This window comes from Poecile atricapillus, chromosome Z (assembly GCF_030490865.1).
Source record: "Poecile atricapillus isolate bPoeAtr1 chromosome Z, bPoeAtr1.hap1, whole genome shotgun sequence".
Taxonomy (NCBI): domain Eukaryota; kingdom Metazoa; phylum Chordata; class Aves; order Passeriformes; family Paridae; genus Poecile; species Poecile atricapillus.
In genome coordinates this window covers 129,680,129-129,824,307 of record NC_081289.1, presented here as the reverse complement: position 1 = coordinate 129,824,307, position 144,179 = coordinate 129,680,129, and the positions used below count along the sequence as shown (strand labels likewise).

The window sequence follows — 144,179 nt, the reverse complement described above, 5'->3', positions numbered from 1 at the left end:
TTTTAAAGTGTAGATACTGGAGATGTGTAGTAGGTAAACATAAAGAAATAACTCTGATTTAAAATAATAGAAAAGGAAAGTAGTAGCTGCACAATTATACCTGATATCAAAAGTGCCCAAAAGAAGTTTTTTCATTCATAGTTTCTAGGAGTTGTACCACAATCCAAGCACCACTTTGAGCAGAAGTGCAGAAGTTTGTCCCAGAGGGACAGAAGGGGGAAGATGAAACTGCAGGTGACCTTGGAGGTGGTGGCTTTTGTCCACCCTGTATTGCCACAATCCTTTCTCAATAGGAAACTCTTCTAAAAGCAGAGTTCGTTCTTGCTATGTGTTTGACAGAGGAAATTCTGAACATATGTTTTTAGTAGTAAAATTGCCTAAATTAATAATTCTAAAGTATTTATTCCTTTAAGAAATTAAAACCTTTTGTAGTCTCAACAATCCAATACTCCACTAATTTCTGCCACTAATCTCCATTACTTATTTCAAACTGTATAACAAGGGGCTGTGCTCTTATCTTTACTTAATTATCTTCAATACCTAATTCCTGTTTAAGATTTGAAAGACCATGGCTAGCCACATGCTTTGTAAATAAGATGAGTCTGTTGTGAAAAGTTCATATGCAAATGAGTATTTTTGATGACTACAACAACCATGAGTAATCAAGCCTGTAAATCTGTCATTGTGACATACAAGAAATCCTTAGCTCCACAATTAGCACAAGGGCAAATATGAAAGCAGAAAACTCGCAGAATAGTATTGTGAAGAAAACAATCAGATATTTCCAAACACTAATTAGAGAACTCTTGTTTAGTTTAGAGGAGTTAAGCCCTGTATCTTAAAATAACCATCAATTCACTGAAGATACAAAAAATTCTGAGATAAATCATTTATCTGTTGAGAATCACTGTCAAAATTGATAGGGCTGGATAATTATCTCTTCAGAAAAAGCAAGCATTTCAGTTGCACCAATTGGACAGATAGTGAAAATTATTTTGTATCTGAAAATTTTGCAGATTAAAGGAATGAATTTGATATGATGACATTCCTAAAACATTTTATTTGTGATATATGCACACCTGGGCTGGGAGAGTTTTGCCGTGCAGTCCACTTCTGTGCTTGAGATAACTGCTATCTACTTCTGCCAACCTTGGACCCATTTGACTTTTATTAGTATTTGTTATTAGAGTTAGTTATTTATGCAATATCGATAGAGCTGAGTAGGGGTAACAGGAAAGGCCAGCTCAGGCCTTGTACATGTCACATAGTTGCATCTGTACACTTATATAAAGTAATTTTCAGCGACTGGAAGAACCACATAGTTCATTCGGCCACTGAAAATTTTTGTTCCTCTGTTAAAGGAAGTAGATAAAGTTAAGATTTTTGCAGATTGAAAATCTGTTGCTCTCCAACAGGCTGCTATATTTTACTACAAATCTTCAGCAAAAAAAGTTATAATTTTGTTTATCATGATAGCAGTAAAAATCACAGCTGTATTAGCCACTGAACTAGGAAGTTAAAGCTGAAGTTTTATGACACCTAAAGTATTACCCATAGTAAGGTAAATCACCAAGAAAGGCAGGATTACTGACATCTAATAAAATTCTTTAATGTCCACCTACCTCTGGTCATCATGTACTTTGAGGAAATTCTCCAGTCTTCTTTTACTCCCGAGCATCTTTTAGTTTCTTCCCAAGTTCACATCGGATGTTTTGCTGCCCATCCAGAAGCAGCACAAGTATCAAACAGAGGTAATATAAACACCACAAAATAACAAATGAGCAAAAGTATTTATTAAAAAAATGAATTCTCCTATTTGTTGCACATGGCCTGCACACATACAGGAAGAAACAACTACAGTACAGAATAAATAGTGAAATCTACATGATGAAGTCTCATACCTCAAATAATTTTACTGATTGCAGTTGTGACCAAAGGTCACAGTCACAAACCAGTTTTTGGTACTGCTATCTGATGTAATCAGTTTTACAAAGAACTTGGATGATAGAGTACTCATACTGTTCTTTGCTCCAAATTATTGGATCTCTTCATAATTCTGCAAGCAAAATGTTTGAAACAGCTACTAGTCATTTTGCATTTACAGTTTTGTTGAGGCAGGGGAGAAGTGACCATCAAGGATTCACAAGCATTCCAACATTTGATTTATATGAGAAGAATAATGGATATATCTGATCTTTCAATTAAAACTACAACCTGATTTGAATACCACAGGTCACTTACATTGTTGTCTAAAATTTCAGGATTGGTATTCACATTGAGAAGAGTGCACAGAAAAACTTGCCATTGAAATATAGTGAGAAATACTTCTGCAGTGACCCAGTTCTGACTGTCTCTGAAGATTCAGTACATTCGTGGATATGTAGATAAAAAGAAATAGGTCAGAGTGAGAAGAGGTTTGTTCCTAGAAAAGAATCCTGCATGGACAAGGGAGCATGAATTTCTTCAGAACAAGCAGGCGTATGAGATTTTCACCATACTGACCATCTGAGCTAATCAAAAGTTAATTTTTTTGCCTATTTCTAAAAGCAGTGGCATTATAGGCTGATCTCTTGTGAACATATTATAACAAATTATCTCAGACCTGACAGTTCAAGAATCAGGTCTTCCTGCCTCTGCACATCTGTCTGAGAAAGGTACTTCATTCTCACCAAATGTTATCTTAGCCTGTCCTGAGACTCTGAGTGTACTTAAGTGATATCAGTGTTTACAGTGTACTTGAATCCCTAAGACAGCTGCAAAAGAGTGATATGACAGATCAAAGCTCTGTGGAAGTTTTCAGGTAATCCTAATCACAGCCTATTATAAGAAACACAATCCTGTCTGACACATGGAGCAAATGACCTGTAAATGAAGCTGCCTCACAAACTATATAGACACTTCTCTGTTTTCCACACAACTTTTGCTTCAGAAAATTTAGGTCAAATAGCATTTCAATTTTTTTTTTTCCTAGCAGATTAAATTGGGTCATGTTCCTAGAGAAGTGGGTCATTTTTCCTTGTAAATAAACAGTTTCATGCCTGCATATCCTTAGTTCAAAGGATCTATTGTTTGTACTCAAAATTGCACAATTCTTTTGCTTAGCCAAGAGGCAGTGATTTTTTTTATATTTTTTTTCCAAAGGGCAGTCTTTAGCCTAACCCAGTAAGACACATGATTTTTCTCGGTACATGACAGTGAAGAGTCTCTTTTCTGCCTTCCCATCAAAACACTGACTGGGGACAAAATTCTTAGCCAGTATTGATTGATTTGCTCCAGTGAATTCAACAGAGCTGTTCTGGTTTATATCATGTGGGAATCCATGCTAAAAAAGATCAGTGTCCAGTGCAAAAATATAGAAAAGTTATTGCCAATTTTCTAACACACCTCGAAAGATTATTTTTACATCTGTTCAGGTGAAAATAAAGACCTTTATGAAGAGAAAATTGTGCAATTCCCTAGCTTGAACCTGTAAAGTTCAAGCCAGATGATCTAGAATCTTAGTGAATTTATACAGGATGGTTCAGTTAAATGTTATAGCAAGAAAAGAAAGTCAACAATAATATAATCTTCTCTCCCTTCTTTTTTTTTTTTATTTTGGCTTATCAAGGTTGTTTTCATTTATGTCATCAAGAATTAAAACATGGAGAAGTCCCATACTGTTTATATGAGTTTTCAAAGGATTGCATACTGATCTAATTTCTATAAATAGACATACATTTCAAGTTCACATACATGAATATGAGGTAATGTCGTTCTTAATGCCAGCCACTCCTCAGCCCTTTGTGTTCTGTTTCACGATTTTTTCCTAATGTTTAATGTCTACAGTAATTGTCTCACTGTTGCTAATCTTTCATTGCATGTCTTACAGAAACTCGAGGATTTAATCATTTTTCCTTGTTAAATTCACAACTCGTTATCAAATTTACATTGTATACATATGCCTAATAAACCCTAGACTACCTACTGTCTTTATAAATTTAATTCCCCTTCACCCTTATTTCTTCACTATCAAAAAAGGAATGGTTATATTGCTGTGTCAAATTTCAGCAAGCATAGGCAAAATAAGAACTTTTAAACAGCACAAATTATTGAACAACTAAGTTGTTTGGTTTTTTTTATTATTGGAGTGATATTTACTAAATTTCCTGGGAAATTTTGTCCCTCTTTATTGATATTTATTACTTTTTTACTTTCTATACTACTCTATGTGCTTCAGGAAAGACTGTATTTAAAGTGTATCAGCTACAGACATAAAAGTTATTCTTACTCTTTAGCCACAGTTACAGTATATGATATAATGTATAGTATATGATATATGATATTATTTCTGTATATTTAACGCAGTCTGGATTTCTTTGGTTCTTGGAATCAAACCTTTCAATACAGACATACCAACACTTGCTGTTTTGAAAAATCCTTCCAATATGACCTAGAATTTCCCAGCTTCAGAAGTACTCCAGAAATAACCAACCATATTTTCAAAAGATTTTAAAGGTACACACAGATTTGACAGCATTTCTTGACTGCTAATTTTAGTGTTTTTACTTAATTTAGTTAGATATGAAAAGAAAAGGCCAAAACATAAATAGCTTGTATGGATTAGACTAAAGAGGAATTGTTGTTCAAGAGAAGTACAACATAGCTTGTAGAAATCTGTATCATGCCTCAGATGATCACCCACAAATAGAGACTAGGGCAGCAGTGTTCTCAGATGAGGTCCTTGAAAAGTGTTTTTCATGACACACATTTGTTTACTTTGAAAACCAATTCCAGGGTATAAAAAAGGTTTTTCACTTTTTTCTTAACAAGATTGGACTTTCTCATATCATGACAAGGTTGTGATGTGTACATCACATGTGTGAGAAACAAAGCAGCCAAAAAACTGAGATCTCATTCCAAAAGGATACAAACCAGTAATTTTATCTGAAAAATGTCAGCCAGCAGCCACATGAGAAAAATAAAGAAACAAAATTCTGCACATTTAACAGATAGAAGGAAGCTGAGCAGCACTGATAACAATTGGATTGTTCTCCAAACTTTGGGGTTCTTTGCATATATTAACTTAAATAACAACTAGTAAATTGAAAATACATTGATATGAACATAGCAGCCCTTCAAGTGGATGCAGTGAAATACAGTGCAAATGAATTAGAGGAAGGATATATAAAAGCAAAATCAAAATGAGAAAAAAAAATTGTAAAAATTTGCTACCATGTTTGGTTTTGTTTTTTTTTTTCTTTGTTTTTAGGGGGTTGCTGGGGAGGGGGCTGTTTATTTGTTTGTTTGTTTGTGAGGGTGGTGATTTTCCATGAAGAGAGTTGTTAATTCTGACACTCTTCAGAATGCAAGTAGTTAGAAATGGAAATAAAAGCACAGTCAAAGAAAAAAAAGTAAAAAATTCTTACTTTGTTTTCACTTGTGCTTTCAAAACTGGAACTATCAATACCATAATCAAAGTAATTTCAGAACATGAAAAAACAAAAAGGAAGTAAAAGTAGAATTGTATTTTAAAAAACTCAAAAACTTATAAAAAAGCGGAAGTTGCTGGAAAAGCAGATTGTGATGAAGCCATGGCCATGGAAAAAAAATTTCAAAAGGTTACTACTGTAAGAATCAAGAATACTGCTGGATATATAAGAAAATATAGGGCTGGTGTTGGAGAGACTGCTAACTATGTAACTAATTTTCCAATTATGAAAACTCAGTGTCAATATGGCAATATTTGTGATGTTTATGTGCCTACCAGCACAATACTGCCCAGCATTAACCATGACCACTATTAACCAAAATCAAGTTATTAAAATAATACTAGATCTTTATTTAACAGCCTGTCATGAAATTTATTTTAATAGTACTTTTAGTCAACAGTCTTATCATGCTTTTACCAACAGTGTGATCAATATAAGCATTATATCTAGCCTACAATTTCACCCACCACTTCAAAAGCTTCATAAATCATCAACTTTTATAACTTCTTGATTACCTCCTAACGTTCATACAAAACAAGGATAAAAACAAAAATCACCCTCTGATGAAAGCATGCTGAGCACTTGAAAAACTTTTATTAAATGATATCCAGTTAGCAACACCCTGTTGGGCCATCGCTGTGTAGTGATGATTATGGAGTGCTCTTTCGCATAAACTGAATAAATCTCATAAATTGTTGATGGAGGTGCTTTAAAATATCATCTATTGACCAACTTTACCCCAGCAACAGAAGAGAATTGATTTACTTTGCCTCTCTTCTAAGAAATTTTATCCATAGCCTGGGGCTTGGGGATTGTACAGCAAACAGATCAATCCCATATACTTTCAAGGGCTGGAGAAAGCTGTTCATGTCTGGGTATCCTGAAAGGTCTGCATCTTGCTACCCAATTTAGTGAGGCTTGCTCACAGTATGACAAGAAAGGTGGATGAGGGCAGCCCATCTTTAACATCAAAGAGATTTCACATAGGCACAATTAAAGGTAAAATTGTCAGGCCAATTTTTACAGTGAGGTTAGGTCTACAGGAGGCATGTAATTGAATTTCAGTTCCACTGGAGCCCCCATAGTCCCTTCCTTGTTCTCCCTTGGCTGTTCTAGGGACTATGAAAAAGCCATGTTGCACATGGCCTATATGATCTCTGTCCATCATACAGGCTCCTTGAGAAGTACAGCTGCATGCAGATAGGAACCTGATGACAGAGAAATAACTGGGGAGAGATCAGAAATGCCTTACGTTGCTGCTCCACCTCTACAAGGTTTGCATTATAGATCTCTTCCACAACACTTTCTAAAGCTGTGGAAGATATGGGAAATATTTTTGGTCTTCTACAGCCTTCAGTGAATTAAAAATGCTTCAGCATTTTAATCCACTTGCCTTTAGACCTGTGGAGGAAATTATTTTTTGCCACTCTTGAGTCATCACCGGTGATGAAAAACTGAAATACTCCAGAGTTCTTCACACTATTATGTCCCTCTCTTTCATATTTCTGTGCTGCTCCTTTGCTAACATACTCTTCTCCATACTGAAAAAAAAGAAAAAAGTGACCAAACACTACTGAAAGTTCATTATGGTAAGATAACTAGACAAAACCAGGTAAATCAAACTACAGTAAAGAATCATGTATCTCATCAACATTGTCTTTACAATAGCATGATATCTTACTTTTGGGTGACGTCAGGAATACAGAATACCTTTCTTGGCTCTATATCTAACAAGGACCATTGGTTTCTTTAGGATTGCCAATGCATTTGAAATTAATGAATTAGTATATGAGGTAAAGATTGAAGTCATTTAATATATTACTGAACTGTCTCATAAACTCTGAGGCAGGCATGCAATTGTTTTGCTTATAATAAAATCCACAAAAGACCAGTAGAAAGTCCCCTGTGTGAGGCAGCTACAAACACTTTATTAAATCCGCCCAGAAATGAGGTGGACATTGCAGCTTCTCATGGCTGTCAACTGCTCCAGACCAGGCATTGCCTATCAACTTCCATCTCCAGTCTCACCAAATTGTGATTCTCCATTGGATCCAATCTCATCACAGAATGTGGAAATGGACTTGAATTCAGTCTTCCAGGCCTGGGGATACACAGGAACATGATTTTCATCATTACCTTCATTTTTACTGTACGTATAAAACATTGATTTCACTAGAAGTCATTAGAGAGGTAACACAGCTGAGTAATATAAGGTGGCTCCTTCAATCAGATAACATTTTTAAATAAAGTCACATGTCCAATATTGTATTTTCTGATTCGCTGTTTCTACATGTATATCCAAAGTGTTCTCATTTAAGCAAAAATATTCACATATGTCTTCCTACCAGGCAGTTTAACAGCCAGGAACTTAAAATCCCAATTAAAATGTACCAGTAAAAAAAGGAAAACCAGCTCTGTTTTTCTGGAAGCATTTCCAAGATGTAACCACACTAACAATGAGTTCTAAATTTTCTGTACTCCTTGAGCTGCATCTGCTTCTCACCTGGGAATTAATCCCTCTCCTCCATAAATATGCACCAGATGGCTGAGGAGGGCCTTGGGAAGGCCTGAAAGGGCACTCTACAGAAGAGCTGTAGTGTCAGACTCAGGAGGCACTGAAGTAGTCTTTTGTGAAACCTACTGTCAGCCATTTATCATAGTACTACACATCCAGGGGAAAAACAGGCAATGAGAGAAGGAGGGCAGAAAAAACACTGTTCCAAGGTCACTTCTGCCAAACAGGCATCATGCTATTTGCCTTGAAAATGCTGTATTTCCTTTCCTCCTCTCTTTGTGAGATTTCTTTTTTTAATTGCTTAAATGTGGGTCTAAGTCTAAGGTATATTTATTCAGCAATTCTTGTGTATCTAAGACAAGTTTCTTTTATCCTTGTAGAGGCCAAAATATCAAGTTTCTAGTACAATCACAGTGAGGGAAGACCAGGTTTCAGATTTAGCTGGAGGCCGAGGCATGTGGGGAGAGCATGAATATATCTGCTGCAGTTTTGTTACTGCTTGCCACAAGTCAGCTCAGTCTTTGTTTTCATTATTGTGTACACAGAAGGACCATTAGCACTAAAGTTCTCAGTGTGTCCACAATACAGGAACAAGAAGGTTGAAGTTCCCATCTTGCTAAAATGCAGACCAAAACTGGCTAATTATTTGTAGCTAGGTACAGATGTCAGTCTCTGAAAAGATGGCCTTTACCAAGGCAAAGTGTAATGGCTAAATTGCTTTTCATTCACATCATCTATACAAAGAAAAAAACCCAAACAAACAAAGTGTCTTCTTTCCTACTACTAATAAACTAGTTTAAACCCAGCATAAATTCTAAGATCTTCTGATGGAAATGAACAAAGCAGAAAGAAAATTCAGCATGTTACTTAATGAAAAACCATACAAATAAACAAACAAACCACCAAACCCTACAGTCTGATTTAAAATTTCGGTGACTTCTGAAAGAAAAACCCTACTTTTTCTTTTAATTATTTCAATAGGAGTCAAGTTCTTTGGAAAATATAATAGAATAGTGCCTGTTTATAGCACACATCTAATTAATAAAACCAGGAATTACTATAATTATAATGTCTGATTACATTTGTTTTAATACCTGCACACATCATGTAATGGTTACATAATATTCTCTCCTCTTTGTACCAAGCATAATGACATTTTTTCAAGGCTGTTCACAGCTTTTTGAATACATAAAAAACTCCTCTAACAGGTAACAAGTGTGTATTACCTACACACTCCTTTATAAAATACTTAGCTCTTTAACCAAAGGGGAGCACTGGTGTGACAATGAAAATTTGAAAAAACAATTTGAAATAACAATGGATGACACTGTGTTTCAAATGCAAGAGGGGTATGAATCACATTATGTGCAGATAAAGTTCTGAATGCTTTGAGCACAGGCCAAGAACATTCATATCAGCATTCCTCAATGCTCAAAAATTTTTGAATTGGTCCATTTTCTTACAGTGTCTCCACAGGCACTATGGGCCACATGACAAATAGGAGCACATCTCTGCATGCTCAACCCTTTCAGAAATAAGCCTAAAGGCAGAGTAAGTCTTTGTCCAGCTGCCCATATAATAGCATTTATCTGGGATTTTCTTGTCCTTAATGTTTTCTTAAGGCATAATAATAATAATAATAATAATAATAATAATAATAATAATAATATAATGTCTCATTCCCCAAATTCCTCAGTCAGTCATTTCATGATGTAAGTTCTGTTCTTTCCAACTTGCAGATGGTGACCTGTAAATGCAGCAAGAGGTGTTTTGATCTGTTTCTCCACTTATCCTTACAGCCTCGTGAGAATAGTAAAGGGAGCCCATTATCTGAAAAGGTGGGAAATCAGTGCAGAACTGAAAAAGAACAACTCTGAAATTTGTATCAGAGAAATGTGATTCTTAGTCGCAAGAAATTCTTCTAATGTACGTGTGACCTTTGCCTCCTGAATTAATATAGGAATTAAGGCAGACTAACATTCTCTAAACATCCCAGAAATTCTCTCCAGTTTAGGAGAGAACTTGCTCAGGATGGAGCAAAATATATTCTCTAAGTCTCTGCCACGCACAGCACAGGAGTGAAGAAGAAAAACCAAAGACTAAAACGAGAGCTTTAAGGGTCAATACTCCCATCTTGTGGCTGCTGAAGAAAATGCATATATCTAAGTCAAAACGGAAAAATAGCTTAATGTAGAGAGTTTATAAATATTGATTTACTTGAAAAGACATTTTCTTTTATGTTGTAATCAAATTTATATCTTAGAAATACCAGTGTTATGGTCAGAGAAGGAACGATGTGAAATTTTTTTTCATTCAGTCACAATACGTTAATAACTGTAGCAAATTCCTAATTGCAGGAAGTTGAAAGGATGAAATCCACTTTTTTGATACTCTGAATCCAAAATACCCTGAATGAAGGCAGGAACGTGATGGAAGTCCTCAGGTTAGTGGGCAGTAGGTAGTGCTAGAACTTAAAGATACTGATGGAAGAGTGACAAGCACTTAATTCCCATCATCTGGATGCAATAGGTAATAAGTCTCCTCTCTGTACCTCTATGAACCTCAGAAGAAGGGGAAAGTCTCACTTCTCCTGGGCCTTCCAAAAGATTTTCCCTCTTGATTTATGAGTTACCTACTTAAAGCTGAAACGAAGAGCAGATGGCTGATGTGGACTGATGTGCCTCATTAGAGGTCCTATATGGTTCTTGTGTTAGGTACCTGCTTCCTTACACAAATCACTGCTGAATAAACTTGTTTTCTCTATCATTTTCCTGCATCCATACAAATTCTAAGATAGTATGCATCCTGATCCCTGATTAGAATCTCAAAGTAGACTTATTTATGATGTGTGCTAACGCCAACACCAACATGAGAGTACTCCTGTGCTGTTTGGAAGGCACTGACACTGAGACATTTGCTTTAATATTTGGCCATAAGCAATTCCTGGAAAACACTAAACATGCAGTTTCAGAAAATAAGGTCCTCAGTGGAAACTCATCTGGAAACATGGTTGTAGAAAAGGATGACAGTTACAAAGATTATGAGTCAGATATTATTACCTTAATAAGATATTATTAATAAGATATTATTACCTTTAATAAAAATCAAATATGCAAGGAAAAAGCTCTCCCAGGAAGCCTGAACACCTTTTAAATATTCTGATTCCCAAAAAACAACTAAAAATAGACTGAAAAAATTTAAGGAATGTAAAGGCTCAAACTCCTAAAAGCTATGGGTTTCTCTTACCTTTTTGATCCATGTAACTGAAATGAGACCAAGGCCCAGCCTACTAAACTATGGGATTTCTAGGAAGTACTTGACCCGTGCACGTAGCAAGGGGCTCTGTCTTTCCAAAGAAGAAAGGAAAATACATAGTGAACCCTCCTGAAGGTCAACAGTGTTCTACAGCAGGTGAAATTAGCCTTGAGAGCAAGCTGGTTGATTAACAGATGTAACATTTAGAAGCAGAAGATGCACAAAGTACATTTCAAAGACAGAAACGACCAGTCAGAAGACCTCTGTTCACTAACAAGCCCGCTTGTAAAATGTCTCAACAGAAATTCTTACCTGTGGTTCCTAACATGGGAATTGCTGTTCCTCAGGCTCATAAACCAGGCTCCCGGAGCACAGTTAAATTATGAGGGAGCACAAAGAAGTCAGAGAAGGCTCTGAAGTCAGAGCCTGTCAGCCTCAGGTGAATAAATGATGTAATTATGGTATACAGACTGTAAAATTGGAGACAAGACACAAGAAGAGCAGAAGCAATAACATCTTCAACCCTATATTACCCTGTAAGTACACAAGTCAAAACACCTGGAGGTGTTTAGCAGCTTTGGTTAGTGCTTCAGTTTGATTTTTTTGCTTTAGTTAGAGGAGGAAAAATAAAGAGGATTCTCCCTTCGAGGAAGTTATTCAGTGCTTATTAAAAATTTTGCCTCATAACAAACTGTGAATGAGAGATGCTCACCATAGTAAAAAGTGAGTGAGGAATGTACCTTTGCAGTATGAAAATGAAACCTATTTCAGGCAGTATTAACAACAGTATGACCAAAAAAACTGATGCAAATTTTGACACTGCATTACTAGAAACTTGTAATGCTGCATATGGAATACTGGATTTGGTTTTAAACAGCTAACCTTTAATATTTCAGATTGCAAGGGAGTTGGTTTTTATTAGATTTTAGGAAAAAAAAAAAAAGTCTTTACTGTTAGGGTGATGATGAAGTGGAACAGAGCAGTTGTGCATGCTCCATCCCTGGAAGGGTTTAAGGCCAGGTGGGATGGGGCTCTGAGCAACCAAGTCTATGTCCCACACTAGGGTGGTCCCTTCCAACCCAAACCATTCTATGACTCTATAACTTTTAAAAAGTGATAGTGATAAGTCTGTGAGAATCTAGAAGAGGACGAGCCACTAAGGTGATCAAGGACTGGAGAATCCGCTGTTAAGAGGATCTGGGGGACTCTGTGCATGCATGCCTGAAGAAGAGGGGACCTGGTTGCAGGTTCCCCTACTGGAAGATGAATTCTAGCCTTCTCATCTGAGAGATGCATAAGGGGAAAAGATAAAGGTCAGAAGGTGCAACAGAGGAAATTGTAATCAAATATTTTTTAAGTGGTTCTTTGTGGTAGGTGGCTGAAGGACTGGAAGAGATTGCTTGGAGACAGTGTGGAATTTACATTCTTAGGAATTGTGAAACTCAGTTGGACATTGAATTGTACACTGAGATTTGATGCTAGTTGTGCACTAAGAGCCTGCAATACAAGACCCATAGAAGTCCCTTTCACCTATTTTTTTCTTCAGCTGCATATTTTAAGAGCTGGGGAACAGTGTGGTGAGGAATACTGGAAGCAGAATAGAACTTGTTATATCAGGGAAATTTGGCTACGATACAGGTACAGCATCCTCAAATGCAATTTGCAAAGCTGCCAGCCTGGTCTAGTCACACATAAGATCAGCAGAAGTGATATCAACTGTATCACAATCCAACATGATAACATTAGTCCAATGTGATTGATGTTAACGATAAACTGTAGCTAATAATTTACTCTCTGACCCTAGGTTAAGAATGAAGCCTAAAAATTAAAGTGGTTTTGTGGTAAACAGAGTCAGTGAAGCTTTGCTTCAGAAGAATTTGTGTTTATTTTTTCACTGGTATAATTCAACACACATCTTTCCTATCCTCATCAGGAAAAGAATCAGCAGTGTTGTGACTACCTGCAGGACTGGCCAGCAGCCATCTGCTGCCAGATAAAATGTGTAGAAATTGAGTTCTGCTTCCGCTTTCTTTGGGGGACAAAATACTAGGGTTCCACTCCCTCACTCAGCTGCCATATTGTAAAGTCCATAGAAACTTTCTTCTTGTTAAGGCTTCCTTCAGCTCTTAACATAGTTGAAATTGGGTAGTAATTTCAAAACCTAAGGTGTATGACCTATAGAGTAAGAAGTCAAAAATGAATGCACCCTTTCCATCAAACTATAATTACAATCAAAACCCCTCCATGTGAAAAACTTCTGATCTAAATTGACTTTAGCTTACAGTGATGAATATTAAAAAAAAACAAAAAACACAAAGATAATTCTCTAATCACGACAGTCACAAAGATGTTATAATAAATAAGCACAATTTTCATGGCAGACTGCATGAGTAATTAAAATAATAGGACATAAAAGGAAAATAGCTTTCACTTAGCCATGTGAAGATGATTCCATGTATGAAGAAACAACGGAATGCAATTCTTGTTCATCTGCTTAAAATATGATGTATGGGAAAGTCTGCATAAGAGTATTCACTAGTTCTTTCTGTCATGGTGGCAAAATTTTAATCTGTGATTTGAGGTATGCATCCAAAGAAAAGCCATTTAGTCTGCTCTTTTGGAATACATAACTTTCATATCTAATTCACACACTTGACCTTCATCATATTTTTATCCAATGCTATCCACACAAAAATAATATTCTGTCTCCCTGCTAAGGAACTCTTGCTCTAGACTGGACAAAGAAAAGTTAAAATGCTGTCAAAAATCAGTGAGACTCATAAATTTCTGTGCTAAAATATCAGTCTGAATGGGATTAACATAAATACTTAGCACCTTTAAATCCAAGCCACACAGCAGATATATTTTAAGAAAAACATTTGTTTTAAAGGTTTGGAAAAAGTAACTTGGGATTCATGGATTTGCCTAGGTTTCATTCCAGATTATTCTGTTACCTGCTCATTATGAATATAGTAATACTAAGTAATGTACATATTCCACATTTCTAATATTTCTTTTCTACATTACAGAACTATCTTGCCACCAAAAGTAAGCAGTGAGATATGTTGTGAATGAGATTCCACAGTAAGGTAAAATCTTTACTGTGAGTTTCCTACAGTAAGATGAAACAATAACTTGTATGCCAGCTGAATACCTCCTGTGTGTAATGATATAAAAGAATGTTTACAAATGTATATTCTTGTACAAATATGTTGCTCAGTGTCTCTTCATACAAATCTACAATTATGGGTCTTCTGTTTTACAGGGTAGTGTCATTCCATACCTAAATGTCTTATTTGTAACATGAATGGAAGTTTTTTCCTCTTCTATCAGAAGCTTCCACAGATGAAAATGCTTTCTGAAACAACTTGTGATGCATAATGTTTCTTTAAATTTCTCGGTGTATGACACTGATCTATAAGTGGTAGCAGAGGTAAGTACCTCTGTTAGATGTTCTTTTGCCAACAGAGGATGAGATTTTGCCCTTATGTTTCAAAAGGAAATTTTTTTAATTAAAATGTTTAAAATAAAAATAGTAGTAAAATTAGTATTTAGGGCATCTAATGGAATTTTTGAATCAATAACACAAAAAATTAAGGCTTTTTTATTCTTTTATGTTAAACAGCTCTGTCTCTAATGGACTCTATCCAGCAGGACACTGGATATCTTTAAATATAATTAAAAACCCTTGCAGAAGAACAATGTTGAGAAGTTTTGTTAGTGGATTTCTACATAAAATACAAGATGAAAATAGTTCATCTAACAAATCTGATTCAATGCAATGTAATTTGAAGATTATGATGGAAGAATTGTTCTGCACATATGGAATATCATAAGCAGCAATTATTCATTGCAGTAATTTATTATCATCACCAATATTACCACAAATAAATTATTGCTGAACAATGTGGCTTGAAAGATGATGAAATTAGGATGTTATTCAGTCACTACTTTACACTATTTTACAACCTAATGAAGTTACTCAGTTTGTGCTATGAATAGCTACAAATACCAGGACAGATTTAAATCTGGTCTCAATGAGAGTGGTCCTTTGAGTGTGAAGTAACACATAGAGTTATATAAAGTATTCTTCAGAATACCTAGAGCAGAATGGGACCCTGGATGTTGGAATTATCTTCTTCTCACTCTTTCTACACTATTTAAGTATTATGTCAGCAATGCTTTAATGTTAACACAGCTATAGTCAGACACCACAAGTAGGGCCTTCTGAACACTTAGGAATTTAAATAAGATTTGCATCATCTGGTCAGGTTCAGGTAATTAAAAATGTCTAGAGATTCAAAATATTGTGATAGCAATTCTTATGATAAGAAATTTAAACTCAATTTAAATAGAACAGGAAAATTTGCAGTTAAAATGAGCTATACACTCTCAATTTACTACTAGAAAAATGTTTATCTGGGCATAGGATGGGACATCACACTAAAAAACCCTCAGGAAAAGGGAGAAGAGACCAATGGACAAATTCAGCTTTCTAAAAATCATATTTTTCTCATCTCTAAAGTAGTGCTTAAAGAGCTTTCCAGAAGTGTCTTGAAGAGCCCTATGGATCAAGTATTCACACAGACTGGGCAAATGCTTTAGACTGTGTATTGCCTTCTACTGATAAAGAAATATTACACATGGTCACTGCAAGTGCCTAGTAGATGATTCTTCTGAAATAAATGTTTTGTTTTGTTTTGTTTTGTTTTGTTTTGTTTCAAGAAGAGTAAAAAATATTCAGAAGTAGGATAGGTATGAAGAGTTTAAGAAGGTATCTAAGTTGGAATCTCTGCAACACTCAGGTACATAAAGTTCTGATCCTGAAATAATAGAGTTCTTTCTTATTTAAATATTACAGCTGTCAAAGACTGACATTCCCCAGGAATATGTATGACATTTTCCTTTGACCTTGGACTGCTCTCATCAATTTTGAAATATGTTCAGGCAAAAGAACTGCTGCAGTGCAAATTTCCCCTCTGTGCTCTCTTTCTATGCTCTCTGAGACTGAAGAAGGGTAAGGAAAAAGAAAAATTTACTAGGTCTGACACAAAGTCTTTAGCAGAAGAGACGTATCTCCTCTTCTGGGGAGTGTCTAAAATCAAGTACAGTATTCCAGATGCAGTTTGACAAATGGCATGAATATCACTATCATGGAAATTTTTGTAAATTAAACCACTGAACACATGATATTTCAAGCTACAGCCACAAGGTAGCAGAATAACTTTAATATGGGCCCCTTTTATGGCATAATGGATGGCCAAACAGATAAGAAAAGCATATATCAAAAAAAAACAAAAACCATCACACATAGCTCTGTGCTTCCACTCTTAAAAAACAGCCCCCAGACATTCCTTAATGACATGTATGGTAGCATTCAGCTGTGCCTTGAAGTTCAGTGAAAGGAAAATTGGGGTAATGTGTAACACAATCTCATTAAAGATAAAGACTTAAAATTCATTTCACAACCCAGGAACTACAGTTCTCTCCTTAAACTCTTATGAGAGAAAGAAAGATTTTGGAGCTGAGTATCATTATCAAGCAATTTTGTTGCAGAGTTCTAAGGGATGACGGCTGCCTTACTTTCAGTATTTGTGCAATATATTGCAGAGTGAAAAAATACTTTAATTTAAATTATTTTTTCTCCATTTTAGTTTATGGTTTACCTTATGTTGCCACTTCACTTCAAGAGTAGGCTTCCTCAAGGGCTTAAGCTCTCAAGCAATTCAGATCTTAAGTATTTAGAGGCAGATTTTAGCCTCCATAGAGAACATTTTAAAATCCCTCACTTTCATGGACAGAAGACGGTTTTATGACACATTAAAATCATGACATTTGATACAGGATTCTAAACTCTTAACTTGTAAACTTGTTAAAGATGTTTCCATATTTGACTAATTTCTTGGCATCTTCCCCAGTTCCCATGACCTGGAGTGAACAGGCCATTAGTTTCATTGTGTTATCAATCTCCACAGGGTCTCACAGACCTCTCACCTACAGGAAGGAAAAACTACTGAGATTCTTTTACTGATTATCTCTCAAGTTCCTTGGCATAGGCAAATGGGCCAGTCTAACCTGATCTTTATGGTGATGATGTTTTATATATATTGCATATAGGATAAAAATTTTTCCATATTGTTCGGGCATGATGGCAAGCAGACACGGGGATTTCAATAGATATATTGCTGTCTCTTCGTGTGATTTCCCATGGATATATGTATCACCACCACTTACATGGAGGGTGAGATAAAGCACTTCTGTTCCAAGTAGGGAGGAGGACATTAAGGGCTGAGAATACTTTAAGACAAATTCATAAGTCCTGATCCATAATAATGTCATGAATGTACCAAAAGCCAGAAAAACATTGCTCTTTTCCAACTATAATTAAACTTGAACACCTGAACTTAAATTTAGGTAATTTTAAAATGTTTTCAATCTACTCTGTGTTGCTGAGTCACTACTGCGCCATGCTTCACAAAACCCCCAGAAAGAGATGAATGTTTTGTTTAGCCATTTACTTTACTTTTGTTATCACTTCTTTATAGAAAATCAGATACTTAAGTTTTATCAAGGCTAGCCACAAATATAGAAGAGAATGCTGGAAAATGTCCTCTTATTGACTGGTTGGCAGAGAAGAGAGATAAAGTGGTGAAGGGTTATGCTAAACAGTCTAGGAAACAGAGAAATAACTGTTGATTAAATACAGATGCTGAACAAAAAGTCTCTGCTAATCACACCCCCTGGATACTCCTGTAAAAAAAGGAAAGAGTAAATACCTGACCACCACTCACTCATCATTTCATTTACTGCCACATGATTCCTCAAGCATAAATACAACAGTGAAACAACTTCAGTATTCCACAAATGTTTCTACACATAAACAGGGTATTACAAGGACAAAACAGAACTGCCTATTTGTAAGAAGAGAATAAATCACAAATAGAGAAATTAAGGTCATGAAGCAGCAGAACTCCATAGACATAGATACTCAATAGACATTAGACATTAAAAATTGAAAGGAGAATAAAAGAAATCAATTTAAACATGCAGAATGCAGAATAAGCGTTAAAATAAAATTTATGCTAAAAGAGATCAACCTAATACTACAGTACAGAGCTAAATATAAAGTCTTGAGGTAACATGGCCTGACTGTAATAGAGTCTGTATTTACTTTATGATTACTAAAAGGCTGATCCAAGACTAATCAATATCAAGTCAAAGTTCTTATTGATTTCAAGATGTTTGGACCAGGTTTCAGAAAACAAATAAAGTCAACACAAATTTTCTTTTAAGTTTCAAATATTAAAGTTCAATTTTTCAATGTTTCAGAAGAAAAGTGTAAAAGATACCACATGAGCTTTTCTAGAATTTGTTCTTGCATATACCAAGTGAACCAAATGAATTGGTCCTTTGAAATGCTCATAAATCAATGTGGTCTCACTCCATAATGCATGGCACTGTTTTTCATACCCAGACAGAGAAGTTGCTAAAGGGTTTATGGGATGTTATCAGAAAGGCATCCAAAATAATATATCACTGACCATATGTTTTCTGTTTGGAAAACCTTCAACGTGGTGCTCATGGAGCTGGCAGGAAATATTTTGAGTATATTTGGAGATAGATAGATAGATAGATAGATAGATAGATAGATAGATAGATAGATAGATAGATAGATAGATAGATAGATAGATAGATAATCTTTCTGACAAAATACATTCGGAATTCAGTCCCACAATTTAATCTGTATGGATACATCCTTCTGTCTGCACTGATTTTTATTGTAAAGGAACTTATCCATATGTATTTCTGTTTAGGAAATTGTTTTTCTTTAAATAAAAACATTCATAATGCCACCAAAATTCTTTAATGCTTCTATTTTAAATGCCTCAGTGAAGATACCTGGTATTCAGAGAAGTCTGATTGCTCACTCTGGTCAGATGAAGCCACTACAAAGCACTGAGATTTCTATATGAAAATCTTCTAAGCACCTTCAGTTTAAACTTTCCTAATAGTTTAATTATTGTTCATATGGAGATACATAGTGATACAATGACATCAATATTTTTAAAAGGAATTTTAAATTTTTAAAAATTAGAGACTATACATATTTGCGGTGTATATTTATTTGTCAGCTATAGAATATTATAGATATATATATACATATATATAACATATGGTACATAAAAATTATTTATTGTATTAGTAAATATTGAACTTCAATTCTGACAATATAGGAACATTGTCTGCTGTACAACAGCAGAAATCTGTTGACCCTACAATGTGGTCTTCAGTAGGGCTGACAGGCAAATACCTTAGTATAGGTAAGAGCATGACAAGGGTATACATTGTCCCTCCATAAAACCTGAGAGTGTTTTCAGCTCTTTATGAGATAGAAATGGTTTCTATATATATTTTTAATCTTCAATGAATTTCCATTCCATCAAGTTTTTCCATTTTCCTCTTGAATCTCTGTAGATTTTTTTATTATTCACAATATCTTTTGTCAGGAAGTTGCTCTCACCAGCTATTGCATGAAGAATTCTCTCTTTAATTTTTTTGAAACTGAGTCCAACTGGTTTCCATTTATTTTCTCTTTCTCCCTCCACTGCCTGCCCTACATCCTACAGTGTTATCAACATCATCATCTACAGTCTACCGTAGATGAATTTGATAAATCAGTTTTGAATTCAATATTAATTGAATTAATTTGATAATTCAGTTCATTATCAAAAATGAATTAACAATACATAGCATGGCTGCACCACAATATCTTACTTTACATCAGCTCTTAAGGACTGATTGCTCTCATCTTTTGGAGGTAGAAATCAAGACAGTTTAACACTGTGCCAGCACACATATCTGAACATTCTAACTACCCTTAAAACTGGCTGCTTCTTAATCTAGTAATATATACCATTTTGTAACATCTATTAAAAAAAAAATGGTATATCCCCATTGTCAGGAAAACTTCTGGTCCTTTTTCACTTATTTCAATAGAAATACAAATGAAAATACCGTAAGGGCATTCCTTCTGCAAAAGTGTAGCTATTTAGTGAATGATGACCTTACTCCTCCAGCTTAATCATTTATACAGCAATTAATTTCTCTCATTTATGAAGCATGAGAGAAATTAATTTGTGTGATGAAGTGGGGAAATCTCCAAACCCAATATTACAGAGCCTGATAGACACTGAAAAAATTGGCTTCTGCCAACAGTAGGACACTAAGCCAAAGGCCTTACTCTTCAAGCTGATACTTCAGCCAAAAATCTATGATCATTTGGTTTGTTTCCCCAGAACTTAATGTTTCTATTTGCACCAAGATTTTTAAGTTATTGTTGCATAAGAAATAAATGTTCAGACGACATTTCAGATCCAAAATGTGTTTAGCATATGATTTTCCTAATGTCTGGAAATATTCTTCATTGTTTTTCAGGCCAACAAAACAGTGAGATGTTTTCTATTCCAGAAAACAGCATTAACAGTGTAAGTGGGGAAAGCACAGCATTATACACAAGAAGCAAAGGAAGTGGGGGAGGAGGAAGCACAGAAGGAAATAATTTGCCACACCGCAAGAGTAAAATGCTCTTCCCAGTTTCAAGATATCAAAATTCCTTATCTATGCAAATAGAAATCTACTTTGACTAGTACCTGGCTAAGTGATACTTTCAATAACAGCAACACTGGGTTTGAGGCCAATTTTATTTTTGGCTTATTTTACTTTGAATGGCTTTGTTTCCATTTTACAAAATCCATACATTTTGCCTAGTCTGTCTAAACCAAGTGACTGTCTTCTAGCACATTTAGCTTAGAAATCTCTTGGTCTGAAAGAATAGAAAGCAACTGAAACTGCTTGATCTGGTAGTGTTGGAAATTAATTTAAAAAGCAGCTAAGATTAATTAGTCTGCTAGAGAGATCAACAGCTACCTTCTCACACAAAGCTTCTTCCAACTTCTGTTTGGAGCCAATGGGAAACTCAAATTGCGTCAGCTGCAGAGAGATAAATTTGTCTGTCAAGTAAATCATCTGCTTTTGAATTTGTGCCTAAATATGGGCTTCATGATGAGAAGAATGTCTCTGATGCTGAAATCTGACCAAATTCTCCCCACATATAGAAGCAGAAAATTTTCAACAGTCTTTAAAAATTCTATGAAAGTATTACTGTCATTAAAAACCTTTTGTATTTCTATTCATTGCTTATGCTATTTTTTCATTAGCTCATAGTTGCCTTCACATGGAGACTGTCTTGGTCTGTCCCAAAGCCATTAAAGCCAATGAAATAAACAGTTGATTTATCTCTAAAATTTCCATTTCACTTTTCAACATATTTAATATTACAAAATATTACTCTGTTCTGGATTATTCAGATGTATATAGTACTCTCTGATGTCTTAGGGAAGAATTTCTGTTCATTTATTACGTTATTGTATTTTTTTAAGCCTGTTCCTGTAAAAATAATTAATGTGAAGCCACTGGACCAGTAGTACAGTGGCAATGCACCTATACCTTTTATAACTATAAGTAAACCCTCCTTTTCTTAGCAGAAATTATGAGATCTATCCAGAAACCCCGAATTCCAAAATGAATTCTAAGTGTTCTCTGTGACACCACTGATCATTACATCTACCAAAGCAATTTTTATAAAGCATCTTACATTTCATATTCACTTTTTTGTTTCTAGCCAGCATACATTTTTTTTTTTCTTATGTCATTATTTTTCTTTCTTAGTGGCTGTAGTAGTTCCAATTTGCTCTTCAGAAAACTTATCATAAGCTACCATGTGTCACCCCAGTAGTACTTACTAATTGCAATATCATTGTCTTTACTACCTGTCCTTAAATACTTCAGGATTTTCTGTTTTCTTCAGTAATCCATCACACTCAGAGTCTCCTGTTTTATTAGTCTGGAATGTAAAAACACAACCAGGTTATTAACCTCTGCTTTAAGACATGCTGACTGCTATTGTTAAAAATAGCGGGTTATTAAAAAAAAAAGGAGGGGGGAGGGTGGTCAACTCAGACTAAGGCCTTGGGCAATGTTATTTCAGAGAAGAATGTTCTGTCTCCTCTCTGAGAGCAGAACATGTCCCTGTGCAAATGTGCATATTACTCTGAGATTTATATATATGAGGTTTACACATGCAAACCTCTGGAAGTTCAACAATGTAAAGCAAATGATCCTGCACCTGGGTCAGGGTAATCCCAAGTGCAAATACAGGCTGGGTAGAGAATGGACTGTGAGCAGCCCTGACAAGAACTTGGGGGTGTTGGTGAACAAGTCCAACATGACCCAGCAATGTGTACTCACAGCCCAGAATGACAAACATATCCTGGGCTGCAGTCAAAGCAGCATGGCCAGCGGGGTGAGGGAGCCAGTTCTGCCCTGCTCTGCCCTGTTCTGTTCTGCCCTGTTCTGCCCTGCTCTGCCCTGTTCTGCTCTGCTCTGCTCTGCCCTGCCCTGCTCTGCCCAGTTCTGCTCTGCTCTGCTCTGCTCTGCTCTGCTCTGCCCTGTTCTGCTCTGCTCTGCTCTGGTGAGACTCCACCTGCAGGGCTGCATCCAGCTCTGGACACCTGATGCAAAAAGGAAGGAGATCCATTAGTACAAGTCCAGAGGAGGCCACTACAATGATCACATGGCTGGAGCAAGTCCCCTGTAAAGGCTGTTCAGCCTGGAGGAGGCTCTGGAGAGACCTTATAGTACCTTTACCTAAAGGGGATGTACAAGAGAGCTGGGGAGGAACGTTTCACAAGGTCATGTAGTGATAGGACAAGGGGGAATGACTTCAAACTGAAAGAGGAAAGGTTTAAGTGATGTTTAATAAAATTTGACTTTTATAGTTACAAAACTAAAGGTAAGGGAGAAAACTTTTTGAAGCATCATCCCCATATTTCTTTTACATCAAGAAAGCAAGGATAGGTACTAAATGGTAGACCACAGGGACAGTTCACAAACTGTATAACTTTGTCATACTCTCAGGATAGAGTCTATTAAGACCTGATTAGAGAGAGCTGCCTCTGCCTGAATTAAGGTGTGAAGGAGACCATATGCCAAATTTAATAGTACAGATTTTGTTTAATAATAAAATGAGAGGTACAGAAATAGAAAGAAATAGAGAAGAGGCAGGGAGAAGAGCAAGAGAGACACAGATCAACATGATTGTGGATCCAGGAGTGTCCTCTTGGTCCTTCTTTACTCAGGGCTTATCAGTAGTGGGGAACTTGAGATTGTTCAAAATTTTTCACAAGTTTTAGCAAAAAAAGGAAATAATTATCATCAGCTATGGAGTTCTCTTATTCTACCAGTTAAATTATTTCCTCTCCCCTAATCCTAATTAGTCCACATGTTTAGTCTTTCCCTTTATTAGGGAAAGAAAAAGGGTTGTGAGCTGGTTGCTCATAAATTCTGCATTCTTTGTGTCCATTATCAGTGATGTAGTCTTCTCCCCCAGCTTTGCTAACCTTGCTGTAGGTCTGAGATAGCACTCAGACAATAGTATCTCCTTTCTCTTGTCTCAGGTTCCCACTGTGGGGGTTTATCCTACAGTCCAGGTTCCAGGTACACATGGAGGCTTATCTGGGGGAACTTCAGTGGTCATTGGTGGTCACAGTAAGCATCTGGACCTGGGGTAATAATGGAGGGTAATCTATTTTTTTTACCAGTGAGATGCAAACCAGCAGCTGCTTCTTTACACAATTTGCCAGCTCTGAGTCAGCTCTTACTGGCCAGAAAAAAGCCAGCTAGTTTAAGTTCTCTGAAAAAAGTCTATTCCACAATCTTCTGACACATAAAGTACTTTAAAAAAAATAAAAGAAAAAAAGAATAAGACATAAAACAAACAAACACACACAAATAAAGTAATTGAATGTAAAGGTGTCTTAACAAATAAATTAATACTGTAATGATATACAAAAAGTATTATTCAGTGTTTCCTTTATTTCTAATATTCTTGAAGTAAATGTCTTAGATAGACCATGGGCTTGGTGCAGATTTTCTGTCTGTTATTACCGTCCCATTGCATACTAAGATGCCTCACAGAAATTCTGAAACACCTATTAAAAAAATTATCCAAAGCAATATGTTAGAATATCTGCATCTTAATGTAAGTGTGCCTCCAAATCAGGCAAAAACCATCCTCTGTGTAACAAAGTTAATACCTGTGTAGAGGGCTCCAGCTGTCACCAATAGTTTACCATCTTTCCATCTTTTACATTTGGATGTGGAACTTGGTTTTCTAGATTACAATGATGTAAAACATGATCCATTTGCTTCCTTTATTTTTAATATCAAACTACATTAATAATGATTTAAATTTTTGGTTCTTTCAATTTTTTCTTTGCAGACCACTTTGATTGTCTTGTTTATGTAAAAAACAAGCAACCCTTCACTATAATTTTTTTATTCTGCTTTTTAATTGACTGTTGAAGTAGTCCATACTCAATTCATTTAATTTCCCACATTTTCTTCAGAAAGACAGGCATCTTAAATATTTCCAAATACTTATGCTCTTAACTGCCCCTTAACCATTTCTACTTTGTAATTATTCTTCCCTCAAAACACCTCTTTCTATTTCTTCTTGTTTCCTATATCTGTTTCACTACTTAATATAATTTTCTGACAACTATCTGCTTACTTTAGACAGTGCTTCCTTCCTGTGTTCTCTCACTGGATACATTACCCCCTTGTACCTTCACTTCCTTTCCTATTCATTAAAGACTGCCTGCACAGATTCCAGCTACCATTTAATTCACTAAAAACCCCATGATTTTCATTTAGTTATTACCCTCAAATAATTCAAGCAACTTCTAAACCACATGTTGGCCATAGATCCCTTCAGTGAAGCACTTTTAGCTTATTCATGCTGGTAACACCATTCACTTAATTACCAAAAAAAAGAAAAAACAAATAAAACAAAAACCAAAAAAAACTATTAGGAAAAATATTTATTATCTTCTCCATTAAAGATAGAGTCATCAACAAAAGTATTTCTACTGCATGTATTATTCTGTTGTTGCTTGGTGCTGTTGCTGTTTACCGGCTCTTAAGAGCCCTGCTGGAATCTCAGCTCTATGTTGTTTACAAACACAGAAGAAAATTACGATCCTGGCTGAAAATGTCTTGCAGTCTACAGGAATCAACAGATGGAAAGAGACAGATGAAGCAGCACAAGCAACAAAGATACTTTCTTATCATCTTAATATTCTGCACATCAGTAACATAACTATAGCAGAAGACTTTGGGAGCATCACAGATAAAAAATAAGTGCACTTGTCTGGAGAGAGATATTTTAACCTTGGGAATCTCCTTCCAAATGCAAAAAGCAGGATGAAAAAAGATCTAACTGTGTTTGAATGGCATAGTGTGATAATGGCAGCCAGAGGAGCAGGTAAAGATGGGGAGAAATGTCTCAACTCTAAAAAATAGAAAATAACTTAAAGACTGGTGTATGATGGTGCAGATGTACCAGTCTGCCATTCTAGCAACTGAAACTCCAATGCCTGGTGAAAAGTTTACATCAGTCTGCTTTTCTTCTAGAGGTTGTAAGTGCTAGTTTTACAAGCAAAGTAATAATTAGATACTCTATTGACACTTCACGTGCAGTTGTGGCTTATCTTGAAGAATTCAGCTGTACATAAATTTGATTTATACATCATAAAGGCAAAAACAACAATAGCAATTGACACGGGGTTCATCACATCCTAAGGACAAGTCTTCACACTGCAGTCAGTGTTTACTTTCAGGTAATTTTTCAGATTTGTTCTCATGTGTTTCACACAATATTGACCTGTTTCTTGTGTCCATCCTTTTCCAGTAAGCATTTTTGTTTCCTCTTTCTTCATGAATTGCTTGTCACACTGTAGCTTTTTTTTTTTTTTTTCAATTTAAGCAAACTCATACAATTTCACCTTGCTTAAGACACCCTGAGGTGAGTTGATATCACCTGGACACCAGGTGCCCAGTACAGCCACTGTATCATTTCACTCAGCAAGACAGAGGAGAGAAAATACAACTGAAGTCCATGGGTCATGATAAAGGAAGAGGGAGAGATCACTCAACAATTACCAAAAGAGGGAAAACAGATCCCACTTGGGGAAAATTAATTTTATTTACTATCAATAAACTCAGAGTAGGATGAGAAAATAAAAACTTAATCTTAAAACGCCTTCCCTCTTCCAGGGTTCTGCTTTGCTCTGATTTTCTTAACGCCTCCCTCCACTGCAGTGCAGTGCTATAGGGAGTGGGGACTGCAGTCACACGTATTGTCTCTGCTGCTCCTTCCTCCTCAGAGGGAGCACTTCTCACATTCTTACCCTGCTCCAGCTTGGGGTTCCTCCCACGGGAGTTGTCTATTAACTTCTGTAATGACTCCTTCCCATGGGCTGCAATTCTTCATGAACTATCCCAGCATGGGTCCCTTCAACAGACTGCAGCTCTTCAGGAACAGACGTGAGTCCCCTATGGACTAATAGGTAATGCTAAAAAACCTGCTTCACAAAATTACTCTCTCCAAGGGGTCACAGGACTTCCAGGATGTCCCAGCATGGCCTTCCCAGAGAGCCTTCATGGGCTGCAAATGGATCTTTGCTCTGTTATGAACTCCTTGGGCTGTAGTGACACAGCCTTCTCCCTGCAGCAGTCACCACGGGCTGCAGGGGAACCTCTGCTCCCTCACCTGGAGCACTTCCTCTCTGTCCCTCTGCACTGACCTTGTCTGCAGAGTTGTTTCATTAGTTCTCATTCATCACTTCTGACTGCTGCTGCTGGTATGGGGCTGGGGTCCTTCCTCCTCCTTAAATATCCCAGAGGTGCTACCACCATCACTGATGGCTGAGCCTTGACCCATGGCCTGATTTTGGAGCCAGCTAGCATTGGCTTTATCAGACACAGGGGAAGCTTCTAGAAGCTTCTCACCAAAGCCACACCTGTAGCCTTCCTGCTATCAAAACCTTGCAGCACAAATCCAGTATGAACACCAAACCATGACTGGTTAGGATTTTCAGGATTATTAGGATTGTTGTTAGGACAACCCTTCATGCTCAGTAAGCTGTGAAGTATTCTCCATACAGAAACTTCATATGTACCTGAAACTCTAAGAAGTTTTAGGAATACATACCTCTCCTAGTCTTTAATTCAGAAAATAAACTTTCTTTTTGTGGACCATATTTTCATGAGATTTAAGTTAATTTGCTGAACTTTCTGCTTGCAATGCTATGGTCACTCTATTTATAGCAATTCTTTTCTTCCTCTCCTCAGGACCCCAGCATTAGCAACTAGACAGCAGATTGCTGTGTGTGCAGGTCATTGTCCAATAAATTGTATCATATGGTTTTTCAGACAAATCTCCTTTAGAGTGTTTGAACTGGCAACATTTTTCTGATATTCCAACAGTCAGAAACAATTTCCCTGATGATCTATTTTGTTTGTATTTTGGGAGGGCCTTGATGTTATTTAACCTTGAAAAACTACAAGGAACTTCTTTTGTAATAGGAATGTGTGTGATTATTCCTGAGGCTTCTCTCTGGGGATGACCTTTTGTGCAAGTTTATTAGATATCTCCATGTCTGAATGGTTTGCTCTGCAACTGATTGCCTGGGATCACTTTGACATCAGTCTGTAGCTGATATCCACAGGAATTTGCTGTGTCCCTGTACAGAAAAACAAATCTTGTCTCCTCCTCTCCCCATTTGGAATCACTGAGAAGAACACTCTATTAGGGTTTGAAGAGATTTCCTTACTTGTTATGCTGCTCTGCAGGTTTTCCTGTAGGAGGGGTCCTCAGACTCACTTCTTTCTGGTTTTAGTCAAGCCATCTGTAACAATAGCAGAAAGCTGATGAAATAGCTGAGAGTGGGGAATGACTGCTGTTTGTTTAGTTTTCTGGCCTGTTACAGTATTTCCTGCGCAACATTAATCTTATGTTTCCAAGATATGTAACACAGAGCAGCATGGTCATGTAAGCACAAAGACTTTTCCCACAAGATGTTCAGCTGGTATCGGTGTCTTCAAAAGGTCCAGTCTGCATGCTTTCAACTTCTGCTGTGTTTGCTTGAAGATGAAAGAACTCCGTACCCTTTTATTCTGCTCACTAAAATCAATACTGCAGTAGAAGAGGTCTTGAACAAAAATAATTTTGAACCTCACACCATTGCCTGTCAGAAATTGGAAATGGATATGAGGTGGCCATATAGAAGCTGAAAAATAGAACATATTTATCTGAGCAGTAACTGTAAAAGGAAGATATTCCACACACCATTCTCAAGACATTTCAGCTCATTTAAATCCCAGCACTTTTATCTAAAGTCCATCCATACCCAGGCAAATGTAAATGGATCTTCCAAACCTCTCTTAACTTTTTGTTAAGACTGGGATCTAAAATATTGCCTACGACTATGCTAATATTGGGAATGCGATTTCCACCATTTCCATACTTTGCAATCCATCTACTAATTTAGGGGCTTTTCATGGCCATAGAACATTGATTTCTTGTTGCTACCTAAATAGTAAGTCTTCAGTATCATTCAAAAATGAATTATAAATAGTATTTCTTTCCTCAATATTTTCCCTCATTTTTCCTTGATATATTTATATAGCCCAAAAAGTAGAAAATTTTGGACTATGAAATAATTTTTTTTTCAGCTGATTTAATTTTTATCATGTTTTTTCCCTTTTTCTATTTATGATATAGCCTTATTAAACTTGATCCCAGCCCTTAAAATAATGACTGATGCACAGTTATGGAGAAAAGTGTTTTTAGGTAGACATACTCTCATGATAAAAATCAATCTTAGCTTTTAAGCTACATTCATTTTCATATTTCTGAAGTTGGAAGAAAATGGCTAGACCAGATGCAGTTTAAGTCTTAGTCATAAAGTCTATAGCACAGGCCAGGAGGAACAGTCTTTCTTGTGCTTTCATATTTTGAAGAAATCATTTTATAGTGTTTACAGAGTTATCTGGAGAACTGTCTTAAGGCATCATCTCTTGATGCACTACTGCAATAAAGCATATGTTTATTTTGTGAAGTGATACTATTTTTTAGGTTTAATGGTGCCACACAATTTAAACACAGTGAACTCACCAGGTGCAGTTTGGAGGGAATCTTATGAAAATGGAAGCTGCTTCCTGATTACTAAGAAGTGCCTCAAGCTTCCTTCAGTAACGTGGAGTATGTGCAGCACACTGTCATCTCTACTGAGAAAATATCTGAGCCAGTTGGAGGCATGTCCTCACTTGCAAAGGTCAGCCAATGTGAAGTGTAACAGCTATTATTTTGGGCTTTCAAAGACTGGGAAGTCTGTACTCTGTTTTTTCCCTTCTCTCCCTAGAGAAAGGATAAATACCAAATTGGCCCAACTGAGATCTACAAACTTAACAGCTAGAGATAGAGAATAAACCATCTCAGATCAGTAGTCACCACACATTTTTGCTTTAAGATTAATATAAGAGCACCTCTTTATTTCAGCCTGATTTTTTTTCTCTTTTTCCCCTCAGGAATTTAGCTATGGGATTGTATGTGGCCTCTTGCCCTGCATTTAATATCATCTTTCTGTCTTTTTTTTTTTTCTAATCAGCAAAGCAACTTTAAATTCCTTTTATATCTCCATTTCAGCCTTGTTTGTAGAAGCTTTGTGGCCATGACACAGAATGAACACATCTCATGCCACAGTCGAGCCCAGAGCCTGCCCTCAGTCTGGGTCTGTGGTAGCTGTGATTGCTCTCAAGGTCCTATTCACATCAGAACACAAGATGTGTCTTCTTACATTCACACTGTGCTCAATTCTGTGACTTCTGGAGCCTTCAAGTGCTTCTGGCATTAGCAAATCTTGAAGGGTGGGTGAGTTCCATTACCCTCTTATTATTCAAGAAAAATGCTGCAGTAGGTGGTCCTCAGTTATCTTTTTGGCATGCCTTTGGGCTGATATTCTCATAAATCTTGCAGTAGTAATTTGGTATGGACTATTTTAGCTGTAAACTAGACACGATTTCCATGTAAACTCAGGTATATGTGTCTAATGCAAAACCAGGTTTGCTGGCAAGGGAGATAATTTATGTGCTTTTCCACATGGATACACAAGTCTTACACAAAAAAGTTTCATTTCTGTCATTATTTAGACACAGCTTCCAAAAAAATTAGTCAGAAATTGAGATTTAGCTGTGTAAACTACACCTCCAAAACCCAATAAAGTGCTCAAAAACAAAAGTCAAGCTATTATACAAGGTTATACTCAGAAAGAGTAAATACATTCATTATTTTAAAGCTGCAGTCAGTAATCCCACTTATCTGTGTCCACAATACTTTTCCAAATTTAAGAGTGACTTGCAGCACAGCTTTATTTTATGCTGTATCTCTGCAAGTATTGAAATAAAGGGTCTTCTTAACATCTGAAGTTCAAATTCATCCCCTTGCCCCTGGTGAGCTGAAGCTGAAGAAAACGTTTCAAGAAAGGTGTTTACTGAACAGAAAGAAAATTTATGACACAGACTACAATGGAAATGTTGTTTCTGATTTAGTGGGTTAAAAAAATGTTTTACAGTTAATTTTCCAGCATTCTTCCTGCATTGTCTACTTGAGATTTTAAACTGTAAAATTCTTTAATGATGTGAAGACTATTGTTGTCTTAGTAAAATTATGGCTGTACTTCATGTTACACCTATGTGTCAACGTTGTGTTGGGCAAGGCCCTACCTAAGTACCCTGGCACTTGAAGATAAGCTTTCAAACAGAATTCCATAAGGATAGAGGTAAGCAACTGCTATTTGCCTGTGACATGGGATTCTACCCTGCAGCACCAAGCTGGCATTTTATTCGATTTCTTTAGGCTTTGCCGCACAGATCACTCAGTGACGTTGATCAGGAAGCTATTGCCTAAAAGACATTTCTTCTGGGACTGTTACCATGTGAAGAAGCAGAGGTTACTGCTGTTAGCGGAGATAGCTTCCAATGGAGTAGGAATGAAAAACAGCTGTGGATTTCCAAATCTCCCACAGTCACCCTGAAACTGTGTGACATGTTGAGGGAAAAGGCACGCACTATTCAAAGGCACAAAGACTCTCATCCTGCAACAGTGAAAAAATTTCTGTCTACTTAGTGCACAGGTAGTCATTATGAAGCTAAATACTCATAGCAGCTTCATAAAACAATTACACTGTGTTATTGCTACCAAGTGACTTTGAGGATTTCGAAGCAGAAGAATGAAAAAAACCAACTTACTCAAATGCAAGCTCAATCACTTTTTATAACAAAAAAGCACCATGCAATTTATATTCATATGTATTTTTTACCTGTCATTCCCTCAGCTTGATGGCTGTCAGAATACTACATTTTTAGTAGACCTGCAATTGCTGGAGAACTTAAATACACCCTATGATTACATGCTTCAGGGCCGACAGCTGAAATGTCAAATGGTCAGTGCAATGCTCCTGGCAACACTCTTCTGCCTTTGTGGCAGAAATTCAGGTGCCTTTCTTTAGCTGCAATTAGCATTTGATGTTTGGAATAGGCTTTGGATTCTCTTTTCCTCCCTCTCCTCTTTTTTTTTTATTCTTTTCAGGCCTACTGAGACAGTCAGAAAACTGCATAAATTGTCTTTCCAGCCAGGTCAGGAAGCAGGTTTCCTACTACACTATATAATGTTTTGAAATTTTTGATCCTTTTCTATTGAGAGAGAGAGTATGGCAAACTTTTCAAATACACAGTCTTATAAAGATATCTAGGAAGTACAGTCAGTAAATATAAATATAAATATGAAAGACTGACATTAATATTTGATCACTTAACAGAGCACTATTATAATTACCAATAATGGCATGACTAAAAATAAAATTTTGCAGAATCTTATTACCACAGATTAAACATGTTTTACAGCTATAGATCAGAAATATAATGAAAATTATAAGTGTTTTCTGCTTAAAACTTGGGCAAGTTACTACACAGAATATCTACAGAGAAAAAAAAAATTGTTCTTTATAAGTAAAAGGAGGATCAGTAGACAGCAAAATAAGCATCTGTGGTATCTGTATCTCTGTATGTAAAGATATTACATAGATCCTTGAATCTGAAGAAATAAACAATCTTCATTTGATTTTCTGCTTAATTTCTTGGAGATATATGAATTGCCTTCTGGTGTAGCAGAAGCTGGCATGGCACTTCAGAAATTTAATTTGCAGTTCTGGACAAGCTATTTTGTGGTGTATAGAACCAGGCACACCAAGCACAGATATTTTAGAGCTGTTCCATTGCCATTTGGATGACACTAATGAACTCTAAAAGTCCCTCTTACAATCTTGTGCACATTCTTGGAATTTCTGCGTGCCATATCAACTGACTAAAACCTGAATTATATCAATTACATATCTAATTCTGTAAGAGTCACCTAATCAGATTAGACAAACATATCTAATCAGAAACTCAGCAGTGTTTTACTGTTTGCTGGTCTGCCAGCAGGTCTAGAATATTTTAGTGCTCTGAGAGCACCTGCATGTGGTAACTAATCATTTCCTAAGTCTAGGAAAAACACAATAAGCTTAATACCATTTTGATTTCTTTGCCATATCCATTCTCACGTTATTTTTAATGGAAAAGTTAAAATAAGAAAACAATGCCGCATGGAGAGTGAGTGTTTAAAACACTACTGTCAGCTGTAAAGCAGAGTCTAACATTAACTATGAGTTTTAAGATGTGATGAGACACAGACCGTCAAGAAGATGTGGACACAAACACAATCTTCTGTAGTTTTATGTGTCCCAGTTTCAACCAGTTGGTTTTAATTAGAGATTGGACAGTGACATGGATACAGTGGAGCGCTGATCTGATTTAGCGTGATGGTTCCCACACTCATTTTTCTGGCTTACTGAAAGGCTGAGAATAAAAATTGTAATAGCTCCTGGGGATCTGTATAAAAACAAACACAATTATGCATGACATGAAAAATCAGGGGCTCTTCTAACGTTTCAAAAAGAATTGCTTTAGAGTCATTTTTTTCTTACAAAATACGGTTCCTGTGTAGAATAAAAGAGGCATGCTTATTTTAAAAAAGAACAAAAGAACCCCAAGAAACTAAAACCTAACAAAAAAAAATCTATAGAATAATAGCAATGGTCTAGCAATGGTCTAGCATGGGTACTGGATTGGCAAGAGCCATTTTTTATTAAAAATCCCTTGAAATTGATGTCAGTTTGAATAAGGAATACTGCAGAGTCAGTAATAATACTTCCACTATATTCAGTCTTTTACATATACCACGTGCATCAGTATGAAATCTAGATATATCACGTCGTTGCTCAAAGCACTCTGATTCCAGGTGTTTTTATTCTAGTCCATATTCAAAGCTGCAAGTAACTAGTCAGTCAAGCAAAGCTGAAAGACCTGTAGGTATTTGTGTCCTGTCATCTCTTGTGTTGATATTTTTATGGAATGATTAACAGAATTCCTGAATGTACTCTTTTTGTGAAGAAAGCATGAATTAAGATCAAATAAAATCTTGCCAATGGTAAAAAACAATACCTGAAAATGGTACAACAATTTGACTCCTGGACTTTTCCACAGAAAGGTCTGCTGCTGCCCATGGTTTGCATCAGCAGCTTGGTGTATAACAGTTTTAGGAGAGAGATATATAAGTGGTATTTTCTACAAAAACCAAGACTGTCCCATCACAGCCACTGAGGAAATACTTATCGATATAAAGATATTTAAAGGCAAAAAAAGGAATCCATAATAGTATTCCTTTGAGCAGTTTCATACCTATATTTTCTTTTATTCCCCAGAAATGAAACTCAAATTCATATCCAAGTACTTTCCTGCATCAAGGCACATGATGTGGCTGCACTTGGTGCACTGCAGGGTTTTAAAAATAAGGGCAGAATATTGAGTAAAAAACTGACATACTTTCTGAAATACACGCAGCTGCAGCCTTTTTAGGTGGACACATCAGTGCCTTCACTGTCATTCCCGGGTAATACAATGGTATTGAAGTCCCATTCCACCTCTTTGTTTGGTTTGGGTTAGGTTTTAAGTCTAAAACTCAGAAATTTTCTTGCAACAGGTAAAGAGAAAGCACAAAATATTGTAACTGCAGCTTCTCTAATGCAAAGCATGGAAGAAAGCCAGTAAAGAGTAGGCATACTTCTGAGCTCTCTTTTCTGATATAATTTGCAGAGGAATTCAAATGAAAAGTGACAACTGAGCTTTGCTGTTTAGAATATAAGTCTCCATCTTTATGTTACACTTTAACTCATTTCTGAATGAGTCAAATTTTCTTGAGGCTGCACTCAGAAAAACATCTAAAAATCCCATTAATTTCCAGTTATTTTAATACAGGTTTAAAACAGGCACCAAGAACATGAGAGAGTGGACAGACCATTGTGTAAAACAAATGCACAATATACCAGACAAATATTTTATATGTTTCTCTTGCTTAGCACTGTGATGCCTCAGCACAGTGAAAATAATTGACCTTATCTCATAGTAAGACCATTTGAAAATTATTTGAAAACTGAGTAATGACTTCTGCTCCTCAGAGCAATTCTGGCTACAAGCCTTTAAGTAAGTAGTCTCTTCTGAGAATTTCTTCTCTATATATGTATTCAATAGAATATATATATTCTATTGAACAATAAAATAAATTCCATTTTCTAGTTTTTATGATATGGCAATAGCTATTGTAACTCCCAGTAGAATTCCATTGTCTTATGCTTTCCAATTCTTAAGAGCCAGGAAGCACTTGTAAAAAATTTAGCATTTTCTGCAATTTTCAAACTGTTATTCAATCCAAGTTTATACATTCCAGTATATTGCTCCTTAATTTTTGATACCTGAACAGAACTACTCTCCTGGTCAGCAGCACAGTATTTTTGTACAAGTGTCAGGGAGGTGTCCAGGAAGTCCTGGACATGGGCAGGAGTCTGGGAATGTTGGTGGGAGTTTTAGTAGGTTGGTATATTTCAGTGGAAGTCAGAGTAAAGAAAAGAGTTTGGGAAGCTTGAGGGAGCCTCTGGATGCTCAAGATGGGGATGAGAGACAGCACAATATCAGAATGTCTCCCTAGAAGGATGGGGAAGAGCAGAAGTGATTACACTAGAATTTCAGAAAGAAGTGGGCATTTTTAGGGGTGTCAGAAAATACTTTACACATCACTCAGTGTTCAGCATCACTCACCTGTGCCTAAGCCTGTCCCTAGGTAATACATGAGTTAAAGTAATTAAGGTAAAACATAAGTACAAACAATATCACTGAAAAATAATGTTGCTGTGTAAGATATTTACAACTTTGGTTTCCTAACATATCTGTTGTTCATAATGGAAGTGAACATCATCTGGCAAGTGAGCATAGAAACTCCTAGATTTTACAACTGAGGGTAAAGGAAAATGAAGTTGTATGCAAAAATGAAGACAATGAAGTAATGAAAAATATCTTTGTTTATAAAAGCCAACTCTCCTGCTAGCAACCAAAACAAGAGTTAGTACAACTCAGCAGGCATTCACAGTTACATTATATTCCTCTCTTAAGTTACAGTCTTGATCCAACAGATAGATTTTGCCAATGGGAAATGAACAGAACAGATTTCCTAGACGTTAACAGTATTGGTTTCAGGTCTATTATATTGTGTTATTTCTCTGGGAATTCACTGTCAGCAGAGAGTGCAGAAGAAATAGTGAAAAAAAAAATTTGTTACTTTGTTAATTTAACTGGAGATGTATTCAGATTTTCCTAGCAGAACTGGAAAGAAACAAATTCATGGTGTTCATCAATCAATATAATCTCCACTAATGTCACTGGTTATTAAAATTTTCTAAGAAACTGGCCTGAGACAACCTAGAAGTGACAAAAATTTTGACTTGCTAAAGACACTGCTTACATTCTCACAGTAATGATAAGAGCAATTTTCTTCAATTTATTTGGTGGATTGCTGTTCTCTAATTCTTGGCTTCATTGGCATCTACATTTTAATTCCCATTATGTGCTACTGTGTCTCAAGTAGTAGGCCTGTGTTTTGAAACAGCTGAAAATAAATTATGCTTCCATTTAAAAAGGTAAAACTGAAAAACAGCTGGCCAGCGTTCACTGCTAGGTCTTGCAATCCAGCCCACATGACCTGTTGTTACTTTCATTAGCAACAATGTTCCTGCTCAGGTTAAAAAATGACAGATTAAAGCACTCCCAGTGCACAGTTCTCATCCTGGGCTTTTTTTGATTGCATAGTCTCATCTGTTTGGTTGCTGTTTTTCTGGATTACAGGGCATCTGGGCCCTGAAGCTTCCCTGGGCCCAGAAGGAAAGTATTACTATTTCTCCCAGTAGATTTGCACGTGTGCCTCCACAGAATAGGGGCTCCACTGCCCTCAGTGACTTCCTCCTCACTGGAACATGCCCTTTCTCATACAGTCCACAATGTCAGCAGTTTGCACTCAGATTTTAACAAACAGGGCCATAAAGTAGCTCTATAGCACACTTCATTTTGGCTTCTAAAACAAGTTCCATTTCCCATCAATTTACATTTTTAAAAACTCTCATGGTAACCCATTCCTCTGCTTTCTTTCCCTCCCACACTAAAAGAAATGGGGTGGGGGGGAAGCATGAAGAACCCCAGAGTGATTTGTGGTGGGCAGGATGGAACCATGGCATCTCCCGAAAATTGTGTCTCTCCTCTGTCACCCCGTCTTTCTCTCTGCCTCTCTCCTAATGCCTCACACACCCTCCACATCCCCCAATCTTTTATTCCTTAAGTCTACCTCTGTCAGTGGAGGAATTTCTGCACAGTTACATCATATAACATTCCCATCTTTTTCTGATTATATGATTGATATTTGTAGGCATAAATAACAGTCATTTCAGTTCACAGTAGATTTGGATGTTAAAGCCCCTCATAGTATTTCTGTTGTAATATCAATTAGAAATGCCTGACAGAGTTCTTGAGGTACATCAGGTTACTTTAAGTTAAAGGATGGAACCTATTGGAATCCAAAATAAAAGCCTCTCTGAGCTCCTCAGAGACAGAAAAGAATTAAAATATATTAAACCACATATATAAACTAAAAGTATAGGTTTTAATTTTAAGTAAGTAAAAATATAGCCTGAGTGCCCTAAGAGTCTGTGTTAGCTACTGAAAAGCCTTTTTACCCAGTTTAAAGTTCAGTGATAATACCCTTCACAGATTCAACTTAGCTCTAGACATAATGAAAATATAGTTTGCATTCTTGGATAAAAACAGATAGGATTATTCACGTAAACAGATAATACCCCATACATAAGATTTAGGTAAAAAGAACATTTGTTTTCGCATGTTGGAATTAAGTTCAAATTGGTGTAGACAGTATTGTTTTAGAAGTGTGTTTTTAGCTGATTGGATGATTTATGAAATTAATCCCCTGTACTGGGGATCAAAAAAAAAAAAAAAAATCTGAAGAAGAACAGCAGCACCATCATCATCACCAACTGCTTTTGCAGCCCAGGATGACAGAACTCCACACCAAGAGGCTGCTGCCCCAAACATCGGGACCTTATACCAGAGAGCTGCTGCTCAGAACTTGGGACTTTATGCCAAAAGATTTTAGTAAGGACTTTAATTTTCTAAACTCTTTGCCTTTTAGACTGATGCTTTTATACAGTAAATACCTTTCTAGCAAACATCTACTGCTCATGTCTCTTTGAGACCTGGAAATATCCCTAGAATCCCCTTTGAAGCGTCGACAGGAACCACTCTCCACCTCTGAGCTGAGGGAGGGACAAAGAGAGGGCACAGCCCTTCTAACCCCCACGCCCAGAAACACAGCAAAAAATTTGCAACAGACTCAATCCAAAGGAATGGAGCTGGGCACAATTGCTATTGGTACAATGGCTGTCCTCAGGCTTGGTACCCGCACAATTTCTCATGAGAGTTCAAACATTCTCTCTTTTATTCAAAACACTGTCCTTTATTCAGAATGGTATTTTCATGACAAAGATATCTGGCAAAGGATAGAGTGCTTTGTGTTTTTATTTTCCATTAAACCTAGCTAAACTAGAAACAGCCTGGCTTTCCTTCAGCTTCCGAACTGTTTTCTTGGTAGCTAAATCCTAGATTTATGATTTCTTCTCATTGAAATTTCCCTCTGGTTTTTATCAGCAATATCTAGAGCTATGTATCAAGGACTGAAAAGTTTTACAATGTTATAAGAAGGGGGTTGTGAAAACAGGGATTGCTTCCTTGTTTCAAGTTACTGCACAAACCACAGAGACAAATATAAATAGTACATCACATATTCCTTCATTTAATACTGTATTTTTCACAAGGATGTTGCTGCCAGCCCTTACAGTTAGTTTCAAAAACACATTTAATTACACCTTCCATCATTCCAGCTGATGCTGTTATTTCTGTCAGTGTCCTGCCAGAAATAAAACTGAGTGTTAAAAAAACAACACAAAAACAGACCTAGCAAGTATATTACTCTCAGAAAAAAACAAAGAGGAATCAGAGTCCTGCATTACATGTTTATTGCACACAGAGAACTCCAGCAAGCTTACTTTCTCTGTTCTTCTTCCAGCAACCAATTTTTAAATGCAAATGAGACCTTTGTGATACATTTCTCTCAGTTAGCACACAGTGAATATTGGTTCAGGAAACACTCAGGGAACTGTTCTATCATTTCTGTCCCTTAGATAGACCACATATCAATACAAATTTGGTCAGAACTAAACAGATAGCAAAATCAATCAGCTCTGTCCCTTGGAGGAGTTGCCATCTCTCCTGGTACTCAGACTTCTTATTCACAGAGCAAGAAGTGAAGCTGGAAGTTCAGGACTGAAGACATCCCAAATGAAAATTCCACTTTCATTATATTTTTCCTCACTCAGTGCACCTTCTCAGTGCACCTGCATCAGGAATAGTCTTGCTGTATTGTACTGAAGTACTGTGACTGGCAGGGTCTTAGTGGACTTGGAGCAGTCTGTAGCACTCTGTTACAGTGGAAGGCCCAGCCTTCCTCTATGTCCACAAGCTCTTCCTCCTTTCTTTGCATCTGAGAAAGGGTTCTCCATATGACAGGCTCTGGCACTTCTTGGTTGGTTCAGGTTCTAGGCTGATGGGCTGAGAAATTACATTTTGGGAGCATCTGTACATAAAGTCTCTGGAAAGAAAGTAATTCATCTTGATAGCTGTCGAGATCCTGTATATGTCAGTATGTTATATTTCTGCCCATAGATATCCACCCTAATCTTAAGACCAAAGCTGGGTGAAGCAATCAGAAGAGCAAAGGCTACAAAAGTGCTGAGACCACCAGGACAGGAAAAACTGAGGGAGAGGAGAATTGTCATTTGAAGATTGTTCCTAAGGACTCTCTATTTGGAGGGGCATGAAACCAACAGGTCAATGGGCATTGCAAATTTATCACTCAGGGTCTGGCAACCCATATTCATCCCACTTCATTACAAGCTCATTTAGGGTCAAGTCATTGACAGTGAGCATCACAGCTAAAAAATAACCTCTGCTATTTGGATAGCTCTTCATTCAGAACAACTGTGGCTGATGGTGCTTCCCTGACAGAGAAATTCTGCTTTTTGTCTTCCAAAACCTCTTCTGGTTCCACTTGCTCCTTTCAGCTTGCTATTCTGTGACCTTGACATTATAGCAGAGGTGACTAGGGGGCTCCAGCAGCCATAATGTAACAACGACTGACAAAGTTCAGCTTCCAAGATTTTCCAAGGTTAAAGCACATGCTCAATTAAAAACAAACAAGACAAAAACAAAAACTAAAATATAAACCTACCATGAAGATGGAAAAAAAAGCAGCTAAAACACAAAATGGAGAGAGAGAATATGCTGTTGGAGCATATGTTCTTGACATCTGATATCTGTTTTAAGGATTCTGGGTCCCAGAAGTTCACTCCATGCCTCTTCCCTGGATTTCATTCCTTTTGGCTTTTCTACCGGAGATACTTCATATTCTAGTCTTCCTCAGTACTTCCAGCAGAAGAATACTGGTCTCAGGGATCATCCAACAATCTCACTCACACAACCACTGGTGATACTTCACTCTCACAGAAGTAGCTGCCTGTTACTGTAGATGGGTTCTCTTTTGATTTCTGACTGTTTATTGTCAATTTTCCTCTCAGCATAAGGCCTGAAATGAATCAGATAACTAATAACTGCAAAAGACATTATCTAACTCAGACCACAAACTGTCACATGATCCTAAAAATAACTTTCCATCCAAACATTTCTGCCCACATTGAAATATATCTATAGTACCCAGCTGGGATGAGAAAAACCTTTGGGAAACGCAACTTATGATTTTGCAGTGTCAGACTTCAGCTCTGAATAAGCAGCAATCATTTTTGCCAGCATCATTGAATCAACTGTTCCAGTGTAAGAGACTGGGATGATTGCTGGCTTGAAATATTTCAAGTGTGAAGACAGGGGCCAGTCAGGCCTTGCTCTGGTGAGGAGGTGAACTGCTCCATATACTCCACCCCAGCCCACGAGTATACCCCAGCCTTGCCAGCCTGGGGCTGGCACTCTGAAAACAGTGCTCCATATACCACCTCTGAAACCTCTCATCCAGCTTCTAAGTGGACACCAGACCAGAAATCCCACCTTGGGAAAGGACCCAGGAAAGCCAAAGGGTATTTAACCTGAAACACAAGGCAAGCATGTGTCTTGATCCTACTTCCTCTTGGAATTTCTGTCAACTGAACACTGCTGGAACCAGGAGTGGTGGTGTCTTGGTTTGAAAGACAGGTGTCTGCTAGGGAAGGCAGAAGCCTCCCTTGGAATGAAAAATTTAAACCCCCCTCCCTCCAAATTATTATAATTTTGAAATTAAGGGGCTTTCAGGCAAAGATTGGAGATAGGAATGGAGGGGAAGGGATGGAGGAGAGGCTTTGCCCCACACACTCCCTGTAGGCAGTCAGTCTTGGTGCCCCAGCAGGACTCTGCCTATGGAGGAGGAGGAGGAGGAGGAGGAGGAGGAGAAGGCGCAACCAAACTCTTTATCTTCTCAAACACCCAATAAGTACCAGCAGTCAGGTTTCCCCACAAGTAACACAGAAAATTCTTTAGGTGAGAAGGAACAAAAGGAAGGATACTTAACGCCTAATAGGTAGTTACGTTTTTTTCTTTTCTAGATCTCTTCTTTTAATTTCCTCTTATCACGATTTTGCATAATTTAAAATCAGACAGTCTTAGAGTTTGCTGAGTGAATTGTTGCTCTGGGAAGTGTTTCATGTTGATTGAATATTGCTAAAACTTTTTGCCAAAGTTCTTTGATTTTCTGAAGTTGTCAGTATTTTTTGTTGTTGTTGTTTTGACCTCTTCAGGATATCTTGTTGGTATTTCTCCTGTGTGTCTTAATTATGGGAAAAACCATGATCCCTTTTAAGCAAGGTTTTTGGGGCAGTACACCCAGCTGTTAGTGGGACAGAGAACAGCCAGAATCAAATGAATGGAAGGCTATTCCACATGCATGCTCTAGTGAAGATGTAGGACAAAGTACTTGGAAGAGAAGTGGTGCTTTGTGGTAACAGATCACAGAAATTGTCATGAAGCAAGGAAAAGTAATATATATACTCAAACCATGAAACAGTAAATTTATCTAAGCCATCTATTAAACTATGACACCCTAAAAAGAGATTTTTAGAGTATTTGGCTACAGCTTTGCTCTTTCATATGCATCCTTCATAAGCTCCAAGATGGAATTTATAGACAACAAAATTAATTTTGTGATAATGCCTAACAACCACCTAAATTTAATTTTCACTGATCTTAAGAGAATTTCATTATCTTATAAGCCACCTAAAGAAAAATTCAAGGTATATCTCATCACCTATATTTTTGCCCTCTACCTTAAGCGGGGATATAGTCTTGTTGCATTGAAATTAATAGAAGCCAAGTCACATTGTAAATTATTTAGTTTCTTTTGAATGAAAATGACAACATATTAAATTCTTTGTAGCAAACACAAAAAATTAGTGTGGAAATTTGAGACAATTTGGTTTAAAATAAAAACATGGAAATTTTAAAATGTTAGGTTGATTCAATAATCATAAAAAATAATTAATTTATATCATATTTAGATCCAAACTAAGAATAGCATTTTATATTTGGAGTTCAGTCATGCAGTATTTGATTACTGAAAAAAATATTATTCATTTAAGTGAATAAATTCAATTGGTCTGAAAAGACTACTTGCATAAGCAAGAAGTAATTCTTCCAAATATAAATGTGAACCTGTGAAAACAAGTATTTATTAATTACACAACAGAAAAGACAAGGAAGTATATTGCTGTTGCAAGTTTGAAGGTCAAATGGTCTTTTCCACAGTAACATTGCAAAATTAGAGTCATCTCTAATGAACTTTCTTGCAAAAGGAAACTAGAGGTCATTACTTGACTCAGCAACAAGGATTTCCATACTGCAGTCAGCAGTCAGCTAAAATGGTCTTGTTGCTTTTAAAGTTCATAAGCTATTTCAAATTATTTTTTTTTACGAATGTCAGTATTTTCAACTATGTCAAAAGAAAATATTTAATTATTATTATAATTCTCTAAAGTAAAAGGTCATTTAGAACTTAAACAAAATTCTTCTTATTAACATACCCATGTTTCTAAGGATGAGAGGATGTGACTCAACAGGAAGAGTGAAGGCTGGGGGTCCAGTTTAATGTTTGAAGTTGTAGAAATTGTACAAAAATAACAGGACTAATTCTTGATGGGTTTTGGGACTTGTATGGGTTTTGGGGTTTTTTCAGTCAAAAATTAAAAAATGCACACAAAAAAAGGGAATTGAAACATTAGAAAAGTCCCTATAATTTTGCACAGCATTTGTCCTAAAAACCACTAAAATTTCCTATCAAGCACCAGAAGAAATCATCAGGTCAAGTGACACAGCTTCTGAAGATGCAGTACAAACTATACTTGGTTTTCAGAGTGGACACAAATAATGATTTCCTGAAAGAAACACTGTCTGTGATGCCAGTTGTGAATCACTACTTATATTAAGAAGGATTCAGAGGCTTCCCTGAAACTGGTCTTCAGGGACCATAGTTTTTTGCCCTATTTGGTGAGAAGCCTCTTAGATGGATATTTCATGTCTGAAATGTGATTTTTTTTCTGAATATTCACAAAAACTACTAGCAGTTTTTCAGAGACTCTAAAGATACATGAGCTGGTGATGATCACTGTACTACAGCCAGATTGATGTAATACACACATGAACAGGATTTTTTTCTATTAAGTTCCTATGAAATTATTGACAGAGTAAGAAAGGATTTAACAATCTAAAAATAATATTGTACCAAAGTTATTAACAGTTTTTAAGGAAGAGAAAGGATGTGGCTTTCTCCAAAAAAAGAACAGCAGCTTTGACTACAATTCCTCTAAAGGGTCTGGATTAGTCTGGGGCCAATATTTACGTGTGAAACAGACTTGTTTCTGAAGGCAGGAGGAAGGTTCTCTCTGTGAACTTACTAGTACCTAGAACTTTGGTGTACAAATAATCTTACCATGTGCAGCCAATTATATGTCAGATGACTTCTAAACTTCACTATTTTAGCTCCTTCTGCTCACTTCCAAGAGAGAAATACTTGACAATGTAGGCTCTCTGAATCACTACTGTAAGGTGGGAAGAATCAGTTCCTAAAGAAACTCTTTTTTTAAGCACTAAAAGAAGCCTTAAAAATAGCTTTCACCGCATTCTCAGACATCAAAAATTGGATACAGTCAAGCCCATTTTTGGCAAATATACATAGAATCGTAGAATCACAGAATCATTTCAGTAGAAAAACACTTCTAAGGTCATTAAGTGTAACCATTAACCTAGCACTGTCAAGTGCACCACTTAAACCATGTCCCTAATATAACATAGAACATTGACCCAGTTTGAGGACAAACAAACCTGAGGATTAAAGAATATAGTGTTTTATCATATCAATGTCAGAAAATATCCTTCAAATCTGTGCAAGCATTGAAGCAGAAAAGCCAATATTGCAAATTCTTCATCTTAAATGAAGAAATTCCTGTAATTTCAGTTCAGATTTCCTGCTTAGCTGCTTGTAAACCTCTCAAGCTTTCCTGCAGCACATCATTCAAGGGGAGTCCAGACTCAAACCACCCACAGATTAAATTATAGTTCTAGGCAAAACCTCAGTAGCTATACTTTTATCTCTTTTCATCTTCCATATGTTTTCCCAGCTAGAAACATAGCATCAGGTAAGACCTCTGTTTTTATTTAGTAAATTGTTGCAGGTCTCCTACTGGAGGACAAGCAATGAAATGTCCTTTTCTATCCCTGACAGATGAAGCACCTTGGCAAAAGTACAAAACATTTTTATCCTGAGTGCTCAATGTGGAGTTATTCATACAGAGATTTTTTTAATGGTTAACAGAATATGTTGTATCATTTCAAGAACTTACCACATTTGTTTATTTTGGCTCAGAATTTCACTCACATTGTGTTAAAATCATGTTGGTTTATTCAAGGTCTGGTATTGTTTAGCTACTTTCACTTCCAAGTTAATTAACTTGAACAAAAAGAAACACACCCAAACTATTGAAAAATTTCCAATAAAACACTGGTAAATCTTGATACTAAAAAATGATTTGATGATGAAAAAAACGATGCTCAAAATCTATGGAACTAGAGATGGAGGAAATAAGCAATAAAGAAAACTGCCAATCCATATCAAATTATGATCTATCTGATACTAATTGATATGTTCTTAATAATAACAATGGTAATATTTCCACAAAATTCAGATGACAGAAGATAACAGAAGGTAAACTTCATTGCCCCTACTTTTAACCGTTTAGATGTTGTACTTTTAGCTTACGCTGGCAGTTAGGCTCCCTCTAGAGTTGGTGGAAAAAAAGAAGGTACAAGAGAGCTACTGCAGCTGAAGTAAGAAAAGTAGATTTGGTGTGGCTATGAGGGAACTCCATTTCACTGACTGCTCAATGAGCCTTGACAAATGGCTTAGATTAGAAAGACACATTTAAATGCAGATGTATCTTAGTAAAAAATGCAATTGGATGACTTACTAAGGAATCCTCTCCACTACTGAATTTGAGGGTTTGGACTGTTTAGAAATGTGGGAGAAATGAAGATTAAAAATTCTGTATCTAATATGCAATGCCTTAGATTTCATCCAAGGATTAATTTATTTGTGTCTGCCTTTCAGATTTTATGTCCCTCTATATTCCTTTACAGAAATATTCTATTTCTATTTCTATTTCACTTGGTTGCATATAAGTAATATAATAAATAATGCATACAAGTAAGCTGTTGTCAGACAATTTCATGATGTCAGATAAAATTAATCTCAATGAGATTTTATGACAATCAAATAATGCACATTTTAGACATATTGTTTCTTAAAAGGTAAAGAACTACTTAAACTGTTAAATAGAACAAGGGCTTTGAAAAGCTAAGCATCTTTTGTTGTATTGGAGAAATAAGAAAAAAAATTATCTGTCTCAATAAAAAATAAAGCCAGGGAAATTTCATCTAGCTGATTTTATCTCTCATGGGAAATATTCTGTGAACTTAATTCAGGAAAACCATTTTTATATCCCAAGAATTTCAAAAAACTTGCACCGTCCAGTATATAAGGAACATGAGATGCAAATATGAGTGCTCAGTGGTCTGTCTGTTTGAGAAAGCAAATTCCACCAGAGTTCAAGTCACACTCTGATCCAACTCCTACACTTTGAGCTGACTTCTACACATCATTTTAAATCCAACCATCTTTTGTGTAATACTCCTCAGTAACTTTTATTTAAACAAAAAAGACTAAACCTTGACCCTGCATTTGTCTAAGATAGCTATAATCCTTGTAAGTGCTAGACCTGGAATAAAGAGCTGTGGTTTCAGAGATATCATACAATGCATTGTCAGGAAAAGGCGTGGATAGCTTGCATACGAAATTTCCTGAAAACTATGTTTACAAGGAATTTGCTTTGTTATAAAGCATTTAAAGCCTTTCCACCTCTTACTTAACACTATTTTCTTGAGAATATACGTCTCCCAATATTTCTAATTCCTACAGCAAAATGTATATGTATACGGTTTTCCCTCAAGTATTTTTGTTCTATGTAGAAATTAAGCTGGTATGAAAATTTCCATGGCCTTTCATAGGTGGGAAAATGCAGTCTATTAATTGTTATAGCATCTGCCTTTGTGCTGACCTCTGTAACAGGAAATAGAGCACAAATGACCCAATAAAGTCGGTGATAAAAAATATAAATAACATCTTGCCTTCTTAGTATTGTGTTGCCTTTTCTGCATTTCTGGACGTCCTGTATCACAATATAACTCACAACATCATGCAACAGAAAGACATTGGAGAAAAATGGTGTGGTTTTGGGCAAGTTGCTGGAAAAAGAACCTGCTAAGCTGCATCTAAAAATTAGTTTTAGAAAACTACTTCATTAGCTTATTCTTATAAGAAAATAGTACACAATAATAAATATTGTTTAGAAATACAGTCCTCTCAGTGTAGTTTAGAAATACAACACAACTCCTTTCAGTATATATCATTATGTATTTGAGTCATTAAAAATTATATTATATAACCTAATTATAAGCAATGTATTTCAATAGTAAAAGTACTTTGAATTCAAATTGTTCATTTACTTTAAAAAAATCATACCGTAATTATACTGTTGAAGTTATAGATACTCTTGTGTTACTTGAGTCACAGCACTTCACTTCCTATCTCGAGTTGAAAAAAAATCAACAGAGATGAAATCATGTATTATTCATCAATTACTGACTCTAATTTTAAAATTGTATCTTAAAAATCTTTTTTGATATAATCAAGTATTCAAAATATCTGACTTTTTTCAATATTGTATGTTTGAGAAAGAGGTGTATACCTTTTGAAAATGGTAGAATTTATTCTTGTTTTCCACAACAGTGTCTAGAAAGTTACAATATTTTTTTTCATTACTCTACCAAATTGTTTGGTATCCTTGAACTTATGTGTCCATCCAGGTGGCAAAGAATTCCATTACATTTAAGACAAGCTTCTGTCTTTTAAGTGGGTTTCCTATAAAGGGAACAAACTTTTTCCCCTTTCAATGTCTAACTCAAAGTCGATTTTAGACCAAAAAAAAATTGATACATTTTTAATTAAAAATTAGGTGAATTATTTGTAATGTGAAAAAAAATGTGAAAAAGAAGGTGAGGCAATGGAAGGCAAGGCAAGGCAGGGCAGGGAAGAGCAAGGCAAGGCAAGACAAGAGCTATTTTTCTGTAAGTTTGCCTTGCAAAGAAAGCTCTTCACCTTCTATGACTTCTTTCTTCCCTTCACCCACATCTCTTATGAAAATCCTTCCCCTGTGTCATGACAAAAATGCTGTTGCCACATTGAACTTCTAAGCATAATTATCTGTCTGGTATTATGTATGCTGCTTGACTGAGACTCTTAACATCATCCCACATGGGAACTGGTGGAAAAGATGAATATCTAATTTAACACAATTTGACCACACTTCCCCAGACTTGTGAGACCATACTTAGTGCTCTGCTTTTCTCTCAAATGGAATCATCTGAAACTGACTGCTAGGTTCAAAGATTACTTGGGAAAATGGCACATATGTGATAGAACTGATAAGCTGACAGCATAATTGCACAATCTTCAGCACCAGAAGGGTGATTAAAATCAGCAAATTAGAAGCTGAAAAGGGAATGTATTTGTTATCTTTTGAAAACAAGATTTCCTTGACCAAACGGGGTCACCACAGTGACTCAAAATTATTGTCTTGCATTTTAGCAAGGCCCTTACAAGGACAAAAGAAGAAAATGGAAAAATAATTCCTTTAAGGAATGTAACAAAAGACTAGGCATTGTGGCTGTGAATTTTCAGTGTGTCGTATGTTTTAGTCTATCAATATACGCCAACATGTAAGAGAAGTTGAAAGGAAAATCTATTTAGTGGATTTCCAGTGCCTTTTCCATCTCATGACACCCTTTATTCCTTTTCATTACTCATTCTTTTTCTTCTTCTCTTTCTGTGACAAGAGATCACACTTAAAAACAATGTTTGACCAATACCCATGTAATCCACACAGTGAACTCTGATACTATCAGTCATCACAAAGATACGTGAAAACCGTTTTGTAGTCTGCCTTAGAGAAAGAGGTTTTTCTCCCTCCCTAATTATGCTGACAAATTTTCCTTCAACAGATGCAGAAGAGGTTTTCTCTCTTTTCATGGTTCTTTGAACAAGGGAATCTCCACTTTTTATATTTTTATGGGCCACAATGCAATATAAAGATGTCCTTCCTACCAATGGATCCATAATTAGCAGCTACATCAGTCATAGGGGTGGAAAATTGGAAAAACAGTCCTTGCAGTCCTAGCTACCTTCTATATAATGTGTATGTTCCCTTCAGAACATCTGTTGACATTCTGTCCCTAATGAAGCTATCAACAGATAAGTCATGGATTTTTCTAAATTAAGGATTTAATTTCCAATATGGATTCAACTCTTATGTTTATACATCTATAGTGTAGACTTCTACCTCTCAGCTATCCACCAGAATACCTTACAAACAATAGAGAAGAAAAGACTATTTCAGGTCACTAGCTATCTAAACTTTTTCAGACCTCTTACAATACGATATCATTAAAACACTGGAAAAGCCTGATTGTCTTCACTGGTTATGGGAAAAGTCTAAACTAACCAGCTTAGGTAAAGATACCACCAATTATTTCAATAAAGTTTACAACCAGAACTTATTACTGGTGGAGGTAAAGACTGCCAGTACTGAGTTCCTTGTGAATTAAAAGTAGAATTTTTCAATGTAAAGTACTTTGGAGCAGTCTTTCCCTTCTTCAGGAAAAATGGTCAGTTTTCTGCTTGAAATGTTAACTGTCATTCCCAAGAAATATTTGTCATTCAAACAAACCAATAAACCAAAAAATAAATACGTTTCTGCCTTCACAGGTACTGAGAAGAATTCTTTCTGTTGGTTGCTATGACTGTGTAAAGGCTCAGATTCCAATTTTTAGGAACTCATTTTATGAGTTCATGATAGGGAAAAAAGTCAAAATTATATACACTGTCTTATGTATGCCTGCTGTTCTGTGGCCTCAGCTGCTTTAATAGGACTCATTTATATGTGGGATTCTGACAAATATTAACAGAGCTTAAGTTAACGTTTACAGATATAGTAGGTGTTTCTTGGTTTCGTTTTTTTGAATAAACTAGAGAGTGGATAGAAAACAGTTTGTTAACAGGAACCTAGCTTGAGTTCATAATAGAAAGACTCATGTTGTTACTCTTTATAGCTTAATCCTTTACCTCCTGCTATGCAAGGTTCCACTTCTTTCTTTTTTTCTTCACAATATTCCCCATCTTTGGAAGATATTGCAAAACTTATCCTTGAAGCCCCTCTCACTTTCCCCCTTGAAATTCCCAAGACCTACTGAAATCAAATCAATTTTCACTTGTTAACCAAAATATAGGGTTGGCATTATATCTGTATATATATATATATATATATATATATATATATATATATAAAATCTGGTTTTGCATCACATCACCTAAACTTAGTCGAAATACACCCATGCCAGAACTCAGTTTTTAATAGCATGAAACATGCTGAGCTAGTTTAAGGGCTGGTTGCAATATTTTCATGTAAGAAGCTGCATCTCATTAATGACATACTTTGTTATACTTTTAAGCACATATTCTCTCTCATAAACTGGCTGATGCTTGTCTAATGAAATCCATTAAAAAGTTGAAAAACAGACCCGAGTTAAGCTTAACTACTGCCTGCTTACACAAAAGTTATTGGCAATGTTCAAAGTAAGTTTGATTTACTGTAAAAGGGTATCAGTTCTAATGCCATTTCTTTTCTTTGTTTCTCTAACTTCTCCCTCAGCCTTACTGACTTGAAGACCTGTCTTACGATTCTAAACTCTGTTAAAAAAGCAATAATTAATAGCTTAGCTAGATCTAACATAACAGAATAAAAATTTGTTTCTCAAACTTGTGGAATGGTATTTTTTTTAATATTACATAAATGTATACTTTTATCAGACTTAAAGAGAATACTTAAATGAGAACTTTGCATACTAGAGTAGTTTGGACTAAACAATCATGACCACTATAATAATTCCCTTGATCTTAATGTCTGCTCATTCTAAAAGAAATTTATGGCCATAGCACTGGAAATTCCTTCACTGTGACATTCCATATTATATATTTTGCAGACCTCAAGATTTGGAGAAAGTCAGTAAAATATGTCCAAAATTATGTCTAAAACACATGCAGTAACTTACCTTTTTTAATGTAAAATCTCAGAACCAAGGACAATATGATATGCAAAGTATTAACTAAAATGGATTGATTTAATAGCTTGGATTATTTTATTTATTTATTTTTAATTGATGAAAGTGCAAAACTGAGCAATTATCTAAACTTACAAGTTTCTTTTCCCTTCCAAAATAACCCAAACTAGCTAAAATAATGTAAAACAATTAGTCTAATATAATTTATCAAGAAGAGTTAACTAAAATTATAAGAAGTCAGTCTCATAACATTTTCATCATAATGCTTGTATCATCATATGTCTTACATCAGTATACTACTCTAATTTTACTTCTACAAAATATATTAATTTACTGTCAATCTGATCACAAAACAATCCCTTGCAAATTTGTCAATCAAACTGTCTATACAGACAAATTTTGGAAAAGACAATAACTAAAAAAAGATCAAGTTTAGAGTATTCTTGACATGCATTTATAAATTTGTTTACAAAATATCAAATACTGATACCATGTGCAAAATTTCAAATAGTAAATTAGGTTTTACTATCTTGAATGCTCATGTTCTGTAGAAAATCTTACTATGTACTTACACTGCTACATAATTTTCTACATAAATTCCTTTTGCATTGTACATATGATTAAAACCAGTAAAAACTCATCTTGCAGTTTCTTCCTCTCTTTTGAAAAGCAGAAATCCTGTGACTTTTCAAAGCTCACTTCTCCTCAGCCTTACTATTTCCCATGTAAAATACTCAGCTCTGATTCAGCATTGTAATCACTACTGGAAATCTTGTTGCCATAGCTGCAGCCTAGATGGCTGCCTTATCTTAAATTAGATACTATGACTATAAGACACTTATGAGTGTGGTCTATACTTCCCTGTTTCTGTACCCCTTCCTTTATCTTGCAAATTGGAAAGATCTTCATGCTGCTCTATATACCAACTGGCTACATGGCTCAAATATAGAAATAGAAGTAGTATAAATGTAAGTATAAAACTAGCTGTAAATTAATTCCAAATGTTTCTACATGAGTTATTGGAATGACTATTTATCAAACACACATAATTTACATGTGTTCCTTTTCCAGGTACAGATGGCCTATCCACCCTGGTTAAATCAGTAGAATTTTGTCTCAGACTGATGATATGTGACACATCATGATGTGAGTCCATTGGTGTCCCCACATACTATCCAGGCCTTGTGTTAGTTGGATTGTGGCTGCCCTGTGCTCACTGCATTCACTGAAAATTTATTTTGAATTAAGATGATACAACAGTATATACTTTACTTGCAAACATATGTACAACATCTACAGAAGCAAGGAGCTTTCTGGAGGCCCAGGCTGTCTTCTTTTGCCTTGATCTGGAGAGACTCAAGGCCCTCAAAAGTTCATCATTTCTATGATACCTCTTTCCCTGTGTTCCAAGGGAAAAGCCCCTAAATACAATGCCTACCACATTTGTTAGTTCCTGAATGAGTTTGTGAAGATGTTGGTATTTCTTCACTTTTTCCATCACAGCCTATTCTAAAGATGTGTCAGGACACTCGTGTCGCACAGTCACAGACATCAAGAATGCTTGGTTCTCCTTCACAGAATTTATGTCCAGTTCCTATAGTTCCTATAACTCATGACAACAATGAGTTCCTATAATTCATTGTCATCTCTTATATGTGGGGCCTGAATCATTGTCCAGTCTTTCTTTTTATCTTCCTTTGATAATATTTCACAGACGTAATCATGCCATTTAATTCCTTAATCCCGAATTATTGGGCAGTTCCCAATGATACAGAAGCATGTTTCATTCTCAGCCGGGCACTGCCTGAAGGATTTGCTGTACATTTCCCATCTACCCCTTGCCGGGAATTCTCTTAGGAGGTAAATGTTGACAGTGGAGTCTTCTCAGATGGATGTCAAGTATAATTTCTTCCAGTTCACTACCCAGTTCTTATTCTCCCCAAAGCAAGAGCAATACCTCAGGGAGACCAGCTCATATCATCATACTTCCGCAGACCTCATTTTCCTAATTGGCACAGTGTATCTAGCAACCTGCATGCATCCATGTACACCAGCATTCATGTCATCCAAGTAATTATAAACCTGGAAACTTGAATTGAAATCTTTATATCCTTGCCAGACCATTAATCCAGGGACCTAGGAAACACATTGGATAAGATGCTCTTATTCTACAAAATACTGTTCCTGGAGGTTTGTGATTACTGTCCCCAATTCAGCTTATAGAATAGTCTAAAAATGTCAGATGGACCAGCTGGTGAGATACCAACTTCAGATCATTCTGAAAAAAAAGTCATCTGAAGAATACTCCAAAATCTCAGGAGAGACCCTTCTAAAGTATTTTTTTGGGAAATAGTCTACTTTTTTCAAGTAGCTTTAAAGCAGCGATAATGACTTAGCTGAGTACTGAGGAAAGAGATTACTAGAAGAAACACATTTTTGATATCAGAGATATGTATTCCTCATTGGCTGAGTAAAATATTGTTAGAAAAGAATATAAGAAAAAACTTTTCAGAAAAGACTCTAAAATCAGATGAAATAGGTCTGAGAACACAGTCAGTGATATGACCATTCATTTTATTTTAATAAGAGCACTCAAAGAGCACTCTTGAAAGCAAACAAATCCAGTTCTTTGAGCAGTAAAAACTCAGTTCTGTTCTGGTGACAAAAGACCTTCCATTAGAGCCTGGAAACTTTCTAAAAAGGTTCAATATGTCAGGCAGCTAAATGTATGTTAGGTGCGCAGGTATTTGATAATGGTGCCAGACTGAGTTAATCGAGAAGCTGCAACCTAAGAGTTCTGGAGAAGGTCAAAAAGGCTAGTTTGGCTGCAGAGTTTGGGGGAGATATTGTCCTGAATTGCTCCACAGGGAGTTATTGGATTGCTGAGCTAACTTTAAAGCCTCTGCAAAATGTGCTGACCTGAACCAAGGTCTTGGCTCTGGGCCCAGCCTTATTGTAGAAGTAAGATTTGCATAGACAGTAAATACAAATTTATCCAGGCGTAACACTCACATCCACTGCTTCATCAATAAGCATGCTATTAATAAAATTAACTTTGCCTCTGGCTTCTACGTTGATTTTTTAAATAACCCCAATGTGGTCACTCGATACTTGGAAACTGATTTATTGTAATAAAACTCTGATGAAGGTAAAAAATTTCTTTAGTGAGAAAATATAAAAGTTATATAGACTGCAAAAACACATTAAATTGTTCATGATTATTACACTGACAAATATCTTGAAGATGAAGAAAAATTTTTTCTTTAGATGCCATGTTATTTTTCTTTTTTTTTTTTTTTACTTCTATCTGTATACAAATCCACCCCCACCTGAATCTGCCACTGTTAATGTTATATCATCTGAATAAATGCTACTTGCCAATAGAATCCACAGTAAAACACTGCACATGCATCTTTGGGATTCCTGGTTTATACAGTGTTAACCATGAATTCTGAAAATGTCTCTGTAACCAACAACACACCTCTCGAATTTTGAGTTCATTCTGGTCTCTAAAACCAGAATTTCCTATGAGCTGAAGGAAACACGAGTATCTTTATTTCTTCAGATTATACTTTTACAACATATAGAAAATCTTTTGATAAGCAAATATTTAGGTATATTTAGACATGCCAAGTAGCATAGCAATGATATATCTATAGTATCATTTCTATTGATTTTTAACTCAGTAGCTGAGCAGCTGAAAAGAATAATACAGCATGGACAACTGTTTTGTTTACCAAAATGAATGAATTTTCAAACTAACAAAAATCATAAACCCCTTATATCACAGCAAAACTTCCTCTTTCATTATGACTACATATATTTAAATGATTTCTATGTGTTGTTAAAGTTATATTTGGTACACTTCAGGATCATTTTGCAGAAATGGAACACAGTTTCTTGGGATTTTTAATCAGCAAATATTACCACCATTTGACTAAAATACTCTACAAAATCTCTAAATTAAAACATAAACCCAAAGCTATGATTGCCCCATGATCCACTGATACTGTAAAGCAATTCCTAACTTACACTGCATATTTAAATTCAAAATTTTGAACTAAAAATTCTGCTTTCTCTTCTTCTCCAAACCTGGAGTTAACTACTCTGTTTGGATGCTGGTCTATCCATGAGGTTCTCTGGACATTTAGATTTATTTTTTTTTTTGCATGTCTAGAACTGTGCTTCTGGAGCAGTTTGGTGTCTGGATCAAACCTCCAAATGAGACACGCTTCTTTTCAGTTTCAGTAAAGAGCTTATCCTGTAGATGCACTCAGAGTATGCTCAGAACAAATTGATTCACAGTGATTTACACTGCAAGGAAAATAATCTTTTGAGTTATTTGACAAGAAGACTAAGTTGTCATTCTGTCTAACTGTCTAACAGTATTTTTCTCAGCCAATGACAAGTCCTGGTCTCTGGTTCCTTCTTCTAGGACAATATGCGTTCCATATGATGCTTAGGGCATTCTCATGTAAGTGAGTTAACCTAAAATGTCTGGGTGTATCCAGTGACAATTCAGTCACTGGATAGAATTTCCTGGCGACCTGAAGGCTTATGGTGATGGTCATGGTGTAGGCAGAGTGGTCCTCGAATGGATTGTCTTGGGACCTTTGCCTTTTGTCAACCCTTTTCATGAGTTCCTGGCAGCACCTCTTTCATACACAACCATGCCTATCATATCTAAAAGGGTTGATACACAAAAGCACAATGTCTTCATATATCTGCATAGTACTCATCTGGCAGAGCTTATACATATGTTTTCAGTCATGTGACACGTGTTAATATATTGGTCACTTAAGGAGACCACATCTCATGACATCAAGAGCTGCATAACTCAGCCTGTATGGGGAAAAAAGGTTCATTGCAGAAGTTTCCAGAGTTACAGTTCTGTAGATTGCTTTTGGCCTGAAGAAACCTCAGTTCTCCACTACACACTCCTAGTTTCAACAGAACACTACAGCTTAGGCAAAAATCTGCAGCTTTTGACATGACTCTGGGAAATTGGAGAGGCTCTTTAAAGTCATTCAATATGAAAAAGAACAGCAATTTTTAATTCTGACTTTGAAGCTGAGTGTTTTTTTAATCTTCTATCAAAATTATGCATATTACCTCCTCTGTCAGCTGTCCATTACTTAAATATGATCCACATTCAGAAAGATCTGGACTTCCAGACCACAAAACAAATTACTTATATAGACAGGTAGACGGAACAGTGGGATCTGAATTACAGGTCTCTGCAGGTAAAGAATTGTTGTAGCACCCCTGAAACAAAGCATTTCTGCAATCTACAGGAGCTCAAATCCCAGTAGGAGCCTGGTTTGCAACTTCACTAAAAAAGTAGCAATGTGTTCTTCATTGTAGAAGGATTGTTGCAAACTTCTAATTTGTCTTAAAATCACATAGTTAAAAAATAAAGAGGTAATCCTTACAAAAACCTGAAGTTTCTGTACTACAGGGATGTTTTTCTTTCTTGTGTGTGCTGTTTTGCTGGGTTGAATTGTTTGTTTGGTTTAAGTGTGGGGTTTGTGTGTTTGTTTGTGCTGGGTTTTCTTATGAGTTTTTTGTGGGTTTGTTTTGTTTGTTGGTTTTTGGGGCACTTTGGTTGATTGGTTGATTTTTGTTGTTTTGTTTTGCTTTTTTAATGTAGGCCATAAAACATAGGCTGTCATCATGACCACCTTTGTGTTCTCTCAAAAAAGCAAGATTTTTTTCTTCCTGATTAAGAAGATTAAAGGAAAGCTTGGACAGTGATATATGTTTAAATATTGCTTTTACATTAACAGCAATACAATAGACATGGAAGAAGATTGTGTGCATGAAGAAAAAAGGAAAGAGACGATTTTTCTATCTATTAGGAAAGAGAAAAAATTAATAACATTACTCTTCACAGAGTTATTACAATCAAAGTTACCTTTTTTTCTGAAACCAAAGAGTAATAAGTAATTACATTATTATGCAGACTAGCTGTGAATGTAATGAATACAGTGCAATGCAATATAATGTAAGATCCTTCAGACTATGCAATTATTTTGAGAAATTAGTGTCATCAATTATCTTCCTTTGACAACATGCTCTCAGTGAGATATTCTTTTATACAACTTCATAAATAAAATCTATCTGAACAATATTGGTTAGTCAACATACCATGAGCAGCACATTAAAAAAAACAAAACAAAACAAAACAAAAAAAAAAACAGACAAAGCAAAAAAACAAACAAACAAATAAAAAACAATTAAGTAAAGAAATAGTAATACGAAGAAAAATAAATGTGTGTGGACTGCAGAAAGCCCAAGGTATTAATGAGAGGAATTAAACCTCTACGCCTAAATTCTGGCTTCATTGTAAATCTTTGTATATTGCAGTAGAGTTAATGCAGTGATGAACCAGCAGTGTCTGAGATATACGTATCAGTCAAAAGTCCTATAAACAGATTGCAATCTCTAGGTCCTTGATTTTGTATAATACAATATTAATTTCTGGTTTTCATACCCCCATACTTGAAGTTACCAGTTCCTTTCTCCTCAGACTCAATGCCATAACTACAGTGGCTTCAGTGCTGCAGAAACAGTGCTCTAACACACAAAAAAGTTGATAGGCGAAATCAATCAGAGAAATCAACACTTCATTCATGTTGAAAAAACTGTGTTCTGTAGTGTATAGTTTGAAGAACTATATATTCATGTTAAAGTTTGTTAATGTCCTACAGACCTCTAAGACAACTCACAAACAGGTACATAGGTAAGTAAATAAGCAAGCAGAAAATCTCCCTGTTGAAAGAAAAAAATGGTTAATTAGGATTAAATTTGTAAGAAACTGACTCAAAGGAAATAGAAACAGCATCAGGAATTATGAAAAGCATAAGTATATAATCTGCAATGATCTTAAAATCTGTTTTAATATTTAAATCCTTCTACATGATTACAAAGCAACAATCAAAAATTAAAGAGATTGGTGGAAGATGTATAGCAGTAAATGATGCTGTACAAACTCATCTCTTTCTGGTCTTCCTGTATTTTTGTGGTAGGCCTAATTTTGATCTCCACGAATTTAGAATGAATATTAAAAAACTTGCACCTAGTGAAAATGTATAAAGAAAAGCAGCACAGCTGAGGCACCTAAAGTCTGATAAGGAGGAAAATCAGAAATTTCAGTAAGAACGCAGCCTGTATATTAATTTGGTTACAATTACATTATGATATTTGATACATAATCCAAAAAAGAACAAGAATAAATAAAATATATTGCAGAGAATAGATTAAACAAAGAACACAAGGGGCATTTTCCATAACATTTCCTACCAACATTAATTAAACTAACCCAATCTGAAAAAAATTTTATAAAGATCCTATTGTATAGCAAAAAGGATTTTTGGCACATTTGTACCCCTGGTTAATACAGATGGAGCAGAAACATGGGCATTCTCCAAGAATATCAAGTATCAGTTAAAAGCTGAGCTGTAAAACATGAAAAGATTTATGCATATAGTACTTCTGGAACCATACCAAATCCTGCAAGGTCTTAGTTCTGGTACTTGAAGAAGAAGCCCTTGAGTATTTCAGACATAATAAAAATCAGACTACACACCCACAAGTTATGCCAAGCGAATTCTAGTATGGCCCTAGAATCAGATAGGAAAACATGGAGACTATGAAAATGAACAACAAAGTCTTCAAGGTGAAAGACATGTTGGAAACAACGAATAAGCAAGTGTAAGAAAAAAGCATAAATGTAAATTACCACTAATCTACAGTGCAATGTAAACTATCCAAGATTATAGTAAGTGCTGTCAATGATAAATATTCACTTAGAAGCTATATCAACATATTCTGTAGTATTTTCCATGCAGTGCATAATGCAGTGAAATAACAACAGTGAACACCACAGAAACATGTAACAGCTCTCTTACAATATTGATGCTGTCATACTATTCCTTTAATGGAAGAAAGTTAGACATGTTTCTGGCTATTTGAAGTCAGTCTTGCATTATGCATTCCTCTCTTGTGTTACAGATTAGAGATCCTTCTCACCTAAAAAGCAAAATAAAATAAAATAAAATTTCTCACACCCTCTTTAAAAGGGGAAGAAAAAATTCCATGAAAAATTAGTTCTATCTAAATTATAGTCATACTATGTAGAAGTCTGCCTGCCTTTGAAACTATTTGAAAAACTTTGGCTCCTTTTTTTTTCAGCCCTTTGGGACAAAATGCATTTCCACTGGTTGGGTTTTTTTTGCAGGAATAACACCACCTAGAAGGGAGAAGAATTGTACCTTTCTGATACTTTTTATTTTTATTGCGTTTTCAAAGTCTAGTTTTTCAAAGTCTTTAAACTAATCTTTAATCACAAATACTTCCATCAGATCCCATTAACTACTGGTGTACTTATTCTATATCAGATATTCTAAAACGAGTTGCTGGAATTGAGTTAGGAGGCACAGTTCAAAATTACAAATTATGTTTAATTTATGGCACTAGGAAAAAGTCTTTCGTCTGCATTCTGTGACATCTTAGAAAGACATAAATCATGCAAGCCAACTATATTCTTTAAACTAATTTGACCTTTTTCTTTTATCCATCACTATGGGTAATGATTTTGTATAGCATTTCAATCCACTGAAACTAATAATACTTGTTTTTCTCACATTAAAATAACCTACTATCTTTACTTCTGGGCCTGAGCGAGCTACATTTAGAGATTCCTGTTTAAAATAGATTTGCTCCTTGCTACTAATGTATGAAATTTTAAACTTCAAGAATTTAGCAACATGTTATTAACATTGCTTGAGCCACTGCAACAAAGCAACATGACCTGTGAAAAGGAGGGTTTGCAGTTTTTTCTAGTTTGACATTCCAAAATAGTTGTCTGTAGTCTGTAGTGTATGAAGTGTAAGTCTGTAAGTCTGAAGTGTACTTTCTTGAATGTGTTCAAATAAATAAGAAATGCTAGTTCAGTCCAGCAATTCATCTTTTCTAATGTTTTCCTTTCAACATTGCCTGATGCAAGACATATAGGATGCCACCACAAATAACAAACTAATGAATCATAATATTAAGAATAATTTTGTAAAAATTAGGAATAACTTTTCATCAAAAATTTTTCTTTTTGTTCTCAAGAAGTGCTGTTCTTCAGCATGATGTACAGTCCTCACATATATACCAAATGCTTCATAAATTTCATATAGGCTTGAATTTATTTTAGTCCAAGAGAAAGTCCTTATCTCCCCTGCTTCTGCCACTGATGTAATATATTTAATCACAAAAAGAAAATTAAAAAAAAAAAATAAAAAAAATCCTCACTATGATTTGAAAGCAAGCTCAACTCTTTCATGTGCCTTTAGTTGAAGTAAGTGGCACAAGGAATACAAAGATTTGGTTGTTTGGTCTGGTTGTTTGGTTTTGATTTTTTTTAAGAAAATACAGCAATCCGTCTGTATTAGGTAGGTGGAATATACTATTAAAAAGGGCATAAAAACCCCCCAGCTTTATAACCCAGGCGGTGATGACTTTTGTGGATTACCACCCAGCACCCAGCCTTGCAACTCTAAAAAACTACAGCATCAACTCTGTGTGTTGTTGGCTCTAGCACACTGGATTACGAGCCCTGTTTTGGAATAGCAGTAGTGGTAACACAACTGACTAGAAAAAATTAAATGACAGTTTTTCCATAAACTCAGTCTTCTTTTAGTTTGGATGCCATTTCCATTTCCTTTAATTTTATGCATAAAACCTTTGACTGGAAAAAATGTGTCTTGTCTTTTAAACTGGCACCAACCAAGCAAAAATTCTCATTCAGCCAAAGTTACACATGTGCTTAATTCCACCAGCTTTGTGTACTCCCACTGAGGATCTCTGCTCTAAAAACCAGCTTTAAAATGGTGCAGTTTTCTAAAATTTCCACAGATCTACAAGGTGCACTGTAAGTGTTCTCATTAAATTAAAACAGATGTTGGAAGATGCAAAAAGTTATTAAAAGCTTATTATGCAAGTGCTTATTAGAAGCTGCAGTATATTAGTCTCACAGGAACCTGCCAAAATTCCACTAACTTTTACTCACTCACCAAATCCTTTCCTCCAAGTCAAGGAAATGATAGAGGATTTTTATAGAAGCACCAAAATTTCCAAATCCTTATATTTTGGTTTTCCTTTTTCTTGCTGGAAGGACTATGGGTTCCCTTGTTTTATAATCAATAAAATTATTTTCCTCCAAGTCCAATGTGGGAACTCACACACTGCTGAAGGGGTGCCACTCCACTTGAGCATCAACCAGTCTGGTAAAAAAAGGTCCTGCAAAACTGCTCCTTTCCTGAATGTGCAACAAATCCTGAAAATCCTCGCTTACAGGCCAGAATCTGGCTGATTATTACCTTTGCTATTTATTCAGTCATTTACTAGTGAAGTCGTTTTGGGGGCAGGGAGAGTGGGAAGGCATGCCATGCAAACGTTCGATTGATGAGGGCAAAGGCAGCTGTCTGGTATTTCCTCTATGCAGCAAAGCACCGGAGGACGCAAAGACTCGAGAAAATCGCCCACTGTCTGAAGAGTTACTGCGTTTCCAGAGCCGCCGAGAATGGGGAGGGGGTGGCTTGCTTCCTCTTGCGGGCAAATGACCGGCCGTAAGAGTGCATTTTTAAGGGGTGATGTCAGAGAAATTAAACTTGAGCAGTCAAACACACCCCCCTACCTCAAGGACGTGTTTCTCCTGTTGATAAGGCGAGAGAGGTGGCTGTGTAGCACACCCAGCTCACTCCTGCCCTACTGGGACAGGGGCTGGCCGGCGGGAGACACTTATTAATTATGAACGGGGAGATGTCCCTTTAAGGTCTGCTGTGCTCTCCGAGAGCTGCAGCCGGAGTGTTTAGTGGGGGAGATTTGGCTTTATTTGTACATCCTAACCGGGCTAATTCAACGGGGAGGTTTCCAAAACTCAGAGACCTTTAGAGAGGTGGGTGGGGGGAAACTGTGTGCGGTGGGAGGAAACGAAATTCTTTTTAATGCGAAGAAGCAACGTAAAGACTGGATAACAAACAGGAAATGCCTAACTCGGCTGCGAGGCGGACGGGCGGTGCAGAGCGCTGAGCTCCACCGGCAGCGCAGCTCCGCCGGGCGCGCCGGCGGCAGGACCGCTCCCGCCATCCCTGCCCTCCGCCCGGGCTCCCGGCCCCCGGCTCGCAGAACCCCAGGCATGGCTGCCTCCTACTGGATGCTGACAGGTGAGGAAAGCCCTGTTTCTGCCTTGCTTCGAAGACTCGGATCCCTAAATCAGCCCTGCTCCCGGCGGGAAGTGGGTGAAGCTGGTAGGGTCCGGCACCCAAGGGACGGCGCCCTCCCGCCCCGATCCGTGCCTCGGGAGTGCCCTTCCCGGAGCTGCCCTCCAGCCGCAGGCCGTGAGGGACCTCCTCGGTTTGCTTCTCTCTGGGAACTTAAATCCCTAAACCAGTCTGAGAATCTGGGAGCAAGAGTTGATTGCTAGATGAGGATGAATGGCTGAGAAGTCATACTGTAATTGAATCTGGCTTAGAAGAAACAAGTTTATTTGGTTTTGTTGGTTTGGTTTTTGGTTGGTTTCAGCGGGGTTTTTTTTAATTAGGGTAGATTTTTTGCTTTCGTCTGTTTGGCTTTCAGACTTCTGACTGGTAAAAAGGGAAGTGAGGAAGCACTCACTCACTTCAGAAAGATGAGTTCATCCGGAGATTGAATATGTAATATTTCCTTTTAGGATTGTTGATTGATTGTGACTGATTTGCTTTTTCTAAAGAAAATGCCACAAGTAACAATCTCCCTAGCTAGTCAGCCTGTGGTAACATTTTAGATCTGAAATTAGGGGAGTCCAAGAAGTGGTAAAGAAGCTAAGGCAATGCTGGGATTCATGTGCTTGGAAACTTGGACATTGAACTCCCCAGCAGCTCTTGCATAGGCAAGTAGCACACAGTGAACCTGAAACAGTTCCCCCCTGAAACAGGGGAAGAAATCAATTTCATAAGAATTGTCCAAATGCAAGCAGCAGCAGCAAGTGGGGAAAAGGCAAAACTAGAATTTCTCCCTCTTCCCTCTGTGCTTATTGTGCAAGACAGAACACAGGAAAATGTGAAAAATCTGAATATAGTAATTTGGCATGCCATATTTAGCTGTTGTTCTTAACTGTCTTCATTGTTGTTACAGTGACATACTCCAAAACATGCTTTTGTTAGTGTTCCTTCAAAGGACACTTTGTAAAACAGTATCAATCTAGTGTGCTACAACTTCCCTTCAGAGTGGCAGAGTTTCCACTGGTAATGCTGATAGACAATTCATCAGTAATGAAAAAAAGGTTTACTTTCTGACAGGAAAACATTTCAAGAGCAAGTCTCATCTGGATTTACCAGGTGATTACTTTTTTGGTGGTGGTGTCATGAGGGTTTATTTTTTAAAAGATTGGTGGGAAAGAGAATAGACTTAGAGACAAGAGGAGGCATTTCAGGTACCAGAAAAAGGATTCAAATTGTCACTGATAAATAAGAGAAGTAGTCCTACATAAACAAGTCAAAGTATCATAAAAATATGGATAAGGGATTTTCTTCACAAAGAGAAATATAGTGACTTTAAAAATTAATTAAAAAATAAATTACATGCTGCTCTTCCTTAAAAGCAGCAAATAATCTGGCAGGGCCTAACAGACAAAAAGAATCTAGATTGAAGGAGGTACATAGAGATGTTATGTATATTTGTCAGTTTCTATAGATTTTTGTTCTTTTTTAATTTGGCTTGGTTTGATAAGACCTCTGAGGATCTTGACCACAGAAAGTCTGATGTGCAGACAGAAGTGCACAGAGAATTGAGAAGCCTGGTAAGGGCTGAGAAAAATGATATATGACAAAAGACTGAATTAGTTAGTAGGCTAGTAGAAAAAAGAAACTAAGGCAAAATGTTGAATATTTCAAATATATCTTTTTTATTCAAGTATTATTGCTGAGGATATTATTCCAGATGTCAGTGTTTTCTTTGTTTTGTGAGGTCAGTCATGACTTTCCACATTGCATATGTTGGTTTCCAAAGATATAGATGAATACTTGGTTCTCCAAATCGAACAAAAGACAAAAGAAAATCAATATAACTGACTATGCAAAAATCTTAGGGAATATTCAGAAGAATTTTTTTACTCTTCAGGTAAAGAATTGCTAGGCTACCAAAAAAACCCCACCCCTACATAATCTCTCTCACCAGGACTTTTGATGAAGGTGGATGAACAGATAAAAGGGATGGCTTAGTTACTTCGGCTGGCTACTATGTAAGTGGTTTGACTGGGGATCTGCTGAAGTTTTCTCCAGCCTTACATTTCAACAGATGAGGAATGAAGAAGTCAGTCTAAAGGGTTCCACTTCCTTTAAAAGCTTCTTCACTTAACAGCTTTATGCAAAGTCTGTTCCCTCCTGGACTTCTCTCCTTGTTGATGATGGTCTTATATTCATCTTTATAACAGAAAAAAAAATAAAGATAAGTAGAAAAAGACAGAACTGTATGGAGAAAATGGTCTTTGGTCAGAGCCTGTAGAGGCAGGACAGCCACAGGACAAAGGCAAAGCATGAAAAGAGAGGTTTTCCCAAGTTTCCCTCTGCATCTCTCTCTTTTATCTTCCTTTGCTCTTGCAACAATAACGTCCAACATTTCTTAGAAGTCTTCCCCCTATATTAGAGATTCTTTCCTATTAGTTTTACTTATCCAGAACGTAAGCATGTTTGCATGAATTCTAGCTAATGTGGCTATAATATGGAGGAGATGGGATTTCCTATGAAAATCACTTCTCCTTTTCTAAAATCTGTACATAACCCATCTTCATGAAGTGGTTGACCAAGAACTGGAGATATAGGGAAGTGTGTCTCCAACATTTTCAGAATAATAACCTTAGATAACCAGCATGGCTCCAAAATCTCTTAGAATATATGTTATCATCATTTTCATTTTATCTTGCATTGTACCTAAAAAGGTCCAAAAATGGATGCCAAATTGCTGCAACTATTAATACCTATAATACTGTATTTTAAAAAGTGATTTATTGAAAGAACTGTTAGGTCCTGCACATAGTCTCAATCTTTCACCAAGACAAGAATAGGCTGTGCAATTTTGAACTTTTATCTTAAAAATGTATGAAGAGTTAAAAGCACCCACTTGTTTTTGCTCTACCTTGGTCAAATTCATCTCTCTCCCTGTCATTAGCAAAATTAGAATGAATTTAGAAACTTCTATGGTTCTTAATTTTTTTGAGATGTTTTTCTTCTGCTGCTCATACTTTGACGTACTCAAACAAGTAATAATGCCCGATACTTTTTACCAGAGTAGGCAAAGCATCATCTCTAGTAAATATTTTCCTTTGTAAGTTGACAATGGTCCTGCTGATAGTGGATACATCATTGAAGTTTATATTTGCCACTAAATATGGCAAATGGATGTGGGCCACTGTTCATAACTCTCCAAATCTTACAACTTGCTGTTTGAGAAAAGACCCATATCAAAATGTCTCTTTCTACAACAGTCAATTTAATCTTTTGAGTGGCAACTTTGTTTCAAAGTTGTTCTTTCTTCTTTGGTTGTGGTTTTGTTTGTTGTGAGTTTTTTGCTTTTGGACTGTGTAGGGTGGGGTGTGTGTATGCTCTGTGTGTGCACACATGCGTGTTATTGCGAGGGTTTTTTAATGCATCAAGTCACCTATTTTTCCTGAACAGAATGTTAATTTTCTACTGGATGGTACTGGATGCCAACTTGCAACCTTTATCAAAAATATATTGAATCTTCAGGGATGTGAGGCTGCTTGTAAAAATTTGACTGGAATGAATAAACACAGAAAAGCTTGTAAATACCCAAGACTAAAATAATAAAAAGTAAAATACATTTTAGTGTAGAAGTTAAATTTGTACCACAACTATTTTTTTCTTGAAAGAATAGCAGGAGGTCAACCCTTGGAACTTTATAGTTGCAAAGAAAGTAAAGAAGAAAATTTGTCATAAACTCACCATTCAGTATTTATATAGATAAGTGAAAGGAACTCTTAAAGTAGAGTGCACACTCTCTCCTACAGAAAAGCTGAATGCAGAAGTTCTCTGTCTCTGTTTTTGCATTTAAATTTTAATGCAAAATTATTAGCATGCACAAGCTCTAGTTAAACAATTACTTACACATGTGCCTATGTTATATTCCCTTGGGTGGTCTTGCTTGATTCTGTGAAACTATTCATGCTAATAGAGTTAAGCATGTGTACTCACAGGAAGAGAGTCTGAGGTCTGATAAATAAATCCTATTATGTAATATCTGATAAAGTTGTTTTTACACCAGTATCAAGCTTAGGGAAAAGGAACGCACTTACTGGGCCAGATATGAGTTCACTGTCCTGTCACAACTGACTAGAGCTAGATTCTTCAGAGAAATTTATAGGTATATCATAATGGGAGATTATTTTTGCTCACAGTAGCCTTGTATCTCATTAAATTCTTGACTCCAAAGCCTTTCCAAGTCAGCAAATTCCATAATTCACAGTGGGTTGTTTTTTTATTGAAAAAAAAAAAAAAAAAAGCTAATAGAAACCAGAAACTTCCTTGTTTCCTTGTTTGTTTGAAATTACCTTCTCATCTGTTAGATGATGCCCTCATGTTTTTCTGTTACCAGACTGAGTGCACAGTCTGGTACACACTTAATGTATTTGTTCCAATTGCCATGACACAATTAGCACGGCACATTAGTGTGCCTACTTTCTCAATCAACTTTTATTTAATCATTTCTCATGCCAGCATTTTTTCTATTAATCATTTTTTTCCTTGTTCTAAATTTGCAACATTCATTCTTAAATGGAGTTTTTAGTGTCATATGCTGTTTCAAAATTAAGGTACAAAACTTAGAATCATAGAATTATAGATTTTTAAAGAGTTGGAATGGACATTAAAGATCATATAGTCCCAGCCCACCCTGCCATGGGGAGGGACAATTCCCACTAGACCAGCTTTCTCAAGACCTTGTTGAACCAGAACCAGGGTTGGGGCAAACACAACCTCACTGGGCAACTAGGGGTTAGACACTATTCTAGTGTCTAACCACCCTCAAAGAAAAATTTCTTCCTGCTATGTAACCTAAATTTCCCCTCTTTCATTTTGTACCCATTATTTATTGTCCTGTCACTACAGTTCTTGATGAAGAATCCCTCTCCAGCTTCCCTCTTCCCTGTCAGATACTGGAAGGTTGCTATTAGGTCTCACATAACCGTCTCAAATATTCCTCCCTTCTTGTATAGTGATACAATTTTTCATTATTTCTGGCTTGTTAAATTTGTCTAGGCTGCAAATTCAGCTGCGCATTGATGTTTCGGGTCCAATTTCTTCGCAATATCATTGAACTGATATGTGTTTTAGCAAGGCATCTTATTTCTATGTGTGAACATCCAGCTTTGCTCGAAACGTACTGATCTGCCTCCCTAGCATCTCAGAACTGGAAGGCAGCCGGTAAAGGCTCAGTATCGGCTGAAGTGCAACTTGCAAATATAACCAAAACCTTTTAAACCGGGATCCAGTTTAAGAGCAGTGTCCAAGTAACAGTTCAGGTTCTGATGTTGCCTGTATCTGGTTTTCATTCCCATGGGTGACGGCCGCCTCGCTCGCCTCAGGCGGCGGCAGCTGCTGGGGGTGGCAATGCGGTCCCTTGGTTCCTTGGCACTCGCTGAACCACGGGACTGTACCTCTCGACTCTTTCGTCATCTGTGCCTGTAACTTTCCACGACTGCTCGGCTTTGGCCGTTTGGTTTTGGTTTGGCTTTTTCCTCTCGCGTTTTGAAACGCGTGGCACGGTGTTAGGACACTTTAGGAGCTTGGACCGCCAGTGTGAAGCGCTGGAGGGGTGGAGGGGAAGGACGAACGCGGGGAGACTCCCTCCAGGCGAGGCAGCTGGTGACTTCCAGAGCTCGCAGCACCCTGCAGCAGTGCGGCTGCCTCCCAGTCCCCCGCCCTCACACCGCCGCGGCATTTTTCCTTCCGCAGGACGGAGCCTCAGGAGCCGCCGCCAGGTTACCGGCGCGCGGCGCCCCGCGCATGCGCTGTGCCTGCGGTGACCGAGCGGGGCGGGGCCGGGCGCGCCCCGGCGGCGCCAGAGGAGGGAGCCGGGTCTGTGCGCATGCGCTATGGGGCGGCCGTAGGCGCTACGCCTGCGCACTGGGGTCGGCGGCGAAAGTGCGGAGGTGCGGGTTGGGGGCGCTCCGGGAAGGCCGTCCGTCCGTCCATCCATCCGTCCATCCATCCATCCATCCATCCGTCCGTCCGTCCGTCCGTCCGTCCGTCCGGGGGTGTGCGGTCCCGTCGGCTCCCGGAGCACGCCTGCTGCCGTCGCGGCACAGGGGAAGCCGGGGAGCGACGCGAGCAACCGCCAGGATGAAGCTTGTGAGGAAGGACCTGGAGAAGGATAATGCAGGGCAGGTGACGCTGATCCCCGAGGAGCCTGAGGACATGTGGCACACCTACAACCTGTTGCAGGTGGGTGACAGCCTGCGCGCTTCCACCATCCGCAAGGTTCAGACCGAGTCGTCCACGGGCAGCGTGGGCAGCAACCGCATCCGCACCACCCTCACCCTGTGCGTGGAGACCATCGACTTCGACTCGCAGGCCTGCCAACTGCGGGTCAAGGGCACGAACATCCAAGAGAACGAGTATGTGAAGATGGGCGCCTACCACACCATCGAGCTGGAGCCCAACCGGCAGTTCACCCTGGCGAAGAAGCAGTGGGACAGCGTGGTGCTGGAGCGCATCGAGCAGGCCTGCGACCCGGCCTGGAGCGCCGATGTGGCGGCAGTGGTCATGCAGGAGGGGTTGGCTCACGTCTGCCTGGTCACCCCGAGCATGACGCTTACTCGTGCCAAGGTGGAGGTGAACATCCCCCGCAAGCGGAAAGGGAACTGCAGTCAGCACGACCGGGCGCTGGAGAGGTTTTACGAGCAGGTGGTGCAAGCCATCCAGAGGCATATCAACTTTGAGGTGGTGAAGTGTGTACTGGTGGCTAGCCCAGGCTTCGTGCGGGAGCAGTTTTGTGACTACATGTTCCAGCAGGCAGTCAAGACTGACAACAAACTTCTGCTGGAGAACAGGTCCAAATTCCTACAGGTAAGGATCTAAGCAGTCTTCAGAGTGGGTAAAAAGAGGCTTGGGAGTTGTGTGTGATAGTAAGAGGTAGTTACATGGGAAATAGGTCATTAAAGGAAATAAATTTCTGACTGAGCATCATGAGGAAATTATTCTCATGCCTCCTGAACTATAAATAAGTTATGCTTGGTACAAGGATGGTTCCCACTGGGGATACCTTAATGTGCAGTAGAGAAAGTGTTAGATATTTCAAACTCCCTTATTTACTCTTCAATTAAGTGTGAAGTACAAGTTGGAAAATACTTTGCACTGTTACTCTGCCACATTGTATAGCATACGTGTTTAATAACAACTTTCTAAAGATTTTTTTTAAAGTATCTGGATGTGGTATAGGTTAGTTAATTTTGTATTACAAAAATTAATCACAATTTTTTTGTTAGTTTTGTACTACATAGTTAAAGGCTATACTTTTTTTCTTGTTTCTTAGTCATCTCATTGGTTGAGTGGGTGGGAGTTTAGCCTTATACTGAAATAGGCATATTCTGAGCCTAAAATAGGTTTTCTTAAGGGTAGTTGTATAATTTTTAGGTTGAAGAAGGCCTAGGGTGATCTGGGGGCAGGACTAGTGAAGTGAGTTCTAGTGCTTAATGGTCCAAGTACTTAGGAGACCCAGTGCACCAAGAACCCTCCTTTTCCATGTGTAGTAAAGTGATAACAGAGGGAAGTTTTAGTGTACTTCACAACTTTGCAACTATAATAATTGCACAGAGTTGATGCTTTTAATTTATATGCCTGCAGTGTTGAGGGGCCTTCCTTTTCTTGAATGCTTTAAAAAACTTAGATCTTAGTTTCTTGGTTGTTTCAAGTAGCCTTACCTTAGGAACAGTTGAGCTCATATACTTAGCCCAGCCTTTGAATAAGAGAGGCAGTTTTCTTGTGTTGCTTGAAAGGCAGTTTAAGAGTTTAGGTTTTGGGTTTCAGGAGAGATTAAGAATAGAATCATGTGTGTTTCAAGGAGATTAAGTTCCCCAGATAATTATCAAGATTAATATTGCATATCATAGAGGGTGTTTGTGGTTGGTTAATCAAGAAAATGGTCCTTTTTCTTCAAAAACACCAAACCTTTGACTTTGTTTTCACTCTAGGTCCACTCTTCCTCAGGACATAAATACGCACTGAAGGAAGCACTCTGCGACCCAGCTGTAACTAGCCGTCTTTCTGATACTAAGGCAGCTGGTGAGGTCAAAGCCTTAGATGACTTCTATAAAATGCTGCAGCACGAGCCTGACCGGGCTTTTTATGGCCTGAAACATGTGGAGAAGGCCAACGAAGCCATGGCCATTGATACCCTACTGATCAGTGATGAGCTTTTTCGGCACCAGGACGTGGCTACACGTGCCCGATATGTGAAGTTGGTAGATAGCGTACGGGAGAACATGGGCACAGTACGCATTTTCTCCAGCCTCCATGTGTCTGGAGAGCAGTTGGGCCAGCTGACAGGGGTGGCAGCTATCCTACGCTTTCCTGTTGCTGAGCTCTCTGACCAGGAAGATGAATCTAGCTCTGAAGAGGACTAATAACAGTGACTTCATTGCACAGTTTCTTTTCTATGTCATGTTGAAATTGTTTTAAAGGTCCTTCCAATCTGAATACTTGTGTGCAGATGTCCCATGACATGTAATCAAAAAGTTACACATACATATATATAGTTTTTACTTGGCACACTACTTGTTATCTGATCTATGGTAATAATTATTGGTAGCTGTGTTGAGCTGACTGTTTTTGCAGTTCTGGACCACCAACAGTACAAGAAAATAATTTGGCTCCCCAGTGCTGCTTAGTCTGCATGTTAAGGCAGACTGATAACTTAGTGAAATGTGTAGGAAAAAATAATTTCAGGGAAAAAATCACATTAGACTATTTCTGGTCAAATGCTTGAAAAGAGTATTACAAAACAAATATAAACTTCTTGGAAGACCCGTCAAAACTGTGCTTGATATTCATAGGAACTCCCTGGGTTTTGTAAGGTTTGTCAAAGGAATGGGGTCAATACCTTCCCTTAAGGGCTTTGTCTGGTAGTGTAAGTCTAACCACTTAAATATTTCTATGAAACATTTGAAGCAATCTTTCAGCAACCAGACTCTTTAAGTTAACCATTTCTTTGCTAACACAATAGTAGATGCAGGAGAAATGCTGAATCTCAGTGCACCCATTTAGTTATCTATCTTTTTAAATGGTGTTACAGCTTGGGAGATTGTCCTGAGGACTAACAAGGTTTCATTGACTGTATTCTGCTAAATTGGCATTATTTAGCACCCAGTTCTGAGAAGGCATAGGAGAAAACTTAGAAAATCAGGACTCTAGTGTCCACAAGGAATCTTTCGATAGCAAATAGTTTACATAACTTCATAATCTGGTATTCTATTCGCATATCTTTTTAAAAACATACATAAACTGTAATACAGAAGTAATGATAAAATTATGAATCAAACTTCAGTCTAAGATAGTGGGGACTGCAAAAGTGAAAATCACCTTTTCAATTATTTGATCAGCTCGAAGTACTGAGAGACAGGTGTTTTGTTTCTTTATTGGGCAGTAAATCATATGTTGAAGAAGCAAAAGTTGCTTTCAGATTCAGACATAACCCATGGTTGTAGTGTTTCAAACCAAGGTTTGATGGTGTGGCTTGTGTGTGTAAGTAGGCATTCCTTTTTTAAATGTGATTAGAGGCAAGAACAGGAACCACAGAACTGTAATACGGAAAGCGTCGTAAGAGAGGAGCATTAAAAAATAAAATCACCAAAACTCCTAGTCTGGGTAGAATACTTTTAGGAAAATAATTTTTCAGGGTAGTCACCTGTGTTAATGGGTGCCAATCCTCTGAATTTAATACTGTTTATTGGTAGCTGGAACATCAGTCTAAACTTATTGATAGAGAAGTACTTTTGACTTTAAGCCATCTCCCCTTTTCTACATCATCCACACAGTCTAAGAAATTCTTGAACAGAACTTACATTAGCGCTGTAATACTTCAATTCTTCTTTTGTTGAAGACAGGCAACTTGTGTACAGTCAGCTTGGACACAAATTATTTGCGCTTTACATTTTTGTCTTGAATGGTGTTGGGTGCTGCTAGACTGCTCTAGGCTTTCTTCAGCAGTTAAGACTGCTTAAATTAATTTATTATTTTTTAATTTGCATTATTTTATTTTACACTTTTTTAGCTAGAAAGCACCTTGATTCCTGTTATATCTAGTTTAATGTAAAAAATGTAGGAAGCAGAAGAAATTGACCAGTAAATATTAATTATATGCAGCAAATTAGGGCCTTAAACTCATAATCTAAAGTCATTAATTTCTCCAAGCTTTTATAACATAAGATGGTATAGTAATATATTCCCTTTCTCTGAGTAATGCCAATTTGTTGCAGCTGTACACAAAGGACATATTCTAATTTGTAGTGCACCAGATATTCTTAGTTTATTTCTCAGCAAACTCTTTGAGAGACAAATCGAACTGTTTTTTGGTTGTGGTATGGATTGCTATTTTATCAGACCAGATGGTTCCAATTATTCTATTGTAAACCAGAAGTTAGACAGAGTTTTTGCTGTATCCTACATGATAACAATGATTACAATGACGAGTTTGTATTTTGTGCCTGTAGGTACCATCAAGGAAAAAAACTGCGCATTTTGTTGCATTTTTGCTTTTTGTTCCATCTGCTAAGAAAATGTGACAATAGTGATTCTTTCAATTATTTACACTTAGAATTAAAATTCTGCCTTGACTTTATATTTTTTATATTTTTCTTTTTTTTTTTTTTTTTTAAGTTATTACTATCATGTTGATGTGTCTCTGGAAGAAATACACATGAAGTTGCCCAGAGTAGGAGGGGGGTTTTGTGTGTTTATTTTGGGGTTTTGGAGGGGGTTTTTTTGTTTCGTTTTTGAGGTGTTTTTCAGTGGGGTTTTTCTTTTTGGTAAGTATTTTTGTTGTAAAATAAATACACAACACTATGTATACAAATGCATCCTGTTTCAGGAAACAGCTTAAGGGCTTGGTATTGAAAGTGGGCTGTGTTCAGTATTTGCAGATGCTTGACCTGGCCAAGTTCCAGGGTAGCTAATATCTTCCACTTTTCAAGGAATTTTGATTAGTTGAAAAGTCCATATTGACAAAGTTGCTTGCTCAATGCAGACCTCAGTTTTTGTGTATAGATAACACTTGCACAGAAGAGGCATGCTACCAGCAGATCAAAGGAGTGAGTGCTAGAGCCATGGGAAAATACTTTCTGTGTCTATTGCTTGGAACTAAACATACATGAACTAAAAAATGTATTTTGATGTGTCTCCATTTGGTTTAGGATTATATTCTGACATAATTCTGTGAATTAATAGTGTGGTTTAGCATCTAATTTTAGGCTGTTCAAAAGGAATGAAGACACATTGTAGGACTTCATAAAGCTTGTTACGTTTAGTAGGAAGAAAGCTTTAAAAAGTATGAAATTTGATTGATCATGAACCCTGCTGTGCTATACAGTGATTCAAATAAATATTCATTTATTTGTTTGCCTCTCTTGCAAATTTGTATTTTGGAACAGCCCCCAGTTTGTTAATTTTGTCACCTTTGGCATTTAAATCCACTCATCATACACGTTTTTGTGGTTGTTAATCAGCTAAAGCTTGGTGCAAAATGCAAGATCATGACCAGCTGGAGACCAAAATAATCCTGCTAATTACAAGGCGAAATAAAAGATAAATCCTTCAGTGAAATTGTAAAGCGTTTAACAGTGTGTGATTAGGGAATTCCTCATCTCTCTTGTCCTGTCTTTACCCTTGTACCAGTAAAATGCTACTAATGATATTTGGACCACCAGTGCCACAAGAGCTCATAGTTCTTCAGTTTAATTTGTGATGGGACTGGACATGATGTTTTTAAAGCTGTGTAACTGTCTAAATTTTCATTTGCTACTTTTTCCTCATAGATTAAATAGCGCTGAATTTTAAGACTACCTTACCCTTTGAAAGTTTCTTACAACTTCTGAGCTGCTGACTTGGGTTTACCTTGTTCAATGAAAGTATATTATAGCTCACTTATCATTGGACTGATGTATCAGTTGAGTCTCTCAAATTTCTTTCTGGCAGCTGGATTATATATCTAGAAAAATGTACTCATATGCATGTGTCTTTTAGATCGCCCAGTCCATTCACTTTTTTCTGAGATTTTCATAGCACTCTTTTTCAAGAAAATAAGCCTGTTTCATAAAGGAATAGACACTGAGTCTTGCAGGGAAAATCCCCATATTGTCAGAATGCATTATTTGAAGCCTTATTTCAACAGTGTGTAGTCTATTGATTCTACAAAAGACCTAAGAAAGCAATTTTAAAAATGTGAAGCAGCAATTAGAAGGTCCCCAATTAGGAATCCTTGCTTATAACCTAAAATTGGAATCTCTACAGGAGACATAAAAAAATGAAGGAATAACTTCAGAAAAGTACTTACTTACGTACTTTTTTAGATAGGCAGAACTTCAGACTTGATTTTTTTTTCTTGAACTTCAGACTTGATTTTTTTTTCCTTGCACCGGTTGCCTTAATCTGAAGATTTCTCAATTCTGATTTGATTTAGCAGATGATGGGGAGAGAGTGATGACAGGGCATTGCAGTAGAAAATTTTACAATATCTTGCTCCTGTAATGGCCACAACTTGTTTTTAAGGACTGTTTCTTTCAGATTTTGTGTGGGAAAGAAGTATTTTGTGGTTTCAAAAAATTTAGGGTTAAGAAAATGCCTAACCGTTTGGGTCTTGTGATAATTATGATCATTAATTCAGGCTCCAGCAGGGGTTGAGCCTGGGCTTTTTCAGCAGTGGAAAGAGCAAATGCAGGCTGTGAAGCTTCTTGTGTGACAGCTGCCCAAAGACTTGCTGAATAAGTGTAATGTTTAGTCTTGCCACATATTTTATGCTTGACTCAAATAGGGCATTGACTTGGATTTGAGGGTAATCAAATGCTTGTGTGTTACAGAATCTAAAGGAAAGGCATGTCTTTATTCTAACAACCAAACTGCATCTCCCCTGTCAGCTTGTAAACTTGACTATTTTAGAGATGCTCTACAGCTTTTCTGTGAAAAAGAAATTTAATCCTAAGGTGTCTTAGCCTAAAATAAAGTGTGAGGAAAAGGTTTCTGAAATCATAGTTGTTTTTTCTGTTGTCTGAAAATAATTCTTCCTTTTGTCCCACTTGAGGGCTGTATAAGAAACAGAAAGGGGAGTGGTATCAGAGCAGCCCTTCCTTCCAAGTCAGTGTCTTCTGGGAAATGCAACATGAAGCAGCAGCTTTCAAGCCCTGCCAGGTCTTGTCAGTTTTTTGCTATATCAGTCTTTAATTTATTGCACTCTTTTTGGGAAATGCTACATTCACAGCTAATGTAATTGCTGTCATGCTGCTCAAATAATTACTTAGAAGTCAAATTAGAGCTGATCATGAATCCTCTGGTAAAGTAGCTGTTCCATTAGAGAATGTTAATTAGTTGAAACCAGTCCTCCTTTTTAGGAATGTACATACCAGACATGATGGGAAGTGTTTTCTCTGGTCCAAAATGGAATTTCTAGTCAAAGCCAAGCCTGGAATAGAAAAGAAAGAGTGTAGGGGTTTAAGAAGTCAAATGGAACAGAAGATACAAAGCTTATGACTTTTTTCTTTCATAGTAAACACTAGGCTAAAGGTGCTCCCTTTTCTGTCTGTCATTGGTAAATACAACTTCCACATTGAGCAAGTATTTTTATATCTTCTAAGATATCTAAATCACAACTGGCTTAGGCATGATATCTCATGGGATGAGGGAGGCAATTTTCCGATTTCTGGTCTGTACATGAAAGGAAAATAATTGAAAGCTAGGACTGTACCTACCAAACACACTTCATCTTTTTTTTGGAAAAAAGTTCTGAATTTCCATGTTTCAAAAATATTTTGGACCTGGCAGCTACCAGCAAATCTGCTTTTGAAGATGGGCCAATTCTTTCCTATGCAGTACTTTTTGTTTGATTAGAACAAGTACTTTTAGCACACTTTTTACTGACAGGGTTTGTATGCAAAGACATGTGTGTGTTTTTAGTAAGAGAAAAAGCTAACTGGATTCTTGGCTTGTACTTGCTTTGGTAGCTACAGGATTGGCTCAGGATGTAGGGTTGATAATTATCAGCAAGACTCAAAGATTTGTTTACTATAGGAGGAACTTGGTAGCAAGTGATAAATTCAGGAAGTCTGACAGTTGTTAAATGCTCATGGATATTTCTGAAGCTCTGAAAGCTACAGCCAGTTTTGCTGAAGAACATTGCCTTTTCTTTGACTGGCAGTGTTCAAGTGTTTTAGATAAATAGTTTCATTTAGGTGTGAGAGAAGTTAACTGCATTTTTTATCTTTCCCAAGCAGGTACCACTTCCATTTGATTAAGAGAACTGGTGTATCCCATACAATTTATTCCTCTCCTGAGTGGAAATTGCTGTTCTGAGATAGATTGTCTAAGAGAAGCTGAAATGGATTTGCAGAAACAGTGCTGGGTGAACACTGACAGTCTGCCAGGAAAGTCAAGTCTCCTGGGGCACTGGCTGCCTTTGCTGCAGGGCTGTATGTAGGAGCTACTAGGACAGCCAGGGTGAGAGGCAGAAAAAGAGCAGCTGTCTCCTGAGGGAGCTTTTCCAAGTTCCAGAGCTGTGAGGAAAGATGAAAAGCTATGGTTTAATGGAAAACATGAGATGCTGTTTTGGATATGTGGCTTCTCCAAAGGGAGATGCAGTGAATGTTTGAAATATCTGTATTCAGTTCTAGCAACTCATACTTGGTTGAGGGTAAGATGCCAGCTGATGTGATTAAGCTCTGTGTGTGTGTCTGGGGGAGAGGAGCTTTGAGCCTGAGACAGAGTCTAGAGATATGGAGACCTTGCTAATCCTCTCACTATAGATAGGCCACGCTGCTATTGCTGTATTTGAGGCTTGTGAAAGACTGTCTTTGTTTTCCTTTCATACCTGTCTGAAAACCACCTTCTTTTTCAGAAATACTTCTTTGTGAAAGAAACACTTCACTGTGTGGTGTTGGCAGTCTGTGTGATAAGCAAAGGAAAAATTTCTAGTCAGGGCTTAAAAAAACCTCAAACCAACAGAAGCTGATTGAAATAAACCTTGCAGGGTTTTTTGGTTGTTTTTTTGTTGTTGTTGTTGTTGGTTTTTTTGTTTTTTTTTTTGAGAGGGCATCTGGTAAGAAGAAAATGAGAAAGACAGATTAAATCAAAGTTTAACAAGGTTACAAGGTTTGTTGGTCATTTTTTAACGGTTTTTAACGGTTTTTCATGTCATTTCAACTGAGATAAACAGACTAGTAAGTCAAGTCAGTCAAATGACAGGTTTTTAGGCCTTTTCTCTAGAAAGACCCAGAAATCAGTTGTTAAAACTCTGTTAGTACACAGTCACAGGCATTGTGATCTTGGTAAATTATGACTGCCTAAACTGTTTTAAACTATCTGCATTTGTTTCATCCAAGTGTAGATTTGCATGGTTCTGTGTATTAGTCTTATGAGACAAAGTGGTTTTTAATGAACAAGGATACGTGTTCAGAAAAAACAAAGTTGACAAATAATTTTGACAACTGGGAGTCCAACCTTTCCTAATTTTGAAGAGTTATCTTTCTTGTCTAAATAGGTAATACAAATTCATAACTGATGTGGTTTTTTTTTTTTTGGAAAGAGAAAATCATCACTGAAAAAAATGCTTAGGGCTTTAGACAGTAGTAATTTGGATTTGAGCTTTTTTGGTTATTTCTAGAACATTTTTAAAACTACTTTGTTCCCTACTTTAAGCACTTTTATTTTGACATAAGGACTGGCAAGAAATAAATGTATGTTAGAGAGCAGAAAGTTCCTACTACTGAAAAAATGAGAAATTGAACAGCCTTCCAGTCAGAAAAAAATTACAGTGAAAGGTCACTTTTATATGGAATTTGTTTACCCTGAGAAATGTGGTGTAGTTGCCAGCAACAGATAGGAATCAATTCAGCATTCCCGTACCCATGCTTGGAACAGAAGCAGAGCACTTGCTGTTTTTATTTCATCAGAGCATTGTGTTGCCCTCTTCAATATGTGTTTAATTCTTAGCACATATGTTCACACTACATCTCAGCAGTGGCACCAGATTGCACCACAACACTGACCCACAGTCAGACAGTGGTTAGCTCTGACCTAATGATGAAAAAAAATGCTTATATTAGGTACCTGATAAGGGTTCAATGGGCACTTTCCTTTCCATCGCTGCCAGTTAGATGTCCTCCAGGAGCTGTAAAGGTTATTAAAAAATAATTTTTCAATGTTTTATTTGTAAACAGTTGTTAGACTGAAGTAATTGATCATTAAATGTGTTTTCTTTAGAAAGCATGTTTTCTCCAGTAGTTCTGAAGTGAGCAGCTATGAATTGATCCTCTGTATCTGTCAGCACAGCTTGGAAAAGTCTGCTTCCTACAAAGGCTACTGGGGTATCCGATAAAAAGGCAGCAGTGGTATCCAAAGAGGTGTAGACCAAAGAATAGAAAGAGCTCAGCATCAGCACTGCTGTGCTGCCTCATAGCTGGGAAGGAAGGAAAAGCTGGAAGTCATCTGCCAGTCTCTGTTGCTGAAACTATAGTTGAGGTGCTACTTGCATAAGACTGATGTTAAATCTGTGGTAAGGTAGCGCATACATGCAACAGGAGTGTTGTGGGATATAAGTTGGTGGCATTAGGTTAATTTTAACTTTTTGGGAGGTCCTTTTTTTAAGACTTGCAGGTCCTGTTCACTATAGAAGACTGAGTCACTCTTAAATGACCCCAAAACTGACCTTAGTTTTGCAAACTTTAATTCAGCTTGGACAATTTCTTCCCTATTAAGCTTCCATGGTAGTTCTGTGAGGGTGATGCAGATGTTTGAAAGAAGGAGTAACAGGTTCTTTATGGTACTCCAGGTATCACAAGGATACTTTCTGAATAGGCCTGATCCAGATAGATATCTTTAAAATCATGGGTGTACTTCATTGCTGTGGGTGGGAAATTAAAGTTATTAGTGCCAGTAATTCATGTAGAAAACTCTATCTTAAGCTGCATCTAAAAAACAGGATGTTTTTCTACCTCTAGAATCCAGCTCTAATTTTTTGGGGGGGAAACGAACCTTCCTTTTATAATTTCTTCACGGCTGGTTCCAAATTTCCCTGAATTGTTTATTGACCAATAAAAAATAACATTTGCAGTAAAAAGACCTAAGATTAATTTTGCAGTGCTTTCAATTAATTTACCAGAAAAATCCCTACAGTAGTGATACAACAAAAGAGATGTTCATGCTCTTACTAGTATTTCAATGCCAGAGTCTTTAAAAATTTGTAGATATTGTTGGTGATGCATATTATGCTAAAGTTTTCAGTACGTTGTGAATCATTTTTTGTAATTCATGAGGAAGTTGCTTTTGGAGAATTTATTAGCGTTTCATTTTAAAAAAGTATCTTGACCATAAAAATATGCCACATAAAAGAAAAATATTAAAAACCCGTAAAATTGTACTGCAATATTAAAAATTGCTGTATTTTCCAGCTGCATTGTGAAATGACAGTGAAATAGTCACCAATATTGACCATATTCAATTCCAATGTCCCTCATAATTGTTTTGGGGAGTAAGTTTCTTGGTAGGGGTGCATCTTCTGTTCTTATTTCATAAGTGGTACTGATGGAAAGTTAGCATTTTGATTTTGTTCTTTTTTCTCATGGTCGCAGATAAACACTATATTACAATTCCTGGTTTATTGGTATAGGAATCCATTTACAGAAATGTAGTTTTATCTATTGCCTGTAAATTATGCTCACCTCACAGGTAGGCTGGAGATGAGCTACTATCATGTGACACATCAAGGTTGTGAAAGTCCTTGTGATTATCTTAGACCGTAATATGTGCTAAACTGCAAAATACCTTTTGTAACAGTCTTATGAATTGACTAGTGCAATACCAAGTACTCTCTTGGTCTTCTTTGACCAAATGAGTTAACTTTTTTTTTCTTAGAATGCAATGTCTTTCATGATATATGTGTGGGTTTTGCAGTCTTTACTAGATTAGGCAGCTATTTTTATGGCTAATGGAAAATTGGTTTAATGATCACTGTGGTCATTTCCAGTTCCACGTTCTTATCTACTTGTTTTTCTCAATTATAACTGTCAACTTTGTTATCACAGAGCCATGTTCTTTCAGTTGTCCAGTAGAATAAAATATTTTTCATCAGAGTTAATTCATAGGTAGAGATGACTAAGGAAACAAACTGACTGAGGATTATCTTCTCTTTTAGCAGTGAAAAGTGATAGATTTTGAGCCAGGAGAGCTCTGTATGTCGTAGTAGAAAGTCACTACTGTGCTGGCACATGCTTGGAACACACTCAGGATTTTGCTATGAGCAGGGCAGATCTGCTGTGTTCAAACAGGCAGTGCCTGCTCCCTTGTGTTCTTGCAGGACAGGCTGGCTTTCCCTGCAGGCATTTCAGTTCTGTGCAATTGGCAAAGAAGAGGCATTTCCATCTGACCTTGTGTGAGAGCATCTGGGGACCATTCATGGGGAAATTCCAGCATTTCAACAAATACATGACTTATTTTCCATTATTGCCTGTAGCAATCTCTTATCAACTATATTCTCACTGTAGCAACTTTTTTGGTTACCAATAGAAGAAAAAGTTTTAAAAAAATAGATCTTGAACAATATTATTGATAGTACATTTGATGCATCACAAAGAATTAATATAGGCAATAGGAAAAGTGAATTATTTGGATGATTGTTCATATTTTCAGTCCAAACTCCATATCAAGCATTTTTAAACTTCAAAATTTGCCTTTGGCAGCAGTAGGTTTTATCCCTTACTCTCCACTTCTCTCAGAAAGCTGCACATACAATTTTATTTTTTTTTAATTTTTTCAGCTTTACTAGGGTACTTGATGTTTGTAAAGGTGTTTTCTGTGTTAAACTGCTGTAGTATTTCTGTGTGTCTTTTAAATGGAGTTCAGTTTAGTGAATATTATTTTGATTTATGTTTTTTCTGGAACCCGTTAGCTTTATATAACAAGTTTTTCTGAAGAATAAACTAAGTCTTAGTGCTGAGAAACACTGAAGTTTAAGAGTTTTCAGGTCTCTGCTGTATTATGGGAATACATACAAACAGAGAAACAGAACTCTGCTTTATATAGCCATGATACAAGAAGCTGCAGAAACATAGTGGTTTCCTCTTATTGTACTAGAACATGGTTCAGCTAAAAATGAATTTTCTGTTGTGTTTCAATAAAAATTATCATAGCTGCTTTATTATGGGAAATAATAGGTAAGTTGTCTCTGTACATCTTGACTATGCAAGTTGATTTTTTTCTTTTAATATGCATGTTTCATTTTAATATACATGTCTGAGATTTAATTCTGAAGTGTGTCTCTGCCCCACTTGTCTGTCATTTTTGTTTGGTCAAGCTTTCTTCCTGCTTTTGGGTTTTTTTCCCCCAAATCACTGCATGGCAAAATTGTTTAAGACCAAAGGAAAAGCTAGATATTTATGAGCTTCCATCTTTTCCCTTCCATTGCACTCCAAAAGAAACTGGATCACACCTGAATTGATACTGATGCATTTTATAGAAATAATCTGTTTTTGTTGTACTATGTAAAAACTGGCTTAGATTTGATGCTCTAGCTAGCTGGATGTGAGTGGGTCACACTTCCTTTTGGAGGATTTCTGTTTCTGAAGCCTTGAGTGATTTGGTTGAGAGAATCCAATTATTATGCTCAGCCGAAGGTGATGAAAAACAGAAGTTATAGTCATTGTGAAGTAAAAAAATGGAAAAAGTTGTACTAGCTTAAGACTGAGAAAAATTACCCAACAATCTCTAAAAACAACTGGGGAAGGAAAAGAAAAGGTAAAAGAACCAAATCAGGAAGGCAAAAAAATAATTTTCCTTCATCCATGTAACAAATGGAGTGAGGTACTTCACTCATAGGACGAAACACCTATATATATTATTGATATAAAACATTGCGTTGACAAAATTCAGTGGTAAATGTGATGGTGGTTTAAGAACGTCTGATGACACTTGACCATTCCCAGTGTAGAGGGCAGAGACAGATAAAGCTGTCAGGAAGACCCTTCTGTTTTATCATCAGGTTCAGAAAGGACTCTCTTGCTTTTTAAACTCCTCTCAGAGAGGAATTAGTTTAGGTGCAGCTCCTGGTTCTAGACTTGTCAATATTTATGTCCAAAGGATTGTACGTGCACAGTCTTCTGTATCACTTAGCTAAGATGTCAGAGTTTATTTAGTATGCTGTTGATCGCTTACTGAGAATGTGCTGCTGCAAGGAGTCTTTCAATTCCTCAAGGAGTAATCTTGAGCAATCCCTTCTCAGAGAGAGAAAGGAGTGCACTTGCAGTCCTGGCAGGGAGATAGTAGCATGAGTTTTCACTTAGGCATTATTTTTTGCACCAGTTCTCAGATTATCAAATTTCCCACAAAGTTTGAAAGGAATTTCTGTCCTGGGGCATTTTATACATAGTTGGTTTTCATTTTGATGGAGTTGACTGGTGAATCGTAGACCTATCAGATAGAGTGACTTGTTTGGGGGTCTTTTCTGGTGCAATGGTCCATACTCTCTTAAAGTCTACTTAGATTTTTTTATATGTAAATAACAGTGCTGTGGAAATATATCTACCTTCAGAAGTGCATTCATTTGCCTAAATATGTAGTATTTTTTTCTCAGTTTTGACTGTTATTTTTTCAAAGATATCTTGCAAGTTGCTAAGGAAAAAAAAAACCAAGTACAAAGCATGGATTTAAAAAGAAACTTAAAAATATGTAGACAATGTCATTTGCAATTCACATTTTAATGCTGACAAGTAGTGATTTCCTCAAATCAAAGGATTCACCAGTGTCATGAGTATTCAGGACTCTCTTTTTCCTTAGTCCCTATATTAGCATACTAAAATTGTGAAAGATGTAGGGCATGTTGCATAATGACAAAAGTCACCATTCTCCATCTTCTCAAAATAAACCTGTGTTGAATCACTAATGATTCTTACTTTTGAACACTTACCATCTCTGCCTTGAAATTTCTGACATAATTCTACAGTCATGCATAGGTTTTTTTTCATGAGCTTCAACTCTGAATTAAACTCCCTGTTATAAACTCTGTATTGTAAAATGCATCTCTGATACAAAGATACATTTACAATAACCAATTACTAAACATAGTAAAGTGGTGCTATGTAAGGATGGTCATATCATTTTTTTAACCAGACAGTGATAACCTTCTCAATTGTTTGTGCTTCCTATTGCACAAGCCATCTATATCTTTGGATTAAATCATAGAAAGAGGAACATTCAAAGTGACATATGAAAAGAATAGAAAAGGTATGGCAACTATTTGTTCAAAAATGAAAAAAAAATTTAGGTTTGCTTTCTCCATTAAGAGTCACAGAATTTAACTTTGTAGAAAACATGAAATTAATACTAAAAATATTAATTAATTATTTCACATAATAAGAAAATAACACTCAATTGCTATCATACTTGTTAAAAAAAGCCAGTAAAGTTCATATTGGATCTGCTTAGGTGGGGGTTTTTTAGGCTAAGAGCAACAAAATTGTCCTGTAATACACAAGCTGTGCTTGTGTGGAAAAACAGTCTAACAGTGTGAAGTCAAACGGAAAATCACTGTGGAAGAAGTGGCTCTGGGGCTTTGGTATCTTGTGTTTCCTGCAGCACAAGGTGTACTTGACCTATCATGCTAGTTTCAAGAAGGCTACACAATGGAAAGCTTACAGAACTTCAGCCAGCAAAGCTGGGATTCATCATAACTGAACAAGTGGGTGAGGAAAACCAAATTAAATGTCTTATTTGAGTCTTACTGATGGGTTTTATTTCAGAAAACAACCTACATATTCATTTTAGCTGTGGTTTCTGCCTGAAATATGGGGCTTGCACATAAAGCTGTGTGGTAGGAAATGAAAGTTCCAGTGGAGTGTTCATGAGGAATGGTCTTTGGTAGCAAAGGAGGGTAGATGTCAAGAGAATAGAAAGATTATAGGGAGTTGTGTGGAGTTAAGTGTTGATGGAAGAACTATGTCCAAAAGATGGTCTGGAAGTTGTTGGAGACATGATAAAACATTTGGTAGGAGTTGTTTCACTTTCATCAAATTGCTAGATTTGCTAAGACTTTGTACATCTGCACAAGTAAAGAAGCAAACCTCATAAAACTCTTTGTATGTGACATGCATATTTCTAAGGCTTTTTTCTTTTCTTTCTTTTGAAACTGCAAAGTGCTAGGAATTGTCACAATGAGAGGACCACTTTCCAAATTTTGAACAAAATAGTTTTATTCCTATCACTGCTAATTGAGTGGGGGACATATCCTTGGTCTCTGCCATCTTATTTCCAAAAGTTCTGCTGTTTGCATTGTGTTACTCTTGGTACCACATTACAATGCATTGATTCAGTATATTTTCAGGCTTGATACTGCATTATAAAACTATTTTCCAGCATAAAATGCTTAGTACAAAACCAGCAAAGAGAGCTTTATTTAATGGGTTGTACAAAGCATTTAATTAGTTTTGAAAAGCTTTTGGCTGCTGCGTCTGGAATTACTTTCAAATATATATTTCTTTGTCTTCTAGGGTATTTATCTACTTTTAATAAGAAGTGGTCTATTAATTATTCAGTCTCTTTCCAGAAAGTCAGTCTTTTGCTCTTCAAAGGTTAAAGATTAAAGAAAAAATGCTGGAGGCAAAATCATACAAAGGTTCTTTTGTAGCCCAGAAAAAGAAAAGGCTTGATTTAAGCACTACTGAAAAAGTTTCTGAAGTTTAGATAGATATATGTATATATCTATATATCTACAGCTTTATTTGAAATATGTTGATATTTAGCCAGGCAGAGCTGAATGCAACAGGAACTCCTGCCTCAGCCTCCTTGGTCTTCTGCAGTAAGACCAGAGCACTGTGGCCCCTGAACTCACAGACAGCAATTGTACAATGCTGTCATATTTTCTTCCATTTGGCATCTCAGTGGCTAAGTCTTTTTTTCATAGGAAAAGGGTGTGTAATTCTGCAGTGATATTATCACAAGTGAAGCAAAAAATAAAGTGTGTAGATTTTCTGGTGCAGAAAATAATCCACTTTCACATGTTTGAGCCATTAATTTAAAAACAGCATTTCTATAGGTATGACTTTGCAAGTAGACACATGTTCAACCTTCCTTGCTACCAGCCAGTTGCAGCCCAGCCCTGACCCAAGTGCATGGTGTTGTGTTGGTGTAGCCAAAGGATCCAGCTTTGTGGAGGTTTTATTTCCAGCGGCTCAGTGCTGCGCGTACTGAGGGACACAGTTTGTTCTCTGCGGCTGGCTTGATTGCAGCAAGCTGAGCTGCAGCTCAGGCTTGCAGGTGCCAACACACAGCAGTATCAATTTCCTCAAGTGAAAGAGTGTTCAAATTGCAGACCATGATACTATTTGCCACCATTTTGAAAATAAGATTTTGTGGGAAGCCACAACAGTGCTTCTGTCACTGAGTCACATTTTTCAGCAGCGCACCTGCGTGCTCATATGCTGATTGCTTTCACCATGAGACAGGTAGTCTTTGCAACATCAACGTAAAATAGTTTTAAAGGCAGACAGTTGTTATCTTACAAATAGGACATCTTTTCTAATATCACCTAGCTTTCAATACATTTTGATGGACAGTTCCCTGTTGCTGTACTGCACACCTGTTCTGTTTGCAGGTTTTTAAAATATCTTTACAACACCATTGATTGTTATACCCACTGTACCAACATTAAGGCATTTTTTCTTTTCATTTATTTTCCAAGATGTCTCAATATACGAGAACTCCATAAAGCATTTCAATCTTACTTTAGTCTTCAGCTTAAATTTCTGCATTCTCTCTTATATTCCAGGGTGAAAGCAATCTTATTTTTTAACTGTGGGGTTTTTTTGGTTTTTTTTTTAATTTCCCACCATTTTCCAAATGTACATACTTATGAAAAATGTTTCTACTTGTTTTGGTGTGCTCCTTAGTGCATCTAGAGCTGTTTTGTTTCAGTCCCCCTCAAAATGCAGATGAATTGATAAAAACATCTGAAGTGATAGAGTGTGAAAAGTATGAAATGAAACAAAAATAACTTTTTGACCACATGCAGTCAGGGAGTAGTAGTGCACAGGCAATATGTTAGCCTTGTCCAATGCTAAGTGTAAATTTGTCCTTTCCTGTTTTTGAAAGAAAACATTTTTATTTCTCAGGGAAATCTCTATTTATAGAGGATGCAATTGTTATTTGTCACAGACCATACACAGTTAAAATACCCTAACTCAGTTTATTTTCTTCTCTTGTCTAAGTTGGTCTTCGTGATGTCATTTATTGTGGGTGATTTATGGTGATCTATTTTTCATCAGTAAAGAACCAGGTGTTAGGCTTTGTTCTACAGTTTGGGTTATGTTTATATCCACCTTTTTAGGAAAATAAGGGTGCCAATTCTGTATTTGTAATATTAGAGTGGCCAGCCAGGCCATATGCTTGTGAACAAGATGCCCAAAGTCCTAGAAAAATCTGGTTTTGCATGGTTTGGAGGCAGAATAACTCTCCAGACAGCGCAAATGTTTAGTTAAAAGAACTCATTAAATAAAACAGAAAAGAATTTATTAGTGGCTACTGGACAAGTATGAGCTACTACTCCAGGTTTGTAATACAAATAATATTTGTGCTGTCGTCTTGGTGACTGAGTGTTAACCTTTCATGTATAGGTACAAGCTGTGCTAAGCAAAGAATGGTACATGCATCAACTCATGTTCTGCTCAGTGTAAATCAGCAATGAGAGGGACCTTGTCCCAGGTTTTCTGCAGTGCCTCATTTCTTGTAGAACATGGAGATAAAACTGGAACTTCAGTTTTAACCTTTGAGAAACTTTCATACTCTGCATTTATGAACTGTATCAGTTGCTTTTGGTCTGTTTGCAATCATTCTGATAACATAAAATGAAATAGTTCAAAATCTTAATTTATTTACATTATTTGTGATTAAGTAAAATATTATGTACCTTATAAAAAATGTTTTTTTCTCTTTAATTCCCATACTTCTGAAGAGAATCATCTCCAACTTCCCTGTAGTTCTTCTTCTTCCACTGCTTCTGCCAATATTTTTCTTAATTAAAGCACAAGTTAGCTAGAAACAGAAGAGAATACATACCATCTTATACAGAAACTGGAAGTTTGAAAGAGTTCAAGCTAGATATTGTTAATAATATAATTTTCACCATCACAATCAGTAATATTTTTAAATGTTCTGAATCATTAGCTCCTGGATACAGTGTTCTATCTGCTAAAAATTGAAATAAAGCACAAAAGCCAAGTTGCCATAAATCGGTAGATTATTGTTAGCTAGATGTGTAATGTAGGTCACTGTAAACTCCACTTTTCCATTTACCATCTGCAGTTTTGAACATCTCTTTGGCTTGTAAGATGTCCTTTTACAGGATCTATGGAAAATGCAGCAAGCTACCTCTAAATACACTAATTATTTGTAAGTTAATTTCACACTGCTTAGCATGACCCTTATTATAGTGCAAAAACATATGCTCATGATATTTCAAAGAGCACATAGGACACAGAGAAGGCCATGCAATAAATTTGCATATTAAAATATGCCAAACAGTTTGTGTATGAAGTCAAACTTCAAAGCGTCTGACTTCTGGCTAAGATAGAAGAGGAAGATGAGAGATTAAAAGCACAGCCATACTGTACATATTTTTTATCAAATCAAGATCATGTTTTGTCCAGTATTGTGTCTTCGGGAGCACAAGCTGATAGCTACAGACAAAAAGTAACCATTCAATCATATGTAACATTCCTGTTCCAGTTTCCAAGTATCTGCAACCAAAGGGATTTCCTGAACCAGATGTATATTCTGTGTGGGTTGTAAACTGCAAACTGGTTTTGTCTTCCATTGAGCTGTTATGATCCCCATTGAGCTCATTACATTTAGCCTCCAAAACATTCTCTGCGAACAAGGTCTACAGGTTTGTTTTGCTGTGTGGAGTCACCACCTCAATTTTATTTCTGACCAGTCTGGCCCATTTAGCTTCTTCTGGTTCTTCTAGCTTTGTTTATTTTAGAAGAAAGCATTATTATTGTTGATTCTAATTTGACCTCACTCAGAAGCATGAGGATTTGGGTGCTTGGTAGTAAATCACTGGCATTTTTAATTAATCTTCTGGTTTACTTGCCAGCATTTCATATTTTCAGCTGTTATAACTGAGGTTTAGAAACGCATGCATTAAAATTACAAGATTTGTGAATGTTTCATAACCAATTCAGGAAACTTCAAGACCATTTCCTGTAATGACTACAGAGTAAAAATCCGTAGTTGTTGGTACTACATCACTGTAATGGAACTCCTTGTCTATCAGCAGATGATAGAAATGATGGTGGAGGATATCTTGTGAACAGAGTACAGTGTGCAAATGTAACCTTTGGCTGCTTTAGGAGAAAGCAAATGGGCTGGCATTTCTGGCCTTTAGTATTTCATATCATGGTATGTGTTGAACATCATCATGAGGTGAGAAAGGGGAAGAGCATGCCTCTAAAGACCTCTAGAAGGATGATCTGTCCTTGTTCAGAGGCTGAAGTGAATGGACTTGTGGAGATAATGAAGAGAGAAGTTGACATGGGTATGTTTTGCTTCTACCTTTCTTCCTGAGCTAAATAATGAATTTAGACAGTTACTTTAGCAGGTGACTCATTGGTACTGTTTCATTGTCTAGAAGGTAGACTGAGTGTAAATGTAAGGTCACTGTCTCTCATATGGTTTGGAAAGTAATAATAGTGATTGTTTTTACTCTTTTAGTAGTTAATTCCAGTTATTACTGAAATTTAACAAAAAAAGACTTGAACTAGTGATGACTGAATTCCTAGAAGTTGGGTTTGTTCATTTTAATTATACTTGAATGACTGAGTCATGGGGGGGGGGGGGGGGGGGGGAGGCAGTGGAAGGGGGAATGCCTATTACACATGAACAGAACAGCAGAATATTTTTAGCATAAATATTTAAGGGAGACAAAATTAGTTTCCAACAAATTATTTCCCACCAGGCTGTCAATGCTTAATTTTTTCTTATAACTTGCAATGAATATTTTCTGAAGAACTAATCTCTCTTTTAGTTTTTTTTTCACTTATTTGTATTTCCTGACTCTGACTGGAGGGAGAAAAACTAAAATAACTGAAATTAAACTTTTCCCTTTTTTTGCTGTCCAGTGAAACTGGAAATGCCTACTGAATGACAAATGGTCTTCTGTGATAATTTTACTGCATTAAGCAGGAAATAAGATGCTGAGAGGGACAGATTAGCGTTGACCACTTGGGACCTTAATTATAGTAACAAGCTTTCCATGAGAATTTTGTCAACTCAATGGTGAATAACACAGATGTATTTAAGTAGCTGGACATTATTTTGATGCTTTGATGTGCAGCAAGTATTGGGTATTTGGGTATTTTTATGTAACTGTTAAGTGTCATCAAATGATCATAAAATGCTTCTTTAAAATTAAATTAAATTTGTGCATATTTGTGTTAAGCAGTCTCAATATTCTACAAATTCACCTAGTTTTTGACTCTTGTGTATTAAATATACAGCTCTGCAGTGGCAGAGTCAGTGGCTACTTTTGAAACTGATTTACAGGACAAAGATGGAAGAGATCACTGTAGGAAATAGTAAATAAAGAAAAGATAAATAACCTTATTTTTCATATATAAGTAGTGGGTTTTGCTTCTTAATGATCCTTGGAGTTGGTTATAGGTATGACTTCAAGCTGAATTTTTACCCTATATCTCAAATTTTTTTGAAACTTGCTATAAAGTCGAACTTCTGCAGTATTTTCATTGGTGATGCTCACAGAATTTTACAGTATGGGAAATCAGTCAGAAGAAGCACTCACTCTCTTAACTGATCTCTCCATAGTCCAAGATCACCATTGTATAGCAACTTTTCCTAAATGCACAAGTATTAGAATTCTGCAAATAATCACATATAGATACTATATGAGATCAGGATATGGTTACATAGAAAATTTATTTTATTTTTTTCAAAATATAAATGGTTTACAGGGATTAACAGACAACTATATACCTTTTTTTTTTCTTAAATATAGATTAAAATTAAATACATCTGAAAGCTTTTCCTCATTTTTTCCTATGTGTTTTTCTGCAAAAATTTTCTGTTAAAAATTAGTTATTTTCCAATTTAAATAACCTTTAGAACTACTTACTTGAATGAGGGAAGGAACATTCTGTGTTAAATTCTTGCTTTAGAAATGAATGGAGCTAAAAGAATAATTAAACTACATAAATAACTAAAAAGTTATTTATTCTTAAAGGTGATAATGTTTAACTTACTGTCATTGGAACTGATTTTAGAATGAGTGATGGGAGTTTGTAAAACATGTTTTGGATGCAGAAGTCCAGTTGCTAACAACTGAGAATTTAGCTGTGTATCTATATACGAGGCAGTCTGTTTTAAATCTCTTACAAGCTGTGGTGTGTGTGCCCCAAATGCCACTTTCAACGTCTGGTACCTTTCATTAAGTCATAACTGAATGTTGATTTTTTAGAAGTATTTGGGTTTATTTGTACTGCTACATACTAATTTTTTTAAAATACCATTTTTTTTAAAGCTCTCTTTCAGCTTGTTTGTACTTCCAATGTTGATGTGAAAAATGCACTGACCTTCAGTGGGCCTCTGGAAGACATGTTCGGGTACACAGTCCAACAGTATGAAAATGAGGAAGGGAAATGGTAAGCTCTTTTTCTTTTTTTAACTGAACACTCCAAATTAGAAGGTATTCAGTAACTCAGGTGCTGTACTTTCAGTTTCAAGCTAGAGTCAGATTCTGTCAGGCATATTTCTTAAACTTATGCACAGTCCTTAGGAAATCCAGAACAACTGAGAGAGAGAAATATTTGCATGTATACCTCAAATTATCTTCTCAAAGTTTTAAATGACTTCGCAAAATGGGTAAATTTCTTCATTGGCAGAGCTGAGAAAGTACTGTGTTTTGCCTGAGTTCTCTTTTTACCTTCTACCAAATTAAGTCTTTACCCTTTCCTTCTGAGAATATATTTATAATGAAATTACTCCTGTTTTACCTAAATAATCTGCATTAAGTGTTTTTTTAAAAAGTTTTCTGTCAGGGGTTTTCTAAAATGAGTTTTTTAACTCGGTTAGAAGATTTACCTGTCAAAATATTAATTATTACATTATTCCCTCTGCCTTCCCTTTTGGAGGGCTAAATATTCTTGTCTTGCAGCTGGTAATATATTTGCATTTAGGACCCTTTATCTTAACCTCTCTTTTCCCTCCTATTGTTCTAAGTAGAGGCTGTATTTTGGCATGCTCACTCATATCATTGCTCCTTGGTCATTTGATAAACACCTGCCTATGCTTTTCCCCTGTTAAACCCCAGAGGCTAACAACTGGGCTGGAGGACTGAAATAACAATTGCATGGTAAAAGGTTTGGGAAAGAGATCTCTATCATTCTTCACAGCTGGCCCTGGTTTTCCCAGAGCTTTTTCTATAGCTCTTGGTAAACCCAGGGACTCCTGCAGGCATGCAGGAATGACAGGCAGCAGGAGACTGTGTGACAGACAGGCCAGACTTCTGTGGTGAGCAATCACCACTGCAAGTGCTGGGTCTGCCAAACTCTGAGAGTCTCACCACCACTGCAACACCGTACTCAGAGAAATGAAGCCACAGATTCTGCTTTTGAATATGCTAGTTCTTGACTGCTGCAATTGTAGGATGTTTAAATACACATTTGTATGAAGGTCGTGAGAGAATAAGAATAATGACCTTCTTTGAGCTAATTTAGACCTTCAGGAAATGGAATCCATTCTAGGAGCTGGGATTTTGCAAAGTAAGCTGTATTCGTGTAAACAGTCCTGAAACCTTTAGAAAGAAAACAAGAATATGAGCTGGAAATGGTGGCTCTAGCAGTAGTAGCCAGACAGCGGTATAAACTAGTGTGCTAGATCTGGACATCTCTGAAATTGAGCTTCAGACCTCCTGTAACTTGTTAACCTTTCAGCATGTCAGTATTTAGAGCAGAAAATGTGTAAGCTGATTAAATGTATAAGATCATAATTAAAAATATACAGAAGAGCCTTGAGAGGATTTTTCTACTGCTGTAATGCTGCCTGTAGGGCACCAATACAGCTTTCCAGCAACAAATGATCTCTGAATCTGACTGCAACTGTTTCTCAATAACCTGGGGATTCCCTCATGCAAAAAAGACAAAATAAAATAGCCTTTCAGACCATGTAACACTCTTCATGGGGCTCTTTCTTTCTGAGAAAGGAACAGCACCAGCAGCATGAACCTGATGGCCACTGATTACGTTCCAGGGGATGTCAGGCACACTCAGCTTCTCTGCATTTTACAAATTTGAAATTTCTTTTAATAGCCTTTTTTTTTTTTTTTTAATTAATGAGAGGGAAGAACATGTCTTTTACAGTGCTGCTCCCCATTATTTAAGACTAAATTCTTCCTCTGAGAGCTTGTGAGCTTCTCCGTTGGCATTTGGTCTCTAAGCATGGAAAATAGGTTTTCATCTAAGATCTTTTAAAGATCAAGGACATATTAAATAAAGCATATCTTTCCTTCTGTATTACTTTTAAGACTTGTCATCTACCCACCTATATTGCTTTTATTTTCCCCTGGAACTTTTTAAAATGTTATTCTATTCTGTACTTTGGTATATAGACGCATTTCCTTTTCATGTCCTTATTAATTCTCTTGCATCTAAACTAGTATAATAGATACTTTTCTTTTTCTCCGTCCTGTACTGCTGGTGTGGAGCTTGCTGCAGCTGTGCTTCCTCTGTAAGTTTTATTTGCTGACTTTTGTGCCTTCTTAGAAAGAAGTATTTCAGGTAACTTATTAAATTTTTAGGGTACTTATTGGCTCACCACTAGTTGGACAACCTGCGAAAAGAACAGGAGATGTCTACAAATGCCCTGTAGGAAGGGACAGCCCATCACCCTGCATAAAACTGAATTTACCAGGTATGAAAGGAAATAAAGCTGTGACACATGGAGGAGTAACAGAGGTCAGATCTTAGGAGATTTTTAGTATGCATTAGTAAGTATGCATTGGAAATGTTTTTCTAGTGAAAATTTGCTTGGGGTTCCAGAGCTAAATGTAAAGGAAGTTGTGTATGTAACATTAAAAATAAAATAAAATAAAATAAAATAAAATGATGATGATGATGATGATGATGATGATGATGGTGATGATGATGATGATGATGATGATGATGATGATAATAATAATAATAATAATAATAATAATAATAATAATATTTTAAGGCCTCTTACTATCCTGTGGAAAACATGCTCATAATTTTAGAATGGGTATTTGGTTGTATTATCAAAACTTTATTATGACTGACATTAACTGACTGTGTTTGCAGTCCTGGCCATTGAGCCTGGAAGGTCTTGGATCATAATTTCATGGATTACACTTCCCAAAGCTCTCTGAAGCCAAGAGCCTTCATAATGCCATCAGTAAGCTTTTGATGGAAATGTAACTAGGCTGATGAATCTTAATATGCCAAAGATCAATAGTAGTAATTTTCTTGGTCAAGTCAAGAGCTATCTGATGTAGACTGGAAGAAAATTCCTGTTGAATATGAACTTTATTAAATATATCAGTTGTGATATTTTTTATTTCCTTGTGTTCCTTGAAAACCTAAATGTCAGTAATGTAACATAAGAGTAATGAGTAAGTTAGTTATAACATGACAAAGTAAAAATGAATGGGTTTTTCCCCCTAATTAACAAAACTCTGTGCGTAGTAGTATCTTGTTTTCATTTTTCTGTTATTTTTACTTCTTTTTCTTTTCTTGCGGTTCAAGAAAACTATTTGAGACAGCAACCCAGACAAATTTTCTGGGATAAAAGCCAGTCTCAGAAATTTTTCATGATTGTTGCAATTGAAGAAGGAGGGGGAAGGGTGCTAAAATATTTGATGAAACCAGTGTCAGTCTGGGTTTTATTTTAGAAGCTGGAAGCTCCATACTAGGGGATATATAATTTGACATTTTGTTTTCATGTTCCCAAATACTTAACATTTTAATCTATTTATAGCTTCTACTTCAGTTCCTAATGTCGTGGAAGTAAAAGAAAACATGACTCTTGGAACAACCTTAGTGACTAACCCAAAAGGAGGGTTTCTGGTAAGAAAGGACTTTTTGCTAATTTTGAAAGTCTGGTTTTTTTTCTTGGGTATCATAACAAAAACATTTCACCCTTTTTCATTTTTTAAAGGCATGTGGACCACTTTATGCTTATAAATGTGGACGTTTGCATTACACAACTGGAGTTTGTTCTAATGTCAGCTCCACTTTTGAAACCGTTGAGGCCATTGCTCCGTCAGTGCAAGGTATGCATGCTGCAGGAATTTTCCTGTGTGTCCAAAAATAGAGTGACAAACAAGACAAATGTATACACATAGGCATACTGAAAAAAAATGAACTGCTTAACTTAGCTACCAGCATTACCAAGTTAAGTAAATGTTTTCGTTGTCCGTATATAACCTAAATTCTTCCTACTTTTGGAATTTATCTCAGTATAAACAATCATTACAGTGCTATGTAACATCCAAACACAATTGCTAAAAATAGTTGCTTATGTTTTTAACTTATGGCCAAAGATTCCTTTTAAATAATGATGGCATATTAAGACCTAATACAAACCCAGCTTAGAAATATACATAAAAATCTTACAGAACTGGTCATCTGAAAAAAAAATTGTAGAAGAATAGATTGACATTGAAGAAGATAGGGGGTCACTGGTAAATGCTCCAGTTATGTGATTTTCTTCCATTCTTAAATTTCTGCTCACAAGAAAATCCCTTCCTGATAAAGGGAACACAAGCCATGTGAAATACAGTGTAAAACTTGAAGAATGATAGTTGGCATCACACTTGTAAATTCAGCCCCACTGCAGAAGGATATACATGTGTTACTAATGACAAAAGTAGCTGAGGCTGTGAGATAAGTCTGATCCTTATTACTGTCAACTCTTTTGTGGAAATTTGTGTTGCAGAGTGTAAAACCCAGTTGGACATTGTCATAGTCCTTGACGGGTCAAACAGCATTTATCCATGGGAGAGTGTCACAGACTTTCTGAACAGCCTCCTGAGAAACATGGATATAGGTCCTCAACAAACACAGGTAACATGGTAGATATTTTATGTTTTTTTCAATTTGAGAGGAAAAAACAGTTTGCAGGAAATGGCATAATAATGTCATCTATTGACCTCTTCAATTCCAAGAACTTAGAGCAGCAGGATACTAAAGCAAAATAGCTGAAACCACATCTAAGTCTGTATTCAGTCATCAAGCAGCAGTGTCAGGAAGACTGTCCCTCCCCCCACTGCTCAGCCAGTCTGGAGAAACCAACTTTCTAACCTAGAAACAAAAGTTAAGTGCATTAAGTGAGGCTGTTTGAACACTGTCCTTTCCCACTTCCTTCCTCTCCACAGCCCCTTCTTGTCTTCCTTTGTACTTCATTGCACAAAGGTCATTTCTGCTCTTCTGAGGCACACATGCGTGGTTTGGACAGTCTTTGATTGTAAGCTTTTTGGAGCAGCGTTCTTAGTACTGTGGAACACTGGGCATGCAGCTTTTAAACCTTGAGATCCTAATTAACGAGTGGCTGTTTAGCTGTATGTTATTAATGGCAGAAGCTGCATTTATATAATAAGTGGAGAGGGCCAAATTCCCAGCTGCTATAAATCACTGTGGTTCCATCAGAATTAATGGAGCTACAACCAATTACCCCCCTGAGGATCTGGCATATGTCCCACAGGCTGCTGAACAGATTATGTAAATATCAGTTCTAAAAGAACTCTGGGAAGGGGGAAACATTGACTCTGGGATACATATTAACACAAAGAGCTTTATTAACAGCCAGAGAAGAAACTGTTTCTTGCTTTCCTTTCTCTATTTTCTGCCTCCCAAAATCAAGAATTTTCCAGGACCTCCTGTAATAAATTATATGCTACAGGCAGTTTTGGAACTTTGGGTTAGCTCCTAGCATTCAGATCCTGCCTTAACAATGGAGACTGTGAGAAGATGTCTGCAGAGAGTATTACTCTCAGAATGTTCCTTGTTAATTGGGGTTTTCAAGTTACCACCCAGGTCCTCTGTTTTCTATACTGAACACTGACTGATAAAATTACTTATAAACTGTCAACATCACAGTCATATCCAGTTATCTTAAACACACTTTTCTTCAGATATCGTGAGCAAGAAGGAAAAACACTTTGTCAAATTCAGCAGAAAGGAAAAAATTCTTTCTCTTCCCTTAAACAGATGATTACTCAAACATGTGCCATTTTAAGATACTTAAATCTGAACTTCCCACTATAGTGCATTGGCTGCAGGGAAATCATCACTGTCTTCTGCCCAAAGGTCTTCATGGGAGTGGTATGCAGGGGAATCAACTCTACTGCACCCTCACTCCTCTTGCTCATCCAGCAACTCCCAAATTTTTACAATGCCACACCTCTGTTATGTTCAGTTTTGGAATACTGCCTCATCTGTGTGGCTCAGCTCATACACAAAAGGTCCCTCTCTGGCCTGCTCTCAGCAGTCTCCCTTCTCCACCTACAAAATCCCTGGTGCCCGCAGTTTGGCATAGCTACCCTTCTTCTCACACGTACACATACTCACTTGAGGACGTCAGCCTTGGCATCTGGTTCCTACAGAGCAGAAACATTTGAGAGGGAGATAAGAATGGGATAAGGAGGAGAGAGGCTGAAAAACTGGAAATGGACAACAAAAGCTCAATGGAATTTTCTCAGTCCCTCTTACCTTCCTCCTTCCCCAAAATGCATCTCATCTCTCTCCTCTCCTCTTAGAGCCCCCTGCTTGGGAACCCTGGTGCATCTGAAGTTCATAATGAATTTATACTCTTTCCTCTACCCACACTGTCTCCTTTCTCAGAAAATATGTTTGAATGACTATACAATAGGGAAGAGGAGAAACAACAGGGCAGGCTTATTTATCCCTTCTCCTCTGGGAGCCCAGAAGAGAAGCATGGGAACAATAACTTACTTCTTGTGTGTTTAAATTGATTTTTTCAATTTAATATTTTATTACTGAGCGTGTAGAAATCAGTGGACTTTCACTGACTTAAGATTGTTTTCCACAGGAAAGGAATGAGGTGATTACTGAATAACTCCTTAGCAGATTGGGTGTGACTTGTTCAAAACTGTGTTTTGATTAGAGGCTTTTGAGATTTTTTTTTTCCCACTTACCTCCTCCATGAACAATGGTCATTAGACTTGTAGAAAGTTGAGAGAAATTACTCAGTGTCCCAAGTTTGGCATATCTGAAAATGAAAGCCTGAAGTGTCAGATGCAGACAGTCAAAGTTTATGGTATTTTTTTTCCTTCCCTTCCGCTTCTCCAGATAATCTACAACACCATACTGATGATTAAGCTGCATATCTTGAGTTTTTGGGATAAAAGAAGTAAATGGAAAGTAATGATATTAAAGTCAAAAAAATAAGAAGAAATCATGTAGAAATAGTAGAAGTAAGAACAAAATCAAAACATTGCTCTTGGCCATTTTTTTGCTTCATTTTTATCTATTTTGGAGATAATTATCATTTTAATATGGAGGGATAGGCTTTTTGATCATTTACACTTGAGTAACTTTGTGTGGATTTCTCTCAAAAGAGAAAGCAGAATACTTGAATAAATTCTAGCTTTAAAGCTACGCTGGAAAGGCCTTCAGAAATCTTTAAACCATTCCTATTTTCTCATCGATATATTATGTAGGCAGTTATGGATGTTTGGCCTGTACCTTACTGTGTCTCCAAAGGAACTGTATCAGTACACTAATAAGTCATGCTGTGTCATATCTTATGATTAGTTTTGTCTTCAAAAGAACAGAAGTGTTTTTTAGAGGTATTACAAAGATTAAGGATGAAGAAAGGTTTTTTCAAGAGTTTACAAGTAACTTCTGTCTTGAAGTAAACAAAATGCGTAAAAATTACTTCTTGGGTTGTTTGTTCAGATGTCTTTATAAAGATGTCATTTTAAAGAAATACATAATCCATTAATGCTTCCCAAGCCATCTCTGCTTTTCTTTTACATTTAGTATCAGTATATCCAAAAATATTTCTGATTTCTCTCCACATCCAAATGCTGAGAACCCTAACATTTGATTTCATGTACCAAATGGTTTTCCTTTCATTTTGTTATTCTAGTTGTTGGTTTTTGCCAAATTGATTAGCTTAATAATTTATTGGGAATACCAGAATGTACTTTCCAAATAAGGGTCTGTATTCATTTATAGGACAACAATAAATCATAGCCCTGAGAACTGCTTTGTTCCAAAGTAGAACAGTCCATCACAGGCCTGTTCTCTCTCTGTACAACACTTTTCACAGGAACTGAGGACAATTAAAGAATTATTCCCTTGTGTAATGTAGAAGCCATGGAATGCTAGGGAAGGGAACATAAACTTAAGAATTACAAGAATGTTCAATAGATTATGGTCAGTAATGCTGGGAAAAATAATAGGTTCTCTGGAGTAGAGAAGAATTCGGTCCTTCTGTGTAGTACTACTGCATTTTCCAGATATAAATTAAACAAGCAAATCAAAACATATGGTGCCTGTAAACATCATTCTCAGGGCCTTGCTGAAGTCCCATAAAGGCACATTTGTGTCATGTAGATGGGCTGCTTTTAGTTTTTCATAGGACGAAAAGGCTACAAAACTTTAAACCTTCATTGCTGTCTAATTGTTATACTGTCTATTGTTATATAGAATACAACTCCAATTTTACAAGGTGATCATTCTGTGACCCTGTAGGAGACTGGAACATGAAACCTAGTAGGGTTTTCTCAGAGGTTTTTTGCTACCTTTTATTGAGGAGTGGTTCATCTTTGATACCATGGAGTATGTAGAACGTGATGATCAGTGTTTTCAAAGCTAGTGCTAAGGAAGGGTCGCACTTGACAATTGTATCCCATAAGATAACCACATGCCCCCCTTCCTTCCTGATTTACAAGCTATGCTGCACAGTACAGTTTTCAGACTCAGATGTTCTTCCCATTCACTTCCTGAGAAGGAAGTGCTCAAAATGTGTACTTGCTGTGATCATGGACATTTCCTTTCAAACAGGAAATGATACAACTCGGTGTCAGCCTGTAATCTTTTTTTAGGAAAATGACAACACCAACATGGGTCTCTGGAATTGTGAAAGACTGGCAGATGCTTTTCACACTGGCAGCAGTCAATAGATTATTTAATTATTGGTACCTCAAAAGCTGCAGAGAAGGAGTCATGAATCCACACCAAACAGTTTCCCAGCACACTATAGTCTCTGGCTAAAATTGGTGCTTGGCACTGGAATTCTTAAGCCAATACTCTTTCTCCAGAAAATCAAATCCAGAAAATCATGATGCAAATCTCTTGTTTATCACCAGCGCACAGCAGCCTTTTTAAAAGACTGACAATATCCTATTCAGATAATGCAGTGTGTCACTTTAGATGCATGCCACAAAATAGCTGCCTTGGAGGGAACAGGTTAAAAATTTCATCTTCAGCTTGTGATTTATTCAGTGCCACATGAATGCTCTGAGTGATGATACAGAGTGTGCCCTGCTTGGTTCTGTAAACACTGCACAGGGGTAATAGCCAGCTGCTCACGGGAACATTGCAGCCCCTACATTCTCTCTGTTGCAGATGGGAGAGGTCATGCCTCCAAGAGACAAATATCTTAAAGGCAGAAACTCGTTGTAGCTTTGAGTCTACATCAGTTCTCCCAGATCTGACTGTGTTTTCAAAAAGATATGGAAATTCAATGGGGTAGATTTTGCTATCACGTGCCATTATAATTATAGTCCCATAATCATATGTAACTAGCATTTCTTAATGATCACGTTATGATGTTTACTGTGAAATATTTATCCAATTCTAACCCTTCTGCTACAAGCAAACAAGTACTGTGCAGAATCTGAGAGGCCATGAAAATAAAAAACCCTGTAAAGCAATTGTAAAGTACATACTAAGCCATTTCTAAAGTAATATGATGGCAAAAAACATCCCAGAGGTCTTATTGATCTTCAATACCTTAATGCTAGAGTGCTTTTAATAATAGATGAGTGAGACATAAATGCCACGTAATACTGCATTATCCTAAATAACACCTATAAATTGCCTTGTGTAATGTAAAATTGAAATATGCTAATGGAACATTGTGTGACTTCTTCCCAGTAAAAGCTGTCAGCAACCTGCCAAAATATTAAAGCTGACAGAGATGAATGGGAGAAATTAATTAATATTTAAGAATATTTCTCGTCTTTTTATTCCACTCTTGGTTTTGCGGCTGGTTTCCTCAGGCATTTTGTAGTTATTATACAATCCCATGTGTTGATCTTCTGCACAAAGACTTGTCCTGCTAAGGTCATCTATAAGCTTTACATTACCCTCCCCATCCGAAAAACCATTTCCTTCACTTTGTACCCTCTGGTACTTGTCAGGTGATACTTCAATTTATCTCCTGCTGGGAGAACATGCATGTCACGGATGTCCCTGCTGTCTTCATCAAGATAAGAGTTAAGATAAAGGTCTTCCTGTTTCTAGGCTCAATTTAGGGTAAATAAACTATTGGATGTAGGAATATTGTATTTGAGTGGAATGAAGAGAGTTGTGAGTGAGCCATGACTTTATATGCTATAAGGAAAACAGTTTTGAGGAGCTGTGACTGATGGTTGGGGCCTTGGTCTGCCTCGGCCTAGAGGAGAGCAGAGCTCCCATTCAGATTGCCTCAAGCCAGGAAGACCAAGGATTTGAGACAGCTTTTGGCTTTATTCCAGTTTTTAATAAAAGCAATTTAGAAACTTCAGAATATTTCATGAGACTGTCATCTAGCTAGTCTTGCTCAAATTCATAAAGATGTTTCATACTGAAGGAAACACAAAGAGTTCAGTTCTTCTCCTGGCTGTAAGTACAGACATTTGCCCTGCTGCAAGAAGCAGGGATATTTTCTTTAAGTGCAGTTGGTTTTAAACATGAACTGTGTGTTTCAGGTTGGAATTGTTCAGTATGGACAGACTGTAGTCCATGAATTTTTCCTGAATACATACTCAACAACAGAAGATGTGATGGCTGCAGCCTCGAGAATACGTCAGCGAGGTGGCACACAAACCATGACAGCCTTGGGAATAGACACAGCCAGGTAGGCACACAGATGTCCTGCACATGGGAGAAACAAGCACAGGCAGGGGGGTGATTCTGATTTTATGTGTTAAAAATATGGCATGGCTAACACCTGACTTCAGTTTAGCTAAGCAAGCATCATTATGAGGAAGGTGGATAAGCAGACTCCACCCAGTTCCTAGAGCAATTGTGTATGAAAGGCAGCTGTCTCCTGAATGGAGGAATTAGGAAAATATAATAGATATGGAGCAAGACTGTAGGCCTAAGTAAAGGGCTAACAATATCTGGTGTCACATAGAGCTGGTAGGAGCCATGTATGTAGAGGGATGAGAAAAATCAAGTTTTACAGCAGAAAAACAAAAAAATAGAATTTTTAATGTTAATTTGTTTTCATTCTGAAGTTGAATATTACAATGTTTGGGCCCACATTTGTTAGAAAGCCTAAAAATTTTATATCCTAAGTTTTTGAAGCTTCTTGATCATTGGGAGATTAAAGATGTGTTGTAGCAATAGCAGTATTTAGAAATGCTTCTTTTATGAGGAAAAATGAAATCTGAGCTTCATAGAACAGACAGTAAATGTAAAATCTCTCAGAAAATTTCAAACTGTACAACATTGTCCTGGTATCTTTTCTTTTCTGGGTTTGTTTTTTCCACCGCAAAAGCATTCTTTTATTCCACAAAAGTTTGCAGTCACACTTTACAAACAACCATTTAGTGAAATACGCAGCAACCTTCTGATGAACAATTTGATTATATGACCAAAGTTTTGTTGATGTGGTGTACAATTGAATTCTTGTATATTAAGGTTTTCCTGAGATACGAGTAGAAGCTTGAGAAGTCTGAAAAAGTTCACAAAAGCAGAGCCAGTTGAGAATTGCCAAGTATTCAGAAACCACATCTAGTTCAGAAAGCCCCTTTGTACCATGAACTACTGCAGGCTTGTACATACAGAAACTGTCAGCAAAAGCTTCTTTTGTTCTCACAGTCATCCCCCTTTGGCCATTTCAGTGGTAAATTTCAGCTTTCACTCATGTGGCCAGTCCTAGAATCCTGTGGTATTTTTCTGAAAAGAGGAAGCCCTGCTTCCTTCTTTCTCCTCCAGAGCCCTAACCCAGCCTTGTCTTGTCAGGTCCAGAGTCTGGGTGAACAGCTGCCCAAAACCTCAGAGCCTGTTTACCCATCTGCAATTGTAGAATTCAAGTGGGTTCCCCAACCTTACCTGCAACCTATTTCTGCCACATCCCCAACACCCAGTGTTAATTAACATAGGTGCCAGAGGTGTGCTGGTAGCTGAGTAAATAGTTTGACCACTTAAAGTGCTGCTTTAAAGGGTGGAAGTAGGTGAGGGTTTTCTACACAGGATTTTGGAAAGGGAGGGTGTTGGCTGAGTGTCTTTTTTTTAAGATGCCAAAAGCTGTTTTAAAGTGCCAGAAGTTTATTTGTAGAGGGAAAGAATTTTTCACTACACAGGTTTTTATTTTCTGCTATTGCTCTCAAGTGAGTGAACGATGAATGAATTCTTGTGAAACTTTGGCTGTGAACTGTCATGTAAGTTCCAATTGCAGTTGTTTGTATTTGTTCATGGTTAACATTAATCTCAATTTCTTGCTTCCTAGTTAATATAAAATCTTTTAGTTTATGGTTGGCTATGCAAATATGATGCATGTGCTAAATGCTGACATTGCCTTTCTCCGAAACGCTTTATGGTCCCTTTAGGGAAGAAGCTTTTACTGAGGCTCACGGTGCACGCAGAGGAGTACAAAAAGTAATGGTTATTGTGACTGATGGGGAATCACATGACAACTACAGATTACAAGAAGTGATTGATGATTGTGAAGATGAAAACATTCAGAGATTTGCTATTGCTGTAAGTGAAATTTAATGGGAAAATTCAGAATCTTAAAAGCATGTTTCATCTTCTAAATGTAATTTCAGTTTTAGAAGTTCATTTCATAGAATCTTTATGGAAATATAATTATTTCAGAGAGGAAAAAGCTGGGGGAAAAAAAAAACATTAAAAATTTGCTTTCTGATTTTATAGCATACAAGAAAAGCAATTTATCTGTCTTCCAGATGATGACAGGTGTGTGTCTGTGTGAGGAAAAAGGAGGAAGAGTTTGAGGGACAAATCAAATCCTTTTTTGTTAAAAGCAACACTGAGCAAAGTGGACTATTACAATTCTAAGCAACTTCTGCAGAAACATTACCTATTAAAAAAAAAAAAAAAAGCAGCAAATGTAAACCATCAAAAAAATGTTCATTATGTCTGTGTTGTATGTTTGCATTCTAAAGCTGTCATTTTCATGTTAAGCAAACAGTAGCTGAATGAGAATAGAGGTTAACCCATATCAAGAAATATTAAAGCATTAGTTATGGATTTAGTGTTAATACTCAACTATATTTGTGTATTTTATACAAAGATCTTCTATTTGCTGCCATTAATTTTGAAGGGACAATGGTTTGTTGCTGCTCAATTGCGATCTTTATTTGTTTTGGTATCTTATTTTTTGGTAAAACAAGGTGGTATGAAAGCATAAAACTTAAAGAAAGATGTTATACTTGATTTAAAGAAAGGTACAAGGCAAAAGTTGAATCCAGCAGCACACAGGTTTTCAATGGTTTTCTTCAAAAAATTAGAGATAACTAAAGAAAAAGTTGTCCTTGACACTGCAACAATTTTTCACAATAATACCCCAGTTTAGAACCAAATTTGAATTGGTCCAGTGGGCTGAGATGCTAGAGCGTAGGAATTTGTTTTTTGTCTGCCTCTCAAATCAAGTTTAGTCTATAGAGCCCTTTTCAAAGGAAAAAAATCTGTTTGTCTGGGAATTAGAGAGGTGTTTTTTTCTGAGGTATCATGAATTGTTACAGCCATGTTGTTAAAACTACAAACCAAACCTAAAGTCTTGTATTCTGTTGAAGTTGTTAACACTGAATGCAAGTATTGTTCTTATATGTATTTATAGTGCAAATCTTCACAGAATAAAGAACTATTCTATGCCTACTCAGCTTGTCATTAATTGAATGTATAGCATGTTATGATAAGAACTGGCGGTTATGCAGAAGCCAGTGTAATTGTGCCCTGGGTTGGGAAGTGTTTTCTTGTTTTTTTCCTAAACTATGGCCTTCTTCTACAAGTCAGAGGATAAATGATTAGAATTTTCTGAAGAAGGAGTGAAAAGTACAGTTGAGGATACCAGACATCACACCGTAGAGTTGCTTTGTTTCCTGTCAAATGGTATTTTCAAACAACTGAGCTGTCATACAGTTCTGTTCTCCTTAAGAAAGAATGCTTTAAAATTAATTTGAGTGAGGTTTGCGTAGAACAAATTAAGGTTAGATATGATTTTCCATTAGTCTCTGACAACCTACCTCAATGATATATTTTTAACAGGTTATGAAATGTGTATTTGACTTTTGTTTTGTGGGTTTTTTCGTTGTTTTTTTTTAATTCTCTTTAGATTCTTGGCAGCTACAGCAGAGGAAATTTAAGTACTGAGAAATTTGTAGAGGAAATAAGATCAATTGCCAGTAAGCCTACTGAAAAGCATTTTTTCAATGTCTCAGATGAATTAGCTCTTTATACCATTGTTGAAGCACTTGGAGAGAGAATATTTGCCCTGGAAGGTATGACGTTATTTAAAATATTACTTTATTCCTGCTTTACAACTGAAACAAATAGAACACCACCTGTTTTTATCTTCCTTTGGATTGCATTGTGCTGCATAAAATTTATTATGCAATTATTTCTTCCATGCTTCTTATAAAAACATTTTATAATACACATCAAAATAGTAAATACAAATGTGACTATATTCATAGGAGTTAGAGCCTGTGCAGACAATACCCTGAAAGGGTAGGTAACCAGAACTGTTTTAATGTGGTAAATAGGAAGTTGCCCTCTTTTAGGTAAAAAACATTGCCAGATCATACCCCAATTACCCCATGATCATCTGTTTTTCTGCCTAGTTGTTTAGGGTCTCTCTTTGGTTGGTTATCAATTACAGCATATCACTTTGCTCTAAAAGTTAGCATGGACTTGCAGTATAAAGTTAACAAGATAAAATTTTCCTTTGGGAAGATTCACAGTATTCAGACTGTAACACAGAAAAGTCATTCTCTCATAATGTCTGTTTATATTCTCCTTCCAAACGAGACAACATTGTCCAAACCACTGTTTGTTTCAAGTACACTACTGGTAAGAGGAGACAGAGTTTATTAGTTATAAATTATACTGGCCAGCTCTGATGGGGTTCATGTAATACAAAGAAAACATCCATCTATGTGGACTATTTTTTTCAACACTTCAACTTTCCAAGCAGCTACAATAGTGTAGTTTATACCTGGAACAAAAGAAAATATTGAATCTACAAAACAGAGACAGTATTTTCAATTTTTTTTACAATGGAGTTACATTTCTCACACATATTTAGATTGGGGGCTTTTTTAGTGTATTATTTAGTTTGATCAAATATTAATGTTTTCAGCTATTACTAAATATTTTCAGCCATAAATAGTTTATTAAAATATAATTTATATGTTCTTTTTTTACTTTCTGGACAGTGTGGTTTCCTCAGCTTTGCAAAAAAATAGTTTGAGGAGAATCTAGTCTCTCTAAAGCACAAAGTTTAGCCTACTTAGGGACATTGAGTACTTCAGAGTTCATTGAATAGGGTGCTCTTTTCTTAAGCCTTTATACTAGGAAGAATACACTTTCAGTGGGCATATAGTTGTTCAAACAGAAATTGAAAAATTAGTCTACATTTTGTCCTTTATACTTCTTAAAAAGTGAGAAAAATATTTGCATTTCATTGTCAGAATAAAATGTTAGTTTTTTATCCATTAGCTATAATGAATATAGAATAAGTTAATTAACCTGACAGCAGATGAAGGATGTAAGGCCTAACATGACTGAGTTTCTGGAAATCCAAATAATTTCATTACTGCCAAAAGGCTTCTTGGTTTGCAGATTTTCTGTAGGAACTCAGAGATGCACTAAGATTTCTATATAAGACACCTGCAACATGAGACATGAAAATTCTCCTCCTCCACCTAAGTCCCAGAAATCGTGTAATCTGTCTGCAAGAGAATCAGAATAGAAATGAAAATGGGATTTTAGCTTTTTGTCAAAACATAGCAAGGTCAAGCTGCTCCAGTAGGTTGGAGCTAGATAATGCTGACTAAGTCAATTTATGCTGATTCTTCAGGCATAGTTTCCTGCCCTATCCCAAACTCTTCACTTGTATTCTGGATTAACAACTGTGTCCATGCATGCATTTTTCTGGTGGTGGAAGCAGGCAGATTAATTCTGTACCATGCAGCTGTCAAGCCAGTTTATTGGATGTGTTTAATTGGAGATTAATCAGCTATGTACATAGTGACTTCCGTGTGTCAGAAGAACCTTGGTTGTTGAAATTTGATATCTGAGTCTGTCTAAATTCTCAATCTCAATTGCTTCTTGCTTGTGTAGTAGTACATTTTATTTTTTTTTTCCCTGGATTTCTTATTTTCATTTTGGTTCTTCAAAAAATGCAAAGAAAAATTGAGAGAGATTTGAAAAATCAAATCCAACAAAAACTCCTGCTTGACAGCCAGTGAATTTTTACACATAATCTTTTTCATATGCCTCTGTGTCTCATGGCATGGACATTGCTTTTAACAGCAATTTTATGTTTTATCCAACCCGTAGGCAGGCACAAATGTTTTTTCACAAAATATCCTTTGTAAGATGCTTGGCAGTTTAGAACTGAATGGAAAGTTAGGCTAAGGGCCATTATCTAAGTAGTGTTTTGAGCTGCACACACCAACAGTACCAGCTTTGTCCTCTGCCTCAGACTGTGAGAATCCTGTCTTTCTCAGCTCATTAAGGGGCATCTTTTACTGCATGAAAATATTGTTTATCAGCAGATGTGCAGCTTAAGAGTTTTATGTATAAAAATTACTTTTTCAGACTTAGCAAAGCAGCTACATCTTGTGAAAGAAACATGATAGTCTTAGTTTGTATGTCAAACACTTTCTCTTTGAGATCATGTCTCCTTCCTGCAACTGGCTGTAAATTGCAACAATTAGGAAAGTCCTCATGTCCCAGGGAGTAGCTGCTGGGGTTTAGTTGCTGAGTATCAAAAGTTCACCATTATTTAATAGTCCAGATGCCTGAAATTCATGCTACTGTGCTTGCTATGGTTCAGTTTCATTCACACCATTGAAGGCTTGCTGCAGCACTCAGCTGGTAGCAAATTGTGAACTCTTCCTGGACCAGCATCAGAGCAGATTTCATAGCTTGCCTCTACTTTCTCTCAAAGAAGAATCAACATGCAGAATATAGTTCCATTGGCTGCTTAGAGTGGCAAAATAGTGCTTGACTATTAAGGGCTGGTTATCTTTCTTTTAAATAGAGGAAAGGCAGAACTTTTTCTTCTCTGAAGATATTTCAAGTTTACCTGGGAGCAAAACAGCCCATCAAAGTTTAATAACTAGCATATGACTACTTGACAAGATACTGAAGCTAGTACAAAATCACCTGATACCTTTTTTATAAAAAGTCATTTGAGTGAATGAGATCTTCATGTAATTGTCTGGGCAGGATTATCATTCCCCACCACTTCACTGAGGCTTATGAATCTTGGACGGCAGAGATTTTCCTATGTTGTTTTTGCAAAGGTTCATACAAACACCAAGTGTTTTTCATTTAAAGTTTCTCCAGCTGCCTACAGAACTTTAGTTGCATGAATACAAGGCCAGGGTTACATGGCTAGTGTTCTATTGTTCACTTAGCTCAAGTGGAAAATGGCTTAACCATATTAATCAAACATTCCAAACATACTTACCATCAGCCTGAGTTCAAATCTGGTCAGTTTTAGTCCAGAAACTTTGTTGGACAAGTTCTGAGACATGATTTAAAAATGGAAATTCCCATACTTAATAGTAGCATTCAACATGGGTCTTTATTTCCATGTTTATTATAAAAATCTATGGTAAACTATATTCACTGAATAGATTAGTTAATTGTGCCATCCTTTACTATCGTAGGATCATTTTCATAACACTCTTCAGTTACTTTTTCAGATTGGAACAAATTTATTTTTGAAACTTTTTTTTTTTTCTGTTTAATAGCAACAACAGACCAGCAGGCCTCCTCTTTTGAAATGGAAATGTCTCAAGCTGGTTTCAGTGCTCATTATTCTCAGGTAAACAAACTGTTTGAATATAGGAGTTATTTTACAAAGTGAATTTTTGCTGGTGGTTCTATGAATTTGGAATAAGTGTTTCAGGTTTCTTTGTATAGTCCTGTTTGCTGTTGAAAGTTTTTGGAGTAAAATGTATGTAAAGAGTATTTATAAACAACAAGAGCTCAAGAGAGTACGTATATACTTCACATGAACTCTAAACTTAATATTCCCATAGCATTTTCTGTCAGGAAAATAGCCTAAAAATATGTTAAGAAAGATTGAGAAAGACTTTTTACCAGAGCCTTTAGTGACAGAACAAGGGGCAATGTTTTAAGGTGAAAGGCACAGGGCCACAAAGATGACAGAGAGCTGATGCACCTATCCTGTGAAGACAGGCTGAGAGAGATAGGGTTACTTAGCTTGGAGAAGACTCCAAGGACACCTTAGAGTGGCCTTCTAGTATTTAAAAGGGGCTGATAAAAAGGAGGAAGAATTTTTACATAGGTAAAAGTTACACTTTTTACATGGGTAGCTGGCAATAGGACAAGCGGAAACAGTTTTAAATTAAAGGAGCAGGGGTTTATATTAGATGTTAGGAGGAAATTCTGTACATGGAGCAAAGTAAGGCACTGAAACAGATTGTCCAGGAAACTGTGGATGCCCTATCCCTGAAGGTGTTCAAAGACAGGTTGAATGGGGCTCTGAACAAACTGGTCTAGTTGGTGACATCCCTGCCCATGGCAACGGGGGCTGGAACTGGGTGACCTTGGAGGACGTTTCTACCCAAGCCTTTCTGTGACCCTGTGATTGTAGGATCCATAACATAATAGGAAAAGCAAGACTAACTATGTAAGTATGCAGGAAACATTACCCAGATGTGAACATCCTGAGCTATGAATGTCTAAAGATGATTCACAGAGAGAAGGTGATTCATGTAGAGAATTATCTTTTCGTTTTACTCTCCTCAAGGACTGGATCATGCTCGGAGCAGTTGGAGCATATGACTGGAATGGCACAGTGCTCATGGTGAAAGACAGTGGTATTTCAATGCCAACTAATGACACCTTTCGTGACAGGCGTTCAGAGAGAAATGAACCTCTTGCAGCCTACCTAGGTAAGAAAAATAACCCACCTTACAACACTTTTCAACAAATGCTACAAGACCTCTCTCAAAGCTCATTCAAAAGGAATATCTTACAGAATATTTTATATTCCAGCAGCCTGGGAACAAGTCTACTCTCTAATTTTCATGTTCTTTTAAAAAAATAAATAACTCCTACAACTAGAAAACAAGTCCAAACATAGACCTAAGTATATCTAGACTTTCTCAACAGAGATGTTCAATCTGTTCAAAAAGGCTTTCACAGATTCCTCTAGTATTCTTATCAAGTTTTTCTATGTCTTGATAAGTTAAAAAGTCTTATACAATATTAAGTCCAAATGTTTGCTTAAAATTAGGCTGTTTTCTGTCACTCAGTGGACAAAACCAACAAGACCAACATCTTTTTTTGTAATAATATTTTGCCTATTGGCAGGTTATTTTTTTTTTTACCAAAAAGCTTCAGTGGCCTTGCTCTCTGGTCTAGGTCTTGCTTTCTATACCTCATGGTTCTGTTTGCTATCTCATTTAAGTCACACTTCCATTGACAAAGAATCATTGCTAGAATATTTTGATTTTTTCCCTAAGTACACTTTCTTCATTGACAAATGCCTTTTGCTGTTGCCTTTTATTACAACTCTAGGTAATTTTCAAATTAAGATTGTATCCTCCCATAAAGCTTTCAACTCTTTCACAGTTTTTATTTCACTGCAAAATTTCTAAGTCTTCCTTCACCAATGTTGTTAAACTGTTGTTAATATTAAGCAGAACAGAGGCAGGTTCAAAATACCCAGAGTCACTTTTTGAAGACTTAGTGAGTTTGACAGTGGGCCAGTGACACCTCTTCTTTGAAAGCAGCTTTTCATGAGTTATTTCTTACACTGTGTGAGAATTAAGTTAACATGGCTCACCAGCCTGGGAACAGATTTAATAACCCAGTGTGCTCACTCTCAGGCTGTAGATAAATAAAAAAAGCCTTATAATTAACTGCTATTGCTTTCTGCAATGAATAGGAATAAACATCTAGTTGTGGAATAAACCTTACAAAGGCTCTGAATCACAGCAAGTATTTCTGATGCATTCTGTGAGTATTGCAACTTGATTTCTTTCTGCTTCCTAGGATATACTGTGAATTCAGCACTGACACCTGGAGGTGTGCTGTACATAGCAGGACAGCCACGATACAATCACACTGGCCAAGTTATTGTTTATAAGATGGAAGGAAAAGAGGTGCAAGTGATTCAGAGATTAAATGGAGAACAAGTAAGTATGCATTCACAATTAACATACAAAAGGAATATAGCAGAAGAAATAATAAGTATTTCAAATGAGAATTAATTAGAAGAGCACATGAAACTGGGAGTTGTAAGCAAGATCAAGAGGAAAAGTTAGGCAGATCCTTTGGTGTAATTAGCAATGTGAAGTAGACTGTTCAGTAGCTCTTTTGGAATTTCTTTTGGAAATTTTGTCTTTGAGGGTTAAATCTTAACCAGTGTCAAAGTGGTTGTTGCCATCTCTGTATGTGCAATTTTGTCTGTCTGCTGAGTGGAAGAGCATGTCACTGGCAAGAGTTTTGACAAGCAGGGTTCTGTGCAAGGGCTTCTTGTGGGATAGACTGAAGTATTGAATAGTTGCTGGTTACACAGAGTAGGAGCTCACTGAAAGCTATTTCTGTAGGAGGAAAAATCCCCACATAACTGCATAATTAAGGATGGTATTATTAAGATAATACTATGTTTATGAGAACTGCCTATTCTCATCTCCCCAGGCTGTAGTATCAACTTCTCTCAGGAGCATTCAGGTTACCTAATTTTCCTCTGTAGCTGATGTCTGCAACTCAGCTAATCAGTCAGTCATTCAAACAAACATTTTAGAGTCAATGAACTAAAGTAGGTATTAGGGAACTGGGCCTGCTCAGCCTCAGGAAGAGACTTCTGTGATGGGGCCTCAGCAGTGTCTGTCAGTGTCTGCAAGGGAAGGTTCAGAGGAGGGACCAGGCTCCAGAGGTTGAGCAACAGGACAAGAGGCAAGGAGCAGGCACAGGAAGTTCCACCTGAACGTGGGACTTATTTGCTTTACTTTGTGGGTGACCAGGCACTGGAATGGATTGTCCAGAGAGGTTTTTGAGTCTCTCTCACTGGAGATACTCAAGAACCATCTGGGCGTAATCCATGCCATATTCTCTGGGATGACCCTGCTTCAGCAGAGAGGTTGGACCAGATGACCCACTGTGGTCCCTTTCAGCCTGACTGATTCTGTGATTTTTTAAGGTTTGAGACATCTGGACTACTTGAAACATCTCTGTGAGAGGAGATGTATCTTGGACTAGAAGAGGCTGCTTCTCCTGTTAAGTGTAAAAGAACTGCAGGGTATCTTGCGTATCTCTGAAGTGAAAGAAATCAGATAAATCCTATAGCTTGTACCCAATCTATTAATGTATCCATCTCTTCATGTAGATTTTGTTCCTGTGAAAATATTAACTTGAGAATTTTGGCAACTCTCTGCACTGAGCTATCTCAGAGCTTTTGCCCAAGCATTTTTTACTTGTTTTTTGAAGAGAAAACTAACTTGCCCAAGGTACTCTTATTCCAATGTTGTCTTAAGAGGTCCTAATCCCTATAGCAGGTAGAAATCACCCATTTATAGTTTCAGACTCAGAGGAGTTGAAAGTTGAATAAATAAATACTATACCACTATAAATAAAATATTTAATTTTAAAAAAAATCAGACAACAAATGCTAAAACTGGAAACAAGCTTTACAGACATACAGAAAAAAAAAAATCTATCTTGTAAAGAAAATTTCTGCCTAGTGGTTAATATTTGTCATTGATGCAAGAAGTTGGTCTCTGAAAAGGAAATATAGGATGATGTTGCTGACTCTGTCTCTGATGTATATGTTTTGCTACAGATTGGGTCATACTTTGGGGGCGTTATCACCACAGTCGACATTGACAGGGACTCATTTACGGACCTTCTTCTTGTTGGAGCTCCTATGTATATGGGAACTGAGAAAGAGGAGCAAGGGAAGGTATATGTTTATAGTCTGAACAAGGTAAGGTGATGATTTTATTGAACAGGAATAGAGCATGTTCTTTACTGCCTTCCTATCCTTATTTTAAAGAAATGCAGTAATCTGAACTGGGGAAGATGACCTGTTGAAAATAAGGAAAAATGGTTTTGACAACTGAGATTATAATGCAATTTAATTTTAAACTTCATTCTCAAAATTTTTTTGGGCATGGAGTGTATTATGTAGATAAGTATTATATCCTGTAAGCTCAAGTTTGGCATAGATTCAAATGTATAGGATTACTTTCTTATCACTTTCTTTTTTTTCTTTCATGGATTAGGGAATGATGAGGCTCATCCATTCTAAAAGTGTGATCTCCGATATCCTTGCTATTTGATTAGCAACCTAGAGCTAAACTCCATGCATTCAACAGCTTGTAAATGTCAAATTGAGGATTACACCAGGTCCTCGTCCTCTCCTCTCCTCTCCTCTCCTCTCCTCTCCTCTCCTCTCCTCTCCTCTCCTCTCCTCTCCTCTCCTCTCCTCTCCTCTCCTCTCCTCTCCTCTCCTCTCCTCTCCTCTCCTCTCCTCTCCTCTCCTCTCCTCTCCTCTCCGAACCTCTCCTCTCCTCTCCGAACCTCTCCGTACCTCTCTGAACCTCTCCTCTCTGAACCTCTCCTCTCTGAACCTCTCCTCTCCGAACCTCTCCTCTCCGAACCTCTCCGAACCTCTCCGAACCTCTCCTCTCTGAACCTCTCCTCTCTGAACCTCTCCAAACCTCTCCGAACCTCTCCTCTCCGAACCTCTCCGAACCTCTCCTCTCTGAACCTCTCCTCTCCAAACCTCTCCTCTCCGAACCTCTCCGAACCTCTCCGAACCTCTCCGAACCTCTCCTCTCCGAACCTCTCCTCTCCGAACCTCTCCGAACCTCTCCTCTCCGAACCTCTCCTCTCCGAACCTCTCCTCTCCGAACCTCTCCGAACCTCTCCGAACCTCTCCTCTCCGAACCTCTCCTCTCCGAACCTCTCCGAACCTCTCCGAACCTCTCCTCTCTGAACCTCTCCTCTCCGAACCTCTCCTCTCCGAACCTCTCCTCTCCGAACCTCTCCGAACCTCTCCTCTCTGAACCTCTCCTCTCTGAACCTCTCCTCTCCGAACCTCTCCTCTCCGAACCTCTCCGAACCTCTCCGAACCTCTCCTCTCTGAACCTCTCCTCTCTGAACCTCTCCAAACCTCTCCGAACCTCTCCTCTCCGAACCTCTCCGAACCTCTTCAAACCTCTCCTCCCCATTGTGTACAGTTATAACAATTACCAAAATATGTCTTAGATGATTTGCTAAAATCCTATTTCAAGAAAAAGACCTGGAGAGACTGGATATTTTTGACAAGGAATTCTTACGGTTTCTACCTGCGTGTTGCCAACAACAAATGAATAGGTGAATAGGATTGGTGGGAAAACAAGATTTCCATGTCCTCCAGTAGTGTGGGGTTTGAAATTTGTTTTTCCTGTGCTTGATGTTATCCAGGCCCAAATAAAGGAGATGCAGTACCTTGCTTGCTTGCTTCTACTTTTTACTAACATGGAATTCATGGGAAAGACTGGTTACATGCCCTAGTGTCTGTGTGGTTTTAGTCCTGGATACACACTACATCGGAATATGTATGTTAGGCTACAGTTGATGTGTCTACTGGGGGCAAAATTCAGTCTGTGTAAAAGAAATGCCATCTTTTGGTCTGGAATAACTGTATTACCATCTGTGTTTCATTAGAAACTTCTCAGATTAAGAAATGCCTTAAGAAAAACTCTTCACACTGCCTAAAGAATGTAGTTTACTTGCAATAGCATCCAAATATTGTTATGATACTGCACTTTCCTGTGAACCTCTAATTTCAAGAAATATGCAGAAACATCTAGAGGCAGAAAGAGAAGAAGCAAGAATGTTATTGCCACATGCTGCTCAGAAAGAACACTTGAATAATAGTTGTAGAATCACAGTTTCTACAGTGCACGTAATCACTAGGAATAGTTTGTAATTGCTCTGTTTAATTCATCCATTTGTCTTCTGGACAGGAGCTCTTAAAAGTCTGCATTACTGTAATGTTGGTGGAAATTCAAAATCTCTAAATCTCTTCCTCCACAGACAAAGTTTGAATATCAGATGAGTCTTGAACCCATAAAGCAAACGTGCTGCTCTCCATTAAAACAAGACACCTGCAAAGTTCTTAAGAATGAGCCTTGTGGTGCACGCTTTGGGACTGCGATTGCTGCAGTGAAGGATCTCAACCTGGATGGGTACAATGACATTGTGATAGGCTCTCCCTTAGAAGATGACCACCGAGGAGCTGTTTATATTTATCATGGCCGTGGCAAGGCAATCAGTAAAAAATATTCACAGGTATGAAGTAAATCTCCACAGGTTGCCAACTGCTCTAATGTATATAATGTTTATAATCCTATCTTCCCTACATAGGTTGAGACTGTGACTTGACCAGTTGTAACAGCTTCTCTTTTAAATTGAAATATACTTCTAAACTCGTACTGGTTTAACTGAATGTGAGTCTTAATATTGTTAAACAATATATTCATGTGTTTTTATTAGAAACCTTCTGACATTTTCTGAACAGCCAGAAAAGCAGATATTTTGCAATCTGAAAATTTATAGTGTGTTCATCACCATAGTGACTGTTTTAGGAATACTGTAATGAAAATTTAATGTAGTTAAAGAGCCTAAACCCCATCTCACTGCCATCAAATGCATCTTGACTGTTACAAAACCCTTCAAAGTGCACTGCATTAACCTCTTTGTGCATTTCACAGCGTATTGCATCAGGTGGAGATGGGGAAAAAGTGAAATTTTTTGGCCAGTCTGTGCACGGAGAAATGGATTTAAACGATGACGGGCTGATTGATGTTACCATCGGAGGCCTTGGTGGGGCTGCCCTCTTCTGGTACGGAGACTCACAGCAAGTGTCAGGACAGAAAAAAATCTTGTTGGGATACCAGTGTAACTCTCATGCATGACTGTTTGGACTTTGTAAAGTTACTGGTTTCATCTCATGTTTAGACACTGACTGCAAATATTCATCTTCTCACATCTCTCTAGAGGAATGAGCATAAAACTTAATGTATACCGTTATAAATACTGGAATGTTATAGAAGTCTTGCTGGCTTAGAATGAAGAACTTGCCCTCCTAGACCACCTTCAAAATAGAAACTGATTCCACTTGTGGCACTAAGTAAAATAGTAAAAAAACCTGAATTTCTCTCTTTTTCACAATATATTGCATATTACTTTGTTAACAATATCAAGAACAGGTTCAAATGTAAAGGGGTCACTAAGAAAACTGATTTTAGTTCTAAATAGGAAAACTGCAATTTGAGGTCCTACAGAAAATCTGTAAAATTAAACAAAGCCTTCTGCTTAGTTTACAGTTTACAGTAACAGTCAGTTCATTTTCTTTATATGAGAGGATTATTCAGATCTAGTAGTGAGCACTATAATTTTTAAGGGAGAAGACAAACAATCTTAAACATAAATCCCTTATTTCTCAAGCGCAACTAAAACTATTTCTGTCTCTGGTAAGGAAATTGCTCACCCAGATCCTTGCTTTGCTGTCCTGCTGTTTCACCTAGCTAATCTGGTAGGTGATCAAGTTTGTCAAGGCTTGCTACCATCCTCAAGCTCCCAGCTTTTTCTAAACTTCACCTGGTATTTTCTTTCTAAATGTTCCATGTATAAACACAGTGTGACGCCCTTCACTACATTGTTGAGAACACAATTCTGAATAAAATTTGCCAGCTAAATTTTTTGCTGGTTTCATACACTGACATGCTGCATCTCATGGCCAAAAGGAAACCAAATCAGAACAAGGGATGAGGCAGGAATGCATTGCAGGGGTGGAAAATATTTAAAGTGAAAAAAACTGGGGACAAATATTAGCCTGTTCGTCTGCTCACAACCTAAGGGATGGCTAGCTATCCTCCAGTTTACATATAATGTAATGTTCATCTGTGATACTCTCAATGATAGGTCTGGGCCTTCAGTCTCTTTTAAAATGGATCTGCTTCTGTAGAGTTGCTTAAATTCTTTTGGAAATATTTCACCGGATATCTTTTCTGAAGCAAGTACAGCACAGTGGAGAAATCTTGTGACTGTTTCCTCCATAATTCCTCTTTTACTGGTACTAGGTATAGGATATATAATTAATTACTCTTCTAGACCGTCATGTTGCTCTTGTTCCAAATTCTTCAGGGGCTTTCTCTCCTGAGTGACAACTGAGCTTTAAAAAATGCTTTAGTGCTTTATGGGCTTTGGCTACTGAGGACATTTCTTTGCCTCTTTTTGTTGCTCACTTTTTGGTTTTCTGTATGATGAGTTCTCTCTGTGATGGCAGTTAGCAGGCATGCAGTAATCTGCCTAAATGAAGAAAGCCAAATGCAGAGTGAAAATGTGCCAGAGAAGTGCATTGCAACTGCCAGCTGTTTTTGTAGCATCACACAGCCAAGACATAAGATGTGAAATAATAGATGGCTTCTTATTTGGCACAACATGGCCAACACTGTGTCTGCTACTGTACTGCAGCATGGTGCCATCAACATATGCCCCAGGAATCTCACTTCAGTTGTGGATTTTATGCTTCTGCTATTTTCTTGGAAAATAATAATAAATAATGTTCTTTGGAACATTAAGGATTTTTTTTTCTTTTTAGCTATAAGCTTCTTTACAGTTGGACTCAAATGATCTTAAAGTCTTTTCCAACCTAAACAATTCAATGAATCTGTGATTCTGTGTCTGTATCTGAATGCTGAATGCTGCATATTTTGTAAGTTCATTCATAGATTTAAAAAAGTTACTGCTCTTATTTCCAAGCATTTTATTTGTGTTTTTTTTTAAGGTCTCGTGATGTGGCTGAAGTAAACGTTTCCATGCAATTTATACCTAAAAGCATCAATATTCAACAACAAAATTGTCAGATAAATATAAGAAAAACAATATGCATAGATGCCACAATTTGTTTTAAGACCAGACTAAAGTCAAAAGAAGATATATTTGAATCCAGTAAGTAGATAAGCCCTAAGCTATGGAAGCTTTAAGCTATTAAACTCATATGCTTACATGCACTTAGTAATTAAAAAATGGAATTCAGCTTTTCTAAATTCAGTATTCAAAGTGCATCTAAGATATTTTGGGAAAAGAGAATGTGTAGAGACAAAGTGCTTTATAATATGCTTCATGATATTGATCTCAACCTCCTTTGTAGGTCTGCAGTATTGGATTACCCTTGATGCACAAAGACAGATATCTCGAAGCTTGTTCACAGAAAGCCATGAGAGGAAAATGCAAAAAAATATAACTATCAAAGGGTCAGAATGTACGAAACATAACTTCTACATGTTGGCAAGTAAATCATTTAAAATATTTTTTTTCATGTTGACACTAGAGTAACCCAAGTATGTGTTCCATTAATTGCAAATCAGACAACAAAATCTGTGTTCAGAATTAATCTTAAGAAGTGTACATAAAATTTGTTTAAAACTTAGTTATTTATTTATACATGTATTAACAATTTACCTATATGTACAGTCTTTTTAGCTATGTCTCTGTGTCTGTCTTAAGAAAGAGCATACCTTACTTGATGGAGCCAAGCAGCTGTCATGGTTAGTAGTTTAGATGCACTCAGAACTCATTAGCAGCATGTGAGAAAATTTCAGTTTGCAAATTGGTGCAATTCCTCCTAATAAAATACAGTAAATAAATTTTTAAGTTTGATATAGACAATATTTATTCAATGCGAAACAGAAGCGTAATTAGCAACTGTGAGTATGAATTTGCCCAGATTGTAGCTAATGGGTGGAGTTAATGGAGTTGCATACTGTAAGCTACTCACATTTAAAATGTTTAATGACCTACAGTTGTATCTTAATGCAAAACTAATGGTAAATGATACCCAGAATTTTTTTCACCTAGCAACAGACCAAAGTTTGACTTCACAAAAGATAACGCTGCTGATGCTTATCTTACTGATCCTTTGAGGACAACTAGAAGGGAAAAGTCTGTGAGGCAACAATTGAGATAGTCTTTAATGAAACTCTGTGGGACATGCTCAGGCTATGTGAAATTTTGTGATAAGTTGCACAAAAACCTGAGTAAGTATTTATAAGGAATGCCTGGCACATTGAACTTTTCAACATCAACTGCAAGCATTCAGATGCTTCTTTAGCAAGAATGGCAACAGTGTGACAGAAAAATATTTTACCTCAGCACTTTTTGGGTCTTTTTAACCTCCGTAGATACTAAAGTGGATTTCCCTAACAGCGGTTCTGTTTTCCTTATGTTCTAGGATAAGCCTGATTTTCAGGACTCGGTAAAGGTTTTGCTGGAATTCAATTTTTCTGATCCAGAGAGTGGACCTGTTCTTGATAGCAACTTGCCAAATTCAATAGCAGAATATGTAAGTCAGAAAGATTCTGTATCAATAGTCAATGTATTTAAGGTAAAAATCATAGCCCACACAAGAGCTGAAACTATTGCCCACAAATTGGCTAGAGAGGAGGAGTCATGGAGCCTGTCCAGGAGATGTTTCCTCCAAATGAGTACTCAGGAATTAAAAGCTTAATTCAAGGTGCTTGTGAACCATGCAGGGGCTTCAAAGCTGTCTATATCTTCTATCTTCATCTGACTGAAGATAGAATAGAGTTACCAACAATTTTACTGTCAGGTTTTAGGTAGATAGGGCAGAGGTGTGTTATCCATTTACTTTGGTGGGGCTTGCCATCATTCATTCTTCTATTAATGCCTCTTTTCAGAATCTAGGTGAATCATTTAGAAGGGAATGGTGAGAAAGCTTATGTTTCTCCCATGCATTTTACAAGGTATTGGAATGTTTAACTGGTTAATATTAGGGAAGACTTCTTTTTTAAACAGAACATAAAATTAGGTAATGCATTAAAATGCAAGTATTCGATAATAAATGTAATAAAATTAAGAATAAGCATATTATTTTTGCAGATTCCTTTCACAAAAGATTGTGGAGCCAAAAATAAATGCATTTCAGATCTTGTTCTGATTGTGAAAGCAAGCATAGCTGGAGACAGGTAACTACACTGGATTTAATGTATTGCTTGATATCTGTTTCTATGTGAATTATAAATTCTGCTGGGGCTTCCTTTCTAATTCAGAAACAAGGTAGTCTGGAGACTGAAAGAAGTTCTCTTTATGTTAAAAACAGATACAATAGTTAAGATGTCCAACATTCTTATTTTATTTTACAGCTCTTCTCCATTCATTGTAAAGTCACGCAACGATAAATTCACCATCCAGCTCTCTGTGAAGAACAAAAAAGACAGTGCCTATAATACCAGAGTTTTGGTTCAATATTCTCCAAATATTATTTTTGCTGGCATTGAGGTAGGATTTTTTTTTTCACATTTTATCACAACTATCATAACATACAATGCTATTATAATAACATGTAATGAGGAAGTCTTTTTATTAAATCTTAATTTGACTGCTTGGGCATCATTCCAGCTGTTTGAAAGAGATTTCCCAGGGCTGCTCTTCTTGCTTAAACCTCTAAAGGAGTGTATTTATTTGACATGAGTGGACTCTTGCCTAGCCCTGTCCATAAAATACAGATGCAAATTTCACAATGACACTTAGAAAAAGCGTCTGCCTCTTAGATAAACATCAGCATTATGAATCACTTGTACATCTGTAGAGCCAGAAATGCCTTGTTCTTTGTCAGTAGAACTCCAGAGCCTCTAGAATTCTCCTTTTGTGCATGTATAGAAAAAGCACTGTCATGGTATCAGTGCCTGCATCTACCCTACCTCAGACAGCATTTCCAAAAGTGGCTGTTTTCCTTCCTGCCTCAGCAGATATGGCACCAATACACCTGAGGTCAGATGGGAAGCATTTAGGGCAGTTTCTTTTCTGTCAGCAGTCCTGATGCTGCACATTAGGAGAAGTCGGATCCATAGCACTGTTGCTGGTTCTGTGGCAATAATTGATGGAGTATGAATGTGACTTTAATTGCTACATTAGGAACACATTTATAAGTGTTCCAATTTGAAGACTGTGTAATTACACAGTTGATTGCTAGATCTCATGACTAATTTGCATGATGTCCAGTAGGCATATAGTTGTGATTATAAGTCATATGTGTTCCAAATACTGCCACTGGAAAGGCATAATGGCAAGTAACTGGTATAAATGTCCATTGGTGAAAATTGTCTTGCAGAATTTGTGGCTTCATATTTCTGTTCTAGTTCAACTAAAGCTTTGACTCTTACAATATATTGACAGTGAAAAGTGGCAGTGGTATATGTGTTTAACAGGTCTGTGATGCTCAGTCAAAATTTAAAAGGAGTTTGCACAAAGCCATGCTTTCAATGTCTTTTTCTCTTCAGGATATACAGAAAGATAGCTGTGAATCTAATCACAACATCACCTGTAAAGTGGGATATCCATTTCTAAAACCTGCAGAAGAGGTAAAAAGTCCCCCTGCATGCAAGTTTTCCTTCCCCCATGTTGTTCTAAATCCAGGGAAGTCCATATCACCTCTGAAGTTCTTTTTGCTTGTCTTCATCCCAAAAACTCTCCATGCATGTTTCCCAAGCTATCCTTGATATCAGCTGCATAGAGCCAGATGGGAAACCATCAGATATTCAGTACTTGGGCAGTCAGATGTGATATGTGAGGATGTAATAGATGCATATTGCCATCCTTGACACTGTCAGAACACAAGTGACACACAAGTGGCTCACCTGGCCAGAAATGTCTGTCTTGAGGCTTTCCACGGCCTATAAGTTTAGTTATTTTGTACATAAAATGTAATCCCTTGGCTAAAGACAGAACAAGATGTTATGTGGAAGTGCTAACCCAGATCCACTAAAGTCAGGCATCAAGACTTCACCTCTGCTCAGTGGCGAATGAGAGGCTTTTCCAGCAAGTAGTCCACTTAAAATCAAACTCCATCTTGAACAGTTCCAGTGATGTCTGTGTCTCTTGTTGGAATGGAGAGGGAGCTTTAGTTTGAGGCTTCAAAAAGACATATTTAGACCTTGATCTTGAATTGGAAAATGTCAGTTTGCATGCAAATAAGACAATCTTTCCTGGCAATTTCTTGTTTGCGCCTCTGTCATGCACCAGGAGGATCATAAGAGATGTCTTCTTACACTGCCTCCCACACAAACATTCCAGCTTGTGTCTTGGACTTGTAGGGATTAAGTCAGCTGTTACATTCTTGAAGCCAAATAAGTTTATTGTCCAATGCCTCTCCCCACAGTGTTCCATTCCCAGCTTTACTGGATTTTTCATATTTTCCTTTCATGCTTTGCTTGTTAGTTTGTCTGTAGCTATAAAGCCCTGAATTTAGAAATGTCACACTTTTCTTTGCATTCAGAAAATCTCTGATTCACTGATAAGCATTCCTAATATATTCCTTTCAAAAACTGTTTTTTGTTTTAAATATGAATATCTAGGACAACTTTCTGTGGACCATTTTGTAATAAAGATTTGTACACCTAAGAGGAAAGATTAAAATCTGAGCTGAAAATTCTATACAGTAACAAATAAGAACACCTTTGCCTCATTTAAAATTACCCTTAAGTATCAGGATATGAGGAGGAACATTTGGGACAGTATTCCTTAACTTTGTGTAATTGCAGATTATGATAGATTTGCCCTGATTAAAATAACAATGAGATTTTTTTGATACCTAGTGGTCTCTCCTTTATTTACATTTTAAACATTTCTTTTTGGTGTTCTAGGGGTTCTACCATATATGAAGTTATATTCCAGCAGCCTTCTACAGACAGGTCACCTCCACTGCAATAGTCAGGCTTTGAAGCTTTTTTTCCTCCTCATTAGAGGAAAAAAAAGAGGTTTTGATAAATTGATTGTAAGACCAATTGTTTTCAATTAAGAACTATTTAGCCATTTTCTAATACAGTACATAAATTTTTTTCTTGATGTTTGTGAAAACTTGGGGCTCCTGTTTAATAAGTGATAACTATTTGATTTCCGTCTTGGTTGAGGCAAATTCCAGATAGTGGATTCATTCAGATTCATAGAAAACTGGTAAAATATGAGTAAGGATTCCCTAGATAAAAGTAAAAGTTTGTACATTTTTTCATTGTATCAATCCCTGTTATTGTAGGCTTTTTTCTTTCATTTCAAAATGTGTCATGTATTTCTCTACACAGATTTCCTTCAAAATATCATTCCAATTCAACGCATCATATCTCCTGGAAAATGCAACTATTCATGTATATGCAACAAGGTTAGTTGCAGTCTTTCCCTTCTGAATTTTTTTTTTTTTTTTTGAAAGCTCCACGGTTTTGTGTTTTACAGTAAAACACCATGAAATTTCTGAACTCACAAACAGTTAAATTTTCTGTGAGCTGGTAGCCTTACAGATGTATTCAGTCCAGCAGTGGATTGAGTGGACTAAATAAATAGTTGATACTCTCTACAGCCTTAGAGTTACAAGTGAGTGATAATTTCTGGTTGTTTTACCTTCAGCAAAGGTTTATTCTCCTAGAGAATTACTGCATACTTTAGCATGAATCACAGTTAACAAAAAGCTTAGCTTTCAAAGAGTAAGAGCATTGCAGAAGTTGTCCCTGAAGTTGCCTTCAGTGTTTGCTGTCCCTGCAAAATCCAGGGATGGTGTAGCTTTTAACTGATCTGTTTTCATTCAGTCACCTGCTGTCCGTAATTTTTAACAGAGATGCATTTATGATCTGGGGCTGGCATAGGGCTTAAATCATTAGTTATTGGAAAAAGTATTTTTAATTTATTTTTAGAAGACAATACTTAACTGGAAATGAGTAGCATGCTTTCATCCCCAGAGCTGTAGGTATTTCATTTTCTAAGATCCCTTTCCAGTTGTGCTCTGTCTGCAGTAGTCTGATCTGAGTGACGTATGTTGTTTTGTTTCAGTGACAGTGAAGAACCACCTGAGACCCTGAGTGACAACAGAGGACATGTTACAATTCCAGTAAAATATGAAATAGGGCTAATATTTGTAAGGTACTGACACTTCTCTGTACTTTGCTTGCTAGCACAGTAAATTGCTGGTGTTCAAAGAATAGTGTTGGATTTTTTTGAAAAATGCTCAGTATCTACAGACAACAACTTCAGAACTCATAAAGCAGAAGCACAGGCTTCACTGAAAAGATTAGTCATGGAATAATGGAGCAGTTACTGTCCCTAACTTGATAAAATGCCATTTTATCTATTTAAATTTGGTCTGAAGTTTGCAAGTACAACAGCAACTTTTGCTTGGTTCCTGTATTTTGCTATATTAATTCCAAGTGCATAAGAAAGCAAATACTTCCAGCTTCTTGATGGCCATGGATTTGTATCACTATAATATTGCATGGCATGGTGTTTGGTTTCCATCTTCAAAAATTAGCCTTAATTTTTAGGTTCTTGGGCATTTGTTTTTTTACGTTCAGACTTATACTTTAATGCAGGTCTTGTAGTACATTTGATTTTCAGAAACAGACAGAATTCAGTTAGATTCCATCCCTGAAAAGCATTCTGTATATTATTGGCAAAAAATATTTTGTGGTGTTCTGGTGTAAATAATTAAGCCAAATTTATTTTGGTTGCATTTCACAGTTCATAAACAGCCTTTGTCCCATAGGGAATAAGGCTGAATTTGGAACATGCTGGCTTTGTTCTGTTTATGCTTGATTCCGTCTTTTACAGGATCCTGCCTGTTTCATAATGTCAATGCCCTGGATAAGGGACTGCACAATTAGAATAAGGACAGCAATATCAGATCCTAATGTATTAATTTTGGGAATAGTATTTTCTTATTTTGTAGTTATATCTGAACAAAATTCATTCTTAATGTATGTGGTAAAAAGTGGGGTCTATTCAGAGAACAGAGCAGTTGGACTCTAATGGATGCAGCAGTGCACTCTTAAGTGCAAGATTAGTCCTGAAATTCATGAAATAATGAAAATTCCTATACTATTAACTCCTAGGTGTTTTAATGACATTTGTGTGCTTACTTTTTTCCTGTTCTTTTTTTAACCCACAGTGTTTTCAAAGAGCACCATGTTATAATTGCAGCAAATGATACTGTTCCTACTGCTATTAACACAACAGAGCAGATCGGGGATGAAGTTACTCTGCATTACAGGGTAAGAAACAATTAAAAATGTGTGACATAGGTACTGTCTTAATTATTTTTTTCCATTTGGTTTGAATTACTTAAATAGCAGGTATACAATATGTTAAAGCCTCTACATGCGTACTTCGTACTTAAAACCCTTTTTTTCCTTCCCTCATTTGGAATACAGTGAATTAGAGAGTCAGATGGTCCATCTCCTGCAGAGTAGTTCTTTGGGTTTTAGACCTTCTATCCTCAGCTGGGAAAAGAGAGCATGCCCTGGTAAATGGACTTCCCCTGCTGCAGGTTGGAACAGCCATTTCCAAAATCCAGTCAAGTTTATAATAGGCAGATGCCATGCTCCAAGAATGTGGTCTTCCTAGCTGAATGGATACTGCAAAGTAAAATTACATGGGAAAGATATTTAATGGATTCTGCTCCTCGAAGATCCCTGCTGGACTATTACACCCAGCTCTAGAACACCCAAAATAAGGAGCTGGAGCACCAGTCCTGTGAGGACAGTCTGGAACAATCCAGGCTATTCAACCCAGAGTAGGAGAGAAGGCTCTGTGGAGACCACATTGGGACTTTCCAGTACCTATTGGGGCTTCAAGAGAACAGGAGAAGCAGTTTCGACAAGGACGTGTAATTACAGGACAAGGGGGAATGGCTTTTAATGAAAGGGGGGTAGGTTTAGATTAGATATAAAGGGGGTAGATTTAGATTATTAGTGGTGACACACTGGAGAAGTTGTGGATGCCCCATCCCTGAAAGCGTTCAAGGCCATGTTTGAGCAACCTCTTCTAGTGCAAGGAGGGTGTCCCTACCCATGACAAGAATTTTAGAAGATCTTTAAGGTCTCTTCCAACCTAAACCAGTCCACAATGCTATGATTCTGTGACTAAAAGCCCAGCTTAAAGTTGTGGCAAAACTGAATTTAGTAATCTTGAGAGTATCCTGTTTCCCAGTGTCAAATCCAAAACTGAACAAGGGTCCCATATAAAAGCATAAAAATCTCTAAATCAGCTTCCATCTGTAAAAAATAGGATATGGTAAAATTATTTACAATAACATAGGGTTTCCTATTCTTTTAGGCTGCTGCAGTGTTTTACTCAGCTATCTTTTCTTTTTGTCTACTGTGGATGTCTAAGGCATTGTTCATCTAATTTGCCAATCTTCATTTCTGAGTCAAAAAACTACCTGATTGCAGAGCATAGCATTTATGATCTTGTAAAGTAAAACTCATCTTTGTAAGCAGCTAATCACAAATAAGTAGCCAAGACGAAAAAGTTTAAAAGGTTCTTGAGCATTTACTAAGTGTGTCCACTTCAGAGATGGTATCACCAATTCCCCTGCCAGCAATTCCACCTAGGTGGTTACCCAGTCCTCAACCACAGCAGGCCTTTGCAGAAAGAGCTGCTGCTTACAGATATGTTCAGTTGTCTTCTGAGAAGACAGGCGAGCACAAGAGCAATTACCTAAGCACACCTGAGGAGGAACCAGCAGGAGCCACCGCTGATACAGTGGCTTCTCGCCCATTAAAGCACTTCTTGCATAACTAACTGTGAAAATGTAAAAGTGAACAGAAGAAAATAAAAACACAGGAAAGGAAAAAAGCTCAAATTCAAATACTAACAAAATGAGGAAAGTGCTAGTCAAAACTTTTTTTTTTTTTTAATAGATTGAAAAAGGTGAGCACTTTCCAATGCCAAACCTCACACTGCAGATCTTATTTCCCAATGTAACAGCTGCCAAAAACACTCTTCTCTACCTTACTGCATTGTCACATTCCCAGGTAAGATAGGAATTTCTATTTTTATGATCAATCTAAATTTGAAATTTATATTGTAAGGAGAGGTAAATTGCAAACATTTGGGATTACTCATTGCTTTTAGTCTAAATAACAAGATGCTGTTTTAAGTGTTTGTACAGAGGTGCATAAGAAGACAGAGGGACAAATTTTCATAAAAGGAAACAAGCAGATTTAAAATGGTGTTGAACAATAACTGCACTCTAACAAGGCTAGTTTGTTATATTGCAAGTGCTGAGATGTCCAGGCTCAGATATGAGCCTCCTATTCTCTTCATTGTCAGCACTGCTTATTGCAAATGCTTGAATCCTGCTGTGTGCATTTAGAGCCCAACCTCCTTCTTTCTGGTACTGAAATTAACTTTTGTGCATGTCTGCTCTCCACCACTAGCAGTCCTCTGGCTTCTTCCTTCTCTGGGGCACTGAGACATCTTGAAGGGGATGGTAGGTTGTATGTTTCAAATGCTCTTCACTGCAGCCCTCACATGAGTTTTTCCATTTCACTCCTCCAGTGCAACTGACAGAGATCACAATTCCAACAAATTCCATTATCCTAGATCTGTAGATATTACAGTTAGAGCTATATCAATAACTATATGGCTGAAAAACCTAGATATGACTAAGTGGTGACCTAAACCTTTTTTTTTCTTTTTCTCTTTCACTCAGAGACATACACGTGTACCTCCATGCTAACAATTTCACTTAGTTTTGCAGTTTTGCCCAACTGAAAAATATACCAAAATATATGAATGAAAGTTCAAAGTTCACTTTAAAACAAAACAAATATCAAATGAGAAAAAGAACAAATCATATTTAGAATACAAAAAAGGTGTCTGTTCGTGATTTCCTTTCCCCATTCTTGTCATTCCTAGTCAATCATCACATTTGATACATTTAGACATAAACTCAGTAAATCTTGTTTCTTCTAAGATAAATGTCATGTCCTGCAACCTACACCCTACTGACAGTAGTGCATTACAAAGGATTTGTAGCCAAAGTGCATTACAGAGGATTTGTAATCTTTTCATGCTACCAATGTGAAAATCAACAACCTGACTTAAAAAAATCAATTCCCCCACACTGAAGACACCAAAGGATTTCCTAGCTGCCTGTGGAGATCCAGAGGTGCTCTAGCATCTGCTCCCCCTCCCTGGATATTGCAAATGAGGATTCTGCATCCTGCACTTAACCTGCCTGTCTGCTTGCTAGAGTGGAACCTCTGTGGCTTCCCATGCAAAAGCTGTTTAACTGATTTAATAGCCATTGATAGCAAGCCATTAATAGCTTGCTTGTTCACATAATGGTCATCTTGCAGAAAGCTCTTTTTTGCTTGTACAGATGTTTAAGTAAAATAGGTAGGTTAAATTATGTCATAAATATTTCATGTGCTGTTTGAATAATAATACTTTGATACATAGACATCTGAATTTCCTATTCTGCACTCTTGCAATATGCTATTTTATTTTTGTGGTTAGTAAACATTATAATTATTAATAAATATTATTAATGTTGACTTGTTTTCAGATAATTTTTCATAACAGATTGCATATCCAGAATATTAATATATAAGAATAAGAATAAGAATAAGAATAAGAATAAGAATAAGAATAAGAATAAGAATAAGAATAAGAATAAGAATAAGAATAAGAATATTATTTGTATTTCTGCTTACAGAATGCCATCTGCCAAACTAGTTACCCTGTAGATCCATTAAAGATTGGCAGTGGGAAACCATTTGTGTTGTCAAAAATAAAAGAACCTACAAGGGATACAATTATGGTAAGCCTATGCATAGTATATATATTCACCCCAGACATTAATCCAGATCTTGGAGCTGCTCTGAAACTGTATCATTTAGAAACTCGCTTTGTTTTAATAGCATAGAAAACCTTTTTTATGTTGACTAGAGTTTGGTTTTTATTTGGGCTGCAAAACTCTATGTGGAACTGAATTTAGATAGTTTGGTGTTTCTTTAATTTAAAAAATATGTAAATAGCAGTAGCACATATGACAGCTGAATAAATCGTTACCATCTATGTTTCCATTGTAATTAATAAATAGTAATATTTTAAATGCTTATCTCCCTTTCAACTTCTTTAGACTACTAATAGAAAGTACATTCAAATGTGACCTGAGAGATTTTCCATGCAACTGTAATTGATGATCCCATTTGGAAAGGACTAGCCCTTCACATTCAGAAGAAAGAGTTACAAAGATATTTTTCAGCTGTAGTTGTGTTAGCATGTCAGGGGGAAGGTGTCCTCAGCACAGAGATGCAAGAGGAGTTTCTGGTGCGAATGAAATGTCATGGGAAGAGTTTCTTGCTGTGGTTATTGCTGTCCTTCACAGAGGTGACAAAGGTCTGGGCTAAGTGTTTCTATTTTTTTATGACATAATCCTGCTGTACTTGCAGCTAGCAAGTGATACTAAGTAAAGACATTTGAATTTTCACACACACTTATTGCCCTGCTTGAGAGATTCAGGTGTCCCAAGATTTGAAAAAACACTGCAGAAGAAGCTGTGTTGGTAGAAAAACACTTAGTTTTACAAGCTGTGCCTCCCTTAGGAGTTCTGTGATGACTTTTGCTCCATAGCTGCAGCAACACAGATTCCTCAGGGCTTGCCAGCCTGGAAAAACTGAGTATATTCTACCACAGCATGAATATCTCAACCTGTTTTATATACTGCAGTGTCATTTTTGCATAAAAAAACTACAGTAATTAATACCAGTTTATTATTAGTGTCATGGCAAGTGATCTGTATATATAGTACTTTACATATTTTTATTTTAATGATGCGAAAAGTGTCTTCCTATTATCTCATGCTGGTCCCTTTTAAACAGGACTGTGATACATACAGTTGTGCCTCTATTAATTGTGCCCTGGTTCCATCTGACGTATATCAAGTGAATGTTTCACTGAGAGTATGGAAACCTACCATCATAAAAGTAAGTAAAGTAAATCCTGTTTGTATTCAGAACATTTTTGGTTTTGAGTAACTTAAGACAATATTTCAAATCTCTATTTAAGTTGTTTCTTTCATTTTTTGAGTGTCCCTTCTAGTATTTGAAATAGTTTCTTTTGCTGTTTTAAAATTTCCTTAAAACTGCTTGACTGAAAAGCACTTTCTTATCCTTAAAGTTAAGTACCTGTAATTTAGCAGAAGTTTAAAACCATAGTAAGAAGACATCCCTTGCTTGTTCTGTATTGATGGTCCTTTTTAAATACTTACTTATGCATCCACAAAGGCTAATCCAGCAGATGCAAGAAGGAGCACATATTTTTTAAGTCTTAATCTGTGAAGATTTCTCAACTCTAGAAAGGATTTTTTTTTAATAAAAAAAAAAAAAAGAGATACAGTAGTATTCCAGGATTAATTAATATTTCTTTGAAATCTCTGCAATCTACTCGTTCAAAGCAGTATTGCAGTCTAGGAAGCAACAATGTGTTGATGTGTTGAAGGTGACATACCTTCTTTCATACATTCATGTTTCTCAGCATCCCCCCAAAGCATTGAGATTTTCTTTCACCCTTCTCATTGCTACAAATCTTTCTACTAAAAGTACCTAAACCTAAAAATACCTAAATATAAATACCTAAAAATACCTAATTGTAATCCATAATAACTACTCTATTTTTCAGGCCAGTATTCACAGCTTAACCCTTGTTGTGAAAGCATTACTTAGGAGTGAGAACTCATCACTGATTTTGAGAAATGACCATCAAAAACTGGAGGTAAGAACAAGATAATTGATTTATTTGTTCTTCATATAATTTGTTGTGCTATGGAATCATTCATTTTCATCCATTACTAATGTACTGATTGTTACCTTTAGTAATGCATTATCCCACTCTAAACAAAAGTGATTTCATATTACAGTACAAATGTCAGAATTAGTCAGAAAATAACACCAAAAGCCCAGTACCCACCAATATACCTAGGTAAGGATAAGTACTAACTGAATTTTTTCTGCTTGCTGTAATAAAAATTCTTCCTGCCACTATGTAAATTAAAATATAATTAAAATTCTTTTAAGGAATCAGTAGTATTTGAACATTGTCCTGGATCAATTAAAATTGACCATACTTTGTATTTCCTTTACTATTTCTTTATTTATTCTTTCTTTCCACTTTGTTATCCAGGATATATATTTGATACAGGATCTTTTATTTTTCAGAAGTTCACTATGATTTTCTTAGATAAGGAAATATATAATATTGTAGTACTGGCATCAGATATAAAGAGAAATGTCTTAAATTTTGTTAAAGTTATTATTCATCCTTTAAATACTCTCAATTTGAAGCAATTATAATGTTTAAACATTGGTCTTTGGTGATAACTTGTACATGGAGGAGCCTATTTACTTCAATGTCCATTTTTTTAAGCAGAAGTCTTATTATGAATTCTCACTGTTAAAACTCCAAAATTTAGAAAACAAATATTCAGTATGAACTCCATCTTGCACTCAATATTTTTGAAAATGCAAAAACCAGAGGTCTGTTGTTAGTTAGTTTTGTATCTAGAAATTTCTTTTAAGTGATAGATTAAAATGCAGTCCAGGAGTAAAAACACAGCTGAGAGGCTTGCAGATAATGAGACAAGGGATTTCAGATTTACTTTTTCAGGGACATAATTTCCTGCTTAGTGTTCAGTTCTTCAATGCTCTTTTTAACTATAAAGTTGATTTCTAATAAATTCTTCAGTTACTTGAAACTCCTACATGGTCACATTAATTTAAAAGTGAATATTACTTATTTCTGTTCAGTTTATACCAGATATTCTGTGTTTAAAATCAAACTTGTCTACAAAGGCTTTAACACTTATGCTTACCTCCATCTTTCAGGAAGGCTGGCACTGAGTGAGAAAGAATATACTTAGCTTATTCTTCCACTGCTCATGATTTTGGTCCCATGTCCTTTAAAGCAATGGCTACTGACTTGTAGCAGGACCACTCTCATAAATGAATGCACTTAAGAAAGTGAAAGTATTGTGTAAACACAGCCTTTCATGCTGGAGATTATTTTCTTAATTCCCTCCTATTAATTCCTGTAGGTAAAATGAAGTGATACACTGAAATATCACTGCATACTGATCAATCACTGCTGCTGTTTTGATATTTTAGAGGGACAAATTATTTACTGCTTATGTTCTGAACACTTTGCAGACCATGATTAAGATTTCCAAAGAACACCCACCGGGTACAGTCCCCTTATGGGTTATCCTGCTGAGTATCTTCGCCGGACTCTTGATTCTTGCACTGCTTATATTTGCTCTGTGGAAGGTAAGCTGCACCTCCTTGTCTTCATTTTTTTCATAAATAAATGTTCTTAAGTTCTCCATCATTTCTTTCTCATAACTTGAACCTCACAGACAATAATCTTATATAATAAGTAGTGTGAAATCTTGAAAAAATTACAAAATAATTAATTACACTGCATTTTTCTGATGTGGAGTGGAGCAGTGCTACCTGATTGAAAACTATATTGCCATTATGTTAGCAAAAGAAAAATAAGATATTTTATTATGAGTAACAGTTTATTAAGGAATTTTTCTGTCAGCTTTGGTTGTGACCTTTGTCAACTAAGTTTTCTCTGTTGTGCAAGAAATGCTAGGGCCTGTGGTGTAAGTTTTGCCACAAGTGGGCACTCTTCTCCAGGCTAAACATTTTGTTCATAATTACATTATAAGGTTACAGCTTATAAATTTCAACAAGCATAATCTCTTAAAAATTTTCACATTAAAAAATAAAATATTATTTATTCAATGCAGTAACAAACACTACTATTTAACACTTTAGCCCTTGACAATATGTGAGCAAAACACTGATTCAGCAATCACTCTACTCTATATTAACTGTACTTAGTTTTTCCATTACTGGAAAAACAGTGTCATGATAAAATATTCATTAACTTTGTACAGCAGTGCAAATATTAAAATAGTAGTAAAAACTGGCACATGAGTGCAACCACTATGGTTTGTATGCTGTGAGCAATTCTTAGTAATTTTTTTTTCTTTTCTGCAGGCCGGATTTTTCAAAAGGCCGTTAAAGAAGAAAATGGAGAAATGAAAAAAAAAAAAAAAAAAAAAGCAGAAATTTTTGCTCAGGTCTGCCTCCAAAATGTTACTGTAAAATTATAAACTTAGATGCAGTGGTTACAATACTTTCTAAATGCTGGTGCATGAAAAAAACCCCAAGAAACAGAAAAACAAGAAGAAAATCAAGCACACATGCAAAGCAATGATGCAAAAAAAGAATGAACAAACTTGCAGCATTTTGTGATCTTCAAGAATATACCTTTAAGCGTTACTCATTTTTGGAGAGTAACTGAGTTCAAAGATTCTAACATTTTTGAATATGGAAAGTTTGTAATCATATTTTTATATACCTATGCATGTGGAATAATTTTTCATTCCAAATTACACAACAGGTTAGCTTGTATGTAGCAATCCCAGTCTTTTTTATCACGGTATGATTTTCAGAAAGAAAATGCATAATTTTCAAAATTCCCTCCTACTGTCAGTTCTGTGGAAGCAGATTCTCAATTCACAAGGCAGAACAAGGAAACTTTGAGAATATACCAAATACTGTGTGATAGCTGATGCAACAGCAACTCAGAAGACAAAAACACCTCCAGAATATTGGGCGAAAATTACTGAAACACCGTGGATTTCTCTTTCTGTTCATTTTAGCATGTCCAGCTGAATGAAGGATACTCTAAGGAGATTTTTATGGTCAAGTGGACCATAAAGGGTTGATCCATTAAATCACATAACTGTTTGAACTTTAAATGTATTTTTGGCAGGCCTAAAAATTCTCAAAACATTTAAGCCTATCTGATTGCACACTGTACTCAAATAAGCAGGGGCATAATTGTATCTGCAAATTGAAATGTCCATATTTATGCCGAAAATGTTTAGAGGCACCCTGAAAGTTCGACTCTTGCTGTATATCTTGGAGTAGCCAGCAGGGTGCTTCATAAACTGTCACTGTAAATTTCTTGTGTAGCTATTTAATCCAGTGAATTTAAAGTGTACAAAATGAAAATTATCAAAAGAGCTTAGATAGGAAATTCAGCACTGGCAAGCTTCTTCTAGTATTATAAGTCACAGCTCATCTTTATTACTTAGGAATTTAAGAAGTGATGAAGAATTTGCATACTAAATAAGCACTTAAAAAATGATGTTTATTTTGTGTCAAAGATTAAAAGTTTATATGAGAATACACTGAAATGTAGATAGCAAAAGGTTTCTTTAAGAAATTTTTTTCTTTCTATTTAGATCATTCAATTTCTTCCTTTCTTTCATGCACTTGTCTTCCTCCCATGAGGATCTCTCCCTGGGGCTCATGGCTGTGCCGTGACCTTGAGAGCTTCCTGTGTTTCTTGGAGCCACATGAATTTAACAGTAGAAAAAGGATGCATACTGGCAAAGTGTGATGCTGCCTCAGCATGACTCAGTATTGATTGCCAGTAGATCAGAAAATGCTGAGGAGGTGTTCTAAGTTCTGTAAAACATACTTGTTGGCAGAAAAGCTTTGCCTTGCCAAGAAAGCCAGGAAAATTCCAGGAAAGTTCCTCCTCCTGGGACAAATATCACTGGGGAAAAAACAAAAACAAAAAAACAAAAAAAAAAAAAGGGTAATTTTGCAAAATGTGTTTGCTTATCACTGTCTTTATAGTAACAGCTTCAAAAAGAGTAATGAATTTTATAAAGACTTATTTTTCAGGAAGAAAATATAGATTGGGTTGAACATGCTGACAAGTAAAACTCTGAAAGTGTGCCAGAAGGTGCATCATGGCTTGAAAGATGTTGTCGCTCTTCAGAACCTTTTATTTAGCTCCTAATCCAGAGAAAGCAAAGTTATTGGGAAAGGCTGGCTTATGTGAATGCAACAAGTAGGACTGAGTTTGAAAGTGTTGGCAATTTCTCCTCGTGTGTGTGGGAAAGGTGGTTATTTCATAGCAGCAGTCTGCTGAAGGTAGCAGTATGAGTCAGAGGAGAGGGCAGAGCCCTCCGTGGGAACACTGTGGGTGGCTGTGCTTTGCAGAGCCTGGGAGATCTGCTGAGACACTGGGACACGGCTGCTGTGTTCATCTGGACAGCTGGAGAGGCACCCTGCCTGGAGGGGGCCTGAGCACAGAACATGTGAATGGAAGCAAAAAAGTGACGTAGAGGAATTGAGGATAGAAACCCTGCTTCATTCGTTGTGAAAGAAGCCAAAAATCTATTTGGTAAACTGTGAAGATAAATTAATACAGTGGTGATTTCAGTCCTAAGCAAGATGCTGGTTTCACTTCAGGAAGATGTATTGTTTTGCCCATTTTTTTGAAAGATTTGAATAGCACTAGTGACCATAGAATTTGAACTTATCACAATTGTATTTTTTTTCCCCACAGTATCTTTGAGAAGGCTTAGCAGTGTTGTTAACCTCTTATGAGTTTGTAAAGGAAAAGAATTTTGAAGGAATTGTGACTCACCTATGCACATGTAGGAAGCCTATGGTAGCAGAGGAAATACTTGTATTTATTATTATTATTCATTCAGTTTGTTAACAATGAGGTCACTTTTCCTGGCTTCGTAAAATTACTCACAAGTTGTGTAAGACACACAAAATTCTTATGCAGCATATTGTTAAGTGTTTCACTATTTAGTTTTAATAGGCTGTTAACCAGAGCTTTTCATTTTTTCCATGACATTCCATATCTCATTTTAAAGTGTCAGCCTAACTGAAAAATATATAAGTCAAAAGAACAGTCTATTTCCCTAGATGAAGCCTATGCAAAAATAAATCAATAATATTTATCTATGTAGTGTATGTTTAAGATCAGTGTTTCATTTTAAACTTTCTTTGCACTGTAAAAACAGTAATAAGCTTCCTATAGCCACACTGCTTTCTTTTTTCATGATGCCTTTTCTCTTTTCACATGTCCTATTATCATGTTTTCAATTATAATATCTATTTAAAAGATAAGTATACATACATACAAGTATGTCAAGGGGATAGCACTATAGCACATTATTCTTACACGATTCTTAGCAATTAGTAAACTTGTTATTTTTATCCATACTAGCCTTTCCACACAGCACTGGAAGAGCAGTATTTTACTGCTTTTCATGATATACAACAGAAAAGCCTACTGAAAGTGACGCCTTGAGCAAAGCAATATTGCAAATATCAGGAACATCTCACTTAAATTTGGCAGGCACCATAACCTAATTTTACAGCATGTAATCAGTTTCATTCCTAAAAAAAGACACATTGGAGTTGTAATGTGGTTCTAATAACTATGAAGAGAAATATTTTTTATTGAAGCATAAGTGTGTAAAAATTAATAATGAATTGGGTGTGTAACCAGAGATTAGGCAAAGGATTCTGGCCCACCCAGCTCAATTGCTAACTTCAGCACTGAAGTAGGTAATTTAGTGGGAATGGACAAGCTACTTTTCTATAGGGCAGAGATTCTCTGCACACTCCTGCCTCAGTATCGTGTTGTTCTAGAGACTGCTGATCCCATACATGATTTTAGAAGATTTAGGAAGCAGCATCTCCATTAGAGCAATCTCCTTGAGCAGCTGCTTATGCTCCGTGGGCAGTTCCTTTGCTTGTCTGGTTTCACTCTAAATCATTACTATGAGCCATTACTACAGACACAGCCCACGTACCTGACCCCTTACCTGAACCCTTTAGTACATATCCTGTGCTGAGTCATTTTGAGCATGGTGTTCCTCTTCTTCAGAGCTTGAGTCAGGGGAATCCACCTTAAACTGAAGCCATAGGTTTTCATCTCACCTGGCACCAAGAGGCTGGAGTTAGGGTCATACTCTTCTAATGAATTCCACATCGTATAATTGGTTATTTTCTTTGATTGCCTATTGTGTAGATGATGACCCATTCAAAAATAAAAGCAGATAAGATAATCAGAATGTACTGCTTTTAACTATACCACTTAACAGGAATAAACGGGGATTTACATACTTTTTAAGAAAACCACAACATTCTGCATACCATTTTCTTTTTCCTGTAAAAGTATTCCATGTGCTTTGTTGATTAAAAAAGAAATTAAGAGCCTAAAAAGTCTCCTGTGTACTTTATTTGCTTGTTATTAATACAAGAACAGTATTAAATCATCTCAGTACGAAAAAACGGATTCATCTAACTTTCAATGGAAAGGCATTGTAGAAACAAGCATTATTGCACAGCATAACATCCAGGAAAGCTTCATGTGGTCAAGCTGTCAGAAATACATTGTCATTAGATTTATGGACTGGGTGCTTACTTCCATGTTTGAAAGCTATTTAGAAGATCATATGACTTCCTGGCACAGAGTTGTTTTCATGACACTAAATAAATTTGAAAGACACCTTCATTCATTCATCTAACCATTCTTCCTCTCCAGCAATTCCTCTGTACAACTTATTCCTGTAACCCAAATAGTTTATGGTCTTGCACAGCTATAAATGATTCACATTAACTTCCTGAGAACCTAGTAAACGTTTGTATCAACACTTCCTAGAAGACAAAGATTATAACTTTTATATCACCACTAGCTTTTAGAAAACATTACAAAATATATGAAAACAGTTCTCTCTTCAGAGACTACTTTGATGCTGAATCACAGTTCTCTAATAGCTACATCCTGTCTAGTCATGGGGGAGTGCTTACCAAATTAACTACTGTGTTTGTATCTGATCATTAAGGGTTTGCTGGACATTTCAATGAAAATCGGGGAGGAAAAAATCCATTTCTGTTTTTGTTTGTTTGGTTTAAATTGCTTTTAATTGAAATTAATGAATAACCAGAATCACTTTCTCACAGCAGGAAGAGTAATGTGATGTGTGATTTTCACAGATCTGTATTATAATTCATTGCATTTATCAGAAGCAAGCCTTAGCACTTCACAGTTCAGAGATAATACCAATTCGTGTGGTAGGTGTGGTTTGAGCCCCGTAACAATAAAATGTCATAAAGATTAAAGTGCTGATGAAGTTTTAGTAACAACTGGCTGATACCACAGTTTAGACAGCACAACTGGATTCTGTTTTAAAAAGTAGATGATAAAACAAGCTATCATCAGTAAAATCATGTTTTAGTTGGAAAGACTGAGGGCTGACAGCTCAGAGATATTGCATTTTGTTCATTCAATTAAAAAAAAGACTGAGTGAAAGACCTCAGAAAGGCAGATTTTGATTCTGACTCTAGCACAGTGGGGCATAGAGCTACTTTTCTGCTTTTCCCTGCTCTTGCTCTTACCCTTCTGCCCTTCTTTTCTCAGTTTCTGAGCATTCTCAGAAAGGACAGACATTCCTCAAGGGCTTACTGAATGTTGCATCTCCTGGGGATTTTCAAAGAAATGGGGTAGGGAACAGAAGTATTCAAAGTAGATTGAACTTAGAGAGCTAGAAAGCCAATTGTCTTGGTACACATTGTCCATCCCCTTCGCCCACTCCTTCATTTTCAGTGGCAGTGAAATCACACTTCTTAGTTATTGTTCAGTTTGATTTGATACTGGAAGTTAATGTTTCTTGCAAAGCTTCACAAATCTGGTTCAGTATTACCAATGTTTCTTATGATTTATTCATGTTTCGGGTATTGTTACTCTTCCTGGGGTAAAGGAATAGAATATCTTTCTCTAGAGAAAGTTTCTTCATATTATTTTACATTACAACACATTTTCACTCCGTCAGAATGGTTAAGATGAAAAACAGAGGATATTCTCAGTTTTCTCTGATAAGCATATGAAGTTTAGCAATTCTGTGACAGTAGACATAGTCTGAGAAAAGTAAATTACTTTCTATCATTTTGGAGAACACACAGAGAAATCTTTCTTGGTATTCTTTTCTCATGGTCCAATTTCATAACCATTAATAGCTCACTGTCTTGGATGCCAGCTCATAAAATCTCACTGACAAAAGCCTATTACTCCAGCCTCACCCATTTTACACTGTGCCAGAATAGATGTTGTTGCATTTCAAAACTTTTAGGGTTCAGATAAAATTTCCAATGGCCCTACTAGCCACAAAAAACACTGAGTTCTGGTGATGAAGGTTTTGAAACTCCCAGGAATCTCACAAACTAATGAATTGCTTTTTGCTGTTTATTTGGGGGAATAACCAAAATTAACTCAGTCCTGGCTCCTATATGTCATGAATTCCCAGTATTTGGAAAACTACTTATAGCACCCAGGCAACAAATATTAGAGAATAATATATGCCTTATTACATGCTGCAACAAACTAGCTCATAGAATCATAGAATCACTAAGGTTGGAAAAAACTTCCACATTCACAAAGTCCACCCTTTGACAACACCGTATCAAACAAACCACAGCACAAATGTCCAGTCATTTCATGAACACTTCCAGGGATGGCAATTCTACCATCTCCCTGAGTTGCTCAGTCCAGTGCTTAACCAAATGTTCTGCGAAAAAGTTCTCCCTAATTTCCAGCCTAAAGCTTCCCTGGAGCAGCTTGAATTTATGTCCTCTCATCCATTCACAGGTTGCCTGGGAGAATGGGCTGACCCCCACCTGGCCACACTCTCCTTTCAGGCAGTTGTGGAGAGTGATAAGGTCACCCCTGAGCCTCCTTTTCTCCAGGCTAAACACCCCCAGCTCCCTCAGCTGCTCCTCACAGCACTTGTGCTCCAGACCCTGCCCCAGCTCCCCTGCCCTTCTCTGGACTCACTCCAGCCCCTCAGTGTCTTTCCTGCACTCAGGGCCCAGAACTGGACACAGCACTCGAGGTGTGGCCTCACCAGTGCCCAGGACAGGGGGACAATCCCTGCCCTGCTCCTGCTGGCCACACTATTGCTGAGCCAGGCCAGGATGCCATTGGCCTTCTTGGCCACCTGGGCACAGCCTGGCTCATGTTCAGCTGCTGCCACCAGCACCCCCAGGTTCTTTCCAGCCACTCTGCCCCAGCCTGTGGAGCTGCCTGGGGCTGTTGTGACCCAAGGGCAGGAGCCAGCACTGGGCCTTGTTGAACCTCACACCATTGGCCTCAGCCCATTGATCCAGCCTGTCCTGATCCCTCTACAAAGCATTACTGACCTCCAGCAGATCAACAGTCCTGTCCAGCTTGGTGTAGACTGTGGATTTAGTAAGGGTATGCTCAATCTCCTCATCCAGATCTTTTAGATTTTGAACAGGATAGTAAACATATTGAACAGAACTGTGCCCCGTACTGAGACTTGTGGAAGCCATCAGTGACTGGCCACCAGCTGGGTGCAGCACTGCTCACCACCGCTCTCTGGGCCCGGCCATCCAGCCAGTTCTTGACACAGCAAGGGGTGCATCTGTCCAAGCCCTGGGCAGCCAACTCTTCCAGAACCATGCCATGCCATGGGAGGCAGTGTCAAAGGCTTGACTGAAGTCCAGGTAGACAACACCCACAGCCTTTCCCTCATCCCTCAGGTGTGTCACCAGGTCATCAAAGCAGATCAGGATCAGGAGATCCTGGTCAGGCAGAGTCTGCCTTTCCTAAATCTGTGGTGGCTGGCTGTCATCCCTCTGACCCCTACAGGCTGACCTCTAAGCGCTGTATGATCGCACTCAAGGTGATCTGTTCCATAAGCCTCCCTGGGACTAAGGTCAGGTTTACAAACTTGTAGTTTTTTCCTTCCAGCCCTTCCTCTGCCTGGGAATCACAGTGACCAAGCTCCAGCCATCTGTAGACCTCCCTAGTTAACCAGAACTGATAATAAATGATGCAGAGTGCCTTGGCAAACTCTTTTGCCAGTTCCTTCAGTACCCTTTGGTGAATCCCATCTGGTCCCACAGACTTGTGGGTGACTGAGTTCCACAGCAGGTCACTGACTACTTCCTCCTGGAGTGCAGGGGTCTCTTCTGCTCTCCATGCCTGTCAAGCAGCTCAGGGGGATGGTTGCCCTGCTGATCACTGGTCTTACAGTTGAAGACTGAGGCAAAGAAGGCATTAAGAACATCAGCCATTTCCTCATCTTTGGTAACCATATTTCCCCAGCTGTGTTCAATAAAGAATGAAGTTTTTCTTTTGTCTTCCTTTTGTCATTAATGTTTTTATAATACATTCCTTGCCAGCTTTCTAAGATTTTATTCACCTTCTAAGAAAATTAGTCTTGGAGGAAACCAACAGGCCAGCCCTCAAAATCTGGAATAAAATCTTTGCATGAAGGGCTGGTGGGATGGTCATGGAAGAGGGGCCATGTGATAATAGAGGGCATGCCCCCACAAAGGTTAGTGACATGACTGAAACTGTGCCATTAGGCAATGTACAAAGGTGTATCTTCTGCAGATTTTATTTGGTCATTACTGATGTTTCCCCAGGCTCAGTACTGGGGCCAGTTCTGCTTGATATCTCCATCAATGACCTTGACAAGTGGTTGGGTGTACTCAGTCTGTTTGCAGATGACACCAAACTATATGGGAGTGTTGATCTGCAGGAAGGATGAAGGCTCTGCAGAGGGATCAGGACAGGCTGGATCAATGGGCTGAGGCCAATGGTGTGAGGTTCAACAAGGCCCAGTGCTGGCTCCTGCCCTTGGGTCACACCAACCCCAGGCAGCTCCACAGGCTGGGGCAGAGTGGCTGGAAAGGAGCTGGGGGTGCTGGTGGCAGCAGCTGAACATGAGCCAGGCTGTGCCCAGGTGGCCAAGAAGGCCAATGGCATCCTGGCCTGGCTCAGCAATGGTGTGGCCAGCAGGAGCAGGGCAGGGATTGTCCCCCTGTCCTGGGCACTGGTGAGGCCACACCTCGAGTGCTGTGTCCAGTTCTGGGCCCTGAGTGCAGGAAAGACACTGAGGGGCTGGAGTGAGTCCAGAGAAGGGCAGGGGAGCTGGGGCAGGGTCTGGAGCACAAGTGCTGTGAGGAGCAGCTGAGGGAGCTGGGGGTGTTTAGCCTGGAGAAAAGGAGGCTCAGGGGTGACCTTATCACTCCCTGAAAGGAGACCATGGCCAGATGGGGGTCAGTCTCTTCTGCCATTTAAGCAGTGACAGGATGAGAGGACATAAATTCAAGCTGCACCAGGAGAGATTGAAACTGGACATCAGGAAGTTTTTCTTCACCAAAAGGGTGACTAGACATTGGAATGAGCTTGATGATCTGAGAAGTATTTTCCAATCTAATTGATTCTGTCATAATGTGAATTCTTTTTTATAGTCCACTAGACAACTCTTGATCACATAACCATATTTTATCCACCAGCTTTCTGACGTTTCATCTTTTACTCAAGGTTTGTAGCTGATCCTACATAATGTAGCAAATAACCTGGAAAGAATACGTCCAGTTCAGCAGTTATAGATATATCAAAAGGTGAGGTTTCTTTTATATTCAGTATTACTTTTTATTAGCTTCACACACCTAAATTGCAAACAATCTTAAAAGGAAAACAAAAAAAAAGGAAAACAAATACATCATAAAGCAATGCATTAAGACTAAAATATTTCCCACATAATTGGTTAAAATTTCAGTGGAAATTGTTAAGGGAGTCAGGTTTGCTACAAAATGTCTACTAAATTCTTGAGCAACTTTTCATGGCAGGCAAATAAAAAGGAATAATTTATAGATCTTAATTCCAAAAATATCAGAACAATCATGAAGTTTTCAAAATAGAAATGGTCAAAAATGTAAACAAAGGTCTATTTTAAGGAAATAGAGGCTCCTGTTTTCTCATCAGGTTATTTTAAATCCTGTCTAATGAATATTTCAAAGATACCCACTACTTTTAAGAGTTTGTGTGGTTATTGGAGCTATATCATGGCTCATACTTTGCTAATTGGTGTAGCACATCAGCTGGTCCAGAGACCCTGAAATTACATAGGTTGCATTAGTGGGCTCTGCTATAGGACCTCACTTTTGAGATCACAGGTGAATGGAACACTTCTTCATTGGTTTCATTGCATTGCATTTATATTATTTCCCTGGAACAGGTTTAAGCCTTCCTTACCTGAAAAAAAGGATTGGTAAAAATATGTGTATATTTTCTGTGCTGGGTGGAACATAGTTCAGTCAAGACAACAAGAAACAGGTAAATGCATGCTGGTACATCCAGAGTAGCAAGTGGTGCTGTGCATCAAGAACAGGACTGGAGAGTTTGTGTGTAGCACTTTGACATGATTGAACCAAAGTTGCAAAAAGTGTAAATAATGTGTGGTTTGCACAGTAGCATAGCAAAGTGCTGCTTTGTCCTCTGCTCATTCCCTATGTGATACCTAAAATTCCACTAGCGTATTTCTGATATTTTCCAGTTTTATTTCAAAACTGAATTATTACTAATGTCTGCACTACATCCTCACAGCTAATTTTAACATTTCCTTTATAGATTTGGGGCATTTTTAGTCGCTTGTTCTTTTTCCTTCAGGGGAGCCCTGAATGAAATATTTTTGTTACAGACACTGTGTTTCTGCTAAAAACAGTAAATAATATTTTTAGCCCTTTCCTCTAGCTTCTTCAGACAAATCAAAGAGTGACCTGGAGCTATGCATCTTGGCCTCCTCTGTGTAAATGAGTAACTTTTCCAATATTTTCTCCCAGAAATACAATAAGAGAGAGCTCCTAAGTTTTGCATACCACAGAAACTGATTCTGTGGTCAGCCCCTGCAAATGACCAAAAAAAATGGAAATACCTGCATGTATGCAGGAGGTTGGAATTAATTTGTACATTTTTTCATCACATTAAAAAGCAAGAATAACACACATAAATGTAAAATTGATCATTAAGTATGTGTACACCAGAATAACTTTTTAAAACAACTATTTCTTCATTATCTTCACTTTGCAACTTCTGTTTTCTTGAAAATGCAAAAGCTATAGTGATCTTGATCTTCACATTCATAGTGATCAAGCAACCTGCTTCACACAGTCCTTACTGTGAAAAAAGGAAGCTTGTTTGTCCCTTGATGACAAAGTAGTTTATTTATTATGCAAGCACACCATATTTGCATAGGACCAAGTCTGAAACTTTGCAAATCAGCTCAGGTAGATATGGTTTTGGCAAGCATCCCTATGATTGATGACAAGCAGACATGACAAGGTGCTATAAAGCATCATTAAAGATGTGTACAAAGGGTGTGTATCAGACCTCATTCTATAGCGCAGAGATAAGGAGCACTAGCCAAACTGTTCTCTGAGTAATTTGATTATCAGTGTAGGTGAACAATAATAAATAATAATTTCCCTGAATATCTGCAATATATGTATAAAAGTTCTGAAGTGAGTCAAAAAACCATGAAATATTGCACAATATAAAAACCCTTGTTTCCTATAATATGCAATGTACAGTTCAGGATTATATGAGAACACAGTTATCAAATGGCTTATAATAATTTAAAACAAAAGCATTCATTCAAGGGAGCATTGTTAAAGAATAGAGTATTGCCACGGTATCTATTTTCCTACAACCTATTCTTTGTAAACATGGAAGAATGTTGGTCTTAGAAGCAGCACCCTAGGAGACAGCCTTTGTGTGTGAGAAATTATTCTTCAACGTTGTGCCTCGATGAGAAAGAAAGTTTCATATCCTAAGGGTATATTTATAATTAGAATGATGTAACTGAATCAAAGACATTGTTTCTTAGGAAACAGACATTAGTCTGCAGAGGTTATTTTAGGGTGGGGCAGAGGGCAATTCTAGGTTTATTCCATTATTAATAAACCATTTTTCTCTATGCTATGGATTTTTGTTTGTTGTTTTTTATTGTCTTCTCATTAGTTTTTATTAATTAGTGTTCTTCTTCCTTGTGGAAGTATATATTTTCCTTCTTGTCCTGGAGCAGCACATACATGTGCCACTCCGTGCAGATGAAAGGAAAAGCTCCCATGGCTGCTCTTCCCATCACAATTTTCCCACTGGTCACTGTGTCAGTCTGGGCGCTGAAGCTGGTGTTACTGCTCCAATATCTGCACTTCTGTACTGCATGAGGTGTCTGTAGGTCTTCTGTGACACCATGCAAAGGAAAAGAGTGCTCCCAGAGACCTGTGAGTCACCCCTGGTGATGACTGACCAAGGGCTTTGGAGTTCAGCAGGGACAGTGTCGTGGGAAAGTGCTCACAGTGAGTCCATGTACAAGCTCTGGCATTAGGATGGGTAACATTCCAGTGTGCCC

At 37.0% G+C, this 144,179-nt stretch overlaps 2 protein-coding genes across 2 annotated transcripts; both read left to right on the top strand.

The window, feature by feature from the left end:
* Window positions 1-61,233: 61,233 nt before the first annotated feature.
* On the top strand, window positions 61,234-133,325 carry ITGA1 (integrin subunit alpha 1). The gene is made up of 30 exons (XM_058864093.1): window positions 61,234-61,715; window positions 90,319-90,439; window positions 92,593-92,705; window positions 93,789-93,877; window positions 93,969-94,083; window positions 94,749-94,876; window positions 100,753-100,901; window positions 102,601-102,751; window positions 104,346-104,511; window positions 107,998-108,071; window positions 109,023-109,167; window positions 110,273-110,415; window positions 112,062-112,205; window positions 114,305-114,559; window positions 114,982-115,112; window positions 117,060-117,223; window positions 117,426-117,562; window positions 118,506-118,616; window positions 119,174-119,259; window positions 119,437-119,572; window positions 120,574-120,654; window positions 122,371-122,447; window positions 123,110-123,199; window positions 124,221-124,323; window positions 125,974-126,087; window positions 127,776-127,880; window positions 128,944-129,048; window positions 129,743-129,835; window positions 131,266-131,382; window positions 132,124-133,325. Exons 1-30 carry the CDS (start codon window positions 61,688-61,690, stop codon window positions 132,166-132,168), a joined length of 3,516 nt encoding a protein of 1,171 aa, XP_058720076.1. The 5' UTR covers window positions 61,234-61,687; the 3' UTR covers window positions 132,169-133,325.
* PELO (pelota mRNA surveillance and ribosome rescue factor) lies at window positions 67,533-72,380 on the top strand. The gene is made up of 2 exons (XM_058864094.1): window positions 67,533-68,609; window positions 69,734-72,380. The coding sequence occupies exons 1-2, from the start codon at window positions 67,548-67,550 to the stop codon at window positions 70,163-70,165; spliced, it is 1,494 nt and encodes a 497-aa protein (XP_058720077.1). The 5' UTR covers window positions 67,533-67,547; the 3' UTR covers window positions 70,166-72,380.
* Window positions 133,326-144,179: the final 10,854 nt, after the last annotated feature.

Excerpts from the sequence above, each read along its gene's own strand:
- ITGA1 (XM_058864093.1), top strand. The coding sequence starts at position 61,688 with ATGGCTGCCTCCTACTGGATGCTGACAG. Across the intron at positions 110,416-112,061 it reads AGAGATTAAATGGAGAACAA|ATTGGGTCATACTTTGGGGG; the intron begins GTAAGTATGCAT and ends GTTTTGCTACAG. Across the intron at positions 127,881-128,943 it reads CTACAAGGGATACAATTATG|GACTGTGATACATACAGTTG; the intron begins GTAAGCCTATGC and ends CCTTTTAAACAG.
- PELO (XM_058864094.1), top strand. The coding sequence starts at position 67,548 with ATGCGCTGTGCCTGCGGTGACCGAGCGGGGCGGGGCCGGGCGCGCCCC. Across the intron at positions 68,610-69,733 it reads ACAGGTCCAAATTCCTACAG|GTCCACTCTTCCTCAGGACA; the intron begins GTAAGGATCTAA and ends TTTTCACTCTAG.